The sequence below is a fragment of the Channa argus genome, chromosome 4 (genome assembly GCF_033026475.1).
Source record: "Channa argus isolate prfri chromosome 4, Channa argus male v1.0, whole genome shotgun sequence".
Taxonomy (NCBI): Eukaryota; Metazoa; Chordata; class Actinopteri; order Anabantiformes; family Channidae; genus Channa; species Channa argus.
This window is the reverse complement of record NC_090200.1, coordinates 10,361,675-10,480,638: the sequence shown is the minus strand read 5'-3', so window position 1 is coordinate 10,480,638 and position 118,964 is coordinate 10,361,675. Positions and strand designations below refer to the sequence as shown.

The following is a 118,964-nucleotide window of genomic DNA, read 5'->3' as shown; positions in this document are numbered from 1 at the left end:
AAAAGTGTCAGGTGTGTTATGTGATAAAAGAGTATCAGCGAGAATGAAAGGAAAGGTGTTCAAGACGGTGGTGAGACCAGAGATGTTGTCCGGCTTAGAGACAGTGGCACTGAAAAAAACACATGAGGCAGAGCTGGAGGTAGCAGAGCTTAAGATGTTGAGGTTCTCTTTGGGAGTGACGAGGATGGACAGGATCAGGAATGAGGACATCAGAGGGACAGCTCATGTTAGATGTTTCAGAGATAAAGTCAGAGAGGCCAGATTGAGGGGGTTTGGACATGTTCAGAGGAGAGACTGTGAATATATTGGTAGAAGGATGCTGAGGTTGAAGCTGCCAGGCAGGAGGTCTAGAAGACATGAAGTTAGTTTGTGTGAGAGAAGAGGATGCAGAGGACAGTGTTAGATGGAGGCACACGATTCGCTGTGGCGACCGCTGAAAGGGAACAGCCCAAAGGAAAAGAAGAAGATAAAGCTGTCTTTCCCAGAAACATATTCTATGCACATTTGCCAGTTAATTCCATTTGAGATATTTGGTAATTGCTTGTTGCTGATACATTACACTCACAAAGAGAGAAAATAAATCCACATTGAGGTGCATTCTTTGTCTACAGGGATCTTGTTTCTCTTAGTTTACACAGGAAATCTGCAGTCCAAACAAAGGCAGGAAAACAAACAAACAAGTGGCTGGGAGAGAGCAGTCCACATAGCAGCTGGACCTCTTGAGCAGTCACCTGGCTGCTGTCCATACTCAAACACCGGTGACCAATTAGAGGCCACTGGTCACCCCAGAGCCCCAAAAGGCCCAGCTTTGCTCAGTGTGTTGACTCGATTTGTTGTTGGACAGCTTGTCACAGATTGACAAATGGGATCTCATTACCAAAACAAACAGATTAATGCACGACCTGGAGATACAGTTGGTCAAGTAAGGTCCTGATTGGTTGCCACTGTTTCTGTAGCACCCCATGAAGAAAGGCACCAAGACTCCAGGGTGGATGCTGGGAGTAACAATAGGTGATTGACATTCTGTATGTTTTGTTGATTGTCAGTACCACACCGTTATAATTCATAAGTTACACTTTAGCCTTTGTCGTTTCTGTCTCTTGCTGAATTTCTCCCAAAATAACTACAAACCCCTGAAGCCAGACAAGCCTTGTTGGCTTGCAGCATGCTAATAATGGCAGTGTTAGAGGGTATAAATAGTAACCCAAATGCTCAAAGTAGTCGTGATGTTACGTGGCTACCATCCATCACTTTAATCACATTTGTGTAGTCGTGATGTTGGTCTTTCTCAGATTATCCTTTAGATAGAAAGTGAAATCTCTGTGCAGCTCGCATAAAACGCCCCTTTTGCTTTTTCCCTCGTGTTTTTCAGTTTAAAACAAAGTGTGATCTCAAACCATTTTTTTAAACTCTGCTCTGCCTTTTGATGTTACATAAGCTGACATATGAAATATACATTTGGTTGAAGAGGCATGTTTTTTTAATGTTTAAAATGAATATTTCTTTTGTATCCACCATCTGTGGTCATATTTTCAGCCTAACAGATATTTATAAAAGAGCTGCATATGGAAAATGTTTCAAATAGTGTTTCTACCTCTTCATTTTAGGGCATCCTGATGTTTACATATGTAATCACCCTGGTTCCTGAAGCAAAGAAATACTTCCACCTTAAAAAAAGGGTGGGCTTTTTTTGTACTTTCAGGGAATTAAGGGTATGCAATCCTTTCCTGGTTGCTGTAGGCCTAAAGGTAGGAAAACCAGGGAACTGGGGGAAAGACTAGCATTAAGTCTTTAACTGAGCCATGCTGGCAAACAGTTCAGTGCATTATCTGTCCTGTCCCATGAAATTCTCTGTTTGCCAGCATGGCTCAGTTAAAGACCTAATGCTAGTCTTTCCCCCAGTTCCCTGGTTTTCCTACCTTTAGGCCTGGCGAAATTCACACACTTCCAAATTGTATGCCTCAAACATTACCTGTCAGAGGACTGGACCTTGATGTTACCGGATTTCCATTGCCATATGCCATCTCTTTCCTCTTTTATTCTTATGCCAGACATTTTGCTAATAATTCCCCAGAGATGGACGGAAGTTCCTTTAGGCATGCTGCATTCCCCAGCCAGGTCTTCTGTCACCTGTGAGATAGTACAGAGCACACAACCTGCAGTACTATTAAGATTCCCTATGTTATCCAGATAAGGAACATAAATGGACCTCTGCTTTCTCTCTCCCTCTACTTTCTAATGTCTTCCTTCCTATTTTCTTCTTTCTTCTTTCTTTTATTCTTGTTGCTCCTGCACAATTTTTGCTACATCTCTCTCCCTGTCTGACTTTTCAGACCGTGTCCAATTGTCCAACAAGTACTGTGGCTCCGGTGTTGGGTTTCTGTATTCCTGTTCATGGTTCTTGCATAGTGGGCTTCCCAGACTGCAAACAACACCTCCTGAGATATTTTTCCACCAGCAGTTATCATGTTTGACAATATACAGATGTTATTTATGAGTTTCATGTATAGATACTGGATATGTAAAGTGAGTTATTGTACTTCTCATTTCAGAATAAACTCCTAACCATTGTAAAGACTGTAGCTGATGCTCAGGGCTTTGAACCTAACATGGGAAGTTACTGGAAGCCATGTGCAAAGACACCAACAATGGTGTGCACGTGTCCTTTTTGGCCGATCAAAATCGAGACATGCAGCTGCACTGTGGATCATCTGATGATTGGTTTTGCATGCTAGTAGCTCCATAGGCAAGGGAACTGCAGGAGTCAAGGTAAGACATGACCAGTGCCTACACAAAGAGCTTGGTAGCATATTTGGAAAGGTAGGCTTCAATCTATCAGATGTCATAGAGCGCAAATCTGCATGCCTGAGGATGGAGGAGATGTGGTCAGTACCGCTTAGTTGGTCATCAGTGATGACCCACCCATCACCCCTGATTTCAAGCAGATTATGTAGCAACAATCACCGAAGATCCTATAGGTTGTATGGAAGGTCTTGCTGGGAAGACCAGAACGTCTGTCATGGAAAGACAAAACGTGTTTCTGTCATCTAATCAAAAATGTCAAAGATGTCAGAAAACAAATGTCAGAAATCATGACGATACAAAGGAGTCATTCAAAATGAAGGTCGGGAAAATCAGCATAGCAATGATAGAAGAGTTTATGTGAGCGGATAATAAACCCCAGGGAACTGAGCCCTGTGGTGAACCTGTGGAGAGGTAATAAGAGCAAATGTGCCCCTACCAAGAAAAGAGCTGAGCCAGGCTAATGCTGTACCAGACGTTCTCAAGAAACGTTTAGCAACCAAGAGCCATTATTATTAATCATAATCATAATAATAACAATAATATTCTTAGTATTATGTACATTTTTTTACCTCAATTTTAAGTATTAACAACTTGAAAATCCCAAACCATTTCTTTAACTATCCAAAATATATGCTGGTCTAATGTGATTGTTGTTTGTGCCTCCTTACGTATTTATAAAAAGTGTACATTTTAAGATGAATTAACTTGAGAATCAAAATTTGGATATTTCACCCTCACCACTGAGTAGCATTTGCTCAAGGGGAGTTTGGTGGGCTTTAAATCTATCTATGTCTATAAATCTGTGAGGGATCGGCCTTATTGTGTAAAGTGCCTTGAGATTTGTGCTGCGAATTGGCGACTAAAATGTCTTTTTCTATAATTAGCAGATTCCAAAGAAATCGTATGACGATATACAGTGTAATGGAGAAGCCCTCACATTTCTACACAAGTGTGTTTTGGGAATTGCTGTGGTGATGCAGCCTGGAAGCTGTCTTTATAAATTCTTACCCTATATAATCCCCCTTTCAGCATCCTCCTCTCTTTACTTGGCGATGGGAACCATTTGCAAAAGGCTGACCCAGTGGATATTGTCTGTCTCTCTCATAGCAGCAGCAGTACATCTTCAGCTTCAATTCAATGCAGGTTTCAGCAGCACTGGGCTGTAATTTAATGTGTGCCTGTGGAATTCAGCGCTGGGTCATATTGCTTCACTAAAATACCATCAACAGCTTTGTTCCACCACAAAAAAAAATACATTAAGAAAACGAGGTCAGCCGCACTTCTGAGCGACATGTTACATGTAACACATTACGTTTTACTGACATTTAAGGGGCTGAAAAAAGCCAGAAAACCAGATTTACAGCCTGGCCTATACTATCTGCACTTGCAGGCGTAGGTTTCTACATTTTACTTCTATTTGTGGCACCATGATTGTGGAATTTGCTGTGATGAAAGGTTCCTTTCCATGCAAGGCTTTTTTATGCTGTTGTAGATCTGTATCCTGAGGATCATCAACCTGGGGCTGCGCCAGTACTACTCTGTCTGCACCTCCATAAGATGGAGGAATGCTTTTAGGGGTGGGGGTGGCCTTGGAAAGGTAGTCTGAAGGTAGCAGCCTCTCAGAGGAGTCTACCCCATTCTCCAAATTCCTTGCTAGACAACCTGGCTTGGATGAATGTGTTTCAGTTGGAAATTTTGGTTTGTCACTGCTCAGCAGTAGGTTTTCAGCAACTCTGGGAAACCTGGGGCTCTGCACCCCTTTTCACAATTAAACTCTGCTCCCTCCCCCCCACTTCACCCCTTTCCCTCACTCCTTCCAACCCTCTGTCCCCTGGAAATGCACCATTGACAGATCTTTATCAGCAGAACCATCCCTGCACGGGCTCGCAATTTGCCTTTGTTTTATTTCACCGACCAAGCGCTGAGCCAGGATGAGGGATGTGTGTGTGCTTTCCTCTGCACCTCTAGAGTCCTAACGCAAAACTAATTTAGTTCTGTTCCTGACAAACCCTTTCCAATTGTTAATGTTGCTCTAGATGGTAATAAAATGTGTCTAAGCCTGGGGGACAAAGCAATGTGGTGAGGTTTAGCCACAGATTGTTGTGCCTCTGGAACACATAAAGAGTGGAAATGTAAAAACAATTGCTAGACAAGTAAAAGGAGAGGAAGCTCACTTAGAAAGTGAGTCAGAAACATTCTGTCTATGAGCAGGAGTCCGATGAGAAAATGGATTAGAAAGAGGAAGACTCAACTAAAACCAGACAACACAATAAAGACGTATAAATCTGTCTGATTGTTCATAATGGTGATATGTAATGGAAAGCATGATTAGCCAAATATAAACCTCAAGGCTGTGGGCAGGAAGTGTCATCTTTCATCCACCTGTGCCAGGAACAAACAGACTGAATGACCTGCCTGAATTCAAATATCCACTCAGGCCTGCGACTGTACTACATTACCCAGAAAGCACAGCCACACTGACACCTAAAGGTGGGAAGGAACATTGAAAATGATAATAAATACAATATTTTTAATGGCAGCAACTGCATGACTCATAAGCCACGAAGTGTTGTGCAAATTTTTTTCAAACATCACTCATCCCTTCCTCATCAGAAAATCTACACTGAACATTACTTTGTCATTCATAGTTTGTCAAAGGATCATCCAGCAATCAAAGTAAATATGAACACTTGCATGATCCACATTACAAAAACAACATTTCTTTTGGTAATTTGCTTGCATCTAAAACCATAACCAGGGACAGGAGCTGCAAATTAGCTTTTGCTTTGTTATAACAATGTTAGGTAGTATTGTCCTTGAAAAAATAAATGAATTTAAAATTAAAAACTATAAGGTGAAATCTGTAACCACATGTTATAATATTGTTTAGTTGTAGTGTTGATGAAATTTGAATTTCAAAGTTTAAATTAAAAAAACAAACAAACACATTTTTGTCTAGTTATCATGTCCCAGCTCTCCCCAATTAACTTTGCCAAACTAACCAAAACTACAAAGACAAAAACCCAATAAGTAATAAACATTAGCCTTTAAAAATCAGATTTTGTATTTTATTATTATTGATTCGTTTTTAGTGTACAGGAATGTTTTTTCATTATTTGCTTGAACTTAACACACAGGTTGCTTGAAAGGAAAATGTTGTTTTAGGGATTTGAAAGTAAAATGCGGTTGTTTTTCTGCTGAGGACAGTCTCCTGTTGTCAGCTATGTCTGAGCCATAAAACAGCATTTAAGAAATGTGTTTCTAAGCTCTCTGGTTCTTTTAAAACTTCGCCCTGAGTGCCTTTGTCACATTTGAGGACACTGATGATTGCAGTGTCCTAAATGTGTTTTTACCATCCAAATACTGATGAAAAGATGGATTTGAAGGAGGGATAGAATAGAGACAGATGACACCCACCATTGCACCCTTTAGTCTGTCTCTTTAGCTTGCTTTCTGTTTCATATGCATTCACACACACACATTCACACACACACACACACACACACACACACACTGTGGCATCAGCCAGATGACTGGAAGAGTCTCCTTACAAAGACCGTTTGTCTGTCAATCAACACTTTCCTAATTAGACACACTGTATCTGTGAGTGTCGTCTGGTTTCATTGGAGCGTCAAAACGATCTGTGCCCCGCACTTTGTGGCATTTTAATGAGGAATGGAAAATGAAAGAAAGCTGGGCCATGTGCTACTCTTAATGATCGAGCTATTACAATTGTCACAGCACATCATTACCATTTCCACTGTGTGATTTCTATTATACACTCTTCTTGTTAGAAGTGTCACAAGAGAGAATTCACATGTTTATTCTGAAATAAGACAACATTTGGCCTTTGAGGAACTGATCTGTCCCAATTAGTCAAAAATTGGACTTTCTCCTGAGACCAGCTTCTAAAAACATACACTTGACCCTTTGAAATTTGGGAAACAATCCAACACCTGTGCCTGGCAGGGGATTACTTTAATCTGATATCCAGGGAAACAATCATTAATTTTAACCCTATGTGTGTGTGTGTGTGTGTGTGTGTGTGTGTGTGTGTGTGTGTGTGTGTGTGTGTGTGTGTGTGTGTGCGTGTGTGTGTGTGTGTGTGTGGTGACCTGCAATTCAAGACCTTATGCCTTTTCTTACAGGGACCTTGACATACACACACACAAAACACCATCATGTGAGGAGCACATAGTACACACACATCCTAAAGTCTTAACACACAAGCTGCACTCTGAAGTTGACATCTTAAAACACCTTCGTTCAAACACAGTCGAGTTAAGGACCACGCCACCTCATGAACAGCCAGTCTCTTCTGTGATGTTCAGAGGCAGATGCTATCACAATATCCATGAGTCATTTCTTGAAACCTGCCATCCTGTGGGAACATTAGATAAACATTTTCTGTGGATGGCGTTGTGAATGAGGAAATACTGATGGATCATGACTGTCTGATGAAAAGCATCAAGCAAATGCTGGTTGCAGTTTTTTCCACATTGGACATAAGTCGTCCATTGCAGCTTTGAACCGAAAAGAGACTTTGCTTTTAAAAAGTGGCTGTTCATTGATTTCCATCAAACAGTTAGAGTAAGAAGATGTGTTGCACATGCTTACTAATCCTTTGCTCTGCATTGCTAAGTTGCACAGTGCTGTAGGATCAGCTGCAAAGGATTTTGTAAGCATGTCATACAATAGAGGCTGCAGACACTTAGAGTATAGATCGATCTCTGAGGAGCCCGTCAGTGGAACAAAAGGTGTTGCCACTCAGGTGGTGTAACATATCGTCTGTGTATACATCCCTGTCAACTGTTCTTTCTCTTGTTCAAGTGCTTGTCCGTTACTTTAATCCAACACTCCTTCACTGTCTCCTGTACAATCATGGTGGTGTGGAGTGATTCGAGCACCCAGGAGACCAGCAGCCGGGAGCAACAGAGTGTGTCATCGGCCTACTTTTTCCTACTTTAGGCATCAGGCATTTGAGACACTCAGCTATGGATCATGTGCACAGTCACGCAAGACCCACAGCACGGCAGGCACAAAACTACACCGGCAGGTCAGCGATGTGACTGTTGTAGTATCAGAGCTGTGTCCATCACTGTGGATATAGTCTATCGCCTTTATAATAGAATGGGATTTAAAATTGTGCCTGCAAGGGGGAAAAAATAAGAGCTCATGACAGCTCAGATGGAGGAACCTCATTTTAGTATTAACATTTTCTGCAAGCCTTTCAGCCAGCATTCAAACAGCAATTGAGTTGGACATAGGGTCAATCGGGCCAATGCGAAGATTTAAATGCAGGTAAACTAGAATCATAATTCACTGTCAGGGTATACATATTGTTCTGGGTTATATTGGGCAACAATTTATTCCACAGCACAGGCCAAGAAAGGATCACGCTGCAAAAAATATCTTAAAAGGCACTTTTTCTTTAGAAAAAAAAACATGTCTTAATAAATGATCACACAGATAGCTTGAAGAGGAACTGTTTTTTTTTTTTTTTAGACTCAGTCTTGAATAAACGTCGATATTTGATTTGAAGTCCAACAAAATAAGACTAAGCTGCAATAGTGAAACATTTTATAGGAACAACGGGTGGCTGAGTAATGTGAAACGTATATTGTGACAGAACGTCACAAGCACGGGTACAGATTTAGCCAGCTAATGAGAAGACACCACGGAAAAAACCGACACATGATTACGAATAATCGAAATTTAAAAAAAGAACAATGTAATCTTTTAGTCACAATAGTGTTGCAACTCCTAAACTGCATAAACAGCAAACGGTGATTGTAAATTCTGAGCTAATGTGAAACATGACTTCCCCTCGGGGCAGTTAAACTCCGAACGCTACAGTAAAATGAGACTTGTTCCAATCTGTGATTATGGTGATACACAATGCCAGACACATGTCACTGTGAGTGAGACATGCAGTGATGAGTGGATTGAAGTGTCGTCACAAGTGCCCACATGGTTTAAGAGACATGAGTCACTCTGCAGACTGTTTCCTTGCTGTTCTTTCTCATACTCATCTGACTGACTCCTTTCCCCGAGCAGGAGATGTCAGCATTATTTTTATTGGGTACAGGAATGTGTGTATACATGTAGACAATAGAGGGGATTGTGTGTGAAATGAATGCAGGAGTGTTCATTGTCAATTGTTAAACCATCCTGATGACTAGACTGCAGACTCTTGAATAAATTGCAGCAAATGACACCACAGCGCCATACTGTGAAAGAAAACATAAAGTAACATTTAGTCTGAGCAATCACCCAGAACACTAAAAAGGAAGCATCTGCATATTAGCTATTGGAAATGAGTCAGAGTATCACAATAAATCAAGAAGGTGTTTCACAGTCGACGGCTTAGTCTAAAGTTAATCTAAAATGACTCCTGCGGCATTTGTCCATTTAGAACATCTCGGGTTCAGCATAGTGAAATACAAAACACAAACTGTACAGCATCATAAAGCCAAATTGGAAGCCCAACAAGGTCTGACAGTCTGTACAAATTTATGTTGGGCTCATGCTCTGAAGATTTACACCCTTAGCCTGAACACAAACCGCAGCTGAAATAACCCAAAAAGGGTCCAAACCCTCAAGCAGTCCGTGCCACTTCAAGTGTTGCGAGAAAGCAGTGTGAATTTTTTAGACTGATTTCCCTTTCTGTGCTCTAATGGAACATAGAGGGAGAAAAAGTGTCATCCATAAACCAACACATTATTCTGCTATCAAGACGATGAGAAAGGTTTTGGTTTCTGTTTTGGTGCTTGATTCAACCTGATCTTTGTCAGAGAGACCGTGTCTTGTCCACCAGCTGGTTCCAAACAACACACACCCTCTGCCTGTGTCCGGGCTGGGGGCTTTGGCTGGAGCTGGTGGTAGTGGGAAATAAGAAAGGGGGGCTGGGGCTGAGGATGTGGGTCAGCTGTACCAAAAACTAGCTCTTTCCACGCAACAGTAACTTCTGCTTTTGACATGTGGAGGCCCCGGGTCCATCCATCCTCCCCCTGACAAATCAGCTGCTCGGACAGGCATGGGAAGACAGATCTGGTGGAGGCTTGCTGCTTTAAACTCACAATCTGCTGCATTTTTAGTTTTTTTTTTTAATTTATAGAAATGTCTGTTTTCTCTCTCTGTCAGGTCATATAACAGTGATTAAGTAGGGATTTCCGTACCCAGCCAAGGAAACGCTTACACACCTGCTGCTGTAAACACCTCCCAGTCCTCAGCTGGATTGGTGCAGACAAACTGCTGCATTTGACACTTTGCCTTGCAGCAAAAACTGGTGCGTTTTATGCAATGCATAAAAAAACAAGAAATGCAACTAACCCGATGTGAAGATTCAACATTCTTTAGATTATCACAGAACACACCACATTGATCATTGCTTCAAAATACTACAGTAATGACAGCTTGACAGAAAAACAAAACCAAATTCCTGAAAATGTGGGTTCCTTCACTCTTTAAAAGGTTAATTACACTGCACATGTTGGTTGAGCCCAAAAGAGGAGAGCAGTAATAAAAACCATTCTCAGTGGGCCAGCTGGCCCATCAAAGTGTTGTTCCCCATCACAGAAAGCCTCTCTCAAAAGGGCCAAGGGAGAGACTGCAAGAAAAATCTGGATGAAATAAGAGATGTTGCAGTGCAGATGTTGCATCTTAATAGATGTGAGCTGCGATAAGGGACCGTGTCTACTTTAAGCACAGACAACAAGAAATCCCTGCTCAGGGGCTGTGCAGCATCTGCAGTCAGACATTAATGGATGACTGAGTACTTGGTTGACAAATTGAATGCCACCGATGAGTAATGGCAAGAGAATCATAACAGAGAGACTGTCACAGACAACTATGGACTCAATTGTTTTCAAATGCACTGGAGCGTGTGCAAAGCTGCACGTGTTTAAATGCAGAATGCTCAGTTCATTCCACTTTCCAGATTACTAACTTCTGTTTTGGTGCTGCAAGCGAGCAACAAAACGAAATGTTCCTGAGGCATTGATTCGACAAATGAAACACTGTTTTTATCTTGGATGGAATACTTTGATAGTCAAGGCACATATCCAAGAAATACTCCAGTATGTAATGTGCCATTTAGAAAAAACAACCGAAACATTGTTTTTTTTTTTTTCCCATTCTGTTTTTTTATACTAACCTAACCTCCTCTTGCCTGAAGCTTTACATTTAAAGACATGAGCGGGGTCACATCTCTCATCCAATACTCGGCATGAAAGCAAATAAGCAAAATTCATAAGCTTCTATTGTATTCTATCGTTTTATTGATTTCTCCTGCGTTCCCCAACACCTTTCCTCCTGACTGGTGGGGTTGCAGCTAAAAACATGGCTAGGGATTGAGTCATATGGTTTCACTTTAAGGAATATACTTTCCTACATGCACTCTATAAAGCTCATGTTTCCATTTTTCGTAGGTGTGGTCCTCTATTTAGGTCAAAACACAACTCAGGAGAGGAATTCCCTGTGTGTCCATGTGAGGGAGGGTTCTTAATGAACTGCTCAGCGATTGAAATGGGACAAGACTGCTGACTTTTACACGAGGGGACTACTGTTCCTGCTTCATTTTGAGGACAAGTAGTACAATTCAGAAACCGAGGGAATGGTTTTTACACGTCTGATCAAGAATCTGGTGACATTCAGAGAAGAGAAATGTGTACATCAGATGTACCATCACCAACATTAAGGGATTAAATGGGAGCATACATCCTCAGCTCTTCATCACTGGATCCATACCAGTAGTTTCTCATCTGTGTGGAAATAGAGGGAGGGGGACACATGAGTTAAGGCCAGCCAGTGTGCTCACATTCCAGCCAGAGCTCCCACTCATACCCCAGGACAGCTTTCTCTGATGAATAAACAGGATGCTTTATGGCCTCTGGTCCTGCTTCGTTTGGGTCAGTCATGCACCACAGCATTGTAGCTTATCCCTTACAGCCAGAATGCTATTTAACTCCTTTACTTTAGTGGCTTTAACACTGACACAGAATTTCTTTTGTTGGTGCTCTGGGGATGTAAAATATAAGCAACAAAAAGTTAAGAAAGGAAGGATACTCCTGTTTCTTATGTGTCATCATCTAAGCATCACCTTGCCAGAATGAATGCTTTTCAAAGTAGTAAACCATCAGCAGATGTTTAGACTAATCGTTTAGATTCTCACAAGGCAAAAACTTGAACTCTAAATAAGCTGTAAATGATAACCAGACTGGTCACAGTGAGTACCGGAAGCAGTTATAGTATCTGTGTCTAGTGTAGAAAAAGAAAAAAGAAAGCAAAAACTACTGCAGTAAGGGAATTTCCCAGTACATTGATCCATTAATGTGTAAGAAACTTTATTGAATTTAAAAACTTATTATGAGGATGGTGGTGGTTTGAGTAGTTTTGAGCCACATTTGCAGTTTTTCCCCTGGTGTTTGTGCATGAGCCGGCACTTTGTGTTCGTTTGAGCCGGGAGTGTGGATTAGGTCTGGTCTCTGGCTCTCGTCAGCATATGCTGGACACAGCGCTCTGAGGCCCTGCATTCATTCCATGTTGTTTTTATTCCCCCACCTTCACTAGGTGCACAAAAAATGTTTTCTCAAGTCTCTGCATTCCAGCAAAAAAAAAAAAAAAAAAAAAAAGTACTAGCACTTACTTTTACACACACCTGGATTGTGGCTGTTCATTTGATACCCACATTTTTCAATTATGCAGCACTACCCCCGAAATAGTTACTATATCTAAATCGCACTGACCCACAGGACAAGCCAACAAACTGTAGGCGAAGCCTTATTAAACACATATTTCCTAATCCTTCATTTATCACAGAAATCCACATTTATCTTGGCCATTATCTCTGCTGGAAATAGCTGTTTAAATGTTTTTTTAACTCGGAGTGGCCCTATTATTCTGTTAGCGCTGTAAACGTCAGTGCTTGTAATTACAGTCAGACACAGAAGGCAAGGAAGTGAAGCAACATTCCTGATAATACTGCAGCCTGGATGGAAGATACTTGAAACTTCCTCCCGTATATTTTCATTTTTCCGCTTTTCATTAGGCTACTTACCCTCAGTTTGATCAGCCAGAAGTTTTCTTCTCCTTAATAGACGACCTGGGCTCAGAATATACAAACCTCTACTCTCAGTGCAAAACTAAAGTTCTCTTACCACCACACCATAACCAATCACTCTAGAAACACAAACATCATGGTTTAATCAAGTCTGCCATAACATTGTTATTCCATGTGGACGCTAATGACTTTGATAACCTTTTCCTTTGATCTCAATGATATTCTGACATTCAAGGACCGGGCAGCCGACAGGAAGCAGTTGGCATGCTCCGACACAATCTGAGTCTGGCCAACAGGACTGCAGATGGTTTCAGCTGAATGTATTGTGTCATCTCACAGCCCTCTTACCGGAATCAGACTTGGCTGAACACCTCCTGCCCTCAGCGAACCATACAACTATTAAAAGCATACTTGTCATTCAGTTGTGATTTTCTGAGATCTGGTCCGAAAGCTGGATTTAATCAGGTCACACTGCCAAAGGGAAATTACATTTCTTTGCACAGACTGGATGTGCACCGTTCACACGATGGGCTATTCCTCCGTTTAACCTGTGATATTCAATAGCCGGAGTTACATAGCAGGTTTAGTTATCTAAAGCTAAAGTGTCTACATGTGGCTTGATGCTACTGTAACTAGCAGGAAGACTTTGGACAAAACGCAGACAAATTCAAACCCAAAACATATGCACCATATCTTGCACCTTGCAGACTCGGTCATATTTCGTACCCTCCCTAAAAGCAGGAGTGAGTCTACACTCCTGACGTGATCACATAATTCCTTAAAAACGTCTTCCATAATTCCTCAGCAGCAGTGTTAGGATGAGACTACACTAAAATAAAAAAGTATTCTCTGGAAACGAAAACTGCCTTTAGGTTTTCCATCGTCAACAAATAAAAACTTAACGATAATGTGAAATGTGAACATGAAATGTCACGTAGAAACATTTAATACAAAGGCTCACTGACATGTGTGGAATTAAATCTTCTCATCAGAAACAGTTTCCTCCACCCCCTAATATCTCTGGTTTAAAAGTTGGTTTAGCTGCTTAAGACTTTTCACACCATAGATGAGAACACCCATAAACATGGAAACTATACATATAATGGGCTCAAAAGTTACATTATTGTACAGCTATAGAGACATAAATATTAAAAGCAAACTAAAAGAAAACTAAACTCAAAGTTTTTGTTGACTAAAACTAGTTTACATTTCATCACAAAACTGACACTTAAACCTTTCAGGTGCCAAAATCAGGAGTGTGTCGTCATGTGTTTTTGTTATAGGAGCATATTTTCTAAAAGATAGAAGCGATTGCTGGGAGGATAAAAGGGTAAATGCCTCTGCATCTCTCATTGCCAGGAGCATGCATGACTGTCTCATAGAAGGGCAGTTGTCTCTGTGGCACCCCGGATCACACAGACGACCTCATTCCAGAGAGGTGCGCTGTACTGACAAGAAGCTGAGATTCTAGCAGCACACAGACAGCCCTGAACGGGGCGTGCGTCTCAAAACAAAGCTGCCTGTTCCGTTTCCTCTCACTAATGCCTGGATTTTGGATGTTGAACAAGTCTCCACTGTACTGGTAGCAGGTTACCAAAGGCCACAACTCTGCCAGAACTTAAAATTACATTGCAAATATCTTCTTCCACTTGGGTTGTCATTTTTCTCCCCGTGCCTGAGAGCTCGGTCACCCTTGTGCAGAACATTGCGAAGCCTAGCAGCAGGCCCTGCGATGCTTTGTTGTGGTGGGAAGCAGCACTGCTATCCCAACAGAGATCTGTTACATGGGCTTTGGACAGAAGGAAAGCAAACAAGAGGGGCTTTCACATGAAATACCCTGGTGGCTACTGTACCATCACACTTCCCTTATACCTTACCCGGCGGAAATAGATCTTATCTTTTCTTATCACCGGGGTAACTTAAGCTATATTTATTTAATCCCATCATTTGACTGTTTACAGAGGCAACAGTGAGTCACTTCATTATGTCATGAGCAGACAGACGAAGATACATTGTGGATAATGTAACTCACAAGTTTGAACTTTCCCCACACACCAGGATATGAACCAAGCAAAGAAACACATTCAAAAACTGCTTTATTTTGGATAAAACTGAAAGGAAAAGACAAGCAGACAGCTGAGGAAGACAGGCTACTTCTCACTTTAACAAGAACACATTTCAAACATGCACTTGGCTCCGTAATGTGAACAAACTGTCGAGAACAAGCTGGAGGCAAAAGCGCCAGCTCAGAATCAAGGGGTGATTACGACCGCACAGACTTTGGCGTGGAAGAGATGCGTTGTTTACTGCCAAGAAAAGCAACTCAGCAGAGGAACCCGATCATTTTGACACTCTAAACAAGTCCCTGGCTCTCGTGGAACAAGCTATTTACTGACCAAGTTTAATTAAAAATAAATTGATTTCATGTTTCATATGGTTGTTACTTGGATGAACACAATACATAAGTCACTGTAAGGGAGGCTCTTTGTTATGCTTTAGCACCCACCGGATATTCTCCCATAAAATATGAATCCTTTACAGCTTTGTCAGGAAGTATGTGCTCATGGCAGAATGATATGTAAAGCACAGACATCAGTATGAGGCACTATACTTTGGCTGCGATGAAAATCTTTGTGCTCAGTTTTGAGCAAACAAGTAGAAGTTGACTTTCGGTTACATTATTCAGATGTCTCAGTGGTGTGAGTTGTGTTTGCCCTGAGGTCAACGTGTCCCTGACTCACATGGGCACAGAAGTTAATGTCTTCTGCTGGTGCCTGACTGCTTTGCAACCAGCCATGAAGGATCTGCCCTCAGAGCCACGAGCCTCACCGTTCAGTGAACCCAGTGCCTGTAAAGGGTCAAAGGTCAAGAGCCTGGGGTCAGGCTACAGCACCACAGCTGAGAGCTATGCTTCATACTCAACGTCTGATTTGTGACGTTTACATAATGCATGGGCGGGATTATTAGACAAAGATGTTTATGGCATAAGTGCTTACCTGTGTCCAGCCCCTGGGGCGTAACGTACAGCCTGTTAATTAAGAAAATCAACACATACAGTAAGTCTCAGAGAGAAAACTTTCCTCTCTGCACAACGGACGCAGCTTCCCGAACACACAACAATATTAATTTGGGTGCATAAAGCTTTTAGATGGAGCCAAGGTGAAAATCCAGTTATGTTTCAAGGAGGGTTAACAACAAAGTGGCCCATTGCAAATCTTGTCAGGGCTATTTGAGGCGAGTTCTCATATCACCAGCTGACCCCAAGGTAGAGTAAACATTCCATTTAGCCTTCATGACTTGCCAGTAATTACCCAGACTGCCCCAGGGCCTTGCTTGCTGCCTGGCTAGCCAACTGGCTGGGTAACTGATTTTACTAGCTTGTACAGACATACAAAGACACATGCATGCATTTCCTAAGTTTACTCCACATTAATGAATCAAAGTGAACTCACAAGGGCCTTGTAAACTTTCATTAAAGTCAGACTCAAAGCAGAAGGATTTGCTTTAATGGAAAACAGCTTGTATGTGTTTTAATTGATGTGCTCTGCTTTTTCCATTCTTGTCAACTATCCACAAATGTTTTGGAATAAGAAATGCAACTTATACCCAGATTTTTGTAACTCAGGACATTGCGTCATCGATTACTGGAGCTTCTGACTCTTCATCTGGGCTTTTTGTTTCTTTTCTCTTAGGTGTGTTGACTGCTGAAGGCAGCTGTCAGTGGCAGTAGTCGTTACTGTCTCCCAGTCATGTTTCTTTTAACACACACACACACACACGCACACAAACACACACACACACACACACACACAGGCCTGATTGTCCCCTGTCCGGCTCCACTCCCTTATTATCTGTAAACTGCATGTCTGAGCTTAGTGGCCAAGCCAAGTCCCCACATTGCAGATAAATATCTCATTGTAATCCCTTATAATTCACATTGTGGACATGATTTATGCTTTCACTGATTTGAGTTTGTTGTTTTAAACATCATTAACTGGGTGGAAAGCTTACAACAGAAGACTCTCTGCGACTACAGAGAATCAAATCTGTCAGTTCAAAAAGTATTGACAAATTATGTTGGACAGGATTTAAAATGTTATTACAATCGTTCATTTTTTAATTTTTTTATTATTTCTAGCAAAATATTCGTATGTTAATTTTGTGTAAGATTGTGACCCCGTGTGAGGAGGTGATTCATGATTGGAGTAAAACAAAGAGTGAATAAACCTTTCAAGAAAATATAACGTGAGAACCAAATAAAAACAACATCTTCCCTTTCACAACCCAAATTTCCTTTTAATTCAAGTTGTCTCAAAACAGCAGCTGCATCAGCCAATCAGAGTGGACCAATATTTTTCCTAAATGGTAAATGAATGTGCTGTTAGCTTGATGGATGTGTGTTTCCTGAGAGCCAGCACTCGCCTTAACATAAAACCAGACATCACGTCTAACTGACTGGGTTTAGATTGAAACTTAGGGTAATTAAAATCTGCAGCAAACCTAACAACCTCAACTTTGATTAGGGTTTCACCAATAAATTGTGAGCCTTTAAGAAAGTTTAGAAAATTTTAGTTTAATTTTTATTTTTTGTTTTTTTGAAATATTGGTTTTGAATCTAAGAGTCAGCTTTCGAATAAACAACCTAGAAAGACATATCACTATGTGTTTTAGAAAGTGGCTTAAAGGGACTAGGGGAGACTGCAGGGCTGAATGAAGGCACTGTTCACACAAGGCCCTCTCTGAATGCATGTTTACTCAACTACTCTCACGTCCAAATCTTATTTTTAAAAAAAAAAAAAAATTAACATTTTCCAGACAGATTCACCCTAAGATTCAGGTCAACAGCCCTCCAGTGCAGGAAATTCCTGTTTCACATATGTTGAGGGACACTGTCAATTCAGTTAAAGCCACAATATGGATTCTGATCTGTGCTGTAATGACCTCTGTGAATGTTGATAATTATAGTCATTTATGTCTGAAAGAACGTCCATGCTGTTTGGCAACATTTCAGACATTCAGCATTTTAGATATATGGCTGAAGTACTGAACCACACATACATTTTTTTTTATTCATCTGCAAAAATAACCTGAAAAAAATAAAAGACATTTGCAATGACTAGATGCTGCTCGAGCTCAGGAAGAAAGTCTGATAGGGTTGATTTTCCACTTGCGTGTACCCAGAGTCTGTGTAAATAAAGGGAAAGGCTGGTAGGGCTCTCTCAAGGCTTCGTTTCGCCTCTCAGACCTTATATGGAGACCTGCTGATCAACAGAGCAGTCGCCGGGACATTTGATCCACAGAGACAAATGGAGAGCACTTGCACTGGAAACAGTGGGCAGGAACGCAGTCAGGGGGAGGGGGAGGGCGAGGGGGAGCTAACACCATCCTGAAGATATCTCTCGTGTTTGTTAAGGCACTTTCCAGTAAGTTTAGATGAAATATGTGGAGGGAGCGATTGCATCTGGAAGAAAGTGCTTTTATTATGTCGAGTCATTACAGAAACCATTCATTTTATCTTAATGTGAAAAATAAGTTCAATGAAAAAAAAAAATCTGTACTCTTGCAACATGCAGGATCAACAGCCAACACTTGATGATTCACTGAAGCCTGAAAGCTGCTGGGATCAGAAAGTGCACAAAGACCTCAAGACAATTAGGACAAGTTCATTCCCACGAGCTGTTGACAGCAGAACTGACTTCCCGGTCAGGGCGGGTGAGGATCATGCACACTGTCCAGACCTTTGCTGTAACCATCAAAAAAAACAGCTGGTCCTGCACTATCCTCCCCCTCAATCCTCCCTTTCTGTCACTCATCCTGCTTAGCAAGCGCTGAGTCAACTACACAAAATGGACACTCCCCTTTCCACCAACCACAGTCACAGACGGTTCACTGTTATCACAAGCTTACATCATCAGTGAGAGCTTAGACACAGCTTGAATGATTGTAGGTTTCCTGTGAGAGCCTACGTGAAGAATTCTTCTGTTTGTGAGAAACCCTCAGGTTTCTCTCTTGGCCATATGTTGAACTTGAGACTGATAGTGGGAGTCTAATTATGTAGCTGCATGCGGGGTTTCAGGTGGCACAATGGATGTGTCCAAAAAAGCAAGACATGCAAGATGTTACACATCAGCTTCATTGGTTGACTGACTGGCCTAAAGTTGATTTCATAGAGCTTGGTGACCCAGCTCCCTCATCAGCGAGAGTGTTTTGATCACTGATCACTCAGTGGAGCCTCCGCACGTCTCACATCCTACAAGCCCAAGGGGATGAATGGCTGTGATGCAGAAACGCTGTGAAGACAGGGTGTTAAGTGAGTGACAGTGCTGTAGTGAAGCTGTGTGGCTGGGAGACCTGGACCCAGATGCAGGTGTGAGAAACAGACCACCTACAGTTTAAACTGAGAGGACACAGTGTTGACCACCCCTCCCCACCACCACCACCATACCCCAAAACCCCACCCAACACCTTTCCCCGAGGCTTATAAACAGTACAGGTGTACCGACACATGAATTGATGTGCTGCCAGAAAGTTCATCATTTTTGAATGTTTGATTATTGTGATCAGTTCTCTGACAGCAATATTCATGACTATTAAGCTACAAAGTTGAAACTGGTTTGTGATTCATAAAACTGGACTTTAGCTTGCTGCAACAGCTCCAAGGTAATGTCACAGAAAAAATGCTGCTAAATGGAAGCAAGTCTATTTGTAAAGACACTGTTCATTTCATTTATTTTTATCAGCATACACAATAATAAATGCTGTCAGCAACAGTGTTGTAGTTATTTCTGACCAGAAGTTTTTTGTTGTTGTTGTTGTTGCAGACTAGTAGTAAACTGTATAAGCAGAATTTTCAGGTGATAACACTAGCTGTCAGGTACCAAAACCTGACTCTGTCTTGTAAGTTTTGAACTCAGAGATGTGAAAGTCATGTGGTTTTTTTATTTTTCATCCAGCGTAAAGCCTTGTTCTGCCCTGAAGCCGGAGGCCCCACAGTAAACAGAGGGAGCAGACGTACAGCTCAAGGGCTCCTCTTTCAACGCCTCATCCTGAGGACACTGACAGCTGGCCTTCGTGACTGGACAATGAGCTCAAGAGGAGCTCCAGCAGAGAGACGCTGGCCAAGGGCCCTTTCTTTTACAGAATGGGACTCTCTCTTGATCTCTCTGAAGGGGTTAAAGTCCTAATCCTCCTCTATTCTCTGTGGCATAAGGATTAGCCAGATAAAGTTAATGCACGCACCTTGAGGTTAGGGACCAGAGGAAGATGTGGCTGCTCAGTCTGGACAATATTTGCGAACACCACGTGACACTCGCTGCCCTCACTGGCTGCAGCCACGGCAAGTGGCTGTTTTGGCCAGAGGGTAACCACCTCAATTTCAAAGCCCTTTATGCTGAAAGAACAGATTGTTTGGTTTTTCCCCCTATGCATTTTGTCACCACTTAACCCCTGACTTAGGTCATGATTTAGCGAGAATTTGCATTCACTCACCGTGAAAATGTTGTTAGAGTTATGTAAACAAGTGCATAAATAGAGCGATTTCACAGCTCGCACTGCTGGCCCTCAAAAGGGGGTTTGTTTGCCGCTGCTCAGCAGTATATAAATATTCAGTTGCCTGTTAACCGTGGCTGCTGCTAATCCTCAGTAGAAGTGGCCTCCAAGTTGGAACATATTTGAGGGCAGCTGGATAATAAATCATAACTCGCATACACAGAAATATATAAGTACTTGCAGTAATGCCTTTTGTTCTGGGGCGATGATGGTTGTGACAGCAGGCTTTGGTGGGACAGGATGCTCCAAGAACTTCAGGCTCTTGTACACTGTCCATGCTTTGAGGCGAGCAAGATGAAAGAAGAGCACCACTCATGGCCCAACAAAGTATTAGCTGTGTATTTAATATGAAGCAACATGAGCTGGTGAATATTAAGCTCACATAATGTTCTGCGTTTGCTTTGTCAAAACACGGATTTAGCCCAAAGCAGAAAGGTTGTGACCATTTAGAATTTTATACTTTGTATTGTTTCACCAGTGCTCGTATATAATAATGCTGTGCGATTTACTGGTCGTCAGTTTGAAAAAACTTTTTTCCGACTGTGTCGTACATATATCCACATTTGCATTACAGACCTTCTTGTGAACATTTTGACTCAAAAGCTTTAATCAGACATTGGAAAAACACAGGAGGGATTTTTTTTTACCGTATAATAATTCACTCAAACTGTTTATTGGCTTAAGTAAGTGGACACTGGTATGTTGTAAGTGAAAACAGGTGTCCAGTGCTGTGGTTGGTGTGGAGACGTATAGTATCTACAGTATGCCCGTATCTATGCATATAGAATATCATGTCTCTCTATCTGTAACTATATCTGTCCATACACCATTGCTTACTCTGCTGTTCACATCTTTCTTGAAATAATAAATTGCTTGCGTTTGCTTATTTATAACCTGCACCAGGCAGCACTGTGGGTATGATGGCAGATTTTCACTAGTTCTACAAGAGCCAATTTTGGACCATATTCCCCTGAGAAACACTGTGGCAACAATCAGAATCTTCTTTTCCTCGGCTGTTCCCTTTCAGGTGTCGCCACAGCGAATAGTCTTCCTCCATGTAACCCTGTCCTCTACATCCTCTTCTCTCACGCCAACTAACTTCATGTCCTCTAGACCTCCTGCCTGGCAGCTCCAACCTCAGCATCTTTCTACCAATATAATCACAGTCTGTCCTCTGAACATGTCCAAACCACCTCAATCTGGCCTCTCTGACTTTATCTCCAACACATCTAACATGATCTGTCCCTCTGAATCTTGAATCTGTTTTCCTCTGTAGTTGCCACAGCTCTGCACAAGTCCTCGTATGCTCTTTGTTTGGCTTTTGCCACCTCTACCTTCACCTTATGCTGCATTTCCCTGTACTCCTGTCTGTCTTTAGTCCTCTCAGTGTCCCACTTCTTCTTAGCTAACCTTTTTTCTCTGTATACACTCCTGAACTTCCTCGTTCCACCACCAAGTCTCCTTGTCCACTTTCCTCCTTACAGATGACGCACCGAGTACCCTCCCACCTGTGTCCCTCATCGCATTAGCTGCAGTGGTCCAGTCATCTGTCTCCTCTCCTCCCTGAAAACTACACAACATTCTTCCTAGTTCAACTTCCACCACTTCGTCCTCTGCTCTGCCTTTGTCCTCTTCATCTTCCTCACCACCAGAGTCATTTTACACACGCCCATCCTGTGTTGTCTGGCTACACTCTCCCCCTAATAATATTTTTTAGTCACTGATCTCTTTCAGATTACGTCAACACAGGATGTCTTCCACCTGGGTGCTTCTACTGAGCATGTGTTTGCACAAGCGCTGTCTGCCACAATAACATGTTTACACCAGTGAAAGGAAAATCTGTTGGGATTCCACAGAAAATAGGCTTGTGTCCTGAAAGTCTGGGAAAGATTTGTGATTGTTGAGTATTTTAAAAAGCCAGATAATAGAAATGATTAAGGAGAAACCAAAAAAAGTTCAGCAACAGTAAACTTAGTTTTAAAAACATTTACGTCGTGATGCATTTCTTTCATGACCTGTGTATTCTAACATTAACCAATCTAACCACTGCAGAGGTTAACCCAGCATGCTGCAGGTCTGTGAGAGAGCTGTGTGGGATGTGAGATTTTTCCATGCTATCAAGACAGTGCCATTATTAAAGTTGGCACCTCTCCTTTGAAGAAACACTGCATCTATTGGCAGATCCCTGCATTTGTCTTTCTTTGTACACTTCATCTTAAACATTCACAAAGCAGCTTTTTCCAAATTCCATTTTCATCCCTCCAAAAGTACAATAAGCATTATTGTGGGTTACAGAAGTTATTATGGATGCCTGTATCTATACAGCTTTGTTTGACATTATTATACCCGCTCAGGTATAAGTGATATCTGTAGAATGACTCAACGGCTTGTTGAAGGTCTTATGAGATAGCTTTGATCTATCGGTAATCCCACTCACATAAGTTGTGTCCTATCATAATTTAGGTGATATAAAGAATAGCTCCATTCATGTGGGCAATGAGAAGGACTCTGTGTGAAGCTGTGCTGACCAGTGTCCATCACTGGTCACTGGTCATCAGGATGTGATTGGCAAACAGACATTGCCAAAAGGGGAGGCTTTATTGCTGACTGTGCTAAGTAAGTAAATCCTCGACTCCAGTGCTCTGTCTGGCTAAAAGCACCGTACAGGGTGTCTATAAAGTAGCTGCAGCCAGAGCGGTCCGTATCAGGGGGCCTTGTTTATTACTGGGGGATTAAGGTATTGCTAGGTTAAGAACAACTTTGATCACGATTGCTGGCTCCTGGAACGCACCAAGGCTTGATCGTAAGCCAAGGCAACAATTACCAGCCAACAGAGGGTCATTAAACAGAAAGCTGCTGTCCAGACACCCCTCAACCCCAACCAACCAAGGCCTTTGATAACATCAAACCTCCTCCAAGCTTTGCCACAATCACGCCAAGCAAGGCCGCCTGATGCTAAGAACAACCATGGCAGACTCCACTGAGATCCAGCATTCCCCACAACTAAAGGAGAGAGGAGTGGCCCAACAGGAAGTGTCCAGGGTGGGCCAAAGTGGGAGGCAGCAGGCCTCAGGCTGGTTAGGCCCATGGAGAGCTGCTTAGATCTTGTTCGAGCGTGATATTATCTCTCTGCTTAGCTTGGCTTTTTGCTCTTACTGATTTGCCTAGGGGACAGTCCGTTGATCTAAAATAGGTGCAGCCTGAATAGCGTTTATTTTAGCTTTACTGTAGTTTTACTTAACTGTCATTTCATAGTTATTCACTTAGAAACTCAGTGAGATTCACTAATTGAACTCTAATTGCTAAATTTACAGCATTTTTCCTACAAAAAGTAAAGAACAACTCTTAATCTTATTGTTACAAATATGTAGAGGATTATTAGGTCAGAATTTGAACTCTTAGTTTAAATAGAAAGATATTGAGACATGCAGCAACATTAATGATATAAGAAACAATTTGAAAACACTTCTAGGGAGGGGGGACAAAAATGGACACAGACTTTTCCTTATTCCTTGTTTGATACGCACACAGTGCCAGGACTCTGTGCACAGATCAAAAGTCTTAAATGACTTTTAAACACATGTGCAATGACAATGCATCCCAGAAATGAGAACTAGCCGTGTTTCGGATTAACTGCTGTTTCCTTGGCTCTGCACCTTTGATGAACTAATTGTTTTGTTCAGTTGCAAGCTACAGTTACACACATGTTGACTTTGCTCAGGGTCATAGGCAATACTTACAAGGCAACATGAACTTAAGTTTACTGTGTGTGACAGTCTAAATTAGAACATTACATCAACAGGTTGACCTTTGACCCATCAGCTCCTATTTGCCCTGCTGACCCCAGCTCAGAGGGCAAGTAGGGTTAGTCACCAAAGGTCTGCAAGGTCAAAGAAGGGCCAGTGTAACTGTATACAGAGAAGTGGAAAGAGCCAAGCTTCAGTTGAGAGCCTAAAAATCAGATTTTTTTGAGAGTGGTTAGGATCCTAGTTTCTCTCAGTCCTGATTCACTGGGTCAGGAGAGTGAAAACAAAGGGCAGCTATCAGTTTTAAAGTACAATTAAATAAAACACTGCAAGCGGACCGGATCCTAACTGTCACCAGTTGGTGGGAGTTTAAGACATCTTACCAAATTTGCTTGCTAATCAACCAGCTCACAGAGCATCCTTCTTCTGTTAAATGTGCTTGTGTAAGGTCTGCAGTTTCTCATAAATCTTAAAGTCCCTCCAGCAAAAATTCAAACTCAGCAGTGTTTGTGAGCGAATAAGTAACATCGACATAATCAACAACACTCGCTTTGGGTCTGATTATCCCACAGAATTATTCAGTCCCTATGTTTCCCACTTGCGCTCGAGTTATTGCTTTCAGCTGGGCGAGCACCCCCCCGATCCACATCCTAAGCGCTTACGTTGTGCAAATCAACAGGAAACAAATCAGGAGTCAGCAGACCTGCGCTGGTTTGGTTAAAGTCGAAGACGAGAAGATCATCCGTAGAAAAAAAAAAGGTACATTTTAACTTTTTTTAAATCTCCCTAAGAATTATAAATGTTGAGAACTTGACAAAGTGTCTTGTGACAGTTGTTTATCATCAGCTGCGACCACAAAATGTTGGATTATTAAACCACATATAAAACACCTTGTAGAAGAGTTTCGTTTAACGTTTACACAATTACATTAGCCACTTTTCTTGGCTTCAAGGAGAGGCTGTTAGAAAGTGCCCATTAGTAGGACTAAGATGATCTTGAACCTCACTGTAAGCGCAAAGCAGTGTCAGTACCGTGTCAACTGGAAATGAGGAACTTACCTACCTTCCCTCTTCTAAGCATATCTACCAGCACAATCTCAATAAAAGGTAAAAAGGTTTAGTTTATTTCATTCTTGTCCCTTTTAGCGGTGGATTGTAATTTTATCTTTACTGACAAACAATCAAACTCCCAACAGATTCAGCAGCTATTGTCAGGTTTTATGTGTCGGCTAAAAAACACACGTGCTCCAATACCTGTGAATTGTTAAGGGGCAAGGAAAACTAACATGATCTCAGGTTTAGATGGTAAAAAAAAGTGCCCTGCCATTTTTAGAGAGTAAACAACAAAGGATGTGTGAGGACACGACCGCCTCCACAGCTCTCCAACACATTCTTTCTGCATTTGGCCAACAGTGCCATGATGATTGCTGTCCGCTTCGGTCATTTCCTACAACCGTGTCTCCCATGCACCTCCATCTGCCAAAGACAGCACCACAAGGAAAATCTTGGAGTCGTGTGCTTGCAGCATAGTATGCGATAACAGTATGCAAAACTTAAAAAAAAAAAAAAAAAAAAAGCATGTGAATGTGTGAATGAATTTTGAGAATCTTGTGAGCTGTAGTTTTTCATACTGACTGTAGAAAAACACCAATTTCTTACTTTGCTCTAGGCTGATTTTTTAGAACCATAAGCAATATTTTGTCAAGGCTTTTCGGGAATGTTATCACAAGCTGGGAGTTCCTAAAACCTCAGCTATCCCCAGATTATTCTTGAACTCTAAGTTACCTGTGGCTGGTGAGCTACACACAGAGGCCATGTCTGACTCACAGATAGGTCACATGACACATTGCTGGCCTTTCATTTGTTATTATTCCAGATTAGAGAGAGATTTCATTTATTTTTTGTAAATTATTAGTTTTCACTATAAATGGCAGGCAAAATTTTACTTGAGATTCACAGCAGTGCATGTGACCTACGGTAAATCCCGAAATCCCATCCAAAACAAAGTGGAGGGAGTGTCTGCAGCTACAGTACAATAATTGTCTAAAGACATGTTCTGTGTCCTTAGTGTTGCAGTCATGTTTCTAATCTAATCATTTTCTAAATAGGGGATTTCTTTTTCATACTTGCCCTCCCTCTCCATCTGCTTCTACTTTGGCAGACATGCTAATATAAAGTGTAGCATATTAGATCAGCAATGGTTTCAAAGCTTAATTTGTTGGCTTTTTTTTTTTAACTTTGATTTTTGTCTCATTGGACTACAGAGGTTTTGGGCCGTGGACACAGCAACACATGACATTCTTTGTATGAGTAATTAGATGTGAAGCAACCGGTTTCCATTACAGTGTCACAACAGTGTTGGTGAAGTTACTCGTCAAGAGTATTACACAACATATAAACCTTAGAATTCTTAAAAATAAGTTGCATCACTTTTTTTTTTTTTTTAAATTAAGGAAGTAACTTATTTATTTTTAGCTGCTTTTGTATTACACCCTCAAAGAATACCCATAAAAGGAGATCTGGTCTAATGTAAAAGAACTTTTAAAATGCCGTTACTAAATAAAAACCAGTACTTTTCATGAACAGTGTGGTCCCCTCCAGTGCCCTCACACAGACTAGTCAAACATTCACGTGTCCCACCCACAGAGCTGATAAACCACCATCATTTACAAACAAAGCTAACTCGCTCCTTCACTTTTCAAGTGAATCATCTTGGTCAAAATGTGACCAATTAGTTCTCTAGAAACCAAGGATTTTACCATTTCTATTGTTCACACATCCATCAACATATTGACAACTACCAGCTACTTTAGCTCGGATAAAAAAATTTTTTTTACTGATGATTGGGATTCAGCACCAACTTTTACTGAGCTTTCTTGCTACAGGGTGATATTAGTTGTTCAGAGACCGACCGTAATACGGTGGAGCAGAAAACACACAAGACATAGGAGATTCATTTCTGAATATAGTTCTTTTGTCTTGTTACAAGTCATTGCATTAATAAAAATAATACTAGACATTTATAAAGGTGGGTTGTCACCGATCCGATGCAAACGTTGTGCTTTCGTGTGTAGAATTTGTGAGAATCATTGCACTCGGGCATCTGTTTTGCTTTTGGTGATGTAAATCTAGGAGGTGAACCAAGATAAATACTGGCCTTTTCAGGAAAATGATTCAAACTCTTTTTGCAGTTCATATGTGCTGAAAATGACCCAGAATCAGTTGAGCATTGGTCTTTTACTGGTGTTCAAATGAGACCATTTATTATTACATTTTTCATTTGGGTGGTCATGTAGAGCACATGGAGCTGTCAGGTGTCTAGTTTTCCAGTCACTTCATTGAACTGGTGACTTCATCCTTCTCAATCCTTTAAAGTTAAGCTCTGTCCTAAATTAATCTTTGATAAAACATACTGTATAGGAAGCCTTTTGGATTAAAAAAAAAATGTATGACTATATTTGAAGTAGCCTTTTTTAAATGTTAATTTTTATTTTTTACACTAGTGGAGAAAAGAAGCACTCTCTGCATGTATGAAAAAAAATAGGATTTTGCTCCCAACATGAACAAATTCAGTAATTATCTTGAATTGTGAGATACAAATTCTGGACATATTTCTGGGCTTTTTAAAAAATGACTCACTTTGAAAACCAGGGACACCATTTTGTTGACTCAATGAGTTTTCTCATTTTGTGCATCCTTTAGAAAAATGCCCAAGATGTAAGGTAATAACTGGAAAACTAGGATGTCTTTGGGCAGCATTATCGAGAGAGCTGGAAAGTGGTAAATCTGATACGAGCTAATCTCTGGAGGGGCTCCATCGCTGTCATCCTCGCACGCCAAAGACATGAAGACACGGGCCAACCATTTCAAAGCACTGGAAGGAGAACAATCAGCTTTAGAATAACGGGTTTCCTTTTGGCTTATCCTCTTTGCTTTGGAATTTCTTGTACGTAAATAGCTGTTTTTGCCGATTTGATCAGTTCAGACAACATCCAAACGCGGCTCAATCCTCACTCACCAAAATCCCTGCAGCCTTATCACCCAACCAAGAACATAACCTTTCTATTGCTGTGTCAGATTCAACTGACAGACATGACCAACAGCTTTATCTCCTGGATGTGAGCAGTTGTTTGATCTCTTGATCTTTTCTCACATGTGAACCCACATCAAAGACCGAGCCATTCAAAGAAAGTGCACAATATGGCATCCTGTCTTCATGTGAGTTAATCCAAGCCATGCGGAAGCTGAGGAGAGGAATGAAGGCTGATGGATGGCTTGACGTTCAGACGAAGCTCTGGCACTGCCAGACCTGGAGAACTGGGAAGCCTGTATATTCCAGCACTGCATTCAGACCCTTTGTTTAAGAATCTGTCACTGTGTTATATTACAGCCACTTTTCCATTTGTCTTATGCCCAGATTACGCTTTTGTGGACCTGTGCACATGCAGCTTTAATAAATATTTTTAATTCTGCAAATTTGGATCCTTCTGTGTTTACATAGATTCATAACTTAGATATTGAAGTTTAAATGTTTACTCTTAAAGAGCTCACAGAGAGATATATTGTGCATACATTAGGCATATCCCGAGAATACCAAGAACTAAAATGCCAAACACGTATTTGCCTATGTAGCCAACGTCACAGACTGCAGGAAGTCACAAGACCTGGTTGCTGTTTATTAGGAAACACAGCACACAACACCCACAAGAATGCTAAAGACTTAACTCTCTGGCATTTTTCAAGCCAGTAAATGTATGTTTTGATTGAAAAAAAATAAAAATAAATTTAAAAAAATGGATCCAATATGGTACGAGCAACAATCAAGCTGGTGCCACTTTAACCTTTAAGGGTAAAGATTGTCTGTGAGTGTTCCTAACCAGACAGGTTTCTTCAGACTAAAAAACATTGCACAAACGGTTCCTCTTTCACAAGTGAGGCGCATGCTGTCTCTACCAGACAAGAACAGAAACCACTGAACTGTCCTTCATTAACTCCAGACCTAATCGGGGGACAGGTGTTGAGAACCAGCCACCACCAGGTGTGACCCTTTACACAAGGTTTGCCTCACATTACTTACGTTATTTCATAAAACCAAGGGAATGTCAGAGAGCTGTGACCTCATAAAAACCACAGACTAAGTCTCACAACAGTGACAACCTGAACAGGGGACCCTACCTAAATCACTAGTTCTTTTATATTTTAAATAGCGCCAAGTCCTGGCACACCACTGTTTATAGACGTATCAACAGATGATATCATGTTTCCTAACTTAAACATGAAGGTATAAACTGTATGGAGAAGCACAAGTAAAATTTGATTGGGGGCATTTAGGCGGATCAGCCTGAGAAGCAGTAGCCCGACTGTTGACTGCAATAGACCTTAACAATAAATAAAAGTGACAGTTTGTTCTTGCGGGTTGTCAACGCGATGAAATTGTCCATTTTTCATTGCACTTACTCAAGTTATTTCTCATTTCCAGCTGTGCAGTGGTTAAAGGCCCAGTTTTTACCAGTGTGTCACATATTGTATTTTAGCTTGTTCAGCGGAGTCACTTAAACAGACACACAAGCACTTACAAAGACAAAGGCAAAAGCAAACAGTGAAGGCTGATAAAGGGAACTTATGAAAAGCCATTAGAATGAAAATAGAATGAAAGGGATCTGAAAGCTTCCACTAACACAAGATGACAGAGATAATTAAAAGAGTCAGAATTACTAAAAAAAATTACTGAGCAGAAAAACAGTCTCTGTTACAAAATTCACAAAAGTGTGGATGAACTGTTACCACACATTAAAAAAAAGAGTAACCAAAAATCATTTTCTTTCATAGTTGGAGACGACAACAGAGAGCATATGCTGTGCAGCCATAATATAAGGAATAAAGGGGAACGGGGGGGGGGGAATCCTTCTTAGTTATTTAAACTTGAACTCCAGCAGGTTGATGGGGGTCAATGGTACCTGAGTCATTCCTCTATATCAATTGCCTCCCTGTGCACATCAAAGATCCTCAGGATCAGCAGATAGCTGGTCAACTTGGTGAGCAGAAACAGCTGGGCCTGAGCCAAACAAAGATGATAAAAGACGCTTCTTACTCAGTGGCGGCACCAGAGCAGTCAACAATGATAATCCACAGCCCATGTTGTGTTTGAAGCGCAGAATTTCCCCCACCCCTCCACCACCAATACCAGACAATTTAGAGACCCATGTATAGCAAGGGGAAATATAAACTGTGATCTCTTGAACCCTGTCAAAAGAAAACGTCTGGCTTTTGTCTCTACATCCATTTTGGGGAAGTAGCGGGAGTGACTTTAACTCGTGAGGACTGTGATCTGTGAAAGCATTCAAACATGCTTTAATGTCAGCAAGGGAGAATGGAGGAAAGTATAAAAGACAGGATGTGATTGGACATAAAAATGAAATATGTGTAAAAAGATTCCTCTCTCGATTTAAAAGTCTGACAAATTGTTTCCCTGTTCTTCTGTTGCTTGTGTGGAATATATGGAGAGCTCATTTAAAACGGGCTTTAATGACAAACTCCCACAGTGAAACGCGGCAGAACTTCCATGTTAATATAACACACTTACTGATGGAAAAAAGTACATTTCCAAACCCAGACACTTCCCTTCAAACTGGGATCCATTTGACAAGGATGAAAATCAGAAGATTGAATGATTTCTAAAGACCAGAGATCTTTTTTTTTTTACTCTGAATGTTACCCATCTTAAAGGTAAACTTTTTTTCCTTAGATGACCAATCTCCCATCAAAGTTAGTTGATAGTTCTCCAGGTTAAGCAAGGATCCAACTTCAGAGGTTAACAGTAACATAAGTACTCTATAAGTCATCCCTGAATCATATTCTTGATCTAAACTAGAAGAATCTAAGTAACCTCATTTTCCTAGGTCTTCATCCAAAGGTTTTTTGCCCACAGTGGTTGACTTTTCACATGACAAGATTAATGGGAATGCGAGTTGTGTGAGGGATTATGCAGCAATATGTAAATGAATGGGGCTAATATGGTTATCGTGTGCACAAGCTGTAGGCTTTTGTTGCTGAATGGTGAATAATAATTAACTGTCTTACATTATATAAATATATGTCTGAGTGTCAGACAGTGTGGTGGTGATAGACTTTAATTCCAACCAATTTCCAGTTTATTTCTCATTCACCGATTCACAAACTGATGTCAGAGAGCCATCGGGGCAAGGCACTGGCTTTGTGGTTGAGTGTCTTGGATAAGCATATTTACAGGTGGTAAGTAAACCAACTGTCCTGCGAATAACGGCCAACCTGCTCTCACTGCTGCGTCTTCCTGAAGCAGGTGTCGGAAGCTCAGGGGCTGCGTGTGGGCTGTGTTGGTTGAGCTACTGGCTGACGAAAAAACAGGGAAAATCAAGTTACATGCCAGCACTTTGCAGCCACACTCGTCCCCCAGGCTACTTGGTTAATTAAGTCACTAAGTTCAAGTTCAATTTTATGACCCTTTAGCTTTTTATCCCTTAAAGGTCAACAATGCCAAGAGGCTTTGTAAGTCAAGCAGGCGAATTTCCACGAATGAATGGTGTCTGTGGATTTATTTATTTACTGGATTTGCACTTTTCTAATATAGAAAACAGCTCCTGTTTGCTTCACTATACTGTACCAGTACTTGGTTCATAGTGACTTCATTGTCCCCCCAGATGACCACCCAGACACCCTCATCCCCCGGGGGCTTACAGAACCACAGCCACGTCTGCTAAAAGCGGGATTCAAGCACCTCACAGCCAGGCTGTTATGCCTCCATCTGGGCCCCTGAATTAAACATCAGCTAGGCAGACGGGCTCCCTGCCTCAAAGCTTAAGGGACCAGAAACCGAGGCCAATTAACCCCTGCCCGACCTATTCAGACCTCACTTCATAGCCAATTAAGAGGCCATGCTACAGAAGGGGAACAAAAGGGATGATAAAACACTAAAAACAGGTCAGATTTGACATCAGACACACAGTCTGCAGTGATGGTCAGGAACACGCTCATAATGGCCTGGACAATCATTAATAACAATTGTGTTTCCTAAAGTTTCTCAGATCACCAGCAATATTTTCACGTTCTGTGTCACATTGTGTCAGTACATATGTCATCAGACACTTGTTCGTGTTCCGCCAAGCTTAGTTCCTCTTTTCCGTCATGGACGTGAGGAAACGTTGTGACAAGAGCAGAAGTGAACTGAGTCTGGATGTTTACTCTTCTACTAACAGATGCAAATGATCACAGATGTGGCCTGATGACAAGCCTACAGTACAACAGATGCCACATTTATATTATTACAATAAAATGAAAGAGTCACGATACCTACGTAGCTTCAATATTCATATACCTTCAGAAAAGTAATGGTGCTCATTATGTTGCTTGATGTTGATTATTTGAATATATTTTTATATACCGACTTGGGAAAACATTTGTAGGTTAACAGGATGCAGACTCGGGCTGATTTAGCCTTCATGGACTGGAGCCATGGTTGTCCCCAAATAATTTGTCGAGGATTTATCTTCATCCTGCACAGGCTGTAAGTATTAGGACAGTGATATGTGTTTCGTGGCTTTGGCTCCGCTCCAGCTCACTGAATTTGAAAGGAAACACCTGCTTTGAGGTTAAAGTGCTGTCTCTCAGCTTTGAGGGTGTTCTGTAGATGTTCACATTGATATTGGATGAACAGTGTGGGACTTAAGCTTTGTGGGAGGGGGGAATTGGGTGAAAACATATTTTATCAGATCTCACCTATAGGTTAAACATGAAAGTCTGTGCTTTTGGGGGGGGGGGGGGAATTTAACACATAGCCTCAAATTTTATTTCAAATACAATGTGCAAAATTACAGAGTCAGAACTAAAAGGTGCCCTTATCTATAGCACTGTAGCTTATGTGAAACATTTTAGGAGGGACAGATTTAGAGGGATCCTTTAGCAGAAGTGGAATAGAGTATTCATACTTTGTGTGTAAAGGCCTGAAAGAATCCGACAGAATCCGCCATGTTGGACCTCCGTGTTTCTACAGTAGCCCCACAGAGGAACCTGGTCCCAGTAATTATATGTTTTGACTTTAAAGTAGCAGCTTGAATTTGGTCTCACTAGCACTGCTTGGTCCAGCGTCCATAAAGACTTTAATTAACCAGACGATTCTGAAACATACAAACCACGCAAACACATATTTAAGTTGAATGACAGCCACCTTTGCTCATCACCAATATTAAGTGTGTGAATAATTATGCTTTATGTGGCATGTATTTAAAATGAATGATGGTTCCCATAGTTCCAATGTGCAATCTCATTGACACAACTGCAGTGGGTGGTGAAATGGGAAATGTCAAAAGCTAAGTTGTGAAACTCCTCCAGCTGACACCTATGGCTTTTTACTTCAAGTTAAAGGTCAAGGTCTTGCTATTGATCAAAAAGGTGGAGAGTTGGGAATAACCTTCTCCTTGAGCTCATATCAGCTATGATATAAAACACAAGTGTACCACATGTCTGCTTGTCTGTTTTTAACTTCTGTGCTGCCTGCTTGCTTTCTACTTGCTCAACACACACACACATGCAGGCACCCACACACATACGCACACACACACACACACACGTTACCATTTGAGAGCTGGTAAGGAAAATTCTTGAAGACATAATCTGTAGAACATTTATAACTAGGAATCCATTGCATCCAGCTCTCAGTAGGCCCCTCTGAATAGCTGACATTTTATATCAATCTATTTCCTCAGGGTAGGAAAAACTGTAATGACAGTGAAACTAAAAGAAACAGGTGTTCTACTTGCTATGGGTTTTCTTTGAAGGTGCTGAGAGCTACAGAAAGATGGTGAATCACTGCTAATTGCATGAAATTATAGTTGCAGGGTGAAAAATGAACTCGTTCAAGTGCAGCTTGAGGCAGTATCATTGTAGTAGTGTGTGTGTGTGTGTGTGTGTGTGTGTGTGTGTGTTTGGGGGAGCATGAATTGTGGAATGAGGGGTATTTCTAGAAGCTAACTGAACAATAATGGTTTACTGGAAATGCTGTGGGGTTTTTGCAGAAGGCTCACTTGATTATGAGGATTGAGATACATTTCATACGCAAACTGTTTATTTAATAGCATGACAAAATGCCAGCTCGGCTGCAAAACCTGAGAGCACTGAGATGAGAAAGTTATTTGCTACTTGCTCTGGTGGGATTAAATATCTTGTTGCATCCGAAGCTTATTGAAATGGTTTGATTTAAATTTTTAATTGACAGCACAACCAACATCTCTAATGAAAAAAAAAAACAAAAAAAACATACGATTATAATTGAGCTTCTTAACCAAAGCCACTAAAACAAAAGCATTTGCGACAGATATTTGCAGAAGGTGGCGGCCTCCCATTATTCAGTTGCTTTATCAGAAAAGTCAGCCGTGACTAAACCAATTTAGACAAGACAAATGAACGTCATTTATATTCTTTGACAGACAAAAACCAATAAACAGGATAAATAATACAAAAGCCAACAGGGAAATATCTAAGTGATAATAAATCTTATATTATTTCACCATTTTAATATACAGTGCTGTGTATATTAAGTCGCTGAAGTATTGGACTGTGAATTGCTGGCTGCTGTGTGCTTCAGAGCCCATGCAGTATTAAGGAGGTTATAGCCTGACTGGGTTATTCATATTTATTCAACATATTTTTGTCTGAGATGTTCAGATCTGCCTTTGGATGTAAAACAAGATTTAAAATGTGCACAGGCTAAAAGGATCAGTTAAAACATACATGTCACGTTTTTTGAATTAAAATGTAATTTATGAAAGCTTAAAATGTCCCCTCAAACATTTCACAATGAAAGTTCTCAGTAATTCAAGTGAACTGGAGTTAATCATGTTCCCTTATGTCCGAAAAATTACATAGTAAGCAAAGGTCAAATGGTTTCAGAGGCTTGCTCACCAATATTTTGGAATGACTGTTCTGTGCATAAGTCAAATCAGACTAAATGTACATGTGAGTATTTACAGGGGTGGAAAATGCCCCACATGACTTTGACAATGTTTCTTTCTTTGTCCTGGAACTGAAACTAGAGTCTTGGCTCATACAGTTTCCTTCCTTTTAAACATTCACTTCTCTTGAAGGGCTTTGTTATTTTCTGAGTTGCACATGCAACAACTCATCTTGACGAGACTCCTTCTCAACTGGGGCTTAAAAATCTCAAAATAGTCAAGCTGCTGATTTTTGTAGCATACAATTTGGAGCTCTCAGAGGAAATTTAGCTGCACATGATGGGGTGTTCTGCTGCCACACTGGCTGTCATCATTCTGTCGGGATTTATCAACCTCTCAGCAGCACACACTTGTGAATTCTATGCACTTGGACAGGATGTGTCGCTGCCTTTTGAGTACAAGGAACTGACAAAGACACATGTCTTAAAATGGACTCACAATAAGACATCAGTTTACTCCAGTAACAATGGCAAAGTCACTGTTGGAAAGAAAGAGGACATCTCTCCATCGGGATCTCTTTTGCTGAAGAACCTGCAATTCTCAGGTGCTGGGACCTACGAAGCAACGGTGCTGAATTCAGGTTCTGTAGTTGCAAACTGGAGTAGACATATCTGTGTGATGGAAAAGGTATCAAAACCTCTTCTGACTTATGTCTGTGACTCAAAATCTGGGTCTGTTACCCTAAATTGCAATGTAAACAATCCTCAGAGTGTGAAGTTTTCATGGACACAAGATAACACGTCAGTAACAGGAAAAACAGGACAAACACTCGCTCCCTCACTGCTGAAAGGAGAAGGAACCTTCATATGCAGAGTGGAAAACAAAGTGAGCACAAAGAGCAGCGATGTTGTTCATCTAACCTGTAAAAGTCCATTAAACTGCTTTACGTCGAAACCTGTGATGGCAGTGCTGGCAGGTGGAGGAGGTCTGATTCTGGTGTTGCTCATTATTATCGTCATATTATGTTGTCGCCACAAACACAACAAAAGTCAGGTAACAGTTGGGGATATGGTGGTACTTAGGACGGCTTCTGTAAAACAGCAAGACTTTGTCCCGAGTAGTCCAGATTATGAGACTATGAATGCGACCGAGGACTATCCACGCCTGAGCCCCAAGCCTTCACCAAGAGGCTGCTACAACAATGTTTCTGAGCCTGAAGGTCAGACGCAGGACAGGCCCGTACAGCTATCCACAGCTGAGGAGAGACGAGACCCCTCACCGGTGCCGAAGCCGAGGACGAAGGGCCCCCTGAAACTAAACGTCTAAATGCGTCTTGCTTGCCATGTCAGGAACTTTCAGGAATACAAAAGACACATTAGCAGCTTACTGACCAACATCATAACACAAAGGAAACTTACGTGTACAATTTCAGTTAAGTCTTTATTTTCTTGGCAACTTCAAATGTGACATTGTAGATTACGTACGTTAAAGTTTAGCTGTGCTGGATTAATTTCAGAGCTGCATGTTGGCGATGGAACTGAAATGAACTGCCAGTGTATTTTTGTGTAATAGATAAAGCAATTTCTAGACAAAAGCAGGAATTAATGTATGTTTTAAGTAGCTGATGTGACAGATTTTGCATAATTTCAGACAAGGCTCAAGTGTATCTTGGAGTCCTTGTCCCGGTATTTACTCTGTCTGTCTGTGTGTGTGTGTGTGTGTGTGTGTGTGTGTGACGACAACTCATGTGAGTGCAACAGCATGACTCATGGTGTGTTTTTCAGTAGTTTTGGAACAACAATGGTGGTTTAAATAGCAGAGAAGATGAGAAGAATTGTAAGATCGGGCTTTGAAAACCAAGACAATATTGCAAGTGAACTGTTAAGTTGTTGACAATATGAAAAAATAAATAACTGAAAACGTCAGGTGCTCTTCACAGTGCTGTTTAAGTTAAAATAAATGGGTTTCGTATGACTTAATCTTATTGCATGTTTATGGGATTTTAGATAAACTAAATTGTCAGAACGATATCAGACATTAAGCGGTTTATTTGCGTCAAGCACAGAGCTTTGTTCCAGCTTCTTACATGTCAGCATTCTTGCACTATATTAAAATATGCTTGCTTGCAAGAAGTTATTAAAGGGAAAAAATCAATAGAGGAATGGATTAGCTAAGGCAAATATCTATTATCTCCAATGGGTAAACGGTAATCCACACATGAAAGTGTTTGCTCTCTCGCCTAATGCTGTGTGACAGCCACATAATGGGGTCCCCCGGAGCATCATCGCCTAAAACTTACAAGCCAATGTCATCTTTTGTCGGGCCCTGCTCCACTCCTGCTCTCTTTAGATGGCTGAACTTTCAGTCCAGCCGGCAGGGATTTGGCAGGAAAGCTGGTATCTGCTCCTGGAACAATGCCATTTGTCTTTCTTGAGAAACGCTGAGACTTGGCTGGCAGCAGGCCATGTCCCTTCAACTCACTTGCTAAATATGTGCATGATAGAGAAAGTGCACATGCACGTACTGTACACAGGGATGCCCACACGTCCGCGGGGGGGACTGTATTTCATGATACAGCTTAATGAAACACATCTCACATGCCTTTTCCCGATCTGCCCTGGAAATGGAAGGGAAATACTTCTGAAATGTGTTTAATCAGTGGCTCTTGGAGTCTAGAGAATACACCCTTTTGATCTTAAAGTGTGTGTGTCCAGGAAAGGCTCAATTACCCATGGAAAGTATTTATACTCGTGTCGAACTATTCTTATTACAGTTCCCTCATTGTCACGGGCTGCCAAGTCTGGGGAAAACACAAATGAAATCAGAAAATCAGAGGTCAGCCAGGGCAGTGGCCTTTTTCATCAGATTCGTCTGAAAATAAAGAGATGATTATGACCTATTAGCATTCTTGGACCAACACAGCACTATTTGACCTCAGCTCTTTATGAAAGAAGTGAGTTAGTGGAAGCAACAAACTTACAGGTTTTAGATTATCGAGAAGAAAATGTGAAAAATGTGGCCGATTAGTCTTTAAAATCAAACTGATGTTAACACTTTTTAAAACAGCTTTTATAAGTGTTGTGGTTTTGCTGAGCCTGTCATAGGGTTATTTTATAAAAGGTGTTAAATCCCTTTTCAGAATTCTCATTTGAGACATCAGTCAACACGAAACCCTGTTTATTTTTTCCCTTCCATCTGTGCACTTCACACATTTTTTAACACTTTTTTTCAAACAGCACACGTAATTTGTGGACTGGCTCTGCACGGTCTGTGGCTGTCTACAACACGCAGAATCAATTCCACAAATACGCTCGGGGACTAAGCTTTTTTGTTGTTGTTGGAGGCCCTATACTTTCCAGAGCTCAGCGAGAGTTAGCACGTCACAGACACTGGATGTCTGGGTCCAAAGCGAGGATCAGCATACAGGAGTTTTCTAACATTACAGTGACTCCACACTGACTCTGCTGGCTTATGAAGACTTTACGTGTGTGTCAATTGGTTACAAAGAAAAATCCGGACATGTTTTTTTGGATGTACAGATATTACTGACATGAAGGAAATAAAGCAAAATTAAAGGAGACACATTGAAGAGGACAATCAGACTGGAGGAACTTTGATATCAGTCCTATATTAGTGTGCTCACAGAAGTTTTAAGCTGATTGAAACATTTGTATCTTTAAAAGGTTTCTGTAGCAGACGGGTTTCTCAGCCTGTTCCTTCTAATAGTCCATTACTCTTGTCTACTGTGATAAAGAAAAGGTTGAGGAGATGTTGACCAGACTGACAACACGTGTCTGTTACGCAGTCCAACAATTTTATTATTTTCTTCTCTATTGACTCACTGTAGCAAAAACACACGTTTTTAACAAGGCAAATAAAAATGTATGTATCAAAGTTAACGCCTTGAAAGGTTTTTAGATTAACTTTGTGGGTTGACGCTGCTACTTCCAGCTCTGCTAAAACAAGAGTTCATTAAAACTGGGTTTGTGGGTCTACTGAGGTCATGGAGAAGAAATCCAAATCCACAGTGTCTGGCTCTGGGTGGTGGCCTTTCCTTGTTGATGGGATTAATGTGAATCATTTCTCAACTTGAAATCAACTTTGCATGATGCAAACGAGCAGTTGTTGGTCTAGTCCCAAATATTGAATCAGCAACACAATGCATGGAACAGTTGCTGAGTCCATATCATGTGTCCATGTGAAATGAGACATGGGGGTCACACAAGAAGAAGACGTTGACGGAATCATAGGTTCTGTCGCTATCAACAGCAAGTGCACCCAAAATCCCTCAGCTGCTGCTCTGAGCCGAGAAGAAAAGGCTGGAAAACAACAAGCCTTTGTCAGCCCCAGGAGCTCTGCTGCCATGTGGAGCCGGTGAAGGAATGTGACAGCACCAAGGTCTGAAGACACAATGCAGGACATCCGTGCCCTCCGCAGTAATATAGAAATAATACTTGTAACTTTATTATTATGTTTACTTTTTGATCACTTTGCCAATGTTAAGGTCAAATTGACCTGGCATGATTTGGGTTTTTTTTAAAGTCTTGCGGCAATAACAAAATACACAAAATCCTTAACATAAACTGTCTGTATCTTAACCACACACATGAACACACAATGAACAGATGTGATTAAAGTTTTGCAACTAATGCAATTACTAGATCAAATTTACCAATCAGAGTGATGTCATTTTTAAATTAGTTGTAATGTTTGCAACTATAAACTATAATAAAGAATTACAATACTTGTTAAATTAAAATAAACTTCATGCATACTGAATAATAAAAGCAGCCCAGTTTATAAAGACAATGTTTGAATTTTTGCATAAACTTTGCTACTCCAATACCTGTCTTGCTTCACTCGGTGTGATTGGGATTAGATCCCAAACGGGATTTCTGCAGTGTTTTACAGCTGCATTACAGGCTGGATAATCTCATCTTGTTTGTTTGTTGTCCCTCACCAGGTGCATCTCACAGCTTGTCTCCATCTTGGGCACTGCTTCGAATTCCAGGTGAAGCTCCCATGCAGGGGATGAGTCTAAACAAACATTCCATTCCAGGAGTATCAGCTGTAGACCAACAAAAAAAAAAAAAAAAGAAATAAAACTTTGGTCTACATATGCTGTGAGGCAGGCCTATCATTTCCACCACAGCCACAACTCTCTAATAAAAATGCCTCTAACAGCCAAATTACCCATCCATGGTCTTGTACGTGATATAAATCAAATGGAAGAAAAATTCCACCTCTAGCTCTAATAAGCATCTTGTGTGCACAGACTCAACATTCATACAGAGATCAAACATTTCTGTAGCATTCTTGGAGTTATAGGCGCGTGTGCCAGCACAAAATTACTACCTGGCAAAAAAAAAAAAAAGAAGAAGAGAAAACTCAGCACCCTGCTGCCTATGATGTACATTTTGCACAATAAGATTAGTTGCTTTGACATGTAGGGCAAAAGCATTTAAGATGATTTTCCCAGATAGCTATAATACTTTTTGAGGAACACCCAGAAGAGATAATTTGGATAGTTTGAAGCCTTTGTCTCGGTCTACGGGCCTATCTCCTCTCAGACAAAAGGATCCCTAAAGCTTTTTTGAGTGTGTGGATTCATGCAGGGATAACAGCATGTCAGCAAAGGGCCATCTAACAATAGTTCAAGATGAGAGAGGCGTAAAGGTGCAATGGAGGCCTTACAACACCAGGTTTTGCTTTGGCTATGTGGTGTCTAACAAAACATCAACACAACACTCCAGTGGCCTCTCTGTGTGGCCTCTTCAAACATCTTTGAAAAGCACTAATTTCTCTGCAGTGGCCCCGCTGGTCCTGAAAATGGTCCTGAAAAGTATTTTATCTCCAAAATAGATAAGAGCTTAGGAGAATATGTCTGTTTGCAGGTTATTTATTGCTGCCATGGAGATAAACTGGTTGAAAAAGTTGCTCAGGAAGTAAAGGAAACACACAAATTACCACTGCAGGACATCAAGAACCTTAAACCTCAAAATGCGAAGAAAAAGAAATTGCTCTTGCACAAGACACATGCCTTTGTTTAACCAGTCTTAACAGCTATGAAGCAGTGTGAGCAGTTGTTTACAACCCATCTTTTAAGTGCATTTAGCTCTACATGAATTCAGAAATGGTCACAGATGATAAATAGAAAGTAAAATGTGTAACTCATTGTTACAAAGAAACATGCAAGGGTTAAAATGAAGCCCGAGCATCATGTCTTTCACAGGTTCTTGTCGGTCAATTAATCAGAGTCAGATTTTGTCCTCGAGGCAACTGTCAGACAGTCTGGTCAAAGTTGACACTTTGTGCCAACGAATGTGTCACTAGCATCTGGGTGGTGCAAGTCGTTGAGCCGCGATACCATATGGAGCGTTAAAAGGGAATCGAAAACCCTGCTGCCATCATGGCGTGGAAAAAGCTCATGAATCTTTCCTGCACGTCACGTTTTGTTTCATTCACTTTTTGACATTTATGCTCAAAATGGGGACAAGGACATGAGCTGAAGGAATAAAATTTTAACTTTTGAGGTTGGTGGCAAGAATATGGCAAGATGGTTGCTGCTTTCTGGAAGCACAACAATAGATTTTTAATGGTCCGACTATTTTTTTTTATTTTTTTTATTTCGAAGCTTCAGAACAGCCCCCAACCATTTGATGTACTGTGCTCCTTTGTTTAAAGAGCATGCTAGTTCTCAAAAGAAGATAGATTCTTTACTTTATTAAAAGAAACAGCCCAGCACAGCCCTCTGGCTTTTTAAGGCAACAGTGGTAATCATGTAAAATGTCGTTTCTCAGGAACAAGAGTTTATTCTAGGCCTCCATCCATTTCATCTTATTTAATCTATGACAAGCCTCGGTGCTCTGTATGTTTACACATCTGCAGGTCAACTGCTCATCCAGACATGAATTTAGGGTGTTGTAACACATGGACCTAGCTGAAATTTTGTGGGCTCGGACTTTTTTTCTTTTTGAGGACACAATTGGTTTAGTGTAAACAGGTGCTGCTTGTCCACACTCGTCTCACATGATGCAATTGCTGCTAATTTGCAGCCACTCAGATTTCAACCACGTGATTTAAAAAAAACTCTGATGTGTTAATCCACCAAGCTATTAATTCTAGGCCCCGTTATCTTTTGCAGTCTCATGGAGGATGGGGTATAGCCTGTCAGGTGACATCCACAGAAGTCTCAAAGTCACCTTGGAGTGACTTCTCCTTTGATGCAGAGTGGTTGTACATGTATATATCAATTTAAGTAGATTCTACTAATAAACGTGAAGATCTTCAGATGGCAAATGGGGTCTGGAGAGCTTTGTTAGATTCTAGTACTGTGTAATAAAAGCTTGGCAGTGGCTATTGTACTGCTCAACTGAATTGGCTTTGTCTGTGTTTGAGTAGCACTAACATAAGACAGACTGGAATAAGTGCCCCTCTTGATAGAGAGAGAGACAGACAGACAAACTATGAAGTACACACAGGAATTTAAACAAATGGACATAGTGGACATACATTTACATACATTTAAACAACATAGCCATGGACACACACTGTCTGCAGCTCAGACCGGAAGACATGCTCAACAAAGGATGGCAGGACGGACTGCTTGTTAATTAGAGCAGGTAGACAGAGGGGAGGAGATGTTTTGGGGGAAAGAGTGTTGTTGGGGTTTGGGGGCCTTTTGAAGGAACCGGATGATGGTGGGACTTTCTTGTGGGTAAAACATGATCACACCCTCATGCGAAGATACAAAGATTGATAATCCCAACAAAAGTCAGTTTCATTGATTCCCAGCGCTACAGAGTGTGTAACCAAATGTTTCAATGTCTGGGAATTCCTCATTTTTCTCTTGTCCACAGATTGTATCTTCCTTTGACATAGGACGGCTAGTCTACATGTCTCTTGGGTACAAGAAACCAGAACCTATTATTTAGTCAAGCGCAGAGAAAAAGTGGTTTGTGGGAGCAGAGAAACCGTCAGAGAAGTGATTGATGTAAGTTAACTCAGATTCAGGGTTATGGATCAGTGCAAAAGGAACATAAATCACTTCCAAATGGTCTTACCTACAGAACCAGTGTTTGATCAGACTCCCTCCATGAATCCGGCATTTTCAGCTGCACTCTTGGAAACCTGAAACTGAGATGATGCTTCACTTTCTGAGCACTGTTATAAGCAAATAGCATAAAGTTAGGGACGAGGGATGAACTATTAATGTCAAACAATAATTTTACATATTGTGTTTGAGTTGTTGAGGAGGAGCTGGGGTTTCCAAGACCTAAAGCAAAATGTTAGCATTAACGTCATGGATGGATTGCTTAACAGGCCTGCCGGGCCCCAAGAGGTCAGAGGGCACCTGGGCCAGATCCTCTGGTTGTTGAGGTAAATGATCGTTTTTGGGGTTTTTTTTTGTATAAAAGCCATTTAAAAGCCACATAATGTCCACAAAGGGATTACAATTCCTACAACAAAGATGCTTGACAACTAAAAAAGACAAAAAAATGACCACAAAATAGAGCAAAATGGCTCAAAAGGCACACAACAATCCTAAAAAACCAAAATCACTACAATGCATGTGACGGCCACTTTTGTTCTTCAGTCTGGGGGGTCTGATAATAGAGGAGCATTTAACCTGTCTGCGCCAAGGAGCCAATTTTTTCCAAAACTGCCGATAGTTAATATTTGAGATGGAGTCCCATGGTGGTGTGTTAGGGATTATAGTTTGAAAAGTTCTAGTTTCAAAAATATCTCGTCTTTTTTGGGAAGTAAACAACTGAGGAAGGGAAACATGTGACACAATTCGGTTGGAGTTGCCCTGACAGGTACTGACTGACATAGGAGGATTTCAGTTTGCATATATGATCTAATGTGTGTGCCTTCACGTGACAGAGTGCGTGTGTGTGTGTGTGTGTGTGTGTGTGTGTGTGTGTGTGTGAGTGGTGTACAGTACAGTACGCAGGCTGCAGAACCTCTCAGGCCTCTTCGTGTGAAATACATGAGAACAAAAGCCGCATTCTGTTAAGAGGTTTAATATACCCTGGTGATTTGAGCCACAACAGTGTGTAAAAATCTTCAGAAAGCTCATTTGATTGGAGTGTTAAGCTGTTAAAAATAATTAGCACCCTTCCACCTCTTCCCCCCTTTTCTGTTATTGAGAGTCCTGTCTGCTAGTTTCGCACACAAAAGGCCGTCCACAGCTCTTTGCTACAGCCACGTCTGGCCTCTGCCTCATTCATTCTAGCTCTGCTGACGTGGGGCAACATTTTCCAGGCTGCTTAACAGCCTACATTTTACAATGGGAAAGTCTTTTTCTGCAACCAAAACACTGCCACTGGTCATAACGAGTGCATTTCCTAAATGACCTACAGCAGGCTTTTATGACCATTTCACTGACGGAGCTACTACTAATTACTGCCTGTAGAGACTTTCAGTCATCCTACTAACTAATGATTACTTTAGCTTTACCCTCCCTAATGGCCACAAACCGTGACTTGTCAAAATATACCTCAGAGCCTTAACAAAGATCTGTGGGCAGATACCACTCAGTGCGTCCTGTTCACTGCTCGCCCTAATGTGTGAATCACGCTCGAGTCTCCTGTTCTCAGATCAACCCATGCAAGTCCATTTTTCATCACACCACATGTGCACATGAGATATTGGCACATTCTTGCGGACCCCAGGGGTCCAACATCACCCCCGCCCACCCACACACCCTCCTCCAGTTGGGCCATGCCTGTCTCTGACAGCATATCACTTGCAGTGTGCAGTGATTAGGTGGTCAACTTTGGACCAAGGCTGCAGTCTCCCCCCAACACATCGCATGCAGCTGTTGCAAAATGGACACTCTAGACATGTAACACAATCCTTCAAAATGACCTCATTCAGTCTCAGCCAGTTAAAGTCAAAGTTGACATGATTTCCTTCAAAAGTGCTGGCAGCCAGGCTGACAGGACAGTCTGTGATACCCAGAGAGCAAAATGCAAACAGCTTCTATGCTTAAAACGGGCAATAACTGTGTAATCGTGTGTGGGGTTTGTGGACTCTGAAGCAGACATAGTGCATCAAATTATGAAACTGATACTGTTCAAGGCCAACTGTTCGGCAATGGGATGAGTGTGTGTGTGTGTGTGTGAGTGAGAGAGAGCGAGAGTGACAGGATGAATCTCTGCACTTAAACAAACTAACGCTAACACAACACTTTCACTGTGAAAATCATTTTTTTAAAACCGCTGAACTGGGAAACTGGATGTTTGTGCTCAGTGGGCAAAAGAGAGACGAAAAAGGCTGGAGCTCATCAAAGCTGCAGCGAGTGCATTAAATTCGTGATACATTCAGGACGCTATTTAACACACACACACAATAGCAGTGCACATGCATAGTGTGTACAGTTAGTACAGTTTGAAGGAATTATTTAAAAATGACCACACTGCTGAGGTACGCAGGTGGTTTTCTAAGGCTTTACCACCACCTAGTGGTCACTGTGGCTACTGGCACTTTCCACACCAGCTTAGTTCCATCAACAGTGCAAATGCTAAAATGATATACTTTAAACTATGGCCAAACTCTACTAAATTGTAAAGAGGTATTTGTAAACTATTTCAACAAAAAATAAATATCATGTTTTCTTGTCTGACTCACTATCTGAGCCTTTTTGTAGCACAAGCACTGGTGTAAAGAAACAATAGGAATGACAGCTGAATTCTATTAGGCTGATTTAGTTTCAGGGTCCTGGTTTTGTGCGTGATGCTTCACCGAACACATGACTGAAATGAAGTCATGGTTGTTGTCATTAGTACAGCTGTGTCGTTCCTGCAATACCAAGTCTTTGTGTCTGTTGTCAACAAAGCAACACACAACACAGATGGAAGTAATGATGACTGTATTTTTGCCGTTTCTTTCTTTTAATATATATAACAAATCGCCCAGTGTGCTTTTTTTTTTTTTTTTTTTTTTTTTTTTGCAGTAGCAGGGACTTTTTCGGCCAAGTTGCAGGAACTATATAGATTAAAAATGCCTGACTCTCATTTTGCTGATCTCAGATGTTCTGTCAGCCGCACGTACACCATCATTTTTTAATGTGTTCTCTAGCTGCTAACATAAAACTTCATTCTAGGTCTTATCATCACTTTAGGTGCAGCCCAGTGTCAGCTTGCCATAAAGATGAAGGCACTTTGCACTGGACTCGAGGATCTACTCAGCATACACCCTTTACATCCTCCTCATATTCTGTTAGATCAAGATTTACATGCGTATGTCACATTTCACAGCTCCTGAATTTACCTCTGTCTAACCGACAGCTCTCTGATTTTCATTGGTGTGTTTATTCATGATTCACACGCACTTTGTAGTTGCTGGGGGGGTGTGAGGTTTGATTTGAAACAGTAGGAGTCACTGTTTGTTCAGTTTGGAACAAAATTCACCGATCATTCATTTGCAGAGTGAAATATTCTACATGTGTGAACTAACCTTCAGTTCATTTGTTAGAAACTGTGCTATAGTATGTAGGGTTTCGATCATTATTTAATTATGCATTAAGAATGTCTCACATTCAGTTTCAGTATACCAGTGGAAACTATAATGGAACCTGGATGTTTGCTCATCAGAGCAGGTTGCAGCTGCAGATCGTCCGGGAACGTTTGTGCTGTTACCTCAAAGCAGACTCCACACTCCATGGTAAACATCAATCATTAGCGTTTTTTATGAGGATTGTCGGTGCAGTTTTGTGTTTTGTTTTTTTTAACTCGGTCATTAAAGACATCTGGTTTATGATCACAGCAAACAGGCCATGGAATCTCCTAACTTGTCCATAGCCTGGAGAGTCTGGAGGGACCTCGGCACAGCTTGGCTTCCCTGGAAAATGTTTTTTTGTTGTTGTTGAGTTTACAGGACTCCTTCAAATCCTGAGATTAGAGTTTAGGAACTGAGGCAGACTTCTGGCAGGAAATCAAAGCAGCTCTTCAGGGATCATTGTATCTGTTTTCATTGAATGTACAAAACTATCTGTAGTTGTGTATCTGTAGTGTAGTTGTGTTTAAAGAGTTTGCATTTCGCTGTAGTACCTGCACATTTGTTACAGCTTGTTTGAAGTAATTGTTTAAAAGGAAAAGTTTCCAAAGCTTTCAAAAAACTTACATCAATCTTTCACTGGATATAACTACTTGAAGAGTCATTAGGCAGTTGACAGCTTCAGCTGTTTCCAAATTTAAAGAGTTCATGTACCTCTGGGAGAAATGAATTGTTGTGTTTCTAAAGTGGAACTGACCTCCAAGAACTAGTGTTGTGGAAATGCAACCTGCAACGCTAAGTAAACCCACATGGAGCCACAATGAGGCGAGGACCATCACCCAGCCAGCAGTGACCTGCTGCCCTTCTTTATTAACCAACTGGCCTCCCTGCAGAGCAGAGAAGCTTTGCTCTGGTGGCACCAAAAGCTTTTTGTTTTGTTTTCTTTTTGCAATAACACCAATATTCAAAAACCTGTTTCCTTCACCTGAGTGCTTGAGTGAAGCAGATTGTATTTGGTTTTAGAAAACTGAATGGTTTCATAACAATCTGCTGATGTGGAAAATGTGTCTCTATGCTCACTTCAAATCTTAATGGTTTATAAACAATTGTCACAGTTCAGAAACCAACTTTGACCTTTTAACTCTGACTATACTTGAAACAAACTATATTTTATATCTATTGATTCTTGTGAGTCTTTTTGCAGATATGAAACTGTATTTAAAAATACTTTTTTATAAGTCATAACTGAACAGAACTTTTAAATGTCACAGTATGCAGCACATGTTGATTCCTTGTTTTGTGTTAAAATGTGGTGTAAACAGAAAAACATCATCTTGTCAGTCAGCTGAAAGCATTTATTGTTATCATTTACTAGTGTTAGTATAGTACCGTGATGTACAGTATTGGTACAATTAGTAAGTATTAGCACCAGAATCAATTATTCATTTCCTTTATACAGGTTACACACATACCGTACTGTGGGTACAAATGATTCTCAAAATATCTTTGGATAAAGCAGGCACACATTTCCATATTCAGTACCAATGCCCACTCAATGTTTAGCACATTGTTTACAATTCAAGTATGGATATTAAAAATACACATAAGTTACACATTTTACGGTTGTTACAAAAAACAAACAGGATTACATTTCTACAAAATTTATGGCACATAGTGCATCAAGTATTCTTTAAATTTCTGATACAGACCTCATAGCACAATTGGCCATCATAAAAAACTAATGATAGCCAAGGGTTTTATAGCTGCTCGTTGACTTGTTTTTCAGCCATTTTTAAAAATTCATAATAAGCTGCATTGTCTGTGAGGGAAAAACAAAAAACAAAAAACATCTGCATTTATGTTCTAACTTTGGTTAAAGCTTAGCATCGGAGTATCAGCGTGTTAGGCTGCATGGTGAAGAAGTGGTTACAGTAAAATTAATGGAAGATGAATTTAGTAATACTCAAATGCAGATTTCCTCAATGCAGTGATTTGTGTGAAATATCTGGCAACAATGCTGCTGGTTTTGAGCTACATTAATAAGAGGATGATGAGATACCCAGCATCTGCCTGATGCCAAATCTGCTAAAAAGACTTTGCCCCAGTGTTGTCCTTCTCACAATCAGAGGTAATTCCAGTAGTTCAAAAGCACTATTCAAAAGATCCTCCTTTAAAGTTAGTGGTTACACACTACAAGTAGTAAGCAAACAAGCAAACAACAGATAAATCACATCAGACAACGGCTTCTCTGTTGGTAGTAGTCATTGTGCCTTAAAATAAAGAACATATCTACAAGTCAATACAGAATAAATATGGTCAACAACAAAAATATATTACAACACATATTTCAGTAGCGTGTGGGTGATTATGAGAGGTAGGGGTTTGGCAGGTACCAAGTGAGATGTAGGTGTGAGACATCACAGTACAGCAGATGAGAACATCTGTGTGTGATGTATTTACAGAATAATACTTATAGAATTCTAACAAATAAAGCAATCTGTACATTTATGCTGTACTTTAACACTGTGCTTAAACTGACATATTTAAGTTATTTGCTCAAAGCACTAGTGTATTGTCTCAATGATAGTCATCAGTTAGGGGACTGTCTCATCTGTCCAGGCTTCAGTAGTTTTATGAAATAGTTGACAGCAGATGACAGCACATATCCAAATAAGAAAAGTTAAATTATCTGTAGTTGTTGTAAAGGCTCTCAAGATTCTCCTAAGGTTTGACTTCTTATGTGAGGCAGGTCTGTGACATCACCAGTCACTTGTAAATTACTACTTCTATCAGTAGACGTCTAGAACAGTTTGGGAATTTAACTTAGACTGTTTGCAGCTTGTCTAAATCTCAGCAAGAAAATACAGAAATGTAAATGCAAAAATGTCAAAACTACTCCTTTAAAATGTATTTTTAATTTCAGCCTAATAGCTGTAAAACAATAACAGCCACTTTTTACAGTCGCAAGAACTGCAATGATAATTCCGTACATTCAGTATAAAGATTTTTACATATATTGTTTTACTGATTGTAAGTCAGATAAGTGACACCCACAGTATGCTTACAGTAGCTGTAGATATAAATGTCTACGTACCGTGGAAGGTAACATAACAGGATTAGTGCCAGATACTGGAAAACCATTTTTTTTTTTTTTTTTTTTTTTTTTTTGCAGAATACACATTATTTTATAAGAATATTTAATTTATTAGGACGATAATTTCTTACTTGAAAAGAACGGGTAGGTTGTTGCTTTCCTGGTGGTTTGAGGCACTGTATCGTCTTCAAAGTGAGCTGGTGAGGACCTGACAGTGTCCCGGTGGTACTGAACTGTACAAACACAGTAGTGCCTTGTATGGTTAGCTGCCATTTAGAAACTGGGGATGTTTGTGGAGGACGATTTCTGGTAAATGCTCCTCTACCACGCTGGCAAATGACAACAGCCTTGTGCGTTACTGGACGCCCGGCTTCAGGGTAGTTTAGGAGGCTGGTCTCTGCATAGCCCTCAGTGGGCTTGAAGGAGTAGGCCGTTCTGAGCCTGGGGAATGCACTTCCCACAGAAACCACCACACCGACCGTAGATTCTTGTTCCATCCTACATTCAGAGACAAACGAGACAGGGAAGAGTGGGCAAAAGGGCAGCTTTTCATTCCAAAAATGTCAGTGGGGATTCCTCTTCAATAAATCAAAGAGTCCCACTTCAAGATCCAAGATGCTCAACTATCCGAATAGAAGTAATGACACAGAATTCATGACTAAAGAGCCACGGGCTGAAGTTTCAGTCATACAAAAATGTATTTTTTGTTAATCAACTGTTAGCTTCTTACCTCAGACCTGTGGACTTTAACAGAAACATAGTTGCCCTGGGATGTCCATTTGGTGGTCTCAGAGACTTTGAGGCCTGTGCCAATGAGATTGATGCTGAATTGGCCCTGAAAACACCCATCAGAATAAGTAAGTTACTTTACAGTTACAGAACAGTCGTCCAACCCGAAGGCTTAAAGAACACAGTTGGACGGTATTGGCTTCCTCAAGCGCATAAAGCAAAGTAGGTCGAAGTCATTATACCAAGATATGGTTAGTAAAGATGTCTTTTTCTTTGACTTTTAAGTGACTAACCAAAAACGTGAAACACGAGGTCACGGTGTACAGTTGTTCACTAACCTGTGGACACTTGGCTGCACTATAACAGTCTCCTGCTGTAGCAAATGGTACAGGTCGGCCAAGAAGAGTCTGGGAAAACTGAAGGTCTGTGACTGGTAAACAGAGAACATCCACATACAGTATATGGTCACAGTGTGCAACGGCATAAGTAAACATGGAGTAAATACGGCTGCTCATAGGTAAGGAATCATACAAAATTATATTTTTGTCACGAAATGTTTTATTCTTTCTCAAAGAAACTTTTCCAGTGAAAGATTTTTCCAGTGAAGTGTAAATCAGCACCCAGAAACAAATTCAGATTCAGGAAACACTTCTTAAAGTGTCTTGTGTCTAAAAGTTAAATCTTTATGCAAATCAAAATTTACATTTTGATTTCACTGGATCAATCTTCACCCTGTTTGCATGCGTCTTTCGGCTTTTTTGTCTTTGGTCTTTTTACATTACCGTATCAAATGTTAACTTTGACCTTTGTTTGCCCTCCCTTCACATGAAATGATGATAAAGATAACAAGACGTGCAGGCACACTGATGCAGTTCCTCGTCATAATCTCGCCTTCATCTTGAACTCATTAGCCGCCCTCCCCCTAAACCCTCTTCAAGCCTCTTGAAAGCCAAACGAGTATCATGCAAAAAGGAAGGTGGGAACATGTGCTGCCAGGACCCAGACCAGATGAAGAAAATGGGAGGATGTCTGTTTAGGTTCTAATCCAACTTCCACTCGAAGCGCACACACATACACAGGCCAACAGAGTACAGTAATCCACATACTCTAATCAAAGGCATACTTTTCCACAATGGGGAAGATGGAGCTGCTTATAATAATAATAAGCAGAAGCGGAAGACGTGTTTGTATCCATCCTTTTCTGTGAACGTGTGACTGCTCACATGCTAGTATGAATAAATGTTCGGGTCAGCTGTATGCATGGGTGTGTACACTTGTGTTTCCTTGTGTTTTTGTGTGGGCTCATCCACCAAACACTTAAGGTCAACATCACACATGTGCTTGAGAGCTAGCATGCAGGTCTGTATGTGCAGTATGTGCGCTGAGAGGCCTGATTTCATGTCATCACCTAGCGATGTGAACATGGCAGGATGAAAGATCATTATTTTGATTCCATGGTGAGAGTGAGTAAATGCTTCTGGGCAAAGTAAACCTTTGGAGGAGGCACAATTGACAGAATGGGGCAAGGTGTCTGAGGGTTAAAACAACACTTTTGTGTGGTCTCATTACAGCAGACAACGGTAAGAAAACTGCAGAGTAATTACGCACTCATTATCCTCAGGGAGCCCAGGTCCAGACGAACTTTGTGAAACAGCGTATACCCTGCTGCTGAGTAGTCATTCCTACAGTCACAATCCTGTCTTCGGCTGCCGTTATACGGGCATTCGAAAGGGTTCAGCAACCTGTGAAGAACATTGAGTGTTAGAATTTAAGGCAAAGCAAGTATCTGAACAAGACTCCAAATGCTATATTTGATATCCTTAGTGTTACAATACAGCAGCCCAGTGGTTCTGATTACATGATCCTATATAATGCTACACTGTCAGCCATTGCTGCACTTTACTATACACACCTCTGCCCATACACCTCGGAGTAGTTGTCTGTCTGGCCGCTGCGCAAAGTCACATACTCCTTGGGGAAATCCGTCTGCATCTCAGCACAGTAAATCTAGGGATAAACACGTAGAGGTGATGGATGAGGGTCTGTGGGGAAGCTACAGGTTGAGCCACGATGTGTGCGGGAGAAATTGTGACAGAACAGACGCACCTGTAGAATCCGTGACTTGACTTTGAGATAGTACTCCCCATCTATCCTCGCACCCTGCCTCATCTGGACCTCTCGGCAGGAAGTGAACAACTGGCCTGGGGAGAGAGGAACACGGACGGTGGAGGAAGACGGGGACATTTCAGTGCGGAGGCAAACAAATAGGAAACGGACAATATTAACTCCCACAGCCTTTGAATGTCATGATTTTAAACCACTCCACTACTGCAACGTGTGGATAAATCTTTTAAAAAACAAAATAAATCAAAAGGAATGCCAGAATGCTTGCTAAAACCTAATAACCAAGCTGTGGGAAAGGACACAATGTAATGTGTCTTTTTACATGAAAGTTATCGTAAATGTTTCATTATTTGGGTGTTGCCTTTCCTATTGTCCCAGAGCCAAAATCATCCTTAGCTGGTTAGACTTTAATACTTAATGGCAACAGTGGCTGTCAGCAGAGGATATCCTGTTAATTTCACCAGTGCCTGACTTGGCAGAAGCTAAGAAGGGAATGAAAACCCCAGTGCGTCAGTATCAAACATCTGAAATGTAGGGGAACAAATCTGCAAGTTCTTGCCCAGTGCCGGGTTTAAACAGCGTTTGAGCATTTCACAGTAAAGGCTGCACACATCCACAGGCGTTCTGACTGTCCACATCACAACTTGTAGAAAAATGCTGACGGTCTATTTCTTCATCCCTCGGAGGCTTTCCGTCGAAGTTGCTTTTCTGCCCAATGTGTTCAAACAAAGCTAAAATTTGAGCTTCTATAAATACAATCAGATATGGTCTTTGTTGCCATATACAGCACAGTCAATTTAATATCATTACCGTGCACATTCCATGTTGGCAGTAAGCACTACACGGACCCGAAAGTTGGACAAGAAGATGGAGTTTTTGTAAAAGGAGAGGGAAAAAAAGAGTAAAGGAATTAGTAAGTACAGTTGATTGAAAAGCTCTGCATTATCCTACATCAAAATGTCTAAGAAAATAAAAGTTTTTCTCCATAAACCTAATATTTAATGGACCTTCAGCTAGTACAATTGTGCCTTCATTATCATAAGTAACAAAAATGATCTAGCAGTGTGGTTGCCTTCTTTAAACCTTATTCACAGGTTTTCAATGATATTTAAAAATTGAGACTGGTCCATGGTAGAACTTTTCCTGAGGTGACCTTGTGCTTTGGATCACTGTCTTGTTGAAGGATCCACTGCCTCTTCATTTGGCTATTATCTGATTGTGGGAGGCTTTGCTTTAAAATATTCCGATATCAGCGTTCCTTCCTCCTTCCGCTTTATGCAGAGCCTGATGCAGACATACACCCCCAAAGCATCAGTGAGCCTTCATCATGTTTAGCTGCGGAAAAAGGTGCTTCTCTCTTCACAGGAGGGTTTGTTTCTGTTGACACATGCCTGAGCAAATTATGACCAAATATTTCAACTCTGGTGTCATCACACCTGATAACATTCCAAAACATGTTGGATGCTCTCACGCTCCTTAGTATATTCCCACCATGCTGCCTTACGTCTGAAAGATTTTGATTACCTGCGTGCTTTCTCCAAAGCAATCCAGACTACATATGACTGTGGAGATGTCAACTTTTATTTATTTTTTTTTTGATTTTGGATTTTTCTCAAAGCAAGATTTCGAGCGCTTCTTTTAGTTCCTCCACTTCTTTTTTGTGTGTCAATGTTTCTTCCATTCCCTGATAATGGTCTTTCACTATTGGCAAGAGAATCCCTGAAATCTTTTAAAATGTCTTTTTGAGGTCTTTTGAAAGCCGTTTTGCAGATCCTATGGTTTTTGTTGCTCACAGCAAACTGCTTGAGACTGCCCCTGGAGATCTGCCCACTTGCAAGTTTGAATGTGCAAGGCCGAATTAACACACCTGGTGCCACTCATCAAACATTAAGTGTTGACCGTTTTTTGTTTAAACATCAGATGCCGTATTTCACTTATTAAAGTTAATTATCTAGAGGGGTTTATCAAGGGGGATGCAAACTTTTGCAAAAATAATTTTCTTGATAATTTTCTTTGACCAATTTTTTTTTTCTGAGTTTTACCATATTCCTTTGTTGAGGAGCCACAAGTCCAAAAATCACATTCTTTGTTTTGTAATGCAGAATAAAGGAACAACCAAAGAACATGTTGGTCTCATAAGGTTGCATTATATCTCTAATGTACAGGAGTGGGGCTCTGAAAGTAATCATACAAATCTTGAATCTTGAAATCTGGAAAAGAAGATGAGCACTCACATTCTCTGTCCTGACATGCAGCTTTTGACTCAGGTCTTTCTGATGGATGGCAGTGTTTGGCTAGTTGGTCTTTGGAGGTCACGCACTCCACTTTGCGCTCCATAACTCCTGCCCCACAGGTCTGCGAACACTGGCATATCAACACACACAAAACAATTCCACCACACAGTAAGAAAACAATACCAAAAATAAGCTGAAAGCTAATAAATAAAATGAGCTTTATCAGCAGAAATGTAAAATGCACAAGTCATCAAAAATGTTTTGTGTAAATGCCGGTTAGCTGGGCAGGTTCCCTCACTGCCTAACAAGGGATTTGTGTTTCACCTTGCTCCACGGTCCAACTTTCCAATAGGTTGTGTGTGGGCAGTCTCTCAGTTGGCATGGCTGGGTGCTAGGGGGCAGGGGCTCACGGCAGTGGGGGCTCACAGAGGACTGAGCAGCAGCATGGGAGGAGGGCATCACAGAGCAGGAGACAATACGTTGTTGGTATCCAACACCACAGGTAGCAGAGCACTGAGTCACACAGATACAAAGACACAGAGAGAATTACTAATAATGGCATGATTCATTAGTCCCGTCAGGAATTTGCTTTGTTGTGAACAATGAATGCAACCAATCTCCCGTGAAGTCTAAGCACCTTTGCACTTTAAAACCTCATATAAACACCACAATTTCTTAGGAAAGCTGTTGCAAAAACCAGCATTTAAGGACACAGCAATCACAAAAATGTCTGCAAAATACTGTAGGAACTGAACTCCACAAGGGCAACGTCCCTTTTCCTGCTTTGAGACAATAACATTTTAAGATAAATCAGAGAGGGGTTGATAATTTATCTCCATAATCTTTATAAAGATAATCTTATCTTTATCTCCATAATGACTCAAAATGTGAGCATTGGGCATGTTTTTGTTTTACATCTTTTTCAACTGAACACTTCTTTGTGCTGTCTTTGTCGTAAGAGCAAAGCTCAGTCTTTATTTCTTCTGGCATTTCTGATGTACCTGGGACCATTCTTCTGTGATCCATACATAATGGCATGGAGGACCCTTGCAAGGCTGGTGTGAAGGAGGCTGGGACAGTGGCTCACAGTGTTCATCCTGGATGGCTGTCATCCCTGGACCCATACACCGCACCTTCCTGCTTCTCACTCCTTCTCCGCAAGTCGCATTACACTAAAAGAAAAATCAAACAAGGGAAGTTGTGGTGAAGCCTAGAGGAGAGCTGACAGAGCGGGGGCAGTGTTGTACTTCAGCAAGATCATTCACTTCTCAGATTCCAGCTTGTCTCTTTGGTTCACCAGATGGGCCACAAATGGACATGAAATCCATGAAAAGGTTTACACAACTAAATTAAGTGTGTGACAATGGTATTACCCTAGCTAACACAACCCCAAGCATGTGCTCTGCGTGACAATGCTGCCATAAAAGATAAAAGTTGAGCCGGTTTCCCTCAGGCCCAGTGATCTATAGTTTATAGTAGTATTTAAAATGCATATGTACAAGAACCTCAAAATTAATTAATGGTGAAAGTATGCAGTGTGTGGATTTTATGACAATTCTGTTGCATGTCATGAAAACAAAAAACACTATGGGGCCAAACTGTGAAATAAAGGAGCCTGTGAGTTCTCAAGGCAACACGGACAGGAATCTGAATACTTCTGAACATTCCTGCATCAGGAGGACACATTGCTATGTCCCTACATGGTGCCCCTCTTTATGCTTTACTTTCGAGGACAAAGCACAGAACATTAAAGAAAGAGGAGCCAAGAAAAAAAAGGCCTGCTAGCACGATAGAGAACAGTGATATTCCTCAGGACAAAAGGACATGATGCCCATCAGTACTTTGAGGACAGGTACTGTATGATATACTAGCAGATGGTTATCACTAAAGTCCAGGGCTGTTTATAGGAGAGCAACAGTACCTGCTGGTTGTTGAGAAATCGGAGATACAAGCCAATAAAATCCTTATTAGATAGTTAGGTTAGGTAAACATCTGTAAATCTGTCTCACATTGAGATACTGAGAGCAGAGAAAGAGGGAGTTGTAGATAGGAGGAAAGAGAACAAACAAGAGCATCTACTTACTTTTTCCCATTCACCAGGGACCCAGGAGTAATGTGCACACTCTGCAGTTTGGCATGGTCTGGAAACAGCAGGACGTTGGTGATGATCACAGAGATCCTCTCTGACATGGCCAGAGGATTTTAGCCTGCAGTAAACATCTCGGGTCTGAACTCCAACCCCGCAGGTGACAGAACACTATGAAAACAGACACAGAACCCACACAAGATTGAGAAAAGGAGCTAAATGGAAACTCAATTTATAACATGATTTTTTTGTCTGCTTGCCGTACTGAATAATAAACTAATTTTCTTTAATGAAGTTTAATTTATCAGGATGATTACTATTTAACCTGTAGACAAGGTATTTACTTCTACTTTACGTTCTGTAGTTCTCAGAGTTTGATAAAGTAATGTTAATGGTGTGACAGGGTGTAGGCTGTAGCAGCAAAACCCCAGCTTGACCTGAATTAAACAGAGTTGCTTTTTAATGCAACTGCCTCCCATGTGTTAAAATATCTCTCTGCGTCTTACTGAAAAATGTTTTTTGGTGGTAATTAATTCTAGAGGCTTTAGTCGTGGTTAATTTGCTGCTTCAGAACAACTGCAGATGGTGTCATTTGAGCAGAAAACCTATTTCAGCTACAGAAACGTTTTAATACTGCAAAGGTGGTGGAGAGTTTCATGCAGTGTATATAAATGTACTCCATGGAATCATAGAAAAGGAAGTTAAGAATCTGTGAAGGTGCGCTTAATAAATTAATAAATCCAAAGGTAGTTTGCCACTTCTTTGTGAGCTGTACATCTGCAATCGCACAAAGGTCTGTCTCAAACATCTCTTTGAAGTACTTTGAGAAGCATACCTGCATACTGCGGAAGCAGTCAGTAAGACTTGATCAGACTGATTTCTCTGTGGCCCACCCCAACCCCCAGCCCACCCCCGCCCCGCCAGACCTCAAAGAATCGTGCCAGGCTTCAGTGATTTCACACGGTCAGAAAATCTAAGTCTGCGCATTATACAGCAAGTATCACATTTCCCAGAAACTGCCAGATGTATTAGTGCTGTTCGTTTCTCGCTGTAATTGCATGTCATCATTGCAGAGTGTGTGAAAGGTCAAGCCCCTTAGCTTGGAAAGGAAGGAAAACAAAAAGCACAATATGAAATCTGACTTTCAAACCAAAGTGTAAAAACAGAACCTGCTGCCACGCTGCTGCTGAAATGACTTTTAGACTTTAAACTGGTATTTTACCATTATGACAAAACATATTTTACTTACTTACCTTTAGCTATGTAGGTCATTTTGGAATCTGCCACATCCCCAATACCACGGATCATTTTCTACTTCTCACAACATGGATCACTCTCATGAAAGATTTTATTAAAAAAGATCAACAATAATGTGGTTTTTAGGAATTTTAGTCTGTGACAGAGTTTGATATAAGCCAAAAAAACTTTTTTGTACTTTTTGTGATACATTCATACCTGTAATCTATCTTATAGTGAAAATATGTTGCCCATAGTATGAACAGTCTGTAAAAAGAGCAGCGGGATTGGTTTGTCTTTAGATCAGGGAGTAGTCCACACTTCTTTAGCTCCACTAACACGTTGCTTCATTACACCCTCGGTCAGAGGTGACTTACAGGGCTGGGAAGCTGTGGAAGAGCTCGCACAGAGGGTGCTGAGGTTTCAAAGTTGTCACATGCACGAATATGAAGATATAAAACATGTCTTTATGCTCCAGTTGAGGATTTCATGGTTGCTGGTGGTATGTGGAGGAAGATGATTGCTTCCAGATACTAGTGAGAGAGAGAGTGAGAGGGGAGGAGGACACCCTCAAAGAGAGGGGAGTGGCAAAAGTGGTTCTTCATGGAGCATTTGGGGATTTTACGCTCACACCATACAAGGGCATTAATGATATTTACCAACATCAGATAAATATCCATGGAGTGTCAGGGAAGACAGAAACAGTTTGCACATGTCTCTAGAATAAATGCAAAATGTCTGTGTTGAAAGTTTGTTTCGAACATTCAGTACTCTTGGTCCTCAGGGTGATCTGACAAAGCTTGACAAAGAGCATGACAGAATATTAGTTTGGCCTGCGACTTGTGATAGAATTGCTTTTGAACATTTCCCTCTCTGTAGGAGCTCAGAATGACTTTGCGGCCGCATGCAAAATAGTCAAGTGGTCGGCTCCACAATCTGTGATCTCATCCCCCGGTGACTCCTCTATCCACAGCCTTAAGCGTACCAGTGTGTGGTTTGACTAATGTACAGTAGTACACAAAGCTGCTTTGCCTCAGGCCACGTCCTTGTGAACATCATCCTTTCATCTGCATGGGAGGCCAAGCTTGGCTGCATCAGCTGCAGATCTCTCCATGTTTACTGTCTCATTACCAAAGCTCCTTATGCCTATTCATATTTCAGCAACAAACAATCTGTTTAATGAGATTTAATTTGGGAAATAAGATTTGCATAAACAAGATGTCGCGTGTCATGCAACACTGGTTTAGAAATTGTCTCAGGTCAGTGTGTGGTCTGTCAAAAAGAAGAGTTCATTCTGCAGAAAGTTATAGATTATACTACCCATTTTCTCTAAATATTTTCTAACTTGACAAATTTAAGTGCACTACATAAACAGTTTAGCAAATTCAGCCTGTAGTGTTTAAATCACTTTAGAGGAAATGACACATTACCTCTGAACAAGAAAAAACTAAGTAGTGATTAGTCAGGTGCTCTGTGTGTACATGTCCTTACATCTGTAACCTCCAAGAAGTGTTTGGCTGTGTTTGCGCTTGTGTCTCAGCTGCTAGCAGCAGTTATCATGGTCCCCAAGCAGCTATTATGGGATCCAGAGGAGATGGCGAGAAAAGCAAACATACCTCCCTCCACCTGTTGGCTTTCCAACTGGGGCATCCACCAGCCCGACAAGCCTTCTGTGTTCGGGGCCGCGGCAGATGACTGCAGTGTTTCTCCTCTATTTTCGTTTGGTTCTGATAAACACAGGTGATCTCCCGCTGCTTGATCCCCCGACCGCAAGTCACTGAACACTAGAGATCCAAGGGGAGAGAAGGGAGATGGGTGTAGTATTAAGAACAAGAGAAAAAGACATGTGCTGTTAAAGTTTCTAACAAAACTACACAACACTGTAAAATTGTATTTTGTTGCTTGAATTTGAGCTATTATAACATAATCTAAAACTTTGATTCATTTTAGTGTGAATGTTTCTGTCAGCTACCTGTTAAGTATAGAGACATTTGCACAAAGGAACACGGTGCATCCAACAGCTTCCTTGTAGCATTTCATGGCTAATTGAACATACTGCAAACAGATTCCAGCAAAACAACCACATGGATTTCACCAAAATCTTTTGTCTAACACTCTCACACTGATGGAATGTAGCCAACTACACAATTTGTAAACAGAGGAGTTACTTTTAGAGCTGCTGTGAATGGCGATGGCTGATGAGAGAAGGAAGAAATGAAGCAGAGAGAAACATACTGTAGATGCGAGACAATTATCTGGTACCAATAAGAAAAAACAAAAAAAATCTAGAAACAAATCATGAAAACTAAGAGGTGATGGTGAACACGACTTTTGTAAGGAATAAAAACCAAACACCCTGGTGAAAATCTTAGAAAGGCCTTTGGGTGTGATAACAGATGATGATGATAAAAACAGTCTTCAATTCCCATGAGTTTAGCAGCTAGGGTTCTTTTTGATGAGTGAGCACCATCTACAAACTCATTCCAAAAAAGTGGTGCTGTTCCATCTTGTCTTACCATATTTTCCACTCTAGCTAATAAACATAATATTACATTGTCCTCTAATTATGATCTCAGAATGTTGCATAACCCAAACACACAACTTTTTTCCGGTATGCCAATGGCACTGATCACACAGTTGATGAAATATGGAAAGAAAGATCTAAATTTCACAAGTATTAACGTGTAATGTTTTTTTTTTTCCATTTCTACCTACAGTTTCAAGAAGCTCATAAATGTCTGTTTCCTGTAAAAAATTCAGATGATCAGCATCTAAATACTAATGTAAACCTTTGTAACAAACTTTCTGCCTTTTCTTCCTAAGTGTGGTGCGGGCAGTGGTTTACACTGCACACAAATGCCTCATACACACTGTAATTACCAAGGCATTTTAAACACAGGACTGACTCAGCTGACAGAGAACATCAAAGCTGAGGCCAAAGCTGAGTGACTAGTCCTAAGCACAGCAGATTCACATCCCCGCTATGCACTCAAAAAATGATAACAACTCCCTCTACCCTCTAGAGAAGAGCAGGAACAGGCAAACATGTTGGGGGGGGGGGTCAGGGGTAGCCCCTCCTTGCTGCTGTAAAAGCTGGAGGAAGAAAAGAGAAAGAAAAAAGGGAGGAAAAAAGAAAATCACAGCCATACGGGCTATGCTCCCCCGGTTGAACTGTATCTCCATTTAAACGGTGAGAGAAAAGACGCCATATGGCGATGTGCTCCTCCCTACACCCTGCCAGCCTCATCTGTCAGCCATTAGTTAATCAGAGCTGGTAACGCGGAGCTCCGAGAGTTGGCACAGCGCGTGGGACAAGAGGACGGCTTCACCTCAGAGAGCAACAAGAGGGCAAGGACTCAGGGACCTCTGCTTCTCTGATCTACAGCTGGGCTGCTTCACTCACCAGCACCCACTCAGGTAAGACTATTCCACTTAGCGCTCACTTTTAGCTGCTACAAGAGTGACAAGTACTACAGTATCTAGCTGCTTTCTCTCCTTTATTTCTCAAAATATTGGTGCATGAATATGGACAAAATCAATTTTGTCTATTTTCCTTTACACTATGGTTTAGACTTTAGAATTAGACTTTTACCACCACCAATACTGCCACTACTACTACTACTACTACTAATAATAATAATAATGTAATAATAATAATACATTTTCTTCTTTTGCTTTCATGTAAGCTATGTTCAGTTTAAACAGGTTAAAAATGTTTTCAAAAAAGAAATCAAAATTCTCCAGCTCACAAAGAAAATGGGAAAAAGTCCACATAAATCAATGGGTCACATGTTAAATTAAACACTCTCGAGACAGATTTGGCCACCCACGTTGTCTCAGCCATTAATTTCACATGATTAGCTGGATTAAGTCTAGTATAACCTGACGACTTTCATTTAGGCATAATGTGGATTACTATAAAACGAAATGGCTTAACAGGCTTTATATTTGAAGTTAAAGTTGAAGTTGAAAACTAGCTTTTGTGAAACTGGTTTTTGCCATGTTAAAGGAAAAAACTTTAGAGAAAGACATAATAGAGATTTAAGGCTGATTGCGGTAAACAGGCAGCTCCTAACTATTTTACTTATTCTAGTTTCACAGTCCTGGAACAAATCACATATGGAGAACCAGACCCAGCTAACTAAATACCAAATACAACTCTCAACAGGAGAATCAGTGTGATATTAGATTCTCTTTTTGAGGACCCATGTCTTTGTCTAGGACTGCCAGGCGAAACCTCGAGATGACTCCACCCACTGCTTTGCTGTGAACAGGTAAGCTTATAACATGGAAACTGTTTGAGTTTTAATATCTGTCATTCAGCCAACACGGCAATCAAAACAGCTCAAACTGTACCTCACAGAGAGAAGATAAATTCCACTAAACCAACAGCTTTATGTGTAAATGTGCATTTATTTTAATACCTCTAGCATAAAAATGTCTGCAAGAACTATAAATACACTGCATTCTTTTTTGTTTCATAAAAAAAAAGACCCACTGGTTTGAAAGCAATGATAAATCTGGGCTTTGAAAACCCAAATTATTTACAGGGTTTAATTTAAAATTATGACGTGATCGCTTCAGCTCGTTTTTGGCCATTATGATGATGTAGTGAAATATAATGATATAAATAGTGTTACAGAACAAAAGCTGCCCAATAAACTATATCCAGTGAATACATATTTATATACTATTAGTGTATTGACTGTTTTCTTTACTTAAAAAATTAAATACTAAGTATGACTCAAAAGCTACTAAAAACCCAAACTAGACCACAAATGACAGTTTCTTGTTGTATGTTTTCTATATTTAGTGGTTTTAAGCAAAACAATATCTTAAAAATGCAAGAGCCAAGGTCGAATTCCAATCACATTGCAGCATGCTTGCAATGCGAGAGGATGGTAATACCAAGCATATGGTAACTGTAGTTCCATGGACTCTTCAAAGGAGCGCGGAACTGACCCAGAGCAAGAACAAACTTGCAAGGGAGTGTAGAATTATACCCTGGGCTACGAGACTGTGATATACAGTATCTTCAAAGAAACCAGGTGAACAGTACTTTTTAAAAATCTTGATATGTGATAAAATAAAAATAAAAAACCAACATCTTTACAGCAAATCACGCAAAGTGACAGCTTGGAAGGGATGGAACCTAAAGACAGGGTAGTAATTTCTGTTACAGCTTCATCAGTATCGTCATGTTCCCTGGTGCATAGATAAAAGTTCAGATGGGAAAAAGAAGCAGACAAAAGGGAGGAACGTCAAGGCTGCTGTTCTGCTCTGTTCTGTCTTGTTTTGCAGGGAGGTTTTTTGAACCAGAAGTCAAAACAGCTGGTAAGAGCAGCGTCATTGGGCATTTGACAGTAGCAGGAGAGTCAATGGACATAGATCTTCATCCATTGAGGCAAAATACCAACAAAGCTTGTAAAACCATGCAAGGTAGTGAAACCACACACAGGAGCAGTGTGAAATCTTAACATTTACGTGTATAACTCATAACTGGCTTTTTTGCCTTTAACCAAACATTACTTACTGTAACTAGTGATCATAGGCTGGATTTAACAAAAACAAGTAGATGCAAATATTTTCAAATGCTAAATGGAGGCATATTTACAGTGACGTTACAGCAACTCACGATGACTACAGATGAATTTCAGATGTGACAATCTGACTTTGTGATTTCATTCATCCCGGGATGCAGACGATTAGATGATCAAATAATTTCCTGCCTCTGTCAGTGCAGTTCCTGACAAACTGTGAGCTCCAGAATTAACAATGGTACTTCTGAAATCCAACAGCATATTCTGCACAGCACGCCAAAGTATAGCTTTGCCATCTAAATAAACAGCAAATTGAGCAAGCATATACAGTTTTTTCAGCACAGCTTCCTTTTTAAGTCAACACCCCACAGAAAAGATACACTAAGGGACTAAGTCAAGACGAAATGACAAAACAGCTGCGAATTTTACGTCAGTCTAAATATTCCACTGGGACTTTTTTTCCCCATTGTACGGAAACATCCACCACTGTTTATATGAAATAACACGAAATTAAAAAGTATTGAGCATTTAGATCTAACTCCCTCCTCCTCCTAAAGGTTACAGAGCTGATGTTCTGATCTGGAGTAACAACTAGAAGTATGAAAAAAAACTCAGAAGGTGTTTTTCCAATAAAGACAAAAAAAAACAAAAAAAACAGTGATGTTGGAAAGAATTTGTTACTGCATTGTTTGCTTGTAAATTTAACCACACTAACTCTTTCTTTCACAGTATTTCTTTGTTCACCCTGTGCCTGGTCTAAACCAAGGTACCAAGTCCACAGGCAGAACGTAAGTTGTAATCTACAGAAAAAAACTATTATAAGACAGATTTGCAACAGTTTGAACAATCTACAAGAAAACATAACATTATCATTTCCCCTAGGTTAAACAACGAGTGTCCAATAAATCCACAGATTTCAGTTAATGATAAATAATAAGACAAAAGGGCAGAAAACAGAGAAAGAGAACCAGCGGTGATATTTCCCACTGTATTGTTAATGCGTAACGCGTAAAGACAGTATTTTCCTGCAGCCTTTACTCAGTTTAAGCAAGTGTGAAAAATATGTACACACCCTAAATGTCCCCGTGTTGGAGTGCTGAAACCATGATATGGAGCTAGACTGAATAGTAGGTGCATTAAAAAACTACATTTGTGTACCGACTCAAACGATCAAAGTGGGTTTTTTTCCCCTCTGACTGTTGTCTTTTAGTAGCAAGTAGAGATGGGAGCGAAAAGAACTTTGATGAAAAGTGCATAGGGCTCCAACTTATACACTGGAATTTCCTCACATCTGTGAACCAGTGGCTCTGCTAACACAGACGATGTACAAAAAGACCTGACAGGTAGCTAAAGTATGTGGAAAGTACAGCTTATGCAGTCATTTAGCTAAGTCAGCGGAATCTGTAACGACCTACAGAGTAGTTAAACCACTCGTCCTTCATTATACTGTATGTTATAGTGGAAATGAAGGACTGTTAGCACCCTGTTACTGAAAGTGTGAAACAACTTTCTATTACCGCCTCTCTCACGTAAGGGGAAAAAGCTCTTTGACAGAGATGTTGAGTCGGACAAACTCCATTTTACTCAATCAACTTGATAGCACCGACAGGCCTGAAGAGGACCAGGCCCCATCAAGTCTAAGACTTGTGTCAGAAGAACATACATTTGAGTGTAGCCTATGAAGTGCCTCCCACAGGCTTACAACCGCTTCATAATACTTGACCGATGAGTTGAGGAAAGGCAGCCTGTCAAAGTGTGGCTGTGTCCCCCATCATTCAATTGCTTTGGGGAAGACCAACCTTAAATGCTTCCAGATTTTCACGCCCTGTTTCCTCTCATTTCATCCCACTGGATCTGCTCAACCAGTTCAACCACAAAATATCTTTTACCCTTACTAGAAGGCCTCCTATCTTACTTTCTTCCGATGTCGTGCACAAACCCGTTGCGATTCAAAGTCGACTCTTATTCCTTCAGATAGATCTTTGCCTTTACTGGACAAATATCCTCTTTTAACTGCTCTCTAAAGTGCAATACATAAGTGGGATGTTTATGCAAGTTCTGGCACAGAAAATGTCTAATAACACATGCAATATGTTAAACTTTTCTCCAAGAGCTTGACCTAAAAAAAATAAATGAGTAAAAAAAGACTTCCATCCCTAATGTGAAAGTCATGCTGTGATCCAAATATTTTGAAATCCAAAAACATCTCTCTGCATCTGGTTATCTGGCTCCAGCGTTTTAATGGTTAGAGAAAACCTGTAGGCCTCAGTGCTTGACTTTTAACCAGGAAATCGTCAACTGCACTATTTTGCTTTCTCTCAAAGGCTGAAATGAAACCTTATCTCCTGACTCAGATTTAAATTAAACCTTGCTAGTGAGGCCCGGACAAGGATATTCCAGCCATGCCTTAAATTGCTCACCCTTGACTGGCATATGGGCAGGATCAGGAAACACAAGTCCAATGATGTCACGACCAACTGACCCCAGGGTGACAGGTTTGGAGAATGTTTTCACCCACTGCCCTCAGGCCAAAGTAAAGCATGTCAATGTTGTACATGTGGATTTCATTTGAAGCAGCATGATTAGTTCACAGATCCGTTCAACTTAGATCCCTCTCCATGAGAAACCCACTCTCGACAGGAAACGGTGTGTTTTTGTTAAAAACAAACAGGGATAAATGACTTAAATAGTGTCTTGGTGGCCAATTTATCACACACAGCCTTATTGTTGCTCCTTGTACATGTTTGACATCAACATTGTTTTTAAGGTAATTACCATTCATTAAATATGTTTGCATTCTTGATAGTTTATGTTCAACTCGGTATCTGTTATTCATATTTTGTGCAATAAATGTGACAATTGTTTTGTGTCTTTTCTTTCATATATGTGACGGTTGAGTGTTGATTAACCATATTTTGGAAATAAATATAACTTTGACGGTCATTTATTTCGGTTATGAACCTGACGCTGCAAGATAATAAATGATCAATGCTCCAGAAAGTAAAAGAGATAAGTAAGATTATTTTTACATTTTGTAAAGAATAACATGAAGCAGAACTCGTAAATTTTAAAAATCCTCTTAATATATAAAAAAAAGCCAACATAGAAGATTATTTTTCTTGGTAATTTTTATCAAAAGCTCATCACATGTTAAATATGGTAGTATACTATTGAGTCATATCCATAATTAACATTTCCTATATTTAGATTTATTTACAGGAATTAAGCAGATCTCTGAAATATGAGAAAAAAAAATCTATATTAAACAAATTACTAAAATACCTTTTGTAATATTGACAAAAAATAAGAAAAAGGAAATTAGATACTTGATATTTCCATTTTCCCTTCCTATTTCCTGTTTTTTATTTGCATACATAAAAAGCAGTATTTTACACAAGGTAAGACACAATCTGAAGCCATGATAAATATTTAATAAAGTTATGGAATGCAAATCTAGAAAAGCATCAGCTTCTATTAAAAAAATTCTATTGTACCTGCACAATGTTTCATCTTTGATCCTCTTAAATTATTCAAAATTCAACTGTTAATATAAAATGCCATTAAATATTAATATTAGATGTTAGCCACATCTACTGTAGGTTTAAATATTGTTTTACTTACTTCCTATTTTAAATGGATGCATCACTGCAGTTGGAAAATTAATGGTTTTCTATCATAGAAAATAAATATATTATGTATTTTTACTTGCTTGAGGCCTCTAGTACAGCAATAATTGCTATATGGTTTGAATATACTGGCTTACTGTATATACTTCTCACATGGGTGCTTTTAAAAGTTATTTCATGTGTATTCCCTCACAGAACTACTTTCTCTATTTACAGCAAGACAATATAATGTACAATAAATATATGACTCAATCAGCAGTACTCTCCAAAAAAAAATAAATAATTAAAAAATCACTTTTTGGGTCTTGCCCCTGGATCTTTTTAGTTAAACAACCATTGCCAGCATGAATTAATACCTATTATTGTTGTAGTATAAGCAGTACTCTATTGGTCTACTGCCAAATACATTACAGTGAGCTCTATTATTACAATGGTAAACAGATGTACCACCCAGCACCAAAGTTTGATTTGGCCTGTGCATATTTTCTCCGGGGAGATTAAAAAAATAAAATGTTAACGTGCATTAAAGGGAAAAAAGCCTGCAGTGTTTTTACACCACAATATGCCAACGTATGTGAAGATACTAAACAGATAACATACCGCCAAAGACTGAATTCTAATATTTCTTCAAAAAGACCAATGAATGTAATGAAGTCAATTGTTGGTCAAATACCAAAAAAACAAAAAACAAAACACAAAATGTACCATTCAAGTTTTTTCAATAGGTTATTTACCGTCACTTATCTACAAACCACATTTTGCATGAACATAAGGTACATGCATTGCATTTGGTTTACTAGTGCATATCAGTGTACTAAAAACATAATGGCTGTGTTTAAAAAACGTCCTTATTTCCTGTTTCCCATTTGAAACCCATTTGAAATGCTGCCACTAAGCCGTGTAGTGGGTCTTATTTTGAGTTACATTTGTTGACAAAATTAACAAAGTTATTGAATGTGCATCTGTATTTTGTTTTTCTTTCTCCATTGAGAAACAACACATTTTTCACAGTTTAGTTCTTTAATGGTCTTTACAGTTGAAAAAAAGCTAATTCAACAAAACGTATGTATTTTTGTACGTGAATAAAATAAATAGCAAAGAGAACAACAACGAACCTAAGTATGCAAAATGAAGTAGTGCTGCCCCACTGAGTTTGGCGACTTTGCAAAAAAAATGAAACCGTGGAAGTGAAACTGCCATAACTGAGGAGTCTCGGTTGTGTAAGATTTTGTTGTGAATTACACACAGAGCAAGAGAAGCAAAGAAACAAACAAAGAGGCTGCAGACATTCCCATAGCAGCGGATAGAGTCACGATACAGACCTGAGTGCAACATGCATTAAATGTGTGTCATGATCCTTTTTTCTTGCCTTGATCTAAATCTTATTCAAATAAATTAATCAGCAAAGTTGCACAAGAACTGGACAGAGTCCGTCTGTCCAACACATGCTCATGCTACTGTTTATCAGCCAAAAAGTACTGTGGCTCCAACATTTAATGCAGGCTACAAATTTCCCCAGATAAGAAACTATTTATCTAAGAGGCTGAAAACTTTGAAGTGACCTCCTCTGTGCAGATTTGAAACCTTTTCAATTTGTATTTGAGAATGTGTGCAGAATTAGATCATATTCACATAAACACTTGCCCTACATTCAAACTATGTAATGGGAGAGAAAATAATTGTACAAGACTGTACAAAAGTGTAACTTTGGTCATATTGATCGAGGTACACAGTAAAAACACGCCGTTTACAAAATAAATCATCAGCTTACATTTACAGGAATTGGCCAGTGCACTGACTTAATAATCATAACATTACATTGTGTAACAGAAAAAGTTGAACCAACTGTTTCCCCCACTGACTGACAGGACTGACTGACCATATCATTTAGGGGTTAAAGCTTTGTTAAAGCTGAAATCTACAAACACATGTAACATTAACTAGTAGCCATAAAGAGTAATGCTGTAAACAGCTATGAATGAATAGTTTTTACCTTGTAGTGTTGCACAGAAGCATGTTTTACATACAAATGGGAACGAAGGTGGATAAAGATTATGGTAATGTAGATGACTTATTCAGATATTTCTGTTTATTGGATATAACAGTGGTAATGTCTTCTAGTTGCCTTTAGAGTAGCGGTGGGGAATTTGGGTCACTGTCACAGGGCTGCAAAGACTGAAGGCTCAAACCAAGTTTGTGCAGGTGATGTGCAGGAATAAAGACTAATTCAAGCAAAGTGTTCATAGTGAATCATAACTTTAAAGCTGCAATAACAATCGATTGTAAACAAAACTGTTTTCATTTGAAAGAAAAAAAAAAACATCCTTCAGAAATCTGACAACTGGCCAAATGAACAAAGACACAGCAACAAATGACTTTAAAAAGAAGAGGTATCTATGTGTTTAGGTTGTTTTATGGACAATGACGAAGGCTGAAAATTGGCTCAATCATACCCTTTTTTACTGCAACTGTTTCATGTTTACGTGAGTAGCTGCACGGATGCTGCCTACTGTGCTAATAACAGAATAAATAATAGGCATTTCAAGGCTGAAGACATGATACAACTCTTATCTTCATGATACCAACAATACATCATTACATAGAAAAATAGGCCGTATCATAAGAACAGTCAAAATATTACAAAATAACTATAAAATACACTTTAAAGTTGCGTTTTGTTTTGTGCTATTTGCAGAGCAACTGGATTCAATTTCGGAATGACTTCCTGTCAATGAATTGATTGTTGTATAAAATAAAAACTTTAAGTTGTTGCTTACTTTAGTTCTATATGAAGTAAAGTTGAGCTTACGTAAAAAAAAACAAAACAAGAAAAAAACCCTTCAAAAATACCAATGAAATATGATTTAAAAATATTTTCCTTTGTACAACCAGTATTTACTCATAAAGAGAGATATGAGATTCTTGACTAAGAGCACCAGCAAAAATCTTAAATATAGAATTCAGTAATAAAAATAAGCTACTTAAAAATAAAATCATACTGTACAACGATGCATATACAAAGTACACTGACAGTCCTTTGTTGCTGTTCAATAAAGATCGTAATAATAACTCTTATACACAAATATACTGTACACTTGTGTATTTCAGATACATATGACGACAGCAATAACAACCAAGGACATTTAATTCACACCTTATATATAAAATAAATATTTTCTAGAGTAAATATATGATATTGTTGGACAAAACTGTCCTGATTTATAGGTTGTAATTTGGAGCCTTGGCTCCGAAAGAGATTCATGTGTTTTTAATTAACCCCTAAGTGAAGCAGCATTGTGTATTTGTGTATTTTTCCTTTTTGTCTCATTTATAATCAGCACCATCCTACTGCAAGACCCATCGGGGTGGGCTGAAGTCTAAAATCCCACAGTGGTGCTAGATACCCAGTTCTTACGTCAGAGTCTCCTGCGGATTTGGGCTAAAAACAGCTTCGAAGTCATTGGAGCGGACACAATGTCTACTTACAGTGACAGATCCTCAGTAAGGAAGATATGAGTTTAACACTATCGTACCGGCTTCCATGGTTGGCGGTGCCAGGAGGCAGATCCCGTGCAGGCCTGTAGGTTGCATTGCTCCATGTCGGGTGGCTTGTCCAGGATGTCACAGTTGTAGTCATTCAGCCTCTGACCATTAGGCCTTTGACACACCACCAAGCGAGTCCTCCTTCCTCCACCACAGGTCTGGGTACACTGAAAACACCAAACAAAAAAACTATAACTATATTTATATATTTACATTATACATTGGATAACAAACCGTCCCATTATGTGCTTTAGCGGGGAATGTCTGGAGTGTTTCAGCACTGATTTCCTTTGACCTACAGTTCAGCTTTTGTGACACTCTTCCACTTACTCATTGTAAACCTTTGTAAATTTCCCACAGACATTTTGGGTTTCATCCCTATAATCTGTTATGTCTTCTCTCTGTTGTGTCTCCCTATTATCACTCATACACAAACTGGCATTTGCCCAATCTCAGTCCCAAACGACAGTTAGGGTAGTAAGAGTAACCTCACCTCCCCCCAGACACCAAAGTTCCACAGAGGGCAGGGCCCAGAGTCGCAACTCTTGGATTCGGCAGGTTTGACTCTCTCATCACAGTAGCTATTGCTGCGTCCATCAGCATCCTGACAGACCACCACTCGTCTCTGAAAGCCTCCTTCACAGGTACTGGAACACTGCAGAAAACACACAGTGTCTGTCTATGAAGACTTCAACACATGCACATGCAACTATGCCTGAAAGGCGGAAAGTAGCTGGTCCACGCTCCGCTGTACTGTTCAAAATTAACTTCCTAACATGGAAAACATCATTTCATGAGGGGCAACCTCAAAAAGTGAGCAACACAGCCTTGAGCAGAGAAGAACACCCTGCATCCAATTAAAATGACACATCTCCCGTGTCAATGGGAGTGAGTGCATTTTGAGCACTGTTTATGAGGGAGGACATCACAGAGTGAGCCTGAACAGCAATGCATCTAGTCCAGTTCATTATGTGAGACTTTTTTTAACAGTTTTTTTTTATTTCTTACCAGTATAAATGCATTTAGATTAAAAAAAGAAAAAGAAAAATGTTTTCTTTGTGGCTTCCAGAAAAAGGAAAACTGAAGTTGATTTTGAATGCAGAGTTTCAGAGTAAAATAATCAAGTGGTTTGATGAAGTGCCAGAGAGTTTATCATCTGACTTGTGCTTGAGAATGAAATGTACACAAATGCAAAAGCAACCAACCTTGCACTATTAAAGAGCATAAAAATATTGGAACTGCATTACAATTTTTTTAAAACGGAAAACCTGCCTCATAATCAGGTGTTTTAGGCTGCAACAATGACCAAAAATATTTCAGCAAATTTCTAGAGGGACTCAGTAGTCTTTGAAATAATCTTAGTGTGAGTACAACAAGGGAAGTCCCAAGATAAAAATGTCAAAATGACATCTAACGCTGTCACAAGACACTAAACACTATGTCACGGGAAAGAAAATCAAAAATAGACTCAGAGTCACAGGGTTAAATGGAGATGAAGTAATAATAATTATTAACTTGTCCAAATTGCACTGTGCCCGTATTTGAGATAACTGGGTTTAAGACATGGAGGAGGATGTTTAAAAATGGTAATCTGTTTAAAGACAAAACAATATATTAAAATTTTTGTTTAGTATGCCAACAGGTCCGTCAACAGGCAAACTGCTGCACGGTACTACTTTGCCAAAGATCACATCCAGTACAAACATACTGCGCCCCAGGGTCCAGTCCTCCATTGGTTGTCTGCTGAAGGCACATTCCAACTGCTGTGCCCAGGATGCCGCCCTGGGTCTTGGGGATATCCATAGGGCTGATCATTGATGCGCTGGCGGTGGTAGATAGAAGGGCAGGGTGCAGCAGTACACTCCTGTTCTGTCACAGGTCTTTCATCTGGGTCACAGAAAGCTTCGTCCACTGGCTGATGGTAGTTAGAGCAGATCACCTGTCTTGTGGTTCGCCCCACGCCACAAGACACTGAACACTGTGTCACGGGAGAGAAAAAAACTGTCAAAAATGGCCAGTTAAATAACCAAATCATAATTTCATAAACCTAACACTTGTTGGACATTGTTGTACTTACAGGAGACCATTCTCCAGTACGCCACTGGCCACAGGGGCTAAAGCAGGCAGATGACTCTGGGGGGCGGGGCAGGTGTGCACAGTACGATTCATCAGCTACTCTTCCCTGGGCATCTCTGCAACTGACATAGCGTGCCCGCTTTCCCTTGCCACAGGACACAGAACACTGGTGGACATGCAGATACAGGCAGAGCTGGGATAAATTTGTGTATGTGGATTTTCAAAAATGTTGTTAACTGTATTGTACTCTTTCCAACCTAAAATTATTGCACAGTAGTAATTACAAATTCTGTAATTTGGCATGCTGCCTACAGTAGCACATACTGCGTGTAGAAGTCTATGTCTATAGTTCTGTAGCATAGCTCCAGAAATAATATAGTATAAAATAACAATGGTAAGCTTCAATTTGAAGAATTTACCAAAAGCCTCAGTGTTTCTTATGAAAGAAAACCCTGTGGGCATGAAAAAAAACTTTACTTTCACAGTTTTGGGATTAATCAGCCTAAGCTGACTTTTAGTCCATTCTTGCAATTTGACAAGGTTTCACATCACAAGGCAGAAAAACAACTCAGTTGTATTATGTTTTAGAAAGATTATATCAACATTTTCAAACCAAAATGAATAACCATTAGATTATTGTTTCAGAAAAGCAAAGTGAGAAGCTATAGTTTAAACTCAAAAATGTTTAAGCTTAAAAGTTTGATTCTATTCTTACAAATTTCTCTAACTTAACAGCTTTATTTGCACATTGCGACCATTTGTTCATTTGCAATAGTTTTTTCTTGAAAGCTACACTTCACGGATTTTTATCTGGTGTCATAAATATGTTATATGTGTCATAAAGAAGGACTTTCATTGCTGGTACCCCGACATGGCTCTTTGATCAACTTTCACATGCTCATAATCAATGGCTGTAGAGGACATCATAGTAAACTTTTCAAAGCAGATGAATACTTAAGGCAATAAAGTGGCTGCAGCTCAAATAAGTAGGCTAATGTCCCTCTTATAGAAGATGGCACTTCTACAGCTTGGGGGAATGTGAGTATGTGTACTGTATGTGTATGTACACTGGTGCCGGCTTCTTCGACATGTGAGCTCACAACAACTTTAAGATTGACAGATGAGGTTCAATCTTAGAAACCGTACACTCATGTTTAGATGAAATCTGGTTTTCATTTGTGACAAGTAACAATACAAAGTATCAGAGAGACAGAGTGGCCTCTCAGCCGAGGCAGTGGAGCCTGTTTGTGTGTCTATATGGCTGTGTAGATGCAACAGGGGGTAAAAGAGGCAATGCCAGAAAGAATTATGGTCCTGTTCAGTATGTACTATCTAAAGGAATGTTGGCATATACAAAAACGTTTATGTCAACCTAGTATTCGTAAACACGTGCAGGACACCCATCATTACTGGAGTGTGGTTTCCTTTTATAAAACTCACAGTAACGCACTCAGGTACATTACACACAAACTGCTCCATCATTGTTCTCACTTCTCATTTTACGTCAAAGACAGAGGCAAGTCTGATTCCAAAGCCCAGCAGATAATATGCCCTAAAGCAACACACACAGAAAAATGAACAAGCCAAGAACTGTGTACCAATTAACAAAATCTGCACTGCTTTGGTACAGTCTCTGGATTAGAAGTTAAACCTACAAATTATGTTGTGGTATGATGTTGCCAATAAAGTCTGTTTGTTTCTTTCTTTACCGGAGTCCAGGAGCCATATCGCCACTGAACCAGGAGTTGAACTGAGTTGTCAGGACGAGGTGTGCTTTGTGCAGGAGAGGCCCATGGGCACGCCGGCATCTCGCAGTCCTACAAATACAAACATACAAACAGATTATAAGATATCTTAGGCCCTTTTAAAGAGGTCATATTATGCTTTTTGTGAGCTGATGTAATATTAAGTTGGGTGTACACATAGTCAAAGGCCCAAAGGTTGGAGTGAATGTGTGTTTACATGCTTGTTATATGAGAAAAGCCCAGGTTTCCGTCTGCCTTATTGGCTTAGGTGTGATCAGTTCGTCTTCTACATGCCTGACAGCATGACATACAGTTTTTGTGGTCAATATTTCAACAGAGGCCCTGAAAAACATATAAGTCGTGATTTATGCAACATAAAGTCTCTTTAGGCAATAGAGATAAACCCCTCGGGGAAAGTTCACTGAAGCCTTATGCGTTGTGTTTACCTTGACACTGACCTGGATTTAGAGTCAAAGCAAAGCAAAGCGTCTAAACATTTAAAGAGGCTGCTGATGTTAACCAGGTTGCAACTTTTGCTTTATTTAAGTTTTTTGGGGAGGTCATATGCCTCATGCAGGAGCACTGTCGAGGAGTGGGATTAACATTACTTTGCCAGCGAGTGTCTTGTTGACAAGTGGTATGTGTCACTTACTGAGTTGTCAATTTTGGTGCAAAATTTGTATTTCTAAGATAGAAAATTATTCATGTATGTTTAATTTCAGAAAAAAATGTAAAGTGCCTAGTTTAGTTTACAGGCTCACGTGGAACTGGAGATGAGAGGCACTTTGACTCAGTTTGTCTCCCTAATTTGCTGATTGGCCATGTGGCTTTCAGGCCACTCAGTTCAGCTGAGTGTTCAACTCAAATTTACTAACAGAGAATCATCACTAACGTTGAAAGATGATACAGAAACACAGGAGCATTAGAGTTTTACTACTGTCAACTTTGCTGTGTGGCTAATTCAAGAACCATATAACTGGGAAACATTGTGGGACACAGAACAGCTTTAGTACCAGATGTCCCACTTGGTAGTCGTTCAAAAAACAGGGCTAAAAGAAGAGTGAATAAACAGTTTTAACATTTATATTTATTTACGTCCAGAAAAAAGAACCTCAAATGTTGACATTTAAAGATATTGATCACAAAAAATGTCAGCAGTAAACTCGTGACAGCTGAAATCAATACAATATTTGAATTAACAACTAAATGAATTTTTTATTTTTTTTTACCTGACTGTCTCTAGGCCTTGATGCAGCATTGCACTCTCTGTCATCCACTGTGTCACCGTAGTCTCCCAACACACACCTCACGGCTCTCATCTGGTAGCCATGGCCACAGGGCACTGCACACTGAAAGTCACACACCAACATTCACAAACACAAATAAAGAGAGAATCCCAGTCAACTGCAAGCTATCTCAAACTCTATTTGAGCACGTCAAGGTTCCTTAGTCGAGGCTTCGCTAAGGAACCTTAGCGAAGCCTGGGTAAGACTCTGACATGCACGCACACACACACATACACACCCCGAGTCTCACCTTGACCCTTTACTCAATTCTTAACACACAAGGTGATCTGACCATGTTTAGGTACAAGAGAGCAGAGGAAGTGTCACAGGATTGGTTTATTTGAGCAGCAATTTATAATTACAGTGACATTAAAGAGCCAATATATCTCAGCTTTGTAAATACCTCTATATGGACATTAGAGGTACATGGATATGGATATGAAGGACTAAAGAGACCCATTCATACATGTTTTATTCAGTTTGTGTTCTACCCTAACAGGACTAAATCTTTACAGAAAGTTCAAAACATGAATGACATTTCAGTGCATATAAAGGTGTGTATGTGGGCACTGTAGGTCAAGTTTATTCTGACAGGATATGAGAATAACGTAAAAGCACAGTGGAGGAATTGGGAGCCGGAGTCAGAACACACTCCACTGCAACTCGCTAGTATATCAGGTTACATGACACAAACTTGAAATATACACTGTCACTCCTACACACCACATTCTCTCTTTGTGACCACACACAAGCACCCTTACAGAGTAAGAGATACAAGTCAAAGCCCTAGACAGCAAGACACACATGAAACCTATTTCCTTAGTCAAACACTGCATCAAGTCACATCACGCCAGTGTATCTATACCTTAACTATGTGTGTGTGTGTGTGTGTGTGTGTGTGTGTGTGTGTGTGTGTGTGTGTGTGTGTGTGTGTGTGTGTGTTTGGGTGTATGTGTCCGTGCATGTGTGTGTGTCTCTGCAGGTCTCACCGCTCCCCAGATGCCGACCTGCCAGGACGCACACTTGGGCAGTTCACAGTTCCCAACAGTTGGGGGTTTGGTAGATGGGTCGCAAAAATGCTCGCTCAGTTTTTCCTCCCCAGGTTCCATTCTGCAAGACACCTGTCTGTGCCTCATCCCTTTGCCACAAGTCACCAAGCACTGGTAGGTTTGGTAGGGTTGAGGATCGTCATAGAAAAGGTGAAGACAAGGTCAATTTACCATGAAAGTATGCAAAAGTGGGTGCATGTAGACATCCAAAATAAGTCCTTCCTCTCTTACAAAGCTGATTGGTAAATATTAACTAAAAGGTCAAGAGTGATCCCAGAAAGCTTCAGTCCTGTCTGGCACTGAAACAAATCTTCATATATAAAGCTTATATTCAGCTTTTGTGCACACACCATTGTGCTTGGCTGCACTGATTGTTGCTAGATGGAACTTAATAACTGCACTATATATACATGCGGCCCAGTCCAACTAATGGCACTTGGCACTGAAGTCCAGTTTTATTAGGTTTAGGATTCTCCTTCTGGAGATTATTATTTCTTATTGCTGCATTTGTAAGTGTGTCTGTGTGTGGGCATATTTACATGCGTAGGTGTGTGACAGGGCCCACCTCGCTCCACTCGCTGAGAGTCCACTGTGGACACGGCTGTTCATTGCAGGTTTCTGTAACCACCCTCTGGTATTCATTGCACTCCCTGTCCACAAGCCGTCTACCCAGGTTGTTCATACAGTAAGACTCTCTCGTACGGCTCCCGCGACCGCATGTCTTGGAGCACTGAAAAATCAGCAAGTCCATTCAATTGTGTCAACGTCAATTTTGTATGTGTTAAACAGTTAATCAACTTTGATAACAGCAATACAATTATAATGCAAAGGGAATTGCACAGAATATGATTAGACTTAGAACATTATTAGACTTTTTGTGGATTTTCAACTTGATTCTGAACAGTAAATAAACACAAAAAATAATGCTAATGTATGATAGACAAGACCATCAAAACAAGTTATATCTATATTTTAACACAATGTAGTTCTAGAAAATATTCTCCTTATGTGCACCAAGATCTTTTTCCTGCTTCCTTTCAAATGTCCATTTGCTTGTAAATCGTCCACTGACTGTACCTGTGACCAGGCACTGTACTGCCAGCTCTTCAGTAGACAGTCCCCATGGCAGGGCTCTCTGGTCTGAGGTTTCGAAATGTCTCTACAGGCACTAGCCTCCATCCTCTCACTTTGTCTCTTCAGCACGCTGTACTTCATGCACTGCACATCCAGACTGCGGTAGCCTGGACCACATTTAGCAGAACATTCGCTCTTTCCAGCAACATGCCACCTGTGTCAGAAGAAATGTAGAACAATGTGTGATTTTCAACGCTTTGAAGGAATTTATGTTGTGTGGGTATAAGTACTGTATGTGCAGCCTATAGTTATTAAAGAATCGTGTGTTTGTGCATCAATGCACCTGACTTCACAGTCAGTGTTACAGGGCTCAGTGATAGCAACAGGACGAGGTAAATGTTCACAGCGTTGGTCTGACACCTCAAGGTGATCGCTCTTACGCACACATGCTGCCTTCTGCCTCCGCTCACCTATAGAAACACACACACGCACACAGACACATGAAGAAAACTTGGATTTTAATCAGACATGTGGCAAACAGTCTGACCAGCGTTCTGATCAATCTGGTATCAAAAAAAGAAGCCGTTTCTGTTTCTTCTACTCCCCAAACACATAATCTATTTACTGGACCTCACTTTGCTCCCTGACCCACTGGGTGCCTGACTAGCTAGTTTCTAAAACAGAAATGCAATTATTTGGGTTAAGGGCCAGGCTATGAGAAAGGTGTCAGGTGATGTGACAGACACACTGGCGTTGCCTGGAGCAGGGGGAGAAACGATGAGGTCAGGTGTTGAGGAAGTGTCGCACTGAAACTAAGCTCCACGGCCATGTGATATTTGCAGCGGTATAGGAGATGTTAGATGAAGATTTTAGACTTTCTTACAGCTTTTTGGTTGTATACTTTCATGCTTTAGATTAGAAAAGGGAGCTAAACAATTTGACTTCACAAAACCACATAACTCTAAAAATAATTAGCAGTATGTATTTACAACCGCAAGAAAGTTCTCTGATTGCAAAGCTCTTTAGAAGCCAAAGGGAAATTCACATTCCTCATGTGTTGCTTTGGAAGACAGATCTTACCCTGACAGATGCGGCTGCACTCGAGCCAGGGCCCAGAGTGATCCCACACAAACTGCTCCCTATCTTGCTCGATAGGTATGTTGAAGGAGTAACGGACATCTGGGTTATAGAGGTTTCCCACACACAAGACCTTAGGGTGACAAAGGCATAGTCCAAAAATTTAACAGTGCTTTTCTTATTTTGTCTATGTCAACACAGGGACATCAGTCTGCTGGTAAAAATATAATTTAGAATGTTTACAGAGAGAACTTTTAAAAAATTAAGGCAAAAGCAGTGTGAGAAGAACAAAACAGAACAGTACACACTATAAACAGAATAGAAATGAAAGATAAATGTGATTCATCCCATACCTGTAGAATGAGCTCTTCCTCAATGCGCTCAGTGCAGTTGATCCGCTCCACTTTTGTGTCTGAGCCACTGTACTCAATGACAGTTCCTTTGAAGGTTATTTCCCTTTTGAACATTGCCACTACAAAGTTCCCATTCAGAAGGACGTTGGATTGGCTATCAGATAATGCTGCAATAAGTAAAAGACAAATATAAACAATTTTTCTTACCATAAAACCCTAAACAATACAAAACTCCAAGTGTAAAAGAATATGGCGGATAGAATGTCCAGTTCCTAAAATGGAGTTTTTTGGGGCTTTGGAAATTGTTTATGAGACGTGGCGTTTGACTTGCCAGCTTATTGTTCTGCAAAGTTATTGGGGAAGGAGATGTATGTTGCAACACTGGTGGCACTAAATTGCAGTTATTTGGAGTAAGATTGCATGACTATTACATGAGTGACATTGCAATACAAACAATCTTCACTGATTGCAAATACAAAAAAGTACATAAACATACATACAAACACATGGATAGACACTCACACTTGGCAATCTAACACATAAACCCTAAAATAATTACCCACCACCTCTTTTTCTGCCTTAAACACTATGGTTTAAGGAAATGCAGTTAATTACGATCTGAGAGTGAATGCTGGAACAGGATTTTTGGGATTATTCCTCTAAATGTTACTTTGTTTACATTTAGGTTTGCACTTTGTTAGATGCCTGCTAGCTTGGAGACAACTGTGGGGTTTGGACAATGATCTACAGACAAATTCATCAGAGTGAAATTAATATGAACATTTTACAGTCATTCTCTTCTTTTATAGATGCTGCTTACTAGTAGATGTTAATGCCAATTTACCAGGATAATGTGCATCTTAATACTTTAAAATCGAAGGAAATTAATGAATAGCACATTACTGAGTTGTTTATTTGTTCAGTGTAATACCTGTTCTGAATACTTTTTCTGATACAGATCAGAAAAAAGCTATTTACAAGAGGTAGTTTTGATGTTTTGACATGCTGTACCAGCCAAACTGACAAAACGAGCAGGGTACAAATATCAGCCACGTTCAGTACGGACACCACTCGCTCATAGTGCTGCACTTATAACAGCAGGACTTGACCTTCTCACAGCAGTGTGGTGACGAGGCTCTGCCAGATGTGTTTTCTCACTATTTGACTTAAAACATCTTGAACCTGACTTGAACCATCTGAACACTGGCGCCTACCCTTACAACATAGGCAAAACTTCTTATTTTTTTTCCTTTCTCTCTGTGTCTGTCTGTCTCTCACATGCAGGCACATACACAGACAGAAACACACACACACACACACACTCTATGCTCAGTGGGTCCATCTAACCCTGCACTACTATATCCACTTTCATACTGTCTGGGCTCCACATGCCTCTAATTAGCATCTATTGCTGCCCCATTTATCTTTATCAGAGGCTGGCACTCATAACCAGATGGACCAACGCCCCTCTATATTTCCTCTGTATACAGTCAGTACAAATGACAGTTTCCTTTCCGATATGAAAATGGTTTGGTTCAGGTCTCCTAACCATCCTTTACTAACCTGAACTGCCACTAAAGGTCTGGGTTGCCATGTCCGAATGGCTTGTGCTTGTGTTCAGGACAAAAGAATTAACCTAACAGATGAGAAGTGAAGGGGTGTAATATATACATATATCTGATAAGGTTGGACGGCCTTCATTTTACCCTGATTTCCTTTGTGTTAACACACATACACAGCACACTTACCGAGGTAGCTGTCATCTTCTGGCTTTCCAGAATAGCTGACCTGTTTGATATCAATGTTGGTAGCTCCAGCTGGGATATGCACCACTATATTATAGCCTAAAGAATAAAAAAAAAAGAGATATAGAAAGGACAAGTTGTACAATTATAAAATGTAACATATGGGAACAAAGTAAACCCCAATAACAAAAGTGAGTAGGCCTGCCTTAATGTTTATAATAGCTTCACTATGCTGCACCAAACACCAGTCAGCAAAGTCAGATTCCAACCATTGGAATTTATATGTCATTCTTGAAAAAAATGCAAAAAGGACTAGTCCTCTCAAATAACCTGCATGAGACCTTGTTTTAGTCTCAGAGGCCCAACCGTGAAATGATATATAATTATTCCCTCGACCTACCTTTGGCCTGTAATTACTACACTGAGCCTGCTGTCCCATGATAAACTAACATAGAAAACGAGCATGACACAGAGGGGAAGCGCGAGAGAGAGAGTGAGGAAACAGAAACAGGAGGAAACAGGAAACAGAACAAGGAGCAGGGTATGAAATAACTGGGACAGTTTTTACAGTATATAGCAAACATCAAAAACAAGAAGCCAACATCAAATTCTTGCATATTCAAGATCTATGTAAGAAAAATAGACCTGCCTTACTTATTTAAGTAGCTGCTGCAGACTCATGATAAATGTAACTGTGTATAGTTCAAAATGGAGGGAAAACATAAAACACAACTCAAACACACTGTTGCTTTTGGTTCCCAGCTATTCAATTAGTTGAGTAGAAACGTAGCTGTCATAATACGTAAAAGTGCCTGTCACATTGGAGGTTGATCACATTCAGTTATTTCTCCCATCATTCAAGTTCAGCTCATTTCCATCTGGCCTTCAAACTACTTACTCCTGCTGCCAAAATAAAATACAATAAAAACTGATTTGTAAGAGAAGAAAGGTGTGGGTTGGTGGGATATGATGGTTAGCCTGAAACCCTGAGCCACTCGGGGGCAGCACTTGGTTTACATATCTCCCTCTCATCAACCATATATAGAACTTCTCACCCACCGACACACACACACACACACACACACACACAAAGGATGTCATTACAAGCTGTGTCAACCATAAATTAAAAATGTTTCTGTTGTGAAATCAGGCTGAACAGAGTAACAGAGTAAAACCTGAAGCTTTGTGCAGTAATATACGAGTTTGGTCTTGGTGAAAATTATGTGGTATTATTAGGTTTAGGCACAAGCATTGGATGAAATATGACAGACATTCACTTTAATATTTGTTTAATAGTGATGTGCTGCACTTGGGGCGGCTGTAGCTCAGTTGGTAAAGGCAGTCGTCCACAAACCACAGGGTGAGTGGTTCGATCCCCGGCCCTGGCTATATGTCGAAGTGTCCCTGGGCAAGACACTTAACCCCTAGCAGCCCATTCCCCTCCCCAGCTGATCAATGCCGGTCCAAGCCCCGTCCACAATCAGCAGCACGAAATTTTCTCATTACTTTGATTTTATCTGGGTGAAAGATGATGAGAACATTATTTCAACGTATAAATAATGTGTGGTTAGTGCTAAGATTCTTTCCAATGCAAAAAACATGGCCTCAAGCCTCTTGAAACGGTTATTAACACAGCACAACAATGTAAAGCTTGTTGAAATAAACCCCAATAAAGATGAGCCCACTACGGCCGTGGAAGACGGCTGCAACTAAAACAACTAATACTGCATTTTAAGGTTTTATGTTTAAGCCCAAATTGCCGTTCTTTAATCACTGCCTCAAATCATGTAACCCTACAGCTAGAACACGGAATAAAGAAAAAAAATGGATAGAGATGCTAAAGCTGAGTGCTAAACTTATGCAGAGTAAACATGATGAGACCACACCCGGGCTTTTATGCTAATGTCTCTGCTGAGTTGCTGCCCAGGCTTAAAAAGAATTGGATGCAATCAGCTGTTGGACCACAATGAAACACCAAATTAAACCGGACAGTTCAAAGGAGTGATGTCAGGTTTGTATGTGATATTAAAAGACCCAACAGAATGAGATTACAGTAATAATCAATTTCTAAAGCTTTAGAGAAAACTGGTGTTCTGCATTTTTCCAAATTTGGGCACATTTTTTTTTTAGAAATCAGGCTTAATATATTTAACCATAACCAGACATAACACCAGGGTCTAATATAAGCATATAGCTTTTTAGCATTGCAGATGCATAGACGTCTTTTTCAGCTCTTCTATGTTTACTGAACATCTCATTTATCATTGCTTATGTGCAGAGGCTGCTGACATACTGTATGTGTAATAGCAACACCTTTTATGTGAACAGCTATTACTGTAAATGTAATATGAGCAGAATGACTTACCATACTGAGCATCGTTGAAGGTCCCAGCCACGGTTTTACATGACGAGTTGTCCCCGCCACACACTCCACACTTGTCATTTCTGGCCTTTGAGTTAAGCACATGGTCGCAGCCTGCTTGCTGAAGAGTCATAGACAAAAAGGAGACGGAGATTCATGATTTAGAGTGATGCGATATGACATATTGACACAGAAATTATTAGCAACTGTTTTGAACGACACATTAGTGACTGTGTTTCACCTGGACACCATGCACCATGTACCTGGACACTTCACTTAGAACTTGAGGTTCATCCTTTCCGGTAAATTCAAATGTAAATTACGATCAAATATGAGTAAACTTGCATTTGTCCAACGCATTTAGTTCCGACGCAGATAAACACATCTTACACATTTCATCAAAGCCACAACTTGTGTTATTGTTTGTATGGGCTGGTGTGTGTGTGTGCATACAAAAAAAGAAATATACCCTGCAAAGGCCTTGAACACAGATGTCATAGGTGTCTGGCCCGCACGGCGTGCCGTCAATGACGCGGTCTTTCAGTTGATAGTACGCTGTGGTCCCAGCGGCCCGACAGAACAGTTTACAGCGGTCCTTCATTAGTACTAAATAGAGAAATATAATAAATTATGGAAAAAGCTCATTAAGTACTAAGTAGTGCTAATGAAATAAAACAAATTAGCTGCTCATATTTTGGACCATTGAACCTATTTACGTTTCTTATTTAAAGCCGAGCAGCCTCAAGCACCAAATTTTTGTCAATTGCTTGGAAAAGCCTTTTTGTATCTGGCAATGTGCTGGTCCCAGGGCCGTTTGCTTGTATAGCATCTATTAAATGACTGAATCATTTGCAGTAACTTAGACATGGTGGTCTTTGCCAGATGGTAATCTCATGTAGCTCGGCAGGCCACCTCTGCAAAGAATGAGATACGGCCACAATAGGTGCCAGAAGGTTCATTTGGCAGGGCTGCATCCTGCTTTAATGTTGCTGTTTTGGTAGTGTCAAATAAAGTTTTACTCAAGGGCCCCTCTTATTACCGGAATGCAAAGCTTGACAAAGGAAAGACACAAACACAGATGTGTACACTATGTATTATATATCCATTCTCTTATCTTGTACATTGACACTGCAACATAGTACATACATAAACATCACAATTGTGCACAACCATGTCTTCTCATACCTCCTACAAACAAAATGGACTGTATACAGCTTACACAAGCCCAAGTAATCGTACAAAAAGTGAATAACCGGGTGCAGACAAAAGCCGATTCCAAAATAAAATGCACAATTTAAGTTAAATGCACTAAACATTCTATATCATTGCCTTCAAACTACACTCTATAGTTGTATGTAAATAATATCTATCTTTGATGTTACAGCTCAAATTGCCACAAGACATTCAAATTACATGCTTTCGGATTACATTGGTGTACTCACTGCCACTGTACTTAGGGACCCAGCGAACGGTGGGAGGTAGGCCGTTGATATTAAAATGCTTGCCATCAAACTGAGAGCACTGCTCCTCGCGAAAATCCTTACGTCCTCGCGGACATGGCTCAGTGTTGCAGGAGCGGAACTTCATCCTGCGACCCACACAGAATTTACCACCATTTCTGGGCCTGGAAGTTGGAACACAGAAGCTTTATCTTAATTTCGATTGAAAGGTCAAGTTTGACTAGTGCTTTATGACTTCAAACCAACTTTTTTTTTAAGTCTGGCTTATTAATATCAGGTTGACACTCACTGATTATGACACACGGGCTGTCTGGCTTATTATTATTCACTTAAGTCTGTTCATAAGTAATTTAATCCCTGGCTTCTTTCTTTTCACTACTTGGCTCTTATACATTTACAGTTAATAATTGGCGGAACTGTCTGATTCTTTCTTACTCTGGCTTGTTGCAGTCTCTGGTGGTGCTTCGGGTGCCTCCACCACAGGACCTGGAGCAAGCACTGTATGGTCCCCAGGGACCCCATTCCCCATGCACTGTCTGTACATCCAAGTCCTTGTTTACACACATCCCATGCTTGCAAAACTGCATGTGAATAAACACAAACACACAAAAACCATGTTAAAGGATGGCTGCAACTTCTGCCTTAAAGACAAACATGAACTGCAAAAACAGCTGGGAGTGGTGTTCATCTTTCTCTTCTTAATCCTCTGCTTAGATTTCAAGCTATATTTTAAAAGAAATCCCAATTTAGCTATTGTTTATCTTCAGGGAATGCATCCAACTCCTCCAGCTGTCCAAAGAAAAATGGTAGTGTGATGGAAGAGACATAGATACACACAGAAACCAAAAGAGAAGAAGACAGGAAAACACAAGTGAATAGAGAAACCTGAAACTGAGATACAATATTTATTACCATACATGAAGTTCTTTAAATAGAGCAGATTATGACATTTAACATGAAATTATTTAAGCTACAATAATAGAAACCGAAAACCAAATCAATTTAAGAGAAAATCCTGACAATTTTCAAAAAGTAAACTTTGGCTCATACTGTCAAAATTGAAATAATAGAGTTTTCATCCAGTAGACCCAGCGTGAGATATAAGGCGCCTGGTAGAAAACAGTGCATATCCACAAACTAACCTATGCCAAGAAGTGCTAACACTGCTTTCCTAAGCAAAGCACGGCAGGCCTATTTCCCTTTGTGTGTAACCAAATCCCATTCTCAATAGCTAAGATATCGGAGGGTCCTGTTCACTGAAAGAATGCAGGACAAGACGGCGTCTGTCTGGGTACGTAGACCGTCATCCGGGCACACAAGCACAAGGAACATTGGCACCATGATAGGGAAACTCTAGAGTTGTGATAACAAGAGGAACAAAGTTAATTACTGAGTTGATATCAGGAACTTCAGCTGTTCAGTTCAGTTCATCCTATGCATCTAGTTTTAAGCCTGTAACATGTCCTTTGCAGAAAGCAGAATAATTTCTACTCTGAAGAAAAACAGAACTGAGTGAAGTCTGCTTGAGACTTGGGTTTTTAGGGCCACTAATTAACCAGGGAGCATATCAATCATAGTCATCCCCTGGATAAAAGCTAATCGGGCCGAGTTCTGCCTTAACATAAGTTCACAACTTGCAGCTATTACTTTAGGTGAACACCTGCAAAAAGAACAAACACAAGTAAACAGAAAATTTGGCGCCTCTGCCTCTAATGTCTTGGCCTAGTTTTCATGTGTGCTTTGCACACTTGCCAATTTAATGATGGAGTATAATGCCTGTGCACACTAACAGGGAGGTGTTAACAGCTGCAGGGTTTGGACTAAACAAGCCATAAACATTTCCATAATCCAGACCTGCTTTACATAATGGCCCAACTCTTTCTTCCTGTCCTGACTCCACTGTAAAGGTAAACTCAAATATCAGATAATATTGTTTGAGCACACACAATGGATTTAAGGAACACTGCACATAGCAGGCACTTAAAAAGAATGTGACAAAACATCAACAACAGGGCAAATCCCACACCCCCAAAAACAGGTGCTAGACCTTGTTAGTTGAGCAATGTACCTGAGAAAACCAAGAGCTGCCCAATTAGATTTCATGGAATTGTTCATGCAACACATTTTAAAAAGCAATTCTTTTGTTTCCATTTCTTTTGAACAATGTCTTTATGTGCCCTTTTAGCTCTCATTACCCTCCCCCTACCTCCAATTAGAGACCTGGACCTGAGTAGCCCCTCTACACATCCTTGGCAAATCTATCCAGCCCCGATAACTTCACCACCAGAGTACAACCCGGCTGTCAGAGAGGGCCAAAGTGTGTTGAAGCCTCTGAGGCATTCCACTCCTCAGGCTGACACACTGTGTTTACAACCGTTTGTTTAGCTGAAAAGGTGATGTGGGTGAAAAGAAGAAGAGGAAAGGGGGAGTGGAAAAAACATCTGTGTGCGATGATGTGTGTGTGTGTAAAACGGAGCTTGCACATGAAGGTGTGTTTGTGTGTATGTGTTAAGTCTTAGAGAGATTGCTCAGAGTCTGGAGGCATCTAGGGGCCACGCTCATTTCCAATTAGCCTCTCTTTCCAAAGTGCACAAACAAACCCTTGGAAAACGGAAAGGCGGTCTCAGCAAAGCTCAAACAAGCATTACAGACACTAGCAGACCCTTTCGTAAAAAGGTTCAAAATTTGCCCTCAAGTGGGAATGTGGTGAGACATTTGAAGGTTTTGTCAGAGAAACCTATCCAGCTGTGACTACCATGTGTTTCAAATTAGGAATTTCACAAACACACACTGATTCACCCACTCCTAGTAAGACATGTGCACATGTGCATACACCAATCTCTAGCATGCAGTTTGCAAAAACTACACATATAATGTACAGAAAAAGCCTTTGCTTCTTTGCTCTCGAATCATATGTTGACAAACCATAAAGTCTAATCATTACAGCCATACAGAAACAGAATAGTCACTATCTTGGTGATAGTACTAACAGTAGCAAATGTATCTAAGGACAAAAGCATCTGCTCTGAGCTCTTCAGCTGCATGGATTGGAAGTTAGCACCTATAATTGCCATGAAACTGCTGCAGACAGCACCTCATTTCTGAACTCAGGCCATACATCACTGCAGGAATGAAAAGGTAGAGGTCTGATGTAAAAAGCCCCTCAACTCTCTCATTTTGACACATTTCCTTACCTTTCATTTTGCGGCATGTGTCATGGTACTGGGTTTGGAGTTCCCTTTGGCCTGGACCTTTTGGGGTTTGACCTTGTCTTGGATACCTTTTTAGCAAGACCTGTGTCCTATCTACATTGTAGAATTAAGAATGACTGCAATCCAAAAAACATCACCTGTCAAAATGGCACAACAACTTATTTTCAATAAGTCAACAATTATTATTACATGTGTAATAACTTAACCTAGAGGTGAGGGGTGAGGTGAGAGGCCACAGACATGAAGCCCATGAAGCTATAGTTATTAGTTTGGGAACTTTTTAAGGGAGGGCAGGGAACTACAAATAAGTCAAATGACAGCTGTTAATATAGAGTGGATTTGCGATGACTCATTATCAGCCCAGTCATGCATTATTCCTTTTTCAACATTTCCTCTTTCCCTCGTGTTCAAAGTGTGTGAAGGCCAGAGGAAGAGCAATGACCAGAGAGAGGTGAAGCTCAGCAAAAGACAGCGAGAGAGAGAAACAACATGCAACTGTGACCCCAACTAACCTCTCCTTTTACTCTCTGTCTTTACTTTGTTTCCTATGTTCTGTTTTTACTCTCTGTGATCCCTTCTTCCCCCACATTTCCAAGAAGTGCAAGGGCTTTCATTACAGTGAATGGCAGGTTGGCCTCATCAGGTGTTCCATTCGCATGCACTTCAAAGACACTTTTACTGTTGGTCTGCCTCACTTATCTTCTCTGTACAACTACGGAGACATACCCATACAGCAACCAGCTACAACTTTAATATGTGAAGTGCCTGGAGACGACCATGTTGTGAACTGGTGCTATATAAACAAATAAAGTTGAGTTGGACAATGAAACCACTAACAGGTGATGTACATACCAACCTTTATCTTGTTTCAGTGGCACCTGTCAAGGCCTGGAATATATCAGGCAGCAAGCAAGCAGTCAGTTGTTGAAGTTAGCGTTGCAAGCAGAAAATCTGGGCAAGCTCAAGTATCTGAGTGACTTTAAGACGCACCACATGACTAGGTCAGAGCATCATTAAAATTGCATGGGTAGGAATATGCAAATAATTGTTGGTTTAGCCTCTAAAAATTTGTGGAAAAAATTAAAAAAAACAAAAAAAAACAACAACACAGTAACAAAAAATGAAAAACTTCTGCTGTGATCATCTCCATTTCAGCAAACTGCTTGTTTTCCATAAAAAAATCTCCTGTTAATTCACTGTACTGTATGGCATCAGCAAACTATGCAAATGCTAAAACAACAATCCCCGTTAGTCCAAATCCATAGATATGTCATGAATGATTTCAAATCAAAGTGGAAACATCCTGCAAATATTCAAAGATTAGCAGAGAGTGACACTGATATCTCCATCGCAGACCTCATGTACGGGCACTGCTGTACACACACATACCCCTTCACGGCATCGAACGACAAGTCTGTCAGGCTGCCAGGGAGCTCTGGCCAACACTCACCGCCTCCGACAGCAGACTCCATTCTGCCCTGGCTTAACTTTTCAAGACCTCACTATCGCGCTCTAATTGGATGAAACCAGAGCAGGTTGTCATTTCTGAGGAATGTTCTGGAAATCAAAAAACAACTTCCCATTATTCACTTACACTAACCACATAATTAAGCTCCTATTAAGAGTATCTGGGAAAGCCTTTGGGGTTTTTACGCATATTCAAAAGAAAGCTAAGCAAGCCACCATCATATTGAATGAAATGAAAACCAACTTGCAGCATAAGGCTTTCACGGAAGCTTTCGGACCACAACTGGCAATAAAATGAACAAAACCGAGAACAATAAAATCAACAACAAAGCAGTTTATTCAAGCCAGTTTTCCACTTCCCTCAATGAGTCATTGAGTGACAACATGAAGCAGATCCCCACCTACTCTTTAGTAGGTGGGGATGTGAATATAGGCCTTTTTGAACAAACTGCCTGGACCCTAATTTACCCACAGGCTGCATGTGTGTCTTTATTTAAACTTAAATGTAGGCAATTCTGCAAGCATACAGATTTAATACAAGCTTCTGCGTGCATGTAAGTGCACACACAAACAGACACACAGGCAGGGACCTTTTGAAGAGTGAGAGTGACCAAAAAGAGGGGAAGCAAGGGAGAGAGTGAGCAAGAGAAGAAAGGATGTAGGGGAGGGGAGGCAGTGGTGGTATTTATAGACAACAAGTGATGGGATGCCCTCGTTGGAGCATGGCCCACTGAGCCAGATGATAGACACGCCGCCAAGAGGTCATGTGACCACATTACTCAAGAGCCCTAGTGAGTAGACCCATTGAGCAACCAAGAGGGAGCGAGATAGGGAAGAATAAAAAAGAGTCAGGAGTAGAGAAGCAGGAAGAGTTAACAGAGGGGAGAACAGAGGGGGGAAACCATGAGCCACGCAATGCCCATTACCCTATTTCAACTCAGCTGTGTACAAACAAACTTTTTTTTCATTCTTCACTTAGAGGACGTGCCTCTCTCCCACTTTTTGGGCACTGACCTCAATTACCCAATGCGGTCACAACTTTGTTTCATAACCTGCGAGAACAAAAAAGCTCCCTCCAGACAATGCAGCCAAAAGAGGTGACAGCCGTGCAGAAAAAAAGGTACTATTCAGAGATGTTGTTTTCTGTGTAATCACGTAGAATGTAGCTGCCTGTGATCTAATGATATATTTCTACAAAAGATTTTTAAAGGGAAGCTTGGTGAGTAAGATAATACCTGCTGCTAGTTTTTTCTAGGCCATTGCTGTAATCCCCCAGATCTGAAAACACCCACCTCAGGGTTTTGCAGACATCTCAGTGCCAAAAGCTTGACCCAAGACCCTCTAAAGCCTCAGACCTGAACCTCATGACTTCTTTGTAAAAGAATGAGAAAGGGGTAATGAAAGGTAGTGCAGTAAATTAGGAATAAAGATGAAGACAGGGGTGGAATGCAAAGAAAGACAAAAAGAACAAACAAGTATAAAATATAAATGGAAGTGAACCAAGTGGAATCCTCTGGATTTAGAGATTATCAGACTTTTGAGGATGGCATAAGGACGAACACAAACATACTAGCACACAACAAAGTACCACATAAAAGTGTTGTATGAACAGGTGAGTATTGGAGCAGGGTCCCCTTCTCTTTTAACTCAGGCTACTTCAAACAGCCCCCTGCATGAAGATGAAACCAGTACCTTGTCACCACAAACAAAGGTGGTGCCACCACTTAAGCACACAATGAACTAAAAGAAAAAAGATAACAACCAACATATAATGTTGAGCTGTTGGTTGGTCCAGAAAAATATTTGATGGACTAACTTTTGGTTATAACTAACTATTTCTTAGTATGTCTAAAGACCTGTCAGCTCTACTTTATGTTGAGTTACTAAGCAAAATGCCACTATGGTAACACATTAAAGTACAATGTTAACATAGCAAACCTGCAAAAACGCTGCATGTGTGTTGTCATAGTGAATGTGGCATGATGATGCCAAGTTCACAGACTGAAACAAGAAATTCTGTTATTTGGGGATCAATAAGAACATTGTCTTATTCAGTCCCTCCAGATATTCGCAAGTAATTCAATCCAGCCCCCATGAATTCTGCATGACATTGCAATATAAAACATAATAAAAACACAATATGTATGACTGTTTTTTTTTAGAAAAACTATTGAATAATCTAAATCCGGTTCTTGAGGCTGCACCAATCACAAACCTGTCTGCAAACTCCCCAAAACGCTGCATATTAAAGCAACCCTGTTTGTGCAGTTAGGCTACACTGTGGCTGAAGCCTCTTTAACACATGCACTGGAATCCTAAAAATTCTCTGGACTTTTTTTGAAGGCCGTATATGTAGGAATGCAAATGTCCGATTGAGACACTCCCGAGACTACCCGGAGTTTATCCTTAGAGCCACATAGTACAAAGTCTGTGTGACTGAATGTGTGTGAGCCTGTGCGTGGATCTTGCTGCTCTCTCCCAAATTGTCAGGAGGATTTTGAGCAAGTGAATGAGCTCGTTGATGCAGATTCTATCACTCGACTGCAACAGCGTGCTGTAAAGAAAACGCTGTATCCAGCAGCATCATTTTTCTACCACATTGTGCCTCCTGTATGCGCTGAGCCCCTTAGTGAAATGAGCAAGTTTTTGGGCTGATCAGGACCTAACATGGTGAGGAGAGAGATAGAGCCAGATGAAAGGATATGAGACTTAGATAGGGCCAAACTAGACAAAAAAATCCCAAAGGGCAGACGGCTAAGAAGTGAAGCCTCCTTCTCTTTTTCCACTCTCCCTCTGCCTCGGATGAATTTTTTGAATGTTAAACACCAACCCACCACATCTTCATGCCCCTGTACCTCCTTCTCACTCCAATAGTCCCACCTCCTTCTCTACAGAATCACTGATGTGAAGCCTTTTGTAACAGCGCTGGCTGGCCCCTGCCTGGGCTCTGTTACGGTCTGACCACTGACCCACTCACCTGCTTTTTAAAGAGGTTTTAGGGTCATGGGTTCAAAGCAAGGTGACTCAACTGTAAAAAGGCCGGCGGCATCCTCTTTCAAAGGGTCCATGTCTCTACCTTTCCCTCACAAGATTCTCTCTCTCCTTCTTTTCCAATCTGTCTCTCTTTTTTTTTTTTTTTTATATCCTTCCTTTTTTTCCCCCCTCCCCTGCAGCCCTTTTTTCCATGTATCCTCAGTGACTGACCCGCTGTCTCAGTCCTAATTAGCATAGCATCCCAGAGCGAGGAGAACATGAAGGCTAATGGGGGTTGGGGCCCTGTAACAACACTGAGGGTAAAGAATCAAATTTCTAACTAGAGGCATCACCTGACCACACTTACATGAGTTTCTGCAACCAGAATGCAGGCAAGAGAGTAATGCATGATAAATTATGCCCTTTTTTCTGCTGGAGGAAGTGAACTAGAAGGAAAAAGCATTAGGATTCAAGCAGCGTAGCATGACAGGTTTGGCTTTGGTTTAAAATGCCACGACCACTTTTAACAACACTGCTAATTAGAGAAGAGGAGGAAATGCATTTGGTGCAACATGGCGATCTTAAGCAAGTAGTTTAATATAACCCCATTTAGGTTTAAAGCTTACTCAGCCTGGTTTCAGAGCTGCTGCAAATAATTAATCACGTTTTTCTTACCATGCGGCAAATGCGAAATAGGCTTCACTACATAATGATAAATAATTTCATCCCTGTCTTTACAGTTTAAGATTAATTAACTTTATTTATTTTAGCGGAAAATTTACTATATACTGACTAACATCTAATGGAAATAAAATCTAAATCATTCCCTTTTACGGTTACACTTTTTACCCTATACCAAAGGAAACTACCATATATCATTTACAAATACTTCACATCTTCATTATGCTTTAGATGTTACAACATCTATTCTAACCTTTGTATCAAGACCTACATCTACTATGTGACAGGCAATTAATGTCAACTAGATGCGATATATACGGACACCTCTGTATTAATCTGAAAGCAAATGCTTTTTTGGTGTAGGTAATTAAACTCATTTGGACTGTTTATTGTGCAACACAGATGTACAAGTGGACCGACTTACCATTCCATGTCCACAGTCAGTGCCATCAGCTAGTGGGATGTGCTGTGTGCGGCATATTTGATTATCCCCCTCTGCACTCGTACACCACAACCTCTTGCATTGTTTCTGTCGAAAATAAATTGAAACCAATCGATTTATTTTTCTGCTTCAAGCAACAGTTTGAAGCAGTTTAACCCAGTTTAACCCATTCATTGATAATGTGTAGTTAGCCATGTTAAGAAGAAAACCAAAGAAAAAGCTTAACTAGTCATATTCTTTTCATATCTGTGTATCTGAAGCACTGCCCATTCCCCTAAAGAGTCTCACTTCTGAGGCAGTGGCATCAGGGCTCAGTGCAATATTAAATGACGTCTGACAGTTAAATAAAGAGCCTTGAAAACAACAACCAGGTAACCAGGCAAGTGACGTCCCCCTTTTGTTTTTCAATACCCAGGTAAGTTTAACATGCGTTGGCCAACATAGATAACTGCTTTGTTCTAACTTTAACATTTCACACACACACAAAAAGGATATTTCTACCTTAAGTCCTAATCCTTCACTTTTTCAGTATGGTTTGGCTTTCTGTGATAGCAGGTAAACTTACCAGATAGGGGCAGATTTGTGAACCAGGTCCAAACATCAGTTCACACTGTCTGTTGGCATTGTAGATTTGACCAGGGAGAATGGCGGGCAGCTCATATGTCCTTCCTACTGGTTCATCAAGGAGGCACTCCCCATAGCCAGTGCTGAAAAAGTAACATTAAGTGTACAACTAAAATAGCACAACCAACACAAGAATACAAGTCTCTGCAAAGACAGACAAATGCACAATGCACACACATGCACGAGGACAACCTTCACGGTAAAGAAACTAATGCTGCATTTTAAAAAAAAAAGAAAAGCATCAACATATCTTTCATAGAGAAAAGTTGACATCTCTGTGTTTTCCAATGTGGGTGGTCTGTAAAGTTACCTAACAGACTGGGCTTCTTAGTCACAATGAAAATGAGTCAAGCGCACCAGCTGAATAAAACTGCATTTTAATATGGAATGAAAGGGATCTGCAAGCTAACCACATTTTTATCCAAAGTGCTGAGGACAAATGAGAATTTGGAATGATAAAGCACCTTGATTAAGTTACATAAATCTGCGCCAGTACCAGCACTGCAGTGTAATGAAAGATTGTCCCAGATATCAGACACACCCTGACTCCCATCACAGTAACACAGTCAACAAAAGCACAGCTCGTGCACCAACACTGCATATAAAATCATCAGAATTTACAGTTGTGGAAAGGCCCTCGTCAAACATGTTAGCATAGCAAGCTGATCCTCAAAAGAGCTCTTTATTTTGTTTACCACTGAAAATTGCACAAAATGACTGCACTGTATTGACAAATTCCATCCTGGATTGAGCAGCTAAAACACCTGCTTTATACCAAACCAGCTGATGTGACAGGCAATAATTATACAGGATTATCCTTAGTTATAGTCACTTTGTTTCTTTACCCTTTCATTTTCAGCCATAACATAAGAAACTGCAGGAAACTATTCTAGATGGCAGGGGTATGACTGCATATGAAGAATAAACAGCAGCAGAGAATACTGTGAATGGAATACTATGGAACAGCTTGTCAAGGAATCATACTGACAGTCCCATATTGCACCCTCTTTCAGCAGCTGGTCATCTGCCTAATCAGAGTCTTGGAAGTTAATGGAATGATTATTAAGGCCAAGAAAGACAGACAGACAGACAGAAGAACAAGATGATGGGGTCAGTGTGGTCATTTGTTTTTACATGAAACATCTTTTTTTTAAGAATAATGGTTAAATGGATTTAAGACAGCAAAGGAATTCGTTTCTGGCACCACATGGCATTCCATACCTGGCAGCCATTGGAAAACTTAAGTTTATTTACAACATGACTTAGAGTTGGCTGCTGTGTACTTGTCATACAGGACTAAACAATAATAGTTTCCATGTATACCACACCAGGTTTCACTCAGAGTTCAAGAAGTCTACCCATATGTCAGATTGATGTTTTTTGCAAAGAGCTGAGTGACAGCAAGCATCAATCTAGAGTGTTTGATCAAAAAGCACCAGCTAGACTGCAACATTGCTGTCATGTCTCTGACAGAATGTAGTGATTATTGTAAATGGCGATGAAGAGTGAGATAATGACAAGAGGGTTCGCTGAATAGGGAGCAACATTTAGTACAGATCCATCTTGATTATAATTTTTTTTAAAATAGACTGGGAAAAATTGAGTTCATGTGGGAATATGTGAGCGTGATTGCTGTTGCACTAGTTGTTCGGCAAATTTTTTAAGTTGTAATGGAAAATGATAGGTCTTACCCACTGCTAATGATAATGTGGTTTCAACACCCAGCAAACACAACAATTAGTGTGTGAAATCAGACAAAGATTTGCATTTTACATTTATATTTGGATTTTGAGGCTTAAAGCAACAGCCCAGCACTAGAAAAGGAATGAATGGTTGCTTTATGTAGCAGTTGACACACACAATAATACTGCACAACAGCGGGATGCTTTTCATCAGCTTTCAGGTGCATGAGTTCAGTGCACATTATTACAGCAACAGTGAGATAAGGGGGAGAAGAGGGGGACCCTTTGCCTTTTGAAAAGGAATGTTTGAGAGGTGGTGTGGCTTTGTTATTTCTAAACTTGTAAGAGAATGGTGCAGTTTGAATTTGCCCTTCATGGAAAATGGGCATGAAAATGCTGATGTACTTGACCAGGTCAGTCCACTGGGGAAGAGTGGTACTGTAGATTTTGTTTGAATCAAAGCTTTCCTTTGTTGGCTAGAGACAGACTTCAAAAGCACTTCTGCTACACTCTCAAAGGCTTTTCCCAACACTGGGGCTTCCACAGTTGAACTTTACTCCCTCCACACCTGTACTTTTTGTTATATATCCCATATATTGAATGTTATTTCAAATGTATATGATGTAATGAGCCAGACACAGAAATCCAACACAACCAAATAGACTAGTCCAAATAATAAAAAGATTCATGGATATTGTAATTCAGCTGAATGTTCTGACCACTCCATGATAAGGCCATTGCTGCTGGAAACTATTTGAACAAAACTTGCCATATAAGGCGCCGCCTAACACTGCAGTCTTGAGATGCATCTGGTCAACAAGGCCATTCTTTGTAGAGGCCTTTACAATTAACAGAGGAAAGGAGGCAAACATTTAAGGGTCACGTCCAGGGAAGATCTAATTATAACTGACATTTCCCATCTTAAAGGGAAGCCCTTCACCAGGATTGGTGACCAGGCTGTGGGTTAGGAGTTGGGTAGGAGTTGGGAACAAGCTATTACCTTGTTACATTTTAGTGTGGAAAGGAGTCTAGTGCGTATAACACTGTTCGCTCACCATTTTAAAAGCAAGACTCTGTCTCTGGCTCTGAAGGGAGACAGCTGAGGGGCTGCAGAAGAGCCAACGCTCAGGTCAGCCAAAGAAGACCCCCAGATTCAAACAGGAAATACTCTTTCAACACCAGGCAATAACAACTCCACACAGTTTACATTGTGCTGACCTGTCTACAAAGCACTGTGAGAGACATAGAAGCAGTTTGTTTACCTAGCCAGGCCACAATAAGTTAAGTTAGGATACTCTTGAAATGTGGATGTGATGAGATGTAAAAAAAAAAAAAGTGATAGAGGCCACATTAAAATAACACTTTTAGATTTTATAAATCATTTTAAAACTGAAAAAGACAACTGGAGGTACCTACTCTAGAAACTCTGTTATGTACTTGCGACTGCACTTGGACCATGACCAGGGACTTGTCTCATAGTTGAGTGTGGGAGCCATGACATGATACTGGTGCTTCATGCCGGCCTCTCGACACTTTGGGCTGTCATCATGGGGCATGTTAAACCTAGTGCAGAGAGGAAGAAAAAAGGGGACGTCAGATGTGGAAAGACGATCACCAATGGGGAACAATGTGATTATCAGCTGCTAAATAGCTCAGTTGTATAAAGATGGATAAATGTCTCAAGACTGACAAGTGATCACCCTGAATGCTTCATGTGAGCAACCACACACAGATGTGGCTACACCTATGAGTAAAGCCACAGACTCTCCATTTTCTCTCCATATGTGTTTCTGTTTGTGTCCCCATTTCTCTCCCTATTTGAACTATCTCCCATAAGTTACGTGTAAAATCTCCAATGGTTAATAATAAACCGCCAACTGGCCAGTAGGTGACATTGCATGTAAAATCAGCATCTAATCTACTCCACCATTACAGACACAAGATCACGGGGCTTAAGGGCTGTAATTCCATGCACAACAGTGCAAAGTTTACCAATGTAAACACAAAACAATATAGAGGTTTATTTGCTAATGTCATTAGAGCTGTGACTAATCATTAATTTATCATGTGTCATTTTCAAATTCAACAAACGTTTTGCATTTTTGCTTTGTTAATGACTCAAAAGCTTATATCATTATCACAAAAAGTATTCATTTTTCCACACTCAACAAAGCAAACAATCTACCAACTGTTTTGGTATTAGTCATACTAAACAATAAAACAAGAATATATAACAATAATATTGAGAAATGGCTGCATAAAATGAGGTAGACAGTATGGCATCTGCACATTAATGAATTCATCCATGCTGCCTACAGTTGGCAATCTCAAAAACAAAGTTTTCTTGCTTCTGTTTGGATAGTGTGGTCTAAAAGAGATGTCCTGTTTAGTGCTGCAGTTTGGCATATATCCATAAATATAGTGCATTCACACATGCATGCACTTGTATTTATACACTCTGGAACTCATGCAGCTGCATGATGTCTGAAATGTTTACAACAGGATGTGCTCCAGTGCTGGGCTCTGGCCGAAGGTCAATCCTTGCACAAACAAGACGTAGCATAGCTGGCATGAGGCCCACCCACCGGGGCTGAGGACCTGAAGGCAAACACCCAGCGGATAGTTAAACGTCTGGTGCAGTAATAAATACACCACCACCAGGCTGCTATTTGATAATAAATAAATCCAATTTGTCTCAATAATGTTTGCAAAGTTTTCTCAGCACAGATCAGCGTGACAGTGACAGACACCGACAAGTTGCTGTGAAAAGAAACATGCACCGTGGACACTTTCTTATTGATCTGCTAATGTAGATGGTAGCTTAAAATCCCAAAATGTGAGCTTTTCAGTATAATTTAGTCAAAACTGAGGCTGTTTCGAGGCTTTATGTTCAGCAACCTTGATGGAGATCTCAATTTAGTTCCGCCAGCACTTAATTACTGTATTTACATCCATAATTTCATCATTTTAAAATCCACCTACTTATGTAGTCAAAGCTTTTAACAAAACAAACGGCAGTGTATATTATCCTCAGTGCCTTATTTCCACCTACAGTTCCATGTTATTTTTTTAAACTGATCAAACGGATTACAAATAAGATTCACAGCCCAGTGTGCAGCCTTTATACCCACTACAATAAGACAAGAGTACAGCACAGAGACAGCACAGAGAACCAAATTCTGGAAAAAATGTATTCCTTCTTTGTCAGTAGATTACACATCGTAGCTCCTCCTCGTCTAATGGTCCCATCATGTATGAAAATCTCAGTACTCTTATCCACTAATGTCAGCTTGCAAAAGATCCGTTTAGTGGTGTAGCTTTTGTTTTCAGATGTTAAAAAAGAAAGTCCGTCTACATGTTAAAAGATCTACATGATCTACAGATCTACATGTTAAAATGTCAGAAAAAGTGTAAAAACGTCACACTGCCTCGGGTGAAAAGCCTCATGATGGTTGTTAGTAATCACACAGTCTCGCAGACATTCGAGGGGGGCTTCCTATCCATTAGTCTAAATATTTCTTTAATTTGCTATGCTCAAGTGGCACCCACAAACCAGACACTGCCTTTCCCAGAGCACTAAAATCTCTTGAAAGCTCACACCTGTAAACATAACAATTAACCACACCAAGAGGCAGGGCCAACGGGGCCTCAAGCAGCTTGGATGCTAGAAAAACTTTCTGCTACTGAGAAGGGCCATTTTCTATTCGGCTGCTTCCTTGGTCTGCCACTGGAAGAGTGTGTGAGCGGAACGGAGGAGGCAGAAAGAATATCTTTCATTCTTATTCAGTGTCTCACAAGCTCCCAGTAACACTAGTCCTTTCTACTATCCACACACATTTGGACAGACGAATCATAGAGAAAATCACTCTTTCACAGCGTTTTCACTGTATACTCTGTCAGTGAGGTAGACTTGAAAAAAAAAAGAACAAAAGAAAAGACAGATGCTCTGACTTTCTTATAAAACACCTGGCAGTCAGGTGTGTTATGATAACACACCTTGGAAATAGACAAGTTAGATACGACAGTGCTGTGACATCTTTAGGTGTTTTATCCATCTTTGGGGGTTGATAATTCAAAGAGGGTTACTACTCTTTTGCCCAGAATGTTAAAGTATTAACGTTCTCTGTGCCACCGTCAAACAAATGTACTTTTTGTATTCACAGAATTTTTTTAAATTATGAAAACCTATTTAGATAATTTTTAGCTGTATCCATAATTACTTTTTACTCTGCACGTTACTAGAAAGCCTCCGACACAAACAGTACATAGTTAAGCTGTACAGTAAGGTATTATATGTTGGCACGTTATTAAAAGTTGCATTTTTTACTTTATTATGTTTAGCACCTGTGTCTGCTGTGCCCCACATCTCTTGATAAGAGGGCTTTTGTTGGTAAAGGCTGACTCTGAAGGGAGAGAGAGGGTGTGTGTAGGTGTATGGATGTTGGGTTTAAGGTGTATGTGAACATGTGTATGTGTCTGTGTGTGCACACGCAACTTACACATGCCCTAACTCATGAGCAATGGTGAAAGAGGCACTAATTCCATTTTCTTCACTGATGGAGCAGCTCCGATAAGGGTCGCACATGGTCCCCAGCTCTGCCAGCCCTATAGGGTCACGTCGCAAACACAAGCAAACACACAGAGGCACATACACATAGTGCTTTTTGAAAAAGGCGATTAAAGCATTAAAACTGGTACATAAGAGGGATTAGCACCACCACTGATTCCTGCAATTCTTCCCTTTCTACTACTCTGTTCTGTCACTATATTAATATTAGCTGACAGCTTGGCAAAAACCTATTAATGCAGTTTACGAGCTGTTAACAGAGCGGAAAGTTTATTGAATGGGATGTGAGGTTGCAAAAAGAAAGTGAAAAGTTTACCTAATGTGTCACATGTGTCTTTTGCACGGCAGATGTCTTCCCTGAAGGAAAAAAAAGAAATATACAATGTTGTTCAATTTTTTTCATATTTCTGAGAACTTGCTCATTGTTTTGCTTTCAATGTGAGGATGGCAGAGCAATGTGTACCTGGTGATAAGTAGAGCTGTGTCATGATGAGATGGATGGCTGTCATCTTGGACATTGTGGTTCTGTTGCCACGTACAGAAATTGTGAAGAGTCCTGGCAGCATTGAAGCTTACAGTTGGTCCTTCCTGTTGGCGAGAGAGACAATTTGGCATACTACTAGTAAGCTGATCCTATCATTCTATGTATAGGAATGATTTCAGTAGAAACAGTAAGGTTAACATTTACTCTGTTGTAGAAATGTAAATATTTTGTTTATCTAAAAGAACGGTATTATTACTGTTAACACGGAGCCTACCACAGCTTTCCCAACAACTCAAAAACCAGAAATAATGTGAACTATTTCGAAAGCAATTACAGTGACCAAACAAACTACAGTGGGTCCCTTCAGCCTCATCTCTTTCACAGGTGGCTAGCTGTATAACTATTAAACCATTTGTTCTCCAAGGAGACCTCTCTTGAGACTTGAGACTGACAAGGCAGGCAGTGTCCTTTCAAACAGGGCCCACAGCGAAAAAGCCAGGCCAGGGACACCTGCACTGACGTCAGCCATATTGGAGGCTTAGATACTAGCATTCAGAAATCTGCACTCACCTGTTCATTGTGGATGATGAGCAGCTTGACAACCATGATGTTGATGAGGTTTCCTACACTGGGGTCCCTGTACACTGCTGCTACCTGTAACAAAGACAAAACACACAGACAAAAAATGCAAACATCCGCTAACCTCAACCAGAGCACAAAAAGAGACAATATAAAACTTTTTTTTAACTCAGCACTTGAAATTAAACCAAAAAACAGGTAATGCATTTTTTTCCATTAACCTCCATGGGGTTTAATCAAAATAGCAATGGTTCGTGGAAGTTAAAAGAAACAAGTGTTCTCTTCAGGGTTAAATAAAGAGGGTATTACAACCCAATTACAATTTCCCAACAGACCTTAGTACAGACATAAATAAACCCAGCAGCAAATGGGAAACCTCAGAAAAGCTGGAGCTTAGAGCCACTCTATTGTCAGAGGAGAGCAAAACACTCCCTTGCTAGTTTTCCCCGCTGCTCCTCTTGCTTCACGGTTGGCCAGCATTCTCCTGAAGCCATGTGCAGCCTCCTGACAGGTACTCATTAGTCCACTTTAAAAATTTAGCTTGTCTTAGCCCGTAAAGAAAGCAAACACAGTCCAGTCCAGAGGGAGCAATGGAGCTCGTATTTGCTTGCCATTGGGTCAACTAGTTCTTAATATTTTTTCCTAAAGTACTGTATGTTATTTGTATGAACAATAACCAGAGCTGTGGGGTCTGTGGGGTACACTGGTATATCATTAGAGTAAAGACCACACAGTACAGTATATAGACCAAAAAAAGGTTTTCAGCTGCAAGCTACTTTACATCTGCAGTCCCTGTGATGTGAGAAAAGTCAGGAACTGTAACCAGGACATAAATACTCAATTAATATATTATTTGTAAAGTGGAATTTCTTCAGCATGCTCTGGATTAAACCTAATGGATCAGATTTGGTGTATTAAAAGTGACAGAGAGACTTTTGACAGGAAGAAACAGTTTGTCTGCAGCCATATTCACGGGAGGACTAGTTTTTTTACTTCGAACCTGACAATAAAACTGCGCAGGTACATTTAATGTTGAATATATAACACTCCACTGACAATCATTATTCTTTTACAAGTTAATAAGTGTTTAACATTCTGTCTGTCATACTGGTAGGAGACAGCACAAGGTTAACACTGTGCAGCATACAGTAACTGAAAACCTATTCTTCCTTGGCACTAACTGTGGTCAATGCAGCAGCATGCAACATAACTTACCCTGCAAGTGGTCACTGTGTCACAAAATAATCATTATTACAAAACAAATAATTTTTTAGAAACATTAATTTACTTACTACTGACATGATTGTTAGAATGTAGTGCTCTAGGTTGCTTCCATGGTGACGCACCATCTTGGCATCTGCTGTCACCATCAGTTCAACATAGCGAGGGTAGGAGAGGAAACGTTTGCTTCTGCGTGAGGATCCTGAGTGTGTGCTGCTGGAGTTGGTTTCAGAAATATGTTGGTCATCAATAGTGTCTTTGATAGAGTCCAGCTCCTCTCCCATATTCCGCGTGCTCTGGAAAGAGACTGGCCCATTGGAGTCCTCTGTTTAAATTTAAAATTAAAAAAAGAAGATGATAATAGACAAAGTGGATGGATAAATACTTCGGCAACTTATTTCTTAGAATTTAAATTGAAGGGCCATGCCAGAATTGAACTTCTAACCACACAGTTTGGACCACAGGGAACACCCACCACTTCATGTTATGAGGGTATTTCATGGGACAGAATGTTACATCTACAGTTAAGAGCCAAGAGTTTTAGCTTAGCTGAATTCCACTGATGTAACAGGACGATGCTGAAACTCAGCATGGTAAAAACCTGCCACAACAACAAATATATTTAACATCGAATTGAAATGACTCCATTTACAGGCCTTAGGAATGCCTTCAATAGCAGCCACAAATGGGAAAAAAGAAACCCGATGACAGCGATTCACTCTACATGCTCCACTCATACGCTCTCAGCTGAACTGCACGTGTTGAGCTGGCTACGGTGATAGATTCCTTCACCATGACAGAGTTAAGTTAAAAGTGGGAGACAGAGGCAGAGACAGATGAGGAAAGAATGAAGAGCTTGTTTCATTGGAGGAAAGAAAAAGATGAATCAGCAGAGGTACTAATAAAAACAGTACAGACATGACGTTAGACAATGTCTGTCCATAGGAATGTTTCAGTAGACTGCAACTTAAGAGAGAACAAGGCAAGCATACAGGCAGGCCATCATTTTGTTTGAGACATTTAGCTGCAGAGTATGCAGTAAGTGTGTTTGTCCAGAATAATTTATTTGAACATCAAGTTACCCTTGGAAGTTTTCACCTCTTCATTTTTTTCACAACATTGAATCATGATCAGATTAATTTGGCTTTTATTTATTTTTTTATACATCATGAAGACAAATAATACCACAATCAACGCTGTGAGAAGAGCTACAAAAAGCAGAGGTCAGAGGATGGACACAAGAATTTTTCCTAGTCATTAAATATATCTGGGAGTACAGTTAAATACGTCATTAAAAAAATTGAAGAAATATGGCACATGCATAAATCTGGCTATCCTCAAAAACCAAGTGACTTGGCAAGAGTGAAGAAGGCCACCAAGACATCTGTGCCTGCTTTGAGGGAGTTACAAGTTTTAGCAGAGGAGATAGGAAAGACTGTACATAAGTTACATGTTTCCCGGATTCTTCAGCAGTTGTAGATTTATGGGAGAGTGGTAAAAAGAAAAAATGTAAAAATTAAATCTCAGCTAGGGTTTGTCTGAAATGATTCGGACTCTGAAGTGGAAGATGTGTGATTAAACAAAACCTGAGCTTCTTGCCCATCTAGACACTATGACTTGTAAAGTAACCTTGGCTGCAGTTGTTAAGTCTTTTTGTAAATATTTGTAAAATAAAACTAATTAAATTAACGATGATTCAATGTTGTAAAAAACAAAGCTTTCAAGAGTGATGATTTTTTTCTACATTATACATATGATCTGAATGTCAGTCAATATCATTCACTTAGCATTTCATTTATTTCCATTGCTTTTTTTGTGTCGAAAAGGGCCATTTAAAGACTATGTAGTGCAGCATACAGGTCACTGTGCAGTCTATGCAAGTACTGTCACATGTGATACTGTGAAAGAAAGATTGCTTGCAGTAACTTCTGTTAGCTCAGGTACTGTAATAAAAGATGGACTTAGCCAGCTACTAGACAAAGTGCCAAATACAAGCAGGAGGAATGAATACAAAACCGTGCAAAAACACAGCATGGCAAATGCAAATGCATAATCTTGGATTTCTTTGACAATTTCCCACTCCATTACAACTAAATTGCACTGTACAAATCTTTCCAGATAGTCAGACAGGGAAAGATTGTGTGTAACTGTTCAGGTAGGGAAACATTTTTAAGAAAAAAGGAAAGAAAACTTTTCAAGCGACGTCCCCAGTGGACATGCGAGCCAGACCGTGACTCCCTGGCAGAATGGCCCACAGCTCTTGCCATCGTGAGCTGCAGCTCCATGCTAGTGCCAGCAACCAAGTCAGTGCCAAGCCCGTCTGTGCCCATGCACACAGCCTGGGTAGCTGGGCCAGAGCAGAGCTTTGTATTTCCAGGGAAAGTCTCTCTGGGGCCAAACTCACTACACTAAACCCCTTAAACAGACTCATCATTGCAGACAGTCTAACATCAAAGGGATTATCAATGCACCAAAGAGTATGTACATCTACAGAGCAAATGAGTGTGTGATGAAAAAAAAAAGAGGAGGAGGTGAAAATATGATCTTTGTTATAATAGCCTTTGAATCAGTGCAGATTAGCCACACACAACCTTTTCCAAATCGCCTTACGTGCAAAATCCCCCTCTCACTAGGTAGTGAGCTGCTACTTACATCATGAGGAGACAGGGTTGACTTTCCTGACCCTGTGGACAAATAAGAGGGATGATATCACCCACCAGGCACTAAATCAGCATCACCAAACACATATATCCTTAGAACTGATTACAAAACATCAGTGTGTAATATACTGAACTTCTTTTTGCACAAGCAACAATTCCCAGCTCAATTCTATGAAACTGATTTCCAGCAGTTCTTCATAACTGAGAACAATAAAGTGATCCCTGCACAGCATGGGCGTAATCATAATCATTTCTAAATGTTGTAATTCTGTTGGCTCTACTATGCACATAACTCAAACTGACTCACTTTTCTGCTCCAACACTTACTTGACTTGTACACTTTACAAAAATCTTTTTTTATTATTGTGTCAAAAGATTGATTATCTTTTGACACAACGATAAAACATAAAATATGAGGAAAGATGTTTATCTATTAAGCAACATTTCAGGTGGGGTTGAATGTAGGTATGTTAAGACTTTGTTTATGCATTTCTTTTTACATTTCTTTAATAAACATCAATGGATAGATGCATTTTTATGCCTACATATGCACTCTATGTTTGAAACTATTTATTTACATCCATCCTCTTTAAAAGAATCTGACTGAGATTTTAATCTAGATTAAAGAGCCTTTTGGCTATGCTTTGGTTTTCTGTCGAAAGTATCAGTGCTAAGAGCCCAACAATGAGAAACACACATATCATTGTTGAACTAATTAACATTCTTTACAATGGCCAACTGAGTCCTACTCCCTGGGTGCCACTTAAATAGACAGTATACCTTACACTGAGCATTTGCTTCAATTCAACGTCAGTCACTGCGCAGCTCAGGAGAAAAAATTGTTGAAACTCTTGCAAACAGGGTCACAATTAAGTGCAATTCTGTGGCAAGACACAAAGAAGCAAAAGTAGCTCATTGTTGCTGCTGAAGAAGCCTTTTTAAAGTGAAGTGGCATTTGACCTCACTAGAAGGTAGTGGGCTTTGTACACTTATTAAGCTGCTTTCACACATGTGCTGCCACCCTGAACTTCTGTAGACTTTACCCTGGGGACCTGCATGTGAAAACGCAAATGTCTGAGTCAGACAGCCTGGACATTAACATTAACAACACTGGACATTAATTGCCTGGACCTGCTACACTGGACACTGCCTGGTGTTCATATGTGAAAAGGGCAATTTTCAGAGGGCAATTTTCAGTCCATGCAGGAGACGAACAATGTGTCCAGAGTAAGCAAATTGTCTAAGAAGAGACAAAACACTACTTATGAATCTGGAACCATCGAGTGTATGATGTTGCCAGGATTAAACTAAACTCACTCATTCACTTTTAGGAATAAATTAATCAAAACATACTAAAGATTAAAGTTATTGAATTAGGCAATAATAAAAACCCTGTGAGGACCTGAATTTCTTCACTAATCTAATGCCTAGTTCACATACGAACTCCTGACAAAGTTAGGAGGCTTCAGCCTTGGACATTGTCTGGAGTGGTCGAGGAAAAACCGTCTTCGTCCGTGAATATCAGCTCGATTTCCATGCGCGATCAGCATGCACGGGAGGCATGACAGGGTCGAAAAATTGGGAAACTGTTTTGTTTACAGCACAATGGAGCAATGCGTCTAATAAAAAGGGACAGAGCAGCACACAAGCTCACACACATAATACGAACATTGTACTGGGAGGCTCGAAGGATGAATGTCGGCAGTGTCATTTGTATTCACACGTACACCCTCTCCTGACTCAGCCAGGGTAATTTCAGAATTCTAGAGCATGTGTGAAAAGGGCTTAAGAAGCTGCACATTACCTTAGGTTGCTGTTTTAATAATAGATTTGTTTAACTGGAACTTGCATTAGCATCAGTATACACCATCCTGATTGGGTGATTGTGATTTTCAGGGCATATCACGTGGGTTTTTTGGTTTCATAGATCCAATTCATTAAAGTCTGATGGTTTCTATCAGAGACCACAAGAATGTGGCAAACAGTTAAAGGCATTTGATCTGTACTATCAAAAACCAATAGTAAGTAAGGAAAAGTAAGAGTTGTAAAAGCATTGATCAGTAATGAAGAAGAATATGCTCTCTGATTTCTTCAGGGACATTAGAAAGAGCAGCTCCAGACCCATCTGTTTAGACTTGCCTTTGAATGTTTGTCAAAAACAAAAGTCACATCATCTTGCGACTTTTTGACATCTGCCCTGAAAAGGTGCTATACTGTATGAGAGATTGTAATTTAGTTGTTCCAAAAATATTTTGCCTTAAAACAACTAAAGCATTTCTGCAGTTCTGATTGATGTCTGACCATGATAAACAGCCAGAGCCACAGGCAATGACACTGATGTTTCCACTGTCTCTTCCCAGTCTACCTCCGTGGGGAACTGTCGCTCACCTGTCACCCCATCTCACCCCTGACTGTCAGCCATGCCACCATGCAGTCAGTCGGTGTCACTCAATTTGCTATAACCATTCTAATCAGCAGCCCCCTGTTAAGAATGCCCTGACAGTGGACAGTGACAGAAAATAGACCCAGCTGGAATCTGTCACAGTGAACTCCCGAGACAACATAACACATTGGGTTCAATGGGGTTGAGGCCTCAGGGTAGGCAGACACATGGTAGCTATTAAAGTTAAAAACTGTCTATAACTGCCTCACCCTGTTTGGGTCAGAATATCGGTTATCATAAAATCAAATGACAATGACAGTGCAAAGGACCATAATATTGTATGAATGCAATATCTCTCCTAAAAGGCAACGATGGCACAGAGCAGGACGCCATGCGGAAAAACCTACATAACAACTACACATTGGCTCAAGGGTTGGAGCCGGTGCAACATAACACGTTTCAATTAACAAAGCACTGTAATTATTTTCTTAAAATTCCAAAAAAAGCCATTCAAACTGGCCAAAGACAATGGAAATTCAGATTTTCTATGCATATCAATATGGGGTGAGTGGGTGAGAAAGCTTTTTTAGAAAGCAGGTGTAAAAGCAGCAAGGCGGGCATTGGGAGCTTGAAAGATGGCTGGGGTCTCTGCCAAGGTCTGAAGCAAGACCGACAGGCACATGCAGTGCAGGCCAGGACTGCTCAATCATAAGATGAGAGAAACTTCTTTTTCCATTGCGCTGCACTGCTCGGTTAGGAATTCCCAATACTCAGTGAGATACTTTGTGCACTGACAGGCCAGCGAGTTGACATTCACTTCTGACAGATACAGACAAAACCTCACAAGCAAATCAAATCTATGCATGCACACAAAGGCCTAAAACAAACTTGTAGTTTGGCAACAATAGGCATTTCATGGAATGGGGGAGGTTTGGTTTGCCCAGGGGGCATGAGGGCACAGAGCAAGCTTAAGCCTTTTGGAAAAGCTAGACCCTAATGGCAAGGGAGCAATCGGTGCCTGTCCATCACACCCTGCCTGGCCACTTTTCCTGACCCCTGTCAAGAGTTGGAGTTAAGAGGTGAGCCTTACACACACAAACTGTAGCTTCAAATGAGTCCCAGGAAGCAAGCCGATGGGCCCAATAACCGTGCAACTGCAGGAGGTGAAACTTTCAAGGTCCCCTCCACCCATCCAGTGAGTGACTCCAAACAAAGAGAAGTGAGGTTACAATCAACAAGTGCATCCATTCACATAAGCGCCCAGGGAAAGCAGGCACTGATTCAAGCCGGCTAGTTCAAACCCCATGTGGGGGAAAGCATTATTCTATGTAAATGAACTCATTGACCAAAAATCTGATGCTAGCAATTGAACTACCATGTATACACAGTGGGCACCAAGGGGGGAATCCTATACAATGATTGTGGTGAGGGTCAAGGGGCACAGATACTATGTGTGCCAAGTATTGCCAAATCAAAGCCAGTCACTTTGCTGACCAGCTTTCCTCAGTTAGCCATCAAGAAATCAAATGAAACGCTTGTAAGGAAACACTGGAAGATTAGTGTTTGGGTTTTCAGCTGCTAATGTTTGCTGTCAAACAGTCTTTATTCAATTCACCGTATCTAATTCAGAGAAAATATGACACCCCATAGCCTGAGACTCGTAGCCAAAGACTGTGATATAGTGACAGTGCACAGCTGTCCTTCTGAGTATAGGGAAGAGAATTAGAGAAGAATCTGCCCGTATCTGTAGCCACCCTCATCTTTGTCGCTATCTCTATTGAAGGATGATGGAGGGACTCACATGCAAGCTCAAAGACAGATACCTTGTAGAATGTAAAGGTCGGAGCCATGTTGTGATTTGAGCTTCTTCCCCAAGGGGTTTTTAAAAGCCAGGACCAGGCACAAGAAGGTACTCTGTGACTTTGAAACATTAATCACCCACTCTGCAGCTATCTACTCCAGAAGTATTCTAAACAGCGGGGAAGCCACCCAGGCTGGCTGAAAGAAAATGTTCTGTGTTTCTGGCTCTGTCAATCAGCGAGCCTTATTTCACCAACTACTTTTACACCTTAGATTCATAGTGTTAATCCAAAATTGCTTTTAAAATGTTTGTAAAATTCACATCCATTCAACAGCACACACTCTCTAATGCTGTGGTGCTTTACCAACAGGGCATAATGCACATAGTGCAGGAAGGCATCTAAAGACACCTATGACCGCTGAAATAACAGAGCATTATTTCCATCAAGGTAACACTTTAAAAGCCCTTGTCATTCTGACACCTCACAGCGACAATATATAAGTGACAGCACATATATGAAAATGTCAAGTAGTTGTATGTGTCAGAGATGGCATGTTCGAAAGAGAAAACAAAACTTAATCTTTGTTAAATTTAAGTAGAAACATAGCCTTCCTCTCCTTTCAACACATCTTTTCAAAGGTGTGCAGAGACTGCACAAAACTGCTGAAGTTATTTAAAGAAGTCCTAGTTCCAACATTGTCTATAGCACATTAAGAAAGCAATACGCAACTTCAAATCTGATGGAAAGCTTGTCTCACTACACACATCTTTCTGCTGATATGCATTTTGTTTCCTGCATGTCTGCTTAAAACACAACTCGTTTCATCTTTGGCATTTAAAAGATGTTTTCTAACACTCTAAACTCCTTATAGTCCCAACACTGCCAAACGTCTCAGCACTCAAACTCTCTGAAGAGTCATAATTTACAATGGTGGAACTAGGTACCAAATTCAGCGTGCTCAGCAGCCACTATTATAAAGAGCTAAAAACAGAACTCTTGTGCAACTATCTATGCACTTAAATAAAACTAATAATATCAAAACTCATCTGTTCTTGCACTTGCATCTCATGAAACAAAAACACTTTCTGACAGACCAGGAGAGAGTGCTTTTACAGTATAGCTCCCTAAGAAGAGGAGATACTTATAAAGGAATATGCTCCGTGCTGACACCACAGGTTCTTGGATTTTTTATTTATATCATGACATTCTGATTATCTACCTTCCTGTAAATCTCATTCTGTTACTGATATTCTAAAAAGAGAAACTAACCCCTGACTAAAAGTGTGCCTAGCTAAATTTAGTACAATTCAATTAAACAGCCCGACAATAAATGTACGTATGATAAACATGTTATCGTAAAGACTTTTGAGATGCTGATTTCCCTCTATGGTCATTTTGGATGCTGAAGCTTGTGGTATAATTGCTTCTTATATTTTAGAGTTTGAGAAAAAATAAAACACCTATAGTGTATGCGAATAATTAACTTGCAGCTCACATTTATATAAGTATAATCTTTACACTAATCTTAAGAGACCACATTTAGTTTGATTAGAGACTCTTCATAATGTGACACTGAGAAATGCTGACGAGCCAGTTATCTTCACCAAAATCCAATAATAACTTGGTGAGACTTTTTACGTATTTTTTACACTAAAAGCTCAATCCAGCTTTGCTTTAAGGACTGGGTACAAATTTCAATTTTAATTCCAAAAATACTGCGTCTAAAAGATCTATGTCTTCCTATAGACCCCTTATTTTTCTCCCAGCAATTAGGCTGTGGTTAGGAGCTCCATATTTAGATAATAATTTAGTGTTATAAGAGAATGAAAAAGAGAGAGTCTTTGGAGACAGACAAACTGTAGAGACAATGTGTAAAGAGAAAGGAAGAGCTACAATGACAAGACTACAGTATCCACAGCTGCACTTTTGTCAAAGACTTTAGCCTACATAGTACTTCTAAAACCAAGAGACAAATGTCCAAATACAAGACCAAGAGCAACATCTATGAATGTTTTGCAAGCGAATGACACGTGCCAAGTCGGTGTTTATATCTAACCTGACTAGTACCAACGTGTACTGCACTCCTTCCCATAAAAAGACAAGACAGTCCTGTTAGTCTTGGCTCAGCGTGGCCTTCAAAGAGCCCATTTATCGCCTCATCTGGAGAGGGGCCTATCTGATAAAGTGGAGGACTGCAGCCTGGGACACCTCACAGTCCTAACCCAGCCCACTGGTTCCTTTAATCCCACTGCTCATTGTTTACTTGTTGCCCTTTGATAAAGCCCTAGAGGTGTTTGATTCATATACGCATGTTCTTTTCTCCTCTGCTGTAAACTGAAAGAGTACAGATCAATGGGTCTTGGCTTGTTCCTTTAGTGGAAAGTGTTCCGCACATTGATTTGGGATGAGTTTTTACACCAATGCCGTTCCTGCCGCAACACTCCCATTTTTGTCAGAGCTTGGCACAGGCACCAAGGGCACCAAGGGTCACCTTAGAGGGGTGGGATTCGAACCCATGGCCTTCTGAATCGCAATGCTCTACCGCTGAGTCACCAGGCCCCCTTGTAAATTGAAAGAGTTTATAATCATGGTGTATCCAAGTAGGTTTTAAATATTAACTGACCAAGACATAATATGTTGGAGATTTTTTAGAGCAATACTTGCACCTTTACTTGATAGTTGAGTTTGTGTACTTCTAGCATCTGTGTAGCTACAGTTTGCTCACAGTGGCCAAGCTTACTTTTGTCCTTCATAACATTATTAAGACCAGTAGTATAACGCTGTGGCTGATTGGTGTAAAACTTTATTGAACGATAATGACTGTTCCTTAAACATCAGAAGTTAGGAGGTATTCACCGAGCCTAGGCTCACCATGTTCTTGAGCGAGAGTATATTTAAAGGTACTTCTGAGTGGGGGTTGAGAGGCCCTCCAGATTTCTCAGTCTCTGTTTGCCACACACACACTGACTTATTGTAAGGGCAAAGCATATTAAGGAGGTATTGGCCTGTGCTCATCAGGTCAGTCCAAGTTCTTTAAACTGCCGCCGTACACAATGGCCACCACCAAGTGACAATAGCTGGGTTCAGACAACAAGCAATTCAAGAGTTCTTCACATAAAAGATTTATTGCATCACACAACAAAGGCCGCCCACGGAGGTCCCCATGAGGACAACTCCAAGGCCTTCCATCATGGTGAACTCTACTTTGCCACCCTGCTTTCTCATGAGGGCCTCTCTACCACCCAAAGGCCTCTACCATAAAAATTCAAAAGAAACTAGGCGGACTTTCAAGCTGCCTCCCAAGCAGAAACCCTCTGCACTTCTTTTCATTGCAACTACAAACTAAAAAGTAATTATTCCTTCCCTCTAAGCTCCTGTCACAGAACTGGGACTGAATGCCCCAACAGAACATGAGTGAAAACACCAGACAGTGTTGGAGAGCATTTTGCTTAATTAAGTTGCGGAGTTTGCAGTAACACCCCTTAATCAAGGCTGTTTGGGAATCCTGCAAGCCAAACATCGTGACTGAGTACAATTTACATTTTAGCACAGTGTTAGTTAGTGCTAGTCATGAATGAGAGAGTGAATGCAGGTCAGCAGAAGGTAAACGACTATAATGTCTGACACAGACAGACAGTGGTTAAATACAGCATAGTTATGGAGTCTACAGTCTGTTACCTGAGGCGGCACAGGTATCTGTGCTGTTGACGGTGTTGAGAATGTTCCTCTTTCTCTCATGTCGATAGACAAGATGAGGTTTGTTGTGTTCTTCAATATATTCCTCCCCCACAGCATTTAAAAGAGGCTCCAAGAAGTATTCACCACGTTGTGTCGTAAAAGTTCCAATCTAGAGAAGTAGCAAAAGAGATGTTATTGATGGATTTGGTTTGAAGCAAGCACTTGCATGTGTGCATATGGCACTATATAAGTGTAAGCTCTGTTTACAGATTGGGGCAAAAAGGTCGAGGTGTAATTGCAGTCATTCTGTTTTGCCCTTGAGCACCACTGTGCACATTGTGCCCATTTTGAAAAGGCTCTGTTCTTTGACAAATGCACATTAAATAACCATGCTTAGAGTCTCTGTTTGTAACAGAGACATTTCAAGCCTTTTATACATTTACTGATGCTCAATTAACTCTTGATCATTCAGTAAACTATTTCAAACTTGTATGCACTGACTGCTACATTGGTGTGCTCATAACTGTGAAAATGCATTTCCCCTCACAGCCTGGCACTGGGAGGACTGACATCATCATACATGGACAGAGCTGCTGACAGAGGAATGCTAATATTGATTTGGCAGCTCAGTCGCTCACAAAGCTTCTTTGCTCACTCAGCCATGAGGCACAATGGTGTTTGTATGGTTATTTCATACGCACACTTAAACAGGATATTAGACATTGGAATGTTTTCTTTAAGACAGAATTACTCAATAACCATCACCAAAGTGACAGACAGTTGACAGAGGAAAACATACAAATCGGAAATAAAAAAGTACAAAGTAAATAAACTGTGTATGTACCCTTCCTCTACACCTTGCAAAGTGAGAAGGATACATACTTCCTCAAAAGCGCTACAGGGCTTAAGTACTTGGTGTGTCCAGTGCTGCAGTGTACTGAGCTTGTGGAACCAGAGGCCATCTCCACCACAACTTGCAACATCAACGTCTTTGCAATGGCAGCACATGCGGCAAGTAATTCTAAAAATCTGTCAAAAAATCGACAGAACAAGTGTAGAAAGTAAAGGGAATGTACTGAACATCCACACTTAGGTATTGACCTGAGTAATGTTGAAACATGTACTCACCATAGCTGACGTTGGTTGAAGTTTTTTAATATTAGTATATGATGTGACACTGCACTGCAGGTCCAACATAGGTAAAAACTCAAAATAAAAATGTAATTCAGGGCTTTTTTCCTTGATCCAGAACCTATGATGGAGCCCATCTGAGCACATATTAAGAAAATCCAGGGAAACAGTTGCCATAGATAATCTATCACAAACAGGGACACATTCATTCTTTCCTATGGACAACCAAAGGTCCCATTGCCATGTTATGCCATGTTACCATGTTATTGCCATGTAATGGAATGGCAAATCTTTAGAATGTGTGAGTAAGGTGACCTAACCAAAATATACAACTATAAAACACTTTGGTGGATCAAAAGTGCCATTTTCCAGTCAACCTTGAATCAAACTGTCAATCTTTCATGTGCACAATACACACTACAATTACTGTTGAAGTGCTGTTGTAAATGCATTGGATGATTTATACAGTGAAACAACTGGCAGATGCTTATAAGCACCTTGTAAATCACAATGTATGGTTAACTCTCAATTAGATGATTATGGTGGAGCCTTTCTAAATTTCTCATGTGACAATAATAGAAGTCTGAACAGACAAATGCTCTTTTTAGTCAGTGGAGGGGGCAGTGTTCCAGGGTTTCTCAGCATTAGCTCAGCAGCAAAATTGGCAAAAGTTTGGCCAGACATAATGGTGGCTGTTCAGTAGTGGGTGCTGAACTGGACCTTCGAACCGAGGGACTCCTATTTGAAGTACGGTCAAACTCATGACATGGTGGGAATGACTGTTGGCACACATCTGTTTTATTAAATCTCACAAAGACACTCTCAAATCCTGAGGCTTCTGAGTCACCCAAAAGCGTTGTACAGTTGTAGTCAATCTGTAAAGTTAAATAGGACATAAAGGTGTCATGAGCCTGATCTTTACACAGAGCTACATCACTTGGTGTTGGAATGAAGATGGCCCTATTTCTCAGGACAGGCTGACTCACCACACACTTCTATTATGTGAATGAACAGAGAGAGTGAGCTCCTTCAGGAACTAACATTTCCCACGGTATGAGCAATTCTTAAGTTCCCCATGACCTTCATTGGCAGTTGTCTCTTTTCTGCCTGTCACAGCTCACTTTGAAAAGGCCAAAAGCTTCTCAACCCCGCCCCCATGATACCCCCTGGGGATAGCTTTGAGCAACTGTGGACAAAGAGAAACCTGCTTTTTTTCTAGAATGACCACTTTGTTTTAGGGCTTAATTATTCTTTAATGACCTCATCTCAACAAAATGTGCCTGGCCATTAAGCCCTAGCGATCACACACGGGCACATTTATGACCCGATAGCCTCGGGTGCAGAGTCCATTGTCTTGTCATTCTCAATGAGTGATGATGCAGATAAACAACGGAGACTGCATGTTGAAAAAGGATGTCAACATGTTTGGATAAGCCAGTCATACATCAAAGTTGGGCAGAGGGGCAATTGAAAGCTTATTACCCTGATAGCAGCATTAGACACCATGTCTTAAACTGCTATGCAAACACAACAAAACACATAATGTGGTGGTCTGTTTGAACGGGAGTAATCCTTCAGAAGACATGATAAAAAATCAATAATATAATTATGTCAAGTTGCAACATGAGTGCAATCACTACGGCATGTGTTGTGTGCTAGTTAAAAAGCCTGAGCTGGTACCTATTCTGCAACATGCTATCCTGGTGCTGTACACAGTGCACTTAACTAAAATAAGGATTATGACATTGATAGGGGTTGTGACGGGAGGCAGAATTCAAGGCTATGGTCGACCTTGTCTGTGTTGTAATGAGCCGAACACCCCACCACCCACAATCCAGCTGGCGCGACTGAGGTCAACCCTGTGCCCCTGCAACACTAACCTCATGTGACCCATGAAGTCAAGCCCTTCAACAGTTATCATATTCTCTGACACAAGAATCGGCAAATTAAATGACTTTGGCATCAGGACTCTCATTGCAGGAGAGGGATGTAAACTAATTATTACCTAGCAAGCAGCTGTTTTACTGTCATTAGCAACAGATCTCATTATTATTTTCCCCATGAATCTATAATTTCATTAGCTTAAAGAAAGTAAATGAAAACTCCCATCACATGTTCTCAGGACCCTGAATGTTTTTGTCCTACCAACAGTTTCACAAATATGTTAATTTTATTTAATTGAGCTGGAATCATCAAAATGTTTAGCATTTTTCCTTGATATAGACCTAAATTATTAACACCTTTATTAGCCCTTTCAAATTTTCAGATAGCCTATTTGCATAACAGTCTAATTGTTTTGTTATGCTGGCACACTATTACACCTTTGAGTTTTTTTTTTTGTTTTGTTTTGTTTTTGTAGTACTAAAAAGTGAATGGTAAAGTAAAGAAATGAACTTGGCAGTAAATCACTGCACACAGATATGTATATATGGATATACTACAGATACTTTGTTGATCTCTGGAGGAAAACTCTGTCTCTCTGTTTGTCACCACTCCACAGTCGGTCTACAAAAAAAAAACAACCCTCGCTGGAGGTGATCCAGGCTGTGTTTTGTGCACTTTGCCAGGGAGGATGCTTGCTGTCACGTCAACCGCCCTTTACTACACCGTCCTGATGCCCCGACACCACCGTACAATAGCAGCATCACCCAACACCAGGCAGTATGTTGCAGAGCTCCGTGCTCTCCTCCTCAGTGACGTTAGTCCAGTAACACTTACTCGTGTTACATTCTAGCACATTTCCCTTAAGCTGCAATTTATGGGGTGCGTGCATGGATGAAAGCCTTTGCAATAAGGAACGCGCAGAACTGTTTGCATCCCACATTAAAAGTGAAAAGTTATTACTCACAAGGCCAGTGCACAGGCTGAACACTGCAGGGTATACGCTGTTGGCGTTGACGTGTCCGCGGAAAAAGCAGTGCCGCATATCGCTCGGGTCATGCGAGTGGGAGTCCGTCTCGTTCCTCTGTTCCGCTCCCAAATGTGTCACCGTGTAAGATGGAGCTATGAAGCCGGAGTCGGCGGTCAGATTGAGATGAAAGCGTTCCCCGAATGCATCAATCCTGTAGTGAACCTGTAAACCCGAAAGGTCATCATTTAAACTTCTCCGCCTCCTTCTATAGTGCAGGTTGTGGGGAAACGATTCTCCGAAGTCATTCACACGGAGCGGGGTGATGATTTCATACGATGACAGCTGCTTAATGAAACTTTCTGCAAAAAAAGTCACAGAATGTTGTAATTCAGAAATGAAGTAGCGGCGTTTGCACCAATCCGTCAATGCAATGCATGCGGCTACAGACGGACAGCCCTACTGTGCAACACGCATCCTAATCAAATATAATAGACAAATGGTAAAACACCTTCCACCTTACTCATAAATCAAAGAAAAACGCTACCTTGTTTCGGGTGCAATCGGTATTGCAAAGTTCCCTGGACAATTGCTGACAGATGACACATGAGTCCAACCACCCAGATTGTAAACTGCATGATTTCCTCTGCGGAAAAAGCCAGATTGTCGTCTCCAAGGCAGTACCCTCTGGCAACCCCGAGCGGTTGCCCACTTTCCCTCTACTTTTCCCCGGCTTGTCAACGGCAACAAGTCGTGGGATCCGCGGAGGCTCTCTGCAGCGCAAGTCTTGCAAAGTGCACTGGCCTCATCGCATTGCTAAACGTGCATCCACTACCCTCTATAAACACTAACAATTTAAGACACATTCATCCCTCTGACAAAAAAAAATAAAAAATTAGCTGCTTAATGTAAACTAGAGTCTATACTGAAACGAGGAATCAGTGCCAAGTACGCTTTCCCTTAACCATCCCTAGAACACCCCATGCACCCTAAGCACTCATCAGCTGCAAAGCAACGCCCCTTTTGGCTCCCGAGCCAATGGTGAGGGCTCCTCGGCCACCAAACATGGGGCAAGCTTTTAAAACGCTGTCTAGAAAGTCTATAAATCAACTACAAAATCAGTCATAACGTAAACATCAACCACAACAATCATCCTCATTTCAGAGTTTTAAGTTACTCATCGTCAGTAATTGTGCCAATTGTTTGTAAACACACACATTTAAAGAAAAACGTCTTTACATTTTTTTTTCAGAGTGCCCCATATTATATAATATGTAATAGGGTATTTTTATAGAGACTTGTGATGTGCCCGAGTTTTTCAATTATAATTTAGTTTGCATTTGTTTACAGAAAGAAAGTAAGACTAAATTGTTGAGGGACATATTAATATTCTAGGTTAATATTTTGGCCACGTTAAAATAGATGCTTTGTGATTTTTCAAGATAGTCTTAACACAAGACTGAAGTGCCTATATGTGACAATAGGTCTTGCCTCTTTAAACTGTTTTTG

At 40.5% G+C, this 118,964-nt stretch overlaps 2 protein-coding genes and 1 long non-coding RNA gene across 6 annotated transcripts; 2 read left to right on the top strand and 1 right to left on the bottom strand.

Moving 5' to 3' along the window:
• Positions 1-35,245: 35,245 nt before the first annotated feature.
• Positions 35,246-37,005, top strand: LOC137126110 (carcinoembryonic antigen-related cell adhesion molecule 21-like). The gene has a single exon (XM_067502551.1). It carries the CDS (start codon positions 35,417-35,419, stop codon positions 36,404-36,406), a length of 990 nt encoding a protein of 329 aa, XP_067358652.1. The 5' UTR covers positions 35,246-35,416; the 3' UTR covers positions 36,407-37,005.
• A 10,917-nt stretch (positions 37,006-47,922) lies between these two features.
• Positions 47,923-118,444, bottom strand: LOC137125772 (A disintegrin and metalloproteinase with thrombospondin motifs 20). Of its 4 annotated transcripts, XR_010914203.1 has the most exons (40): positions 118,003-118,444; positions 117,456-117,817; positions 113,477-113,645; positions 103,025-103,278; positions 101,724-101,807; positions 101,133-101,257; positions 100,986-101,026; positions 100,602-100,707; positions 97,519-97,665; positions 94,362-94,503; positions 93,779-93,883; positions 85,457-85,602; positions 85,004-85,185; positions 84,031-84,167; positions 83,565-83,682; positions 81,203-81,298; positions 79,455-79,621; positions 79,105-79,234; positions 78,368-78,494; positions 78,028-78,238; positions 77,516-77,680; positions 76,891-77,061; positions 75,845-75,964; positions 74,580-74,687; positions 72,872-73,036; positions 72,503-72,772; positions 71,288-71,449; positions 70,785-70,961; positions 59,702-59,869; positions 56,847-57,020; positions 55,765-55,935; positions 55,088-55,276; positions 54,764-54,893; positions 52,512-52,606; positions 52,318-52,412; positions 52,014-52,147; positions 50,744-50,835; positions 50,407-50,511; positions 49,808-50,174; positions 47,923-48,852 (listed from the first exon to the last, which is right to left on the bottom strand). XR_010914203.1 is itself a non-coding variant. In XM_067501753.1 (39 exons), exons 1-39 carry the CDS (start codon positions 118,091-118,093, stop codon positions 50,085-50,087), a joined length of 5,721 nt encoding a protein of 1,906 aa, XP_067357854.1. In that variant the 5' UTR covers positions 118,094-118,444; the 3' UTR covers positions 47,923-50,084. The 4 variants fall into 4 exon arrangements, 3 of the variants coding, with proteins under 3 accessions (XP_067357854.1, XP_067357855.1, XP_067357856.1); XM_067501753.1 differs by having other exon boundaries at positions 47,923-50,174; XM_067501754.1 differs by lacking the exons at positions 117,456-117,817; positions 118,003-118,444 and adding an exon at positions 105,606-105,637 and having other exon boundaries at positions 47,923-50,174; positions 113,477-113,583.
• Positions 60,470-66,487, top strand: LOC137125773 (uncharacterized). Its single transcript, XR_010914204.1, has 2 exons — positions 60,470-61,502; positions 62,307-66,487. It is a non-coding gene; the product is annotated as an uncharacterized lncRNA (long non-coding RNA).
• Positions 118,445-118,964: the final 520 nt, after the last annotated feature.

What these genes read in the sequence shown, in the direction of transcription:
- LOC137126110 (XM_067502551.1), top strand. Translation starts at nt 35,417, where the DNA reads ATGATGGGGTGTTCTGCTGCCACACTGGCTGTCATCATTCTGTCGGGA.
- LOC137125772 (XM_067501753.1), bottom strand. Translation starts at nt 118,093, where the DNA reads ATGCAGTTTACAATCTGGGTGGTTGGACTCATGTGTCATCTGTCAGCA. An exon ending in ACTTTGGTGTCTGGGGGGAG is followed by an intron (nt 70,962 to 71,287) that starts GTGAGGTTACTC and finishes TGGTGTTTTCAG; the next exon opens with TGTACCCAGACCTGTGGTGG. An exon ending in TCCCTGGTGAATGGGAAAAA is followed by an intron (nt 55,936 to 56,846) that starts GTAAGTAGATGC and finishes TTTTTCTTTTAG; the next exon opens with TGTAATGCGACTTGCGGAGA.